This window comes from Vigna angularis, chromosome 4 (genome assembly GCF_016808095.1).
Source record: "Vigna angularis cultivar LongXiaoDou No.4 chromosome 4, ASM1680809v1, whole genome shotgun sequence".
Classification (NCBI taxonomy): domain Eukaryota; kingdom Viridiplantae; phylum Streptophyta; class Magnoliopsida; order Fabales; family Fabaceae; genus Vigna; species Vigna angularis.
Window position 1 is genome coordinate 3,852,322 of NC_068973.1, and position 115,852 is coordinate 3,968,173.

At 31.0% G+C, this 115,852-nt stretch overlaps 9 protein-coding genes across 13 annotated transcripts; 4 read left to right on the forward strand and 5 right to left on the reverse strand.

Annotated features, from left to right (window-relative positions):
• Positions 1–4,079: 4,079 nt before the first annotated feature.
• Positions 4,080–14,653, reverse strand: LOC108331642 (uncharacterized). Of its 3 annotated transcripts, XM_052876165.1 has the most exons (20): positions 14,224–14,625; positions 13,860–13,985; positions 13,134–13,442; positions 12,588–12,776; positions 12,298–12,381; positions 11,739–11,798; positions 11,310–11,354; positions 10,511–10,716; positions 9,344–9,817; positions 8,924–9,050; positions 8,639–8,836; positions 8,472–8,561; positions 8,019–8,081; positions 7,468–7,542; positions 7,317–7,367; positions 6,988–7,068; positions 6,257–6,391; positions 5,825–5,932; positions 5,148–5,213; positions 4,080–4,399 (listed from the first exon to the last, which is right to left on the reverse strand). In XM_052876165.1, exons 3-20 carry the CDS (start codon positions 13,440–13,442, stop codon positions 4,331–4,333), a joined length of 2,430 nt encoding a protein of 809 aa, XP_052732125.1. In that variant the 5' UTR covers positions 13,860–13,985; positions 14,224–14,625; the 3' UTR covers positions 4,080–4,330. The 3 variants fall into 3 exon arrangements, 2 of the variants coding, with proteins under 2 accessions (XP_052732125.1, XP_017421958.2); XM_017566469.2 differs by lacking the exon at positions 13,860–13,985 and having other exon boundaries at positions 14,224–14,624; XR_008248329.1 differs by lacking the exons at positions 4,080–4,399; positions 5,148–5,213; positions 5,825–5,932; positions 6,257–6,391; positions 13,860–13,985 and having other exon boundaries at positions 7,435–7,542; positions 14,224–14,653.
• Positions 14,654–39,346: 24,693 nt separating this feature from the next.
• Positions 39,347–40,319, forward strand: LOC108331122 (auxin-binding protein ABP19a). Its single transcript, XM_017565753.2, has one exon. It carries the CDS (start codon positions 39,400–39,402, stop codon positions 40,030–40,032), a length of 633 nt encoding a protein of 210 aa, XP_017421242.1. The 5' UTR covers positions 39,347–39,399; the 3' UTR covers positions 40,033–40,319.
• Positions 40,320–45,959: 5,640 nt separating this feature from the next.
• On the forward strand, positions 45,960–48,919 carry LOC108330747 (MOB kinase activator-like 1A). 2 transcript variants are annotated; one of them, XM_017565276.2, is made up of 8 exons: positions 45,960–46,115; positions 46,197–46,288; positions 47,197–47,245; positions 47,358–47,466; positions 47,646–47,739; positions 48,199–48,332; positions 48,440–48,603; positions 48,737–48,919. In XM_017565276.2, exons 2-8 carry the CDS (start codon positions 46,263–46,265, stop codon positions 48,806–48,808), a joined length of 648 nt encoding a protein of 215 aa, XP_017420765.1. In that variant the 5' UTR covers positions 45,960–46,115; positions 46,197–46,262; the 3' UTR covers positions 48,809–48,919. The 2 variants fall into 2 exon arrangements, with proteins under 2 accessions (XP_017420765.1, XP_017420766.1); XM_017565277.2 differs by having other exon boundaries at positions 45,975–46,115; positions 46,188–46,288.
• A 1,190-nt stretch (positions 48,920–50,109) lies between these two features.
• LOC108332178 (O-fucosyltransferase 35) lies at positions 50,110–54,283 on the reverse strand. Its single transcript, XM_017567353.2, has 9 exons — positions 53,775–54,283; positions 53,044–53,187; positions 52,795–52,867; positions 52,645–52,715; positions 52,467–52,555; positions 51,810–51,942; positions 51,318–51,550; positions 50,665–51,141; positions 50,110–50,554 (listed from the first exon to the last, which is right to left on the reverse strand). The coding sequence occupies exons 1-9, from the start codon at positions 54,129–54,131 to the stop codon at positions 50,341–50,343; spliced, it is 1,791 nt and encodes a 596-aa protein (XP_017422842.1). The 5' UTR covers positions 54,132–54,283; the 3' UTR covers positions 50,110–50,340.
• Positions 54,284–56,137: 1,854 nt separating this feature from the next.
• LOC108329875 (uncharacterized) lies at positions 56,138–61,630 on the forward strand. Its single transcript, XM_017564238.2, has 6 exons — positions 56,138–57,751; positions 58,881–59,314; positions 59,633–59,794; positions 60,589–60,664; positions 60,941–61,096; positions 61,205–61,630. Exons 1-6 carry the CDS (start codon positions 56,516–56,518, stop codon positions 61,349–61,351), a joined length of 2,211 nt encoding a protein of 736 aa, XP_017419727.1. The 5' UTR covers positions 56,138–56,515; the 3' UTR covers positions 61,352–61,630.
• A 798-nt stretch (positions 61,631–62,428) lies between these two features.
• On the reverse strand, positions 62,429–65,548 carry LOC108330648 (uncharacterized). Of its 2 annotated transcripts, none has more exons than XM_017565145.2 (9): positions 65,102–65,548; positions 64,761–65,004; positions 64,576–64,628; positions 64,200–64,236; positions 64,048–64,113; positions 63,770–63,874; positions 63,532–63,685; positions 63,356–63,432; positions 62,429–62,800 (listed from the first exon to the last, which is right to left on the reverse strand). In XM_017565145.2, exons 1-9 carry the CDS (start codon positions 65,209–65,211, stop codon positions 62,738–62,740), a joined length of 909 nt encoding a protein of 302 aa, XP_017420634.1. In that variant the 5' UTR covers positions 65,212–65,548; the 3' UTR covers positions 62,429–62,737. The 2 variants fall into 2 exon arrangements, with proteins under 2 accessions (XP_017420634.1, XP_017420633.1); XM_017565144.2 differs by having other exon boundaries at positions 63,356–63,435.
• A 5,469-nt stretch (positions 65,549–71,017) lies between these two features.
• Positions 71,018–77,061, forward strand: LOC108331659 (uncharacterized). The gene is made up of 15 exons (XM_017566502.2): positions 71,018–71,421; positions 71,507–71,746; positions 72,938–73,062; positions 73,148–73,358; positions 73,634–73,759; positions 73,882–74,138; positions 74,406–74,513; positions 74,821–74,962; positions 75,065–75,230; positions 75,488–75,645; positions 75,783–76,106; positions 76,210–76,284; positions 76,413–76,482; positions 76,594–76,751; positions 76,836–77,061. The coding sequence occupies exons 1-15, from the start codon at positions 71,131–71,133 to the stop codon at positions 76,983–76,985; spliced, it is 2,601 nt and encodes an 866-aa protein (XP_017421991.1). The 5' UTR covers positions 71,018–71,130; the 3' UTR covers positions 76,986–77,061.
• Positions 77,062–77,121: 60 nt separating this feature from the next.
• LOC108331660 (protein FIP1) lies at positions 77,122–84,784 on the reverse strand. The gene is made up of 14 exons (XM_052876303.1): positions 84,618–84,784; positions 84,431–84,522; positions 84,211–84,315; positions 82,445–82,494; positions 82,196–82,262; positions 81,908–81,980; positions 81,217–81,272; positions 79,609–79,705; positions 79,281–79,362; positions 79,096–79,158; positions 77,899–77,958; positions 77,628–77,720; positions 77,480–77,542; positions 77,122–77,398 (listed from the first exon to the last, which is right to left on the reverse strand). The coding sequence occupies exons 1-14, from the start codon at positions 84,671–84,673 to the stop codon at positions 77,285–77,287; spliced, it is 1,071 nt and encodes a 356-aa protein (XP_052732263.1). The 5' UTR covers positions 84,674–84,784; the 3' UTR covers positions 77,122–77,284.
• Positions 84,785–85,859: 1,075 nt separating this feature from the next.
• On the reverse strand, positions 85,860–90,337 carry LOC108330571 (pro-cathepsin H). Its single transcript, XM_017565059.2, has 7 exons — positions 89,931–90,337; positions 87,941–88,056; positions 87,463–87,536; positions 87,096–87,360; positions 86,720–86,851; positions 86,306–86,441; positions 85,860–86,138 (listed from the first exon to the last, which is right to left on the reverse strand). Exons 1-7 carry the CDS (start codon positions 90,226–90,228, stop codon positions 86,101–86,103), a joined length of 1,059 nt encoding a protein of 352 aa, XP_017420548.1. The 5' UTR covers positions 90,229–90,337; the 3' UTR covers positions 85,860–86,100.
• Between the last annotated feature and the right edge of the window lie 25,515 nt (positions 90,338–115,852).

Consider the following 115,852-nt stretch of genomic DNA (forward strand, 5'->3'; position numbering starts at 1 on the left):
TCATTTCAAAAAAAATGTTTTAATCATTTGCCTCAAATATTTTATATATAAATGTTGTGGAAATAAATATTTAAAAGAAAACAAACATGTTGATGAATATTTATGAATAAAAACTAATTCAAAACAGTTGTGGACTGTAGAAATGATTTATAGTTGCCAGATTATAGTCAAAGTTTTCAACGATATTTGTTTGGCAATTTTTCTTTTTCATTTAATCAATGATATTTAGGATAAAGGAGTTAAAAAAATATTGTTCAAATTATAAACACTAAAAGGATTAATTCTAAATTTGGAGGAGGAAAGAATCTTATCCCTATTTTGACTCAAAATATATTTAAAACTTATCTTTATCTTTATTTTAATATTATTTATCATTTGTGCTTATTTATTTTTATTTATCGATACATTATTGCTCTTATTTAATATTAATAATTGCTACCGTAATAAAAAAAAAAAAGAGGAAGCGTGATTGAAGAAGGTTAGGTGTGAACTATACTGGGAGCGAAATTTAATATTAATATAAATATAAAGAAGACAAATTTTTTAGCTGATTATTACATAAGACAACATTTTCTTTACTTTTCCACACATTTATATATTTTTTTTCAAAAACCCTTGTTTCCTTATTTCATTCATGTTCCAGTCTTCCTTTTAATTAATTTTAACCAACCAAGGCCTGAAGTCAAGTACTTCTTTTTTTTTTGTATTTTTACATAGAAAGAAACATCAAATAAAAGTGCATTTAAGTAGTCTTGTTCTAATAAATTTTATTTTATATATCAACTTTCATAAAAAATATTCACATATAAATAACATGTATTAACTTTCTTTTATCAAATGCACACAACGTACATTTTATTCTAAACTGCTATCATAAACTTTAATTCAAATACTAGTTCCATATCAATAAAATTATAAAAGTCTTTTCTCACCCTAAAAAAAACGTAGAAATAAAAATGTGTAAAATTGAAATATTAGATATTTTTTTCCCAAAATTCAATTTCATTTTTGTGTGTTTTTTTTCTTAAAATGAGATGAAAAGTTGGTCTGATATTAAAATTGTTTGGTTGTATTAAATTCTCTGAGGTATTCTTGCACTGTTAGTATTGCAGAAAGGAAGAGTACGACTGTGCCTTCTTCACCACAGTTCATATCCTACACCTCTCATTTCAATTCCTCTTTTATTTTCTCACTCTCATAAATTTACTTCACATTTTCATTTAACTTTCTTTTTTCTCTTATTTCAAATTCAATGCTCTCAAATTTGACTCATTCATGCACGGAATTTATGGTGTCACAGATATTTTCCTAAAATACTTTTTAAAGGTTTTTCAATGAATTATAAGTAAATTTAAATCAATGATTATTTTATGGATAATGAAAAAAATCATTACAACGACACATTAAAAAGAAAATTAATATTAATACACCATATTTTACAATAAAAAGAGAGAATATTTTGAAATATAAAAAAAAATTACTTATATATGTACACACACACGTTTTAAGAGTAAATTACACTTGTACTCTCTATTTTTTTTCATCAAATTATACTCATTTTCTAGTTTTCTTTTTAATTTTACAAGCATTACACTCACACCCCTCACAGGGAATGATTATAGCAATAATAAAAAAGCAACAATGCGAACATAAAATCTCAAGCAATTATCTCTTTAATCTTTTGTTTGCTAGAGTGTTTTGTATGATGAAATTTAGTGCATGATTTCTTCAACAGCTTGAAAGAACAAAACGAAATGAGTAAGATTAAAGCTTTGGTAGAAATAGATAAATAAGCTATAGATGATTCTATATATAGTAAAGGAAATGATAAGTTTAATTAGCTTATACGAAGTACTCATGTAAATTGTAACACCTTTTCCTTTTAAGCACTTTTACTTTTGTTAAAACATACATAGAAACAACAGAAACTAAAGTATGCAACAAAACAAAGTATGTTTGTATGATTGCATAACTGTAACATAACATGATATACTTTAGCAAATCACTCGAGTATGTGCATATCTGAAGTGACTGAAAGATCACAATTTCCAATTTTAAACATTGTTGAGAGCATTTGTAGTTAGAGGGAGTATTTCAGTACTTGTTCAATTACTTGTTCCCCTTTATGAAAACACAACATCTATGTCCTCTTATGCATGCCATGTTCTTTTAAACACTAGCATGTTTAACAAATAAAAAATGTTTCTATTATTGTGACAGCTTCAAGGGAAAATGCAGGTATCTTTGTTATAGCTATTGTTGGAAAATGGCAAAGTTGGATTTTCCATTTTGGAAAACAAGTTTTCACTGGTAATTTTAAATCTTAAGGTTCCTGTGTTTACTTTTAGGTTCATTTTTCATGTATCTAGTACTAGTGCTGCAACTTTTGCATTTTCAACAAGGAAAAATGATATCTGTCATGGGTTTAAAAATTGTATAAGTAGCTTACACGCATGCACATTATTCATGAGAAAAGTGTTACGTAACTCAGTTTCTGTTCACATTCTGTTCTCTCATTCATAAGAAAATCTACAACCTATTTGATCTAGTGTGTACATTAATTTTTCACATCATTCTAGTTTTGAATCATGGAGCAGGGTGTCAGATTTTGAACTTGGACCACAATCTCACACACAGTCGTACACTCAGCTCACGCTTCTTCAATAGTTATGATTTCCCCAACTTGCAATGGGAATGCCAAGTAGCTCATCGCTTTCCTTCTATCTGTACCTCTGTAATAACATGTGGGACAACATTTGCAATTTCAAATTGAATTTTTCATCAAATAACAAGTTCAAAGTTTGATTTAAAGCAAAAAAAATTAATATATTTATAAACTAATTTAAGTCATAGATCACTAAAACTTTGTGTTAAAGTTTAGACTCCCAAACTTAAAATGTAAGGCTATGCTAAAAACTTGAAGATATCAACAAATATAGGATGAACCCACCTACATGGCTATTTTTCAAAGAAGAAATTTGTTACATGCATTGTAAGTTGAAGTTTTGAAAAAGCTGATACGAAAATGGCCCATTTAAGATCATTATTTTCATTGTTCCTTTGATATTTGTTTTGGAAAAACAGTAATAATGAGGAGCAGAAAATGTTATGAAGAGGTTGAGATTACCACGTGACTTGCCTTTACGTGTAATTTCAACAATGCTATGGCCAGCAGCAGCAGCAGAAGCATTTAAGTGTTGAGGTTCATTTTAAACTTGGTGGTGTGAAAGAACTTGAGAAATGATGCATAAACGGGGTTCACATTCTCACAATGTTAGAAGACGACAAGGTGAGAGATGAAGTGGAGAATGCATTGAAGAAATATTTGGCATCAGGAGACAGTCATGTGCAGTGAGGAAAGTACCTAAAGTAGCTTGAGGGTAGTTAAATCTAATAAAATTTGGTCCCCATGAGGATGATAGAAACCATGATACAGCAAAAATGTCTGTTTTCTTTGGGACCAGATACATGTCTGCTAGCAATCACCCATTTAGGCCATGGATCACCAGACACGGAAGGAACCTTTACTTTTACTGTCTTTGAATCACTCAATCAAATCTTCTTCTCATACTTTCCTCTTCTGACTCATGTCTTTACTCTCCAAATTCAACAGAAAGAATTTCTTTTCTTAATTTATCTTTAAATTAACTGCTCTGTTTATTTCAGTCCAATTAATGTATTTGTTAAAAGACTGAGGTTCTTTTGAAAAAAATACAGTATCTTTATTATTGTTATTAATTTATGTGAATACACTGCCTTAAACACAATAGACTTGTATCTAATTTCTATATGCAAGGTACATGGCCAGATAGGTTAATACCATCTTAAGATAATGAAATTTAATCTGTCTCTAATGGATCTCATGTAACTATTATTGTCTCACCCAAAAACTTTAGTTGAAATGCTTGGAATTGGAGGAACATCGTTACAAAAATCAAACATAGGTCTTACATTTATAATGAATATTCGTTAGTCCTCGCAAATGTTTATAAGAATTTAAAAACGTATTCGGCATTTCTGCTAGAAATTTCTGCATTATATCTTGAATCATTTAAACATATTGCATCACATCCATAATGTAGGCATAAAACTTTCACTTTTGGTGTATGAAACAAAAATTGTGATTTACATAGAGTGAAACCTTAATAGCACTTATTAAGACTAAATATACTATCTAACTAATTATATACAAGATCTGCAGCAAGCCTATGCTAGTGGAATTTTTTCGTTACATGTAGGGAGAAAGTTTTAACTCATACATAATTAGAGAAATTATACAACACTGAACTTGCGTTCAAGCTTTGCATGGTAGTAATATTCCCAAATAGCTCTATTCCTTTTGGAAGAAAGAGAGAACAAGATCTGTATGCACAGAGAAGAGCTGTGTATCCACGAAAAGCTGTTTGGCAAAAGACAACAAAGGAAAAAACCGAATTAGTAAACTGGGAATAATACCCAAAAACATAAAAGCTCTGCTTAGACGTTCAATAAATTACATGAATATGATAAAAATGCCAAAAACATTTAAGCAAGCTGACAAATAAGTACTCTACTGAACATGCATGTCTACCTATAAAGAATTATTGCTTATTATGCACATGGTTTGCCACATTAACAAGTAGATGGATGCAGTTGAGAACACAGCAATCACGTGTTTACTTGACTTTAGAACAAGTCAAATTCCCCAATCAAGAACTACATCGAATCCAGGTGACAAGTAGCTATTTTTAGCCATATGTTTCAAGAGTACAAGATACTCAACAGCCACATGGTAAAGGTTCCACATGAATCTCAAGACTTCAGTAAAACCCTTCAACACCCTGGCTTGGCCTGATGCCAATAGATAGAAGCTTGTCATCGGCTATAGATGATAGATAGATATCCTTCAGTAGTTGAAAATAGATTGACAAAACCTCAAATATGAAGCATTACAATGACTGTCAAGCACTAACACAATTTAGCTAGAAAAACTACAACATGAAACTATGTTTGAATCATATTCACATAAATATAGCTTTTGGAATTGGACTTGAGAAATTCAAAATCAAATAAATTCTGGGAGTCTCCGGTCTTTAAAACCAGAAAGTAAATAAGATAACTTTTTACATAATTAGCATAAAGCATGATGTAAAGTTCATGAGCCAAACCTTCATGAAAGGCCTATCACGATAAGGAAATGAGTCAATGAAACTCTCCTTCAAAAGCAAGGATACCTGAAAGTACAAGCATTCATATCTTTAAATTGTGAGCTAAAGTCTGTTATTTTCAATGCAAGTAAATATTTGCAAACTATGATACGTATATGAATTAGAACTATTCAATTTACATAATCCTGTTTTAATTATATTTAAATTCTGCTTATCGAACTTAAGAATATGATCATTCTACATCTCAATGCCAGCAAATTGAGAAAAACCTAGCGTAAATTTGCATAAAGAGACCAAGAAACATAAGTATAGACAAACAATTTAATCATAAGTGCCATGTCGCTGAACTTAAAATTTTAGCCAATAAAGAATTTTCAGGAAAATAAGGTAATGTAGTTGTAAGGGTAGTATTAAAAGATTACCCTCTAAAGAATTATAGTGCTTGTTTTGTTAAAGGACAAACTATAAAGTAGAACCAATAAATTTAAGCTGTATTTTTACAGCCCTACTCTTCAAGACCCAAATCAATTGATCATTAAAATCTAACCACTGTATAAGTGTAAGCCCTTTGATTAAATCCTTATTTTCAGAAGGTGAGACGTTAAAAACAATTTGAAAAAATATATAGATTACCCATAAAAATGCAATGTTTTTTGCTGTTAAGAGAAAACACGGACCTTATCATCATTGGATTGTACATTGGTTATTGTATGAGAACGAATGTTATGGCAAAGGGAATCCAAATAAGTCCTTAACACCGATAAGAACCCCTTGGCAGCTTCTACCTGTTCGAAAAACAACACAAGATGATGTAACATTATGCTGACAAGACTGTTGGCAATGTGACAGATATATGAATAATTGATTGTTTAAATTCTTAACTTCTTTACAATATGAATAACTGATTGTTGACAATATGACATTCTATAAACCTATCACAAACTACTTGTATTTTTTTAAATTTTGATAAAATAATAAGTTATTAGGCAAATGAATAACCGATTTTTTAAAATAGGTATAAAAACCTGACCAAAAAAGCGAGAGAAAGAAACATAGGAGATACACGAGCGTAATGTATAAGGAAGGAGTGATAATTTAGAGATACCCACCTGCACTTCTGTGCATTCATATACTGGCCTTCTCCTACCTAAGTAACTTTCTCCCACTAGAGTTGCATGATAAGGGCGTAAAGAAGCGATCAACTCTTTCTGCCTTGGCAGTTGAGGTATTGTTGATGACCTCACCTATGGTGAAAAAACAGATTTGTTGTAAGAGATCATGTTTATATTGCTATAACTTGAAAACAAAGTATGATAGAAGTTAGAATAAACTCACATAAACCCACAATATGTCATCCAGACATATTACTTTTTTATCTTGTTATTATATAGTGTTACTCTGTTTCTTTAGTTTACTCGTTGTACAAAAGTATTGTCATAACTCTTTACTTTTTAACAGCTGCAGATTCTAACTACCTCAGTTAGTTAGGGTGCAATATATAAACACCCTTTGTATAACTAATTCAGTGGGATTGAATATATTGAGTAGATGTTGGGCTGACCAAATAAAGAAAAAAAATGAATTTGATAAAAGATAATTTCAAAGGAACACCAAATATGAAAACATAAATGAGCAAATGATAGTAAACGAGCAGTATGAATTCAACAACGCATAGTAACGTTTCATTCATGTTTAACTAAGAATTTTGCAAGATAATAGGAGAGAAGTAGCCATGCATACAATTTCTTAACAAATACAATATAATATTGTTTTTGGGGAAGGGGATGAAAACCATGTTTCATGGCATTCGAGAATAGAAAAAGAAAAAGAAATAGCTGACCTGATTCCTGTTGACGTCAACCAGGATAACATTATTAGTTAACTTTGACTGAACTTCACTGGTCTTGTTTTTGATACCAACCTAAAGTACCAATTTTGTGGCAAGTCAGTTATGATAAATGTTATCATCAATATAAAAGGCCACAAAATAAAACACTTGAAACCAAATTTAACTACATACCACACTAATCACTCTAATGTTAATGTTCCAATTTATAGAAGATATTATTAAATGGATTTCACAAGCTCCAACACGCTATATTCAATATCATTATCTATGCAAACAAATCAAGTATTAATGTTATAGTACAGCAAGACCAGAATACTCACTATGTAAGGCACAGGTGCATCCAGAAACTCAAGCATGTCATTTGGTAGAACCTAGAAGAGTATGCTCTTATCAAATTCTATAATCGAGAAGTGATACTAAAACTACGAAAATACATACTGATTTTTAAATATGAAAGGAGAGGAACCAAACCGGCATTAGCAAGCTTTGCCATTGGTAGGGCCGGATTAGCGAAATAACTGATAAAACTGACGCAGATAGGATTCCCTGATCATAAAAGAATCAAATTGCTTCCATTAAGGATTATTGTGAAATGTCAACAATTCAAGTGAGATGCTTATTTCTGACAATTAAAGTCTCTAAATCAGCCAATCCAAGATTGGGTTGGGTCAAAACCACAGTATAGCTATGCACACTTGCAATATACAAAGATAGTTAACATGCTGTCTGTACATTACAGAATACAAATAGCAAAATAGCTGATCATTAATGCATGAGCATGCCAGCAAGGCCAACATGCACACATTAAAATTCAAATCCAAATATACCTTACAGAGCAAGGGAAACTTAGATATAATTATTACTGTTTCTAACAGAGCAGGGTAGAGTAATAAAGGAATAACAATCTGAGAAAAAGGCATATAGAGGTATCCAATCAATGGCTAAGATAACATTAGTATTAATATAACATTGAATAATGTTCACAATACCATTACTGACTTAAGTTGAGCTACAAGACATACCAAATTAGAACAGACAAAGACTATCTGCTTCTCTAGTAGAGCTCCTGCAAAGAATGCTAACACCTGCAGAATACACATAAAACCATTCAAGCCAACATGTAGCTGTAAAAGTCCTGGCCAAACATTATGAAACTTCTACACACAATCAATACATTCCAACTCCAGGGGTCAATGGATCAGCAATATTTTAATGCCATCTAGGCTTACTTCTTGTTTAATCATGTGTCCTTCAACTCTTTACAGCTGTGTTAATTTATTATCATGTATAGATCCTAATTTTTCGAATTGTTTTCCTTTCCCGTAAATCAGTTGTAATCTATGTAATATCTCCCATAACTTCTGCTTTCTAAAGTTGCTAATGAATTATGAAAATGGCACCAAAGTTAAATCATTTTTTTCCACAAATGTTGAGATATTTGGTATAAGACAATCACAAGGTAAAACAGAACTTACATTTTCAAGTCTCAAGGTACCGCACATGCACCCAACAGCCCATGTAGATAATGCAGTTGCCTCCTCCTCAGCCAGAAGAGAATTATGAGCCTGAGAAGAACAAACAAAAAATGAAGTATTTTCATGAGCGTATGGCTATCAAACACAACACAATCACCGTAACTTACCTCTGCAAATTCCAGACCTGCACTGAAAGATTTCAAATCAACAATTGAACCAGCAAGATTAAGAATTGCCTCATCTGGTCTGTGATATTCTAAGGGATGCAGGTGATCCAAAGGATGAAATCTAATTGATGTGCCCCTTGCAGGGCAACTCAAGCAATAATACTCACTTATAATCTGTAATAATCCACAGTTATTTGCCTGGGAATTGATAAAAATAACATCAGCTATAAATATCAATACGCAATCCAAAAAATAACAAGACAAAATGCATTTAAAATTACAAACCTTAGCCCACTCAAGAATACCATTTAGGTCATTTAAATCCTCTTGACCAGAGAATGAAGCATCTTCTGTCTCAGTATCATCGGCATCACTCCTGAAATTCCTGTCATCACAAGGAGAACCCTGAAAACTGCAAGAAGCAGATGTTTAAGATGTATCGTTTAGACGAAATGAACAGATTAGGACTAAAATATCCTTCACAGGGTGAACCTAGAAAGCAGCATAAAACAGCATAATTTGAACCTATAGAGAATCAAGTACATCAAACAAATCCTACAGAAGATATTGATATTAGCACTTTCAGATATGACCACAAAACAAAGCACATCTATGACATCAGTCAAAGCACAGTGAACACCATTACATATGCTGACTTTACATAAATATAGACTAAATGCACTGAACAATGACAAAGTCTTGTACCTGCAGGAAGATTCAGAGCTTTCATACTGGCAATACCGCAAGAGTGGTAGAATAGCATTGGGTAAACGCCTATCTTCTGACTGTTTATTTGTTACAAAAGAATCTCCGTACAAAGCACAATCCTCAGCATTCGTAGGGGCAGATTCCTCATTAACAGTTTTTTTATCCTTCTCAAGATCACAAGGCACGTCATTGCCATCATTGACTCTATCATTAAATATATGCAGCTCCGCATTAACTATTTCTTTCTTGGGATAATTACTATCATCCTCAATTATTTCCGGTGAGGAATTTCTTAGGCTTGATTGAGAAATCATTGGACTGTCATCATGTCTATCTTCTAATCTATCATTCACCAACATGAATTCTGAATCTTCCCCAAAATTGTCTTGCCCACAGCTATCTTCAACATATTCTAAATCTAAATCTCCAAAGTTTTTCGTCAAGCGATCTAGTCGTTCTTGCATGAAGATGCTACAAAGATATCAGCACAATAAATCAAACAAAAACCATAAAAGTGTGGGACATATATTGAAGATAACTGTGATAAGAACAAAGGCATATACTATACCGAACAAGACTAAAATAGGCAAAAAGGGATCAACACACTCTAAACACCAATTTGAAAGTAGATTTTAAGTCTAACATAACCTCACAAATTTGACTGCTATAACTTGGTCAAATCTCTATTTGGTGTGGAATCTCCAATAGCCTTAATATTTCCCTAAGTACAATAGACAAGTTTGAAAGTTTCTTCACCTATAAAAAAATAGTTAAGTTTACTCCACTGTGATAAGACCAGATTTATGTCTGAACAAACTACGTCTTGGCTCCAGCGAAGATTGAACCATTTCCAATTACTTTCAGCCAATGTGTTATTTACTTCGATTAATATCATCTGGACATCAATAAAACAGGGTTTTTATTCCTCCAACTTATATTGGGTGTGAAGTGTTTGCCCGAGTACATGAATTCCTCTCACTATTAAACATTGATTTGCTTATTGTATGTCTTTTTCAGCAAAGATATTTATTTCATCAGTCCCTTTGAAACTGAAAAATGTTAATAGCATAAAAGACACAACATAACCCAGCCAATACTAACATAACTGTTGTTCAAAAAATTAATACAATAAATGACAAGATATGTCAAACATCACCAACCTACCTGTTCAAAACACCAAAGTGCAATTCAAAAAATGGGAGCCTTGAGAGAATGCAGTAACATCTTTGTGTAGTTAATATATGCCGTTCACGTTTCAAAGGAGAATAGCTTGACCTTTTATCAGAAATCAGGGAGAGCAATCCAGAGGGTTTTTGCACTAACTCTTCAACCAAGACACAGCATCCATAAAGAGTTGAATTATCAGCACCCTGTTGTATTAAAAAATGCCCAAAAGAAAGCAGCGTTGTTAGTACAAAATAAAAAAAAACAAACATTAAGGGGAACCCAAGGAAAATCTCAAAGCTTGAATGGGGTATGAGTCTTTGATGCCTTGGAAGAGGTAAACCTCAAAAGGTACAAACGTAGACCCAAGGAAATTAAGGTACAAAAACAAAAAAAAAAATGAATCCAAACTAACACTGACCAGCTATAAACCTCGTGAAAAGTGTAAGGAATTGGTGATTAAAATATATGCACCTTAGGAAAAATTTGCTACTAAAATGGTTGGTTAACTAACTCCAGAATTGGTTACTCATTAACCACTGAATATTGCCATACAAATGAGTGGTTACATAATTGTGAACAGTAACTCCTTTTCAGTTTCTAAGAATAATTTAGAAAGATGCATTGGACTAGTGAAAAATAAAAATGCATGAATTAGCAGATTCCAAAATCAATACACAAATTATACAATCCAATTTTCATCATTAGAATATATTGATGTAAGGAAAAGAGAGAGAACATTAGAATAAGAAAATATAAGAAAGATCAAACAAAGTAATGATTAGATCACTTAAGTTACCTGTAGTCTAAATACAAAAGACAGATCCCTTTGTTTAAGGTGTTCCTGCAAACATCAATACACAAACACAGGTGAGCATCAGTGTTTAAAAATTTAAACACTCCCCAGCTTCATCGTACAAGTTGGTAATCTAATATACTGATAGTGTGTTTGTTATGAAGTTGGGAAGCCTCAAACATAGGTAGAACTCCATGATAGTAGAGATATGGATTGGAGTGAAAGTAGAATGGATCGCATGTTAACAATAAAACAAACATGCTAGGTGTCTGTATACAATGAAGTTGCTGATGTAAACTAACCAGATTGACAAAGAGATATATACGTTCAGACTGCTTGTTACTAATTGGCCAAATGAAGCCAAAATAATATAATACTAAGAAAATTTGCACACTGCATAATATTACTGGAAGAAAAACATTTCATAAATACCTGCCCAAAAAGAATTTCATTCAATTCACTCATGGAAGGTGTTCTCTCAACAGCATTAACCTAAAATCAGATCCAGGAAAAAGCAAAACCAAAGTATGAGCTCCACATAAGTTACTGACACAAAAATAAATAAATCTAACTCACTGCAGATACTTCAACTAAAATTAGGTATCAGATAATTGATGCCAAAAAATAAATACAAAGAAATATTGATCCCTCAGATTCATCAAGATACTTTTTGTATACTAATGTATTGTGGGTACCTAATCTAAGTAGGTTTTTATTTGATAACAACGCTGTTCTCTTTGACCTATTTGGAAGAGCTTTTTTAATGCTTATTTTGAATTGTAGCACAAGTACTTACAAAAGTTTATGGGAGAGCTAATGCAGATGGCTTATGATACTTTCATAAACTGTTCTCCAGCTTATGAAAACAACTTACAACTTTATAAACGTAGTCTGAGCTTATTTAATAATGGTGTTGAAGATGTTGATAGTAACAATAATGGCAAAAAACAGGTAGGGGGGAAATTAGAAGTTCATTGTGCATACACCTAACCTCCAAGCCTCCAGGGAAGCAGAAAGAGAGAAGATCCTTGTCATTAAGAGGCAGCTGTTTTTCTGGAGGGTAAACAAATAAGACCTGGAAAGAAAATGAACATAAAGTTTTCTTGATACCAATACATCTGAACACAAAACTAATATTCAGAACAGCAGCCAAGAAATTTTGTAGAGTGGACACGGCAATAATGGTGTTGGAAGAAAAAAAGTGATAGGACAAGAGGCAGTAAGAATAATTATCACAGTTATAGTAATGGTAATTCAATTTATGCATCTGATTATCAAAACCTGAGGTTCAAGAATAGGCCCCACACGGGATTGATTCTGATAACCAAGAGCACTTCTTAATTTACCAGGGCCTTCAGACTTTCTTAAGAAATATTGCGCTTGCAGTGCCTGAATATCACAATTAGGATGAAGTCCAACAACCACCATGCTTTCAAACAGCTTTGTTGGCTCCTTCCATGACCTATGGTCCTGTAAAATATGAGGGAGTCTATCAGGGTTTGGGAACAAATTAGTATGAGTTTATGTGCCGAGTCAAAAAAAAGGCACAAATCTAAAAACGTTGATGATGAGATTTAGCAAGAAGAAGAAGAAGCATATGTAGATATGATGGTTTAAGGTGAAAGGGAGGAACATCTAAATGTTCAAGTAACTCATGCTTGGGCCAAACTGCTAAATAAAGAACAAAGAGGAAAAGTATTTAAAACCTAGTACTAAAAATCCAACAGTATCAACCAACTTAAAATTCCTTATAGTTTACACTAAAAAGAGTGCAACAAACATCTAGTTCTGACTTCTAATGATTCAATAAAAAGATTTTAGTTCTACCATGTACTGTAACTGAAAGTTTGCAGCCCATTGACGCTTCTGAGTTGTCAGTATTTCGGGATTGTAATTATTATATTTAACTTCAGAAGGGCGAGAAAATCCTTTTATCATTTTTGTAACTTGATACTGCAGCTTTTGTAGTTGATTTCCACCTTGATCATTTTTTGATGAATATATAACAGATGGCCTTGGGGAATTCACAGCAGAAGCAACAGCTCTAGCCACATCCTCTGTTGTCTGCATAATAATTGAAGCACCCCATTTAGGACTACCAGTCACTTCCTCCTTTGACATTCCAGCCATTTGCATCTTCACAACAAACAAAACAATGATTTTGGTAGGTAAAATTCTCTAAGAAGAAAAATTAATTCAAAGAAAGTATCACTCAAAATAAAGCTACAAAAAAATCTCAAATCCATTACAAAATGTGAATGCCTTACTATCATGCAAGCCAACATAAAATAGTGGCAGCTATGAACAAATATACCAACATGTCGCCAAAAACTGATTTTTCAAGGTAGAACTTAAAAATTATTCTCTAAGCATGGCACCACGCTTAAAAATATGTGATATTGTGCTCTTCAAAAGTGGCATCAGCAAACTATAATCGTTAGGAACGAAAATCCAACGATGAACCCGGCATAAACCGGGTCGTCCACAGTAACACCATTTAACTTACAGATAAAACAAACCCCTCAAAACAAAACGTTTCCACATATAACTTGCCTTCAACAAACAGGCTTAAGTATTACAAAAAATCCATTTTAGCACTCCGATTTTATACTCATAGCTCCTTCAAAGCTACACCAGTAACCATCTCATGTTTCATGTTTACTCTGTCTGATACACAAACTGAAAAACACGAAGAGGGTGAATAACCGATCCACAAAATGAATGACACAAAAAAAAAAATACATTTAATCTGATTCAGGAACCCCGAAGAAGAAAAATAATGAAAAAGGAAAAAATATAATAAAACAGAGCAAGGTAGAAGATGAAAGAAGTCGATCAAATTGAACAGATTAAACATAAAGGCAACTGAAATCCGAAAACCCACAAGAGCAAAACCAAAAAAAAAAAAAAAACTTACCACAAAATAGCGGAATAAAGGAAACAATAGAAAAGAAAGGGGGTTGAGGCAGAGATAAAGGCTTTGAAGAAAAAGTGGCGCAGGGGAAGGGATCGAGGTTGGAGAGAGAAAGAAGTGGTATTTAAGATTAATTAATTCATCAACTTCTTCAGGTAGTTTTTTTCTCTGCGTCTGTGAAGAAAAATTGATTGTGTTAGAAGGTGAAATGGTCCATGCAATGCGAAGCCATTGAAAGAAGAAGAAAAAAGGTTGGCGATAGTAATTAGGGTAACAAAATTGAATGTGGTAGTGGGAGTAGTAGAAGCTTCGTAGGCGTCGAAACGAAACGAGAAACGACGAAACGACAATTCTAATGTTCATACATACAGTGTTGTAGTTTAGGGACCAACAACGAGGAACGTCAGTTTTCCTATGTTTTTGTTTGGATCGTTGATTCGATTGATTGTTGCGTCTTCCTGCTTCTCACCCTCGTCTCCCACTAGTACTTCCTCCTCCTCCTATTTTATTACCATTTTTTATAAATATCTTAAACTTCAACCCGAAATTAGAATTAGTTCTTTTTATATTTTGATATATTTTAATGTATTAAACACATTTTTAGAATAATGATGTTTGAGTCCAAAATACACTGGTTTTTGTTAAAGATTATATTCGTTTATTTATTAAATTTTGAAACAAAAATTTATAAAATATTAGACAAAGATTAATTTTAATTTTATATTTAATTTAAAGATTAAAAATATATTTAATTACTTTTTATATCTATATAAATAAGAATAATATTATTATTAATAATATTTTTGTTTTGCATTGTAGTTTTACCTTTTTACTTTAAAATATATGTAATAATCGTAGATTTTTATGGTGATTTAATATTGAAATTTTTATTGTGTTTTTATTATATATTTATTGTCCATATTTCTAGCCGTACCGATAGCAATTCTTAGTTTCTATAATTAGAATAATGATTTAGGTCCTATTTCAGATAAACTCGTTAACAAGAATTATAGAAAAATAAGAACAAATACTTTTAGAAGCTAAAATTGAAGTGCTTCGTAACTTATTTATAAACTCAAAGAAATGTTTTAGCTACTTAGATAACACAATTTTTTTTTTCATTTTTGCAAAATGTTTGTAAAAAAAATTATCGGAATGGTGCTATGAATATATGAGAACATTTAAATGTGATTTTTTTTCCTATTAAAAAAATCATGGGTTTTGAGAATAATAAATTTTCGGGAATTATTATTCTTTGAATGATTAATATTTTTTTATTGAAAATATTTATTTTCATTATTTTTGCTATAGACATATTTTTTTTGTTAGTAATTACGAAAACTTTTATAATAAATAAACACATTTACATAATTTATACATTAATCAATACATTCCTAAGGATTCACTCTATTTAGTCACATACTTACTAATTTTATTTCAAAAATCTAAAAACATTTGATCCCAAATATTTATAATAAAAAAAGACAATATCATGCAAAACCTTTAAATGTTTAATATCCAAAATTTTCAAGTTTCTAAAACAGTTTTGCCAAAGGGTTTGTTTGCACAATTAGAGATTTTACTTGTCTAATGAACTCATTTGCTTGTATAGTAAATGTGTATAATTTCAAAAGCTCGTTAAATATATTAGATCAATCACTCGATTTATTTTGAGCAATTTTACTCTCTTCTTGTATAATTAGTTTAAAAATGACTTCAAATAATACAAATTGATTCAAAAGATGTGTTATAATTGATTAATACTCACACATAGTTACACAAATACCTCACATAATATTACAACTCATACACAATCAAAGTATATCAATATATCACAAATATTTTCACAACCAATCGTTAAATCAAAATTACTAGTAGAAAAACATATTAGCTTCTTTTATATGAATTGTGTAACAAAATCTTATATATTTCTAAAAATCTTAGTTGACATGATCACAAATAGATAAATATTTATTTTAAACCATTTTGAATCCATGCCACCGTAAAAACACCACATGCATACAATATTTTAAAAATAACTTACTATTATGACAATTTTGATAAGGTTGAATTGTTATGTTTTAAGTCACTACTCTTATAGTAGTCTTTAATAGTCTAAAAAAATATGGAAAGAAATCATAAATTTAGAAAGAATATTGAGAAAGGGAAGAAAATAATTTTCTATATATAATAACTTTTGCAAAATGAACTTTGATTATTTTTTTAGTTATAATTTAATATTTTAATAATAAAATAATTATTAACTATTTAAAAAAAACACTCCTAGGTTTAACTATTTTTAAAATTTTATTACAATTACAACTCCAAAAGGACAATATATTGTTATTCTTTTTATCAAAAATTTTATTTGTTATCGTATTAAATTATTGAATAAAATTAGTATGGTATTTTCTTTTAGTCAATTTTTATTTTTACTCCCAAAAATTAGTTACACACACCTCTCTCTCGTGATTATTTTCTCTTTTGAAAAGTTTGGCAAGCAAATCCCCACGTAAACCTTAATTCCTGAAATTGCTATATTTTTAAAAGTAAATTTAAATGAATTTAAGGGGAAAAAAAATACTCTTTTCTTGATAATCTTATATAATTAAATGTTTCTCCTTTCTTTTCTGTATATTGACATGATATAATTTGTTTCTTATATTCCACTGTATTTTTTTTTTACACAACATTGTTTTCTCTTTGAATGAGATTTAGGTTTAAAAATACTAAAGATAGATTAATTGTCGTTCATATTTTGTATGGCCAGTGCTTTTATTTATTTATTTGTTATGAATGTGGTTGCTATTATTATTACCATCAGCACAATCAAATTAGTATAGTTATTGCTCGCATCTTCATTATTATAGCTAGTCATGATTAATTTATAAGAAGGTAGAGCATATGATCCTTCAAAATGTTTATTGTAAAATGGAGTATTAGATTGGATAGGTATATTAAAATAAAAAGATTGATAGTTTTAATGTTAAAATAATTTAATAATATAATTATAATTTTATAAACATATCTCATTATTTAAAATATTGGTTATCTTTCTAAAACTCATTATATGAATTATCTCTCCCTTCTCTCTAAGATTCTCAGCCCCTTAGATATTTGTTGGACGATTAGGAGGTGGCTAGGAGATCACGACAATGTGTTCACTTTCAACCGATCAGTCTTACATATAGAGTAAGTAGTTTTTGCTCATATTCTTTAGTTTTCAGTTTAAGACACATAGAAAAAGGATTTCTCGCATGTGTCATTCAACATCTCTTGCTTTGTCGATCAGTGGTCCTAAAAGCATACCTTAATCATGATTCCATTGTTTGTAGACACAATCGGTGTCCTTCAATCTGTGGGAGTTGTCTGAGGGTTCTATAGAGTTGTTGGTCTTCAAATAGGTAAGGAAAACTAATATTGTCCATAATTTAATGCTATGTTGTGAGGAATTATGTTTAGTTGAATATGTCATTATTGAAATGATTGTTGTGTGAGGTTTACATGTTGATGAATAAGGTTGGTCATGTTTGAGAATTTGTACTGGTTTGAATGTTTCATGTTGTTGTTTTAGAGTGTAAACGGTATCGATTGATGTAGTATTGGGAAGTAAAGAGTAGGGTGAGTTATATGTTGGTTTTTGGTCTAAAAAAGAGGTTTTGATAGATGAAAAGTTGAGGTAATGGTCAAATGGGGAAAATTGTATTTTTGGGCCTGTGTTTATAGTAATTTGAAACATTTTTAAGCTTTGAGTTAAGTGAAATTTGATGTAGAACTAGTTGGTAGTTGATAGGTTGAGTTTGTATGATTTTTTATTCAGGGTTTTAACTAGTGAAATTCTAAAGTAGAATGTTTGTGATAAAGTGAGGATTTGGGGTCTATTGTTGGATCAATTTTGACTTGTTTAGACCCTTAGGTTGTCAAAGTTATATGTTAGAAAGTTTGGAATTGAGTTTAGGCACTTTTAAGTAGTTGAATTGGTTTAATGCACCTAGGTTTTCTAGTTTAATAAGCAACGTGGTACTTCATTTTAACTATAAATATGTTTTAGCATCAATTCAAGTATTTAAGAAATATGTTTAGGTTCTTGTTTGATTTTAAAATGAAACGTATGACATGTTGAATTATAATTGCATTATTTAATTTGTTTACAATATTAGTTTATCTTTATTGTGTAGAATAGAAAGTTTTGTTTCAATAATTTCTTATTCTTGTAACAATATTATTATGTTTTTTTTAAGGGTAAGATTTTTTTTAGGGATGTTAAATTAATTATATTGACCACCTATTAAAATATATGTCTTTATAATTAATTATACGTAAATCATATGTTATTAAATTAATAAAGTATAAGAGATTCATTAATTCTATTTGAGTATGTAAAGTGTAAAAGAGAATAAAACTCTTTTTTTTAATTAATTTTCTTTTTCTCAATATTATAAAATTTGATAATAACATATCCAATATTTAAAATGTAAAAAGAAAAAACTTAATTAAAAGTGGTAAGTTTGAAGAGAATAAACTTTGTAAAAAGAAGAGTAGTGTACATAAAGGAAAATATTGTACAAAAAGGAGATGAGATGATTTTCGGAACTTGATTTTTAGAAACTGAACAGTAAAAGAAACTGTTCTTGGCACTTTTATTTTTCTAAACTTACTCTGTAGTGATTTTGCTTCATTAAGATATAAATTATAATCCTAATTCGAATAGTTATGATAAACACATACTCTCCTACCAAACATTCTTACGTACTTAAAAACTAAATTATCAAAATATAACACTAGCTTTGTTTACCTGTTTGGAATGTTTCAACAACTTTATCAAACACATTATCTTGCTTTACCTTACAGGACTCTATAACTGTTTTATAAAAAAAATTAATCGGATAATATTGTAGACTTCATTGCAGTGATCGTATAGACACCTACTGATCATTAAATAAATATTTTAAGAATAAAAATTCTTAAAGAAAAAGAAAAAAAATTAAAAATGAATTATAAAAAAATAACGAATGTTTTAGAGAAGACGTGATTATAAAATTTTATTCATATTATTAAATTATTTAACATTAAAATACTTGTTTTCATTATTTTAAAACATCTATTAATTATAATACTCTATTTTTTAATTATTACCATATATATATATTCATCCTTCTCATACTAAATTTAAAAATTAAATATTAGCTACACATATTAATATCCAACAAATTTATTTATTATTTGTAAATTTAATAATATATTTAAAAGACATATATTATCCATATTCATGGTTAATTAATGAACATATTTTCTTTAATTTGATACCACTTCCATCCAAATTTACAATATTTCATCCCAAGTTTGCATAGAAATACAGGGGTGATATTGAAAAAAGATGTAAAGTTGGTGCGTGTTTGACACCTAAAAAAATTGAGAGATTTTAGGTATGATAGAGGATCTTGTTCCATTATGAATCCTATGCAAATGTAGCTTTAACGTCGGCAATGTTTCCTGTCTTAAATTTGTTCTCTACCAGAAATTGGATAGAGATCACAAACATGACGTAACCTGATTGGGACATTAGATATACATAAAATATACAAGCTTGCTTTTCTTTAAAAAAAATAATCTTAAAATTAATTTTTTAAATTTTTATTCCTGTTTTATACACAAATTAAAAGTAACTTATAATACAATTAAATTTATTTAGTGATTTTATTGATTTATACAAAGATTCTTTGCTCATGTGATTGCATAAACAGAACCCACATTCATTTGTTACGTTAGGAGAACCCTCGCTTTCCCTCTTAGCACTGTCACACTTCTATCTCTTCCTTTCTTCCATTTATTTAAAGGCTGTTTCAGCATCTTGGGCATGAAAGTTTCAGAGCCTTGTTTTAGTTTGAGTGAGAGATCAATTTAAGTAATTTAAGTTTTCATTACACATATACAAATCATTAATAATTAAGTACGATATCATCCTAATATTTTATTAGTTTGTTTACTAAAATAATTTAATTAATTAAATTATAATTAAAGATATATATATATATATATATATATATATATATATATATATCATGAAAGATTTACAGTATAAAAAATATAAATAATATTTTAATTTATCAACAAATGGAATTAAAATATTAAATCTTAAAAAAAGAAATCGTAAAAGTTAATAATATGATTCTCCTATGGAAGTATGTTCATTATTCCTGTCCTTTTATCTTTATTTTCATCAAAAGAAGAAATCAAAAGAAAACCTTAAGATATTTTATAGTTGAAAAATCATATAAAGTTAATCTACATTATTCTAATGATTAATTTAAATATGTTTTGTTTATTGTTCTAGGAATGGAGAATTATTTTGTTCATAAAAAGTTTATTGCTTATTAATGATTTATCTATGTTTATATGCATAATGTGTTTAGATACATAAACTCGATTTCTTGATACATGAATTTCATAATTGTATTTGTTTAAAGTAGCATCCTAATTAACACTTCAACGAAAAATAAATAACAAAAGAAAGAAATGACTTTTATCATAAAATAATATTATATTTTGTGTAAACTTAAAAAATACAAAAATACGAGGCAACTTTGTACTCCAACTTTTACGTAAATATGATAAACTATTTTTTTATGAGGAAACTAATTTAATGTCTTTATTATAGTTTGTTTACATAAACTTTTACATAAAAAATTAAAGAAAAAAAATGTCTTACTAATTAAATTAAAATTAATAACAATAGTTGAAAATTTGGATTCAGATTAAATATAAACAACGAAGCATCATCGTCATCTTTAATAATTGAATGGTGTATTCGTATGCATGGTGGTGGCATGTGGACCTTTGTTTCCGCGTGGGGGTCTTAACATATGATGCAAAAGCCAACTCAAATGGATATGTATGAAATATATATATATATATATATATATATATATATATATATATATATATATATATATATATATATATATATATAATGTTATTATATTTTTATTTTTAATCATTATATTGTATTGTCTGACATATGAAAGGAGAGAAATTAGGTTTAACAAAATAAAAGTGTAATTATTATAAATAAGACTATTGGTATATATGTGATGTATTTTACTTTTAATTTCAAAATTTGAAAGATTTTTTATCTAAATTGTAAGATCCTGAAAATATGTAAGGCTATTGGGCCCTGCAGCCTGGCCCAAGAAGCTAAGGACACTAGGATCTTAAAAAAGGTCTCATTTTCCAGCTCTGAGTTCTTCATCCAGTTACTTTTTCTCTCTCTAAACTCAGCTTCATTCTCTTCTTCTTGCTCTGACTTCTCTCTACTTTTTCACCACTTCCCACCGTTGAAATTTCAAATGGGTAGTGTGCTTTCATTCACGGAGTTGAGAGTTTCCCATTCATCCGATTAAAATTCTGTTTTGGACGGATAAATTATCTTTCTCTGTTCCTCCCTTTCCTTTGAACCTAGGGCATGCAATTTTCTAGTTGCATGAAATCAATGGATTTCCTCTCTAGATTCTCTACCTATTCTAACTCTAAGAGACGTCTCTGTACCCAATTTGACATTTTGTAGATCATGTTGAACTTGCTTCTGTGCAAGAGTACTGTTTTGGAGTTTCCTCTAAAGAGTGTTGTGCTTGTAACCACTAAGGTAAGGGGAGCTAGTCATATATTGTTTGGACTGTATTATGTGTGTGTTTGAATAAATTGTGATTTATTTTACTGTTATGTTATGTTTTTGGTGATGAGCATGTTGGTTTGTATTATTGAATGTGTAACAGTAGCATAATCATGGTGTACTGAATGTTTTTAACTTGAATGAGTTGTTGGTTGTAGTGGGTTTCAGGTTTGGGGTAAGAATTATGATAAAATAGTCAATATGGATAGTTACAGATACTGTTTTAGATTACTGTGAAGGGAAGTGTAGTATTGGAATTGGGCAAATTGAGTCTAGAACCCCATAGGACAGTTGGTATAACTTAAATAAATTAACTGGGAATTGCTGAGAGTACTTTGTTGGTAGGATAGAGGAACCTTAAAAACCTGAGTTGGCACATCCCTGATCATAGAGCAGCCCTGGTCTAATCCAGTCAGTTGTGACTAGTCATATGTGCTGGCGTCGAAGGTGAGTGTGATGCGTTCAGACATTGGGTTCTTCTCCGATAACCAATTGGGCAGTTTGGGCTAACTTGGATGAGTTAATTAGAACTTATTAGAGTCATAAAACTAGAATAGAACATGTTAAAAATGACAGAATTGGATTTAGGTCCTTAAGTTGTGGATTGTGGTGTTTTAGAGAAAAACGGGAGTCTAAATCACTTTAGAATCATAATAAGAACATTCATGATCGTCTAGGCGAGTTTAATGGAGCTTAATACACAAATTGGAAGTCTTAGAAGTTGGTCAAGAAGTCTAGAAATGGTAAGGGCTGGTGTGAGTGTGTGATTCTGCAAAATTCGCGTTCTGCAGATGTTGCAGAGTCGCTATGCGAGTTGTCTCACATAGCAAGAGCCTATAGAGGGTGCTCACTGTCTGGGAAGTTCGTTGTGCGAACTGGTGCGCTGTTCGAATTACCAGAGGGTGATGCTCTCTATTTATGGACTCGCCATGGCGAATCCTGTCGCTATGCGACTGGTGGTGGTCTGAGATCACTGCCCATTTAATTCGAAGGGTGAGTGGGGCGCATAGCGAGAGCTTTGGGGAGGTTGGTCTCTGTCTGGATTCTCGCATAGCGACCTGGGTGCGCTATGCGAGAGGTTTGAAGTCTGATGTATGCTGCGACTTAATTCACTATGCGAATTAAGGTGTGCGCGGTGCGAGAGGATCCTGTCTCGTCTTGCGGATAATATGCGTTGTGCGAGAAGTGCTGATGTTTAGTAGATTAATATACTCTTGTTGTATGATTGACTAAGGGGGTTGTTACATTGGTTGTGAAATATCTATGGGAACATATTATATTGTATGATGAGATTCAACATGTTATGTATGGTTAAAGTAAAAGGATATGTGGTTAAGAGTATGGTAGATGGACATAATTCCATGATCTTCAAGGAGAGGATTCATGGTGGTGCCCTAGTGTTTAGAATGATCTGCAGGGAAGCTCAGTCTTGGGGGTTTTCCTGACGCTCCAATGGTCTTTCATTCTCAAGTAGAGAGGATTGAACCATGTGGTGAGGAGTAGCAGGAGGTCTTAGTCTTGGGGGCTTCCAGTATGCCTCAAGGCCCGGAACAGGCTAACCTCGTGAGTGTGGTAGGGTGGGGAACCCAAGTTTCATAAGCCACCACGAGCGCATAACCCGCCATAGCTCGGCAATCATTCTAAGTCCGGACGAGTCAAGTCTAGTTTATGACATGTTCCTTTGTATGATTTAACTTGCTTGGCTTAAAGTATTTATTTGATGAATTGTTACTCTAATATAGTATGCTTGCTTGTAAAACTAGCTCACCCTTGCTTGTGTGTTCGTGCTTTGTTTGGGTATGCTTTCTTTTGCAATGATCATCCAAAATTGGATGTGAGCAGATGAAGAGGAGGTGTCGGTGGAGCAAGCGCTGGAAGACGGTGATGCCGCAACTTAGTATGTCTAGGATCTTGATTAGTAGTATTATTCTGATGATAATTCATAGTGATTCTTTATGTTTAAGAGACCAACTCTGATTTTATTTTGGATGACTGTAACCAATATAGTCTGTTATACGTCTCTAACTGCTTTCCAATATTATAACTGAATGACGTCTTTATTATATTGCATGTCGTATATTTTAGGGATGTCACACTTATGGTATCAGAGCCTAGCCTCTCCCAGTAGGGTGTGATTCGAGGACGAACCAAGCGGAAGTTGGTGGGCATGTGACACCGGGCACTGACGAGGGCGGGGAGTGATCGTCGGTGCAAGAGGCACGAAGTGCAAGGGGCACTGACAAGGAGCGACTCCTGGCAGACTTCTAGTGGAAGGGACACATGGATGAATCAAACATACACCGGAATAAGAGGGATCTAGAGACTTTATAGGTATGAGACTATACAGTTGAAGGATAGCTTAAAGGGATTGATTTGGCTACTCATATCACCAAAATGCATTTGCTTTTCGGTAGTCTAACTCATAAGAACTCCATGGTTAAGCGTGGTAAGTTGCTAAACGTTACATAAATTATATATTAAATTAAACTTAATATAAATTTTGAAATAAAGAGAACTGAAATGTTCATCCCAACCACTTTCATTATCATGTGTTAGAATGGGTCCTCTCGTGCATATCATGAAGTGGTATCTTCTTCACTGATTCTTGTGACTTAGGTGTCACCATTTTCTAGAAAGAAAAAAAAGAGAGTATACATTTCAAAAGACCAACATTTGTTGAAATTGTTCCCAGGAATACAACCTAGAAAATTATTATTATTAAATAAAATTTTAGATTATAAATTATACAATAAAATTTTAAAAAATGTTATACAATTTCTGACTGTCATAAAAACAAATTTTAAATCTAACTTAATTTTCAATATTATTTGTAAAATAAATTTTAAATTCATTCATATATTATAAAATTACATTATCTTTAATTAACGTGAAATCTTCAAATAAAACATTTTAAAAGAAGGTAAAATGTATTATTGAATATGAAAGTTTACATAAATTTAACACTTCAAATAAAAAAAGTTTGATTAAATATATTATATTTTAGCAATAAAATAGTATTGATGTAGTATCAATTTGATCTTTAAAATTATATTTTTATAAAAGATGATCTCATAAAATTTATTACAGGACCTAATGGTAAAACGTTTTACACATTAATATATTAAATTATGTTTTCTATTATTTCAAAACGAAATGGATATAATCTTACATATTTTAGATATAGGTTATTACGTTTTTAAATTATCATTTGATTATAAACATAGTAGGTTTAACAATTTGTATAAATCAAAATTGTTTTGGTTTGTAGAGTTAAGGATAACGGTTGGAAGTTTCACATGGTCAATTTATAATATATAAGTAGGTACAAACCTCACATTTTAAGTCGATTTTGTGGGGTTTGAGTTAACCTTAAAACCCATTTATTAAAATCCGTTGTTGGACCATCATCGGACCATCCATTAATTATACTCTGATGTTCGAGATATTTATACGTTTTGTGGAGTTGAGTTACGCTAAAACCACTTTCTAATATTAACATTATCTATTGTCCAATTCTTGCATAAGTAATCTTTTGTCAGGATTAAATGACCTTTAAATTAGCAACAACATAATTATGATTTAAATAATAGTGATTGTGCTTTGATTTAATATAATTGTTCTTAATCCTAATTCTCTTTTAAAGTCCATTGTTCGGTTCGTATTATCAAATAATTCGCTCTTAATTAATTTTGGTCCTAAACTGAACGGACCATGTACAAGAATCTTAAAAGGTATATTAATTGTAATATTTTTATTCATTAAGTTATATACTTGTTTTGAATATTATACAATTTAAAATGAAGGGTGCTCCCTTACGCTACATAAAAAGAGTCAAATTAATTAAAAATTTAGAAAAACATATAGATGGGAGAATGTGATGTGAACGATTCTGCATAAATTTGCTGCCATGGTTGACGCCGGATTAGTTAGGGTTCTATCGAGAACTCCCATTGGTAACACCACATTTGTCACGGTCCTTTTTTATTATTATTTTTTTCTTTCGTTTGAATATTTTATTTTCTGAGATATTTTATGAATAAAACTGGGATTTTACGTTGTTTAATCAGTGTTGCTTGAGATTTGTTACACTGCCACTTTACGTTGAAGAGAAGTGTCGTAAACACTTGGTTTACCTTTAAGGAAAATATGTAATTAAAAGAAAGTAAGTCATGTGGGAAGGTGAAATCACAAAAGCACGTCACAAGGAATTTTTTTTTTCTTTTTAACTAATTAATGAGTGAATCTCATTTATTCACGTAACTAAATAGTTGATTAGACTATAATTATAGAGAAAACAAAGTTTGATTAGAAGCTATTTAGGAGTGAACATGTGTGTATATATTGTGCACCTAACTCAAATGATTGAGACGAGCTAATGCATCTAATTTTTAAAACTTGGTATAACTAACTATCTACTAGAGCTTTTAGATTAAGTGGACTTCGTTAGGGAAGATAGGTGGACAAATGAGTTCTAATCATGTTTAAGGGATAATATTAGTTGTTTGGTTTTAGAGAAAAAGAAAATATAATTTTCTTATGTAAAATATGTTGTAATGATTAAGGTGAAATATTTTTGTAGTTTAGCAAGTTAGTAGGTGGATTTGAAACAAGAGTTTGTTCTGTTTGAAAATATGTATGCATATGTGAAACTATTTTTATTTAGAAATAGGTTTTGACTTATCCCATTATCTATATTTTTTTTTTATTGCATGAGTTTTTATTTTTTTTTTCCTATATGTCTTTGTATTTTTGTTTATTTTTTATTTTTCAATGAAATTATTATCAAGGAACATATGATTGGTATGAAGTCTTAATCTAGTTGAGATATATATTCTCAATAATGTTATCCAAGTGTATGCCTTTACTTAAAAAAAACATTTTTATAGATGATTGAGGTAAACCATTATTTATAGTTTTTATGTTAATAATTTTATCATACATAATTTGTCTTTTTTTTACATTGTTGCTTTAATTTTGTAATTCCATTATTATCATTTTTAACTTTTTCACTATTGATTTATTTATCTTGTATGTTTGACACAAGCATGTAATATATTGTATTTTATGTTAATTATATTTAAGTTTCTTATTTAAATATGTTTTATAAGTAAATTGATAAATTATAAAAAAAGAAATGGCTATGTAAAAATTAAAAGATGATTTTGAGGTATCAACTAGTTTCTATTCCTGAATTGTATCGATAAAATTGTGATCACAAACCATTGTATTTCACTATAATTTTTATAGAGTATTATTAAAATATAATTTTTCATTATGACTAATGAGATTTACAATAAGAGATTTATGCTAAGAGAAATAATTCATGCATTTTAGTATAAAAGTTAGGTCTCCACATATGGTCTAGTTCTGAGTTGTCTTGATAAAAATTATATTTTTGTTTGATTAATCATTAAATTGAGATAAAATATTTATCATAAATTCATAAAATATAGTAATTCATTTTGACCGTTGAGATTTGCATTTAGAAGTTTGTGGTTAGAGAATAGTTTGAACTAGCCTCACTTATTTTCTATTGCGAGTTATTTTAGTAATAATTCGATTTCAACTTCATTAACTGTTGGATCGATCTCAAATTTTATAACATGTTCTTAAAATAACATTCTTTACTTTTACATTCAAAGGTTTGTAATAAGAAATATTATTTTTGCATTGACATAAGGAACAACTTTAAAAAGTCAACAAGTTTCCTCATAACTACCATAAGTTGCCAAATGTGAAATATTAGCATAATATTTAAATAATAAATTATGACTTTACTGTTTTATGCTTGTGAATGTATAGTAAAAAATAATATTAAAATAATAATATAAATTTTCTATATAATGTTACAAGTAGAAGTGAACCAACATAGTTTTGGTAGTTGTATTGATCAATCTTTCTTTCTCATTCTTTTCCATTTCCATTTTCTTTCTCTATTGATCAAGATTTTAAGTGAAAAATGTCCATATTGTATAGTGTAATGTATGCATTGGTGTAAAGATTTTTGTTGTGAACTTATCCCAACTTTACTAAATTCTCATACTCACATAAAGAAGGATTTAAAGGAGGTTCCTAGTCTGTGGGATCAATACAAAATATTATTGTGGCTTAAAGAATGGAAGGGAACTTACCATGTCATGGTGGTTTTTGTGATAAGGATGGTGGTTTAGGATAAGGGAAAATATTGTTATTGGTGTTGAATATATTGTATTAAAAATTTATGACAAGTGAAAGACTTTATAAGAACATTGAAACTATGTATATATATATATATATATATATATATATATATATATATATATATATATATATATATATATATATATAGTGTGTGTGTGTGTGTTTGTGTCTGTGTGTGTGTCTATGTGTCTCTGTATATGTGTGTTTGTGTCTGTGTGTGTGTGTTTGTATGTGTGCTTGTAGGTTTATTTGTAATTAACCTATAAGATAATGTGATAGGAATGTATTATGGTTGTGAGAATTTTATTCATATAATCATTCATAATGAGAAGTATCATATTCAAATATGGTTGCATTGAGTTTGAATCTAAAGAGTGAAGTCATCTTGATTCTACTAAATTCTCATAATCATGTAGAGAATGAGGTTTAGGTTGTGAGAGTCGAAAGAAGTTCACAATTTGAAAAATTAGTATTAAACAATACATTGAGTTAAAGGATGAAAAAAAATTAATTCTGTCATTGTGGTTTGGGATAAAAATTGTCAGTTTTGTATATGGTGAATGTTGTTGTTGATGTTAAATTAAGTGTGGAGAAAATTCATGATAGATATATGATTAACATGAGTATTCAACTCAATGCATAAATATTCCTAAAATCGAGTCTAAATCATGTTACATATTTAATAGATGATTATGAGTGTATGACTCATACGATGTGGTATATTGACTGATGAAGCTCAATTATCTTGAATAGTTACTACAAAAATTATCTAAATATTTATAAAAATTTATGATATAAATAAACTTGCCTTCATTTCTTTTGTGTGTGTCTTGGTATCCACCGACAATATATTAGAAAATTATACATCCAAATTATACACATAAGAAAATAATTATATAGATATCTTTGTAGAGATCTTATAATGGTGAGGAACATAAGAGACTTTAAATGAGTATGGAAAATTAAAATATATATATATACCAAAAATAACAGTATATAAAGGTGAAAGACCCATTAATGCATTGTCTTAAGGTTTTGGATAGAGAGTGATATCAATCCTTTATATAGTTGACTCAGATGTTATTGGTGTTTGTATATATATTAGTCGATTAAATTAAATAAAATAATAAAAATGAGTATGACACTACTACATCCGAAAAGAGTTAAATAGAGTTCAATAACTTGTATACTTACATTTCTTTAAGAGAAATTACTTCTTTTGTAAAGAGTTCATTAGGAAGAGAATTTAATTCAACTTTTTAAATAAACTCATTTCAAGAAAAATAAAAAACTAGTAGTACAACTTATGTATGAAAATATTAGTGAACCAATTATTTGTTAACCATAATTAAGAAAAACCATTTTCGTTATTAAATTTGGTAATCAATACTTTAGCTTTTTAGGAGTGATAAAATTGGATTAAAATTATTTCTTCTATTATTTCTTCAGTGTTAAAATTATGAAATAATCATGTTTCTCACTAAAAAAATCATATTCTACCTTCTTAAAGTTAGAGTGGTCAAAATCATAGGTACCATAATGAACTTCCATAATGGTATCCTAAATGCTATGTCCATTTTCTTCAAATGTCAGTGTTTAGGATGTTTCTCAATCTTTTATAAATGTCATGCTTAGGAATCTCATGTGCTTGTACAAAAATATTGTTCAAGTCATTTTCTAAGACCTGTTCGAAAATAATCATCTAATTTTCATGGATCCATTAAGGAATGTGACGAATTCCAATTCCATTTTCAATGGTTTCAAACTTTCTAGGTTTCTTCCTTGATGGTCAAAAAAAGGCACCTCTAGGAATTCTTAGCAACATTGTTGTTGACTTTAGTCATTATCATATCTTTCGGACACAAACATCATGGGTTAACATAGTTTTGGGTGAGTTTATTTTTCTTAAAATTGTACATATTTTAATCTTTAATATGTTTGTCCAATATTTATATTTTAAAATAAGTTGTTTTCTTTTATTTTTACTAAAGTTAAAAATAAGTATTTTTCAAATTAATTACTTATTTAATGAATAGATAGAATTTGCATATTAAAATTAGAAAAACTGTGTGTCTTTAAAATAAACACATTAAAACAACATAAAATTGTTTGTTAAGTTAAATAATTGTTTTTTAAAAATAAAATAGAAAGCAATACAGACTTTATTTTTTTTTAAATAATTAGTTTAAAAATTATTTATTTTAGAAACATTTATTTTAAGTTTTTCTAAACTTACGCTTTATCCTTAATGTATAGGAAAATGAAATTCCACACTCACATTTATTTAGAGCACCTGTTTAAGATTTTTTTTAATAATAAAATATTATGTGTAGAACATAATAATAAATATATATAAAATTTTAAATAATAATACATATATATAATTACATGGTGCTTTTATATATATATATATATATATATATATATATATATATATATATATATATATATATATATATATATAAACATAAAAATTGTCAAAATATCGTGTAAGAGTTGGTTTTTTTCGTTAATGGTACAAAACTTTTCATACTATTATTCGATTATATATCAATTTATTATTTTTAAAGTTGTTAGCTTGATCAGACTTCGTATTTTATATCAAGATTTTTTTAAAAGTAATGAACATATAATTAATTTAAAAAAGAGTTGTTCAAGTAAATTAGCATATGAAATATGGTATTTAACATGTTTCAAATTTAATTTAATATTCATATGTGAGATAAATATAAGTGTTCATGTATGCTTTTTGAGTTCAGATGTTTTTTTCTACAGTAGATTAACACTGCAAAACAATGTACAGATATTGAGTTTTGTATATTTTATATATGTATAAATCTTTTTAACAAAATTATTATATTAATTGAGCTTTTCTTTTACCAGTTAAAAATTACATAATAACATTTATTGTAAAATTTGTATATTTCACAATTTAATTATCTAAGTATGGGTCTTATTAGACAATCTTTCATTTTAACACTTTTAATTGAATATTAGCTATTTTCACCTTCAGTTTAGTGTTCCAAAATCTTTATTAGATTTTCATGGGTCCTTAATTTAATACTTACATTTAAACATGTTAATAATGTCCCCTTCTTGATTATCCATCATAATAATTATCCTCATCCTCATTTATAAAATATCAATTCATCACAATATATATATATATATATATATATATATATATATATATATATTCATATATTCATCAATTATACTCAATAATTCAAAATATTATTCTCCATAACATACTTCACACACATCATCTAATACATAACATTTGAAAACATGTATCAACTTTGAATCTTCATATAAACATCATATATATGTCATTTGAGTAATAAATTTTTGCTTAAGTGAAATTAAAAGATATTAACTCAACGTGATTTTCACTTAATTAGTGATTAGATTGTTGCTTCAACAACAATATCATTACTTGATTGAATATTTTTTAGAAAAAAGATAATTATCTCGATCTACTTTAAGTTTGAATGAGATATACATGATTTTTTTCTTCTTTTTTTTTGTAAAAATGTTTAATGGTTCCAAAATCAACCAAAAGTTATTGTGGACATATATTAACATGTTTAATGGTTAACATATATTCAGTCTTATCAATATGTTTTAAACACCTCAATGAGCATATTTTCCACTCTAGCTATAAATAAATAATAGCTCAAATTACTATCTTAAATCTGGAATACATCTTAAAGTATATTTTAATACGACCATATACTTTTTATGCAATAATTAAACAATGAAGAGCATCCACTTTAATTAATAACAACATAATATTATAATACATTTAAGACAATAAGAATTTATCTCTAACTCAAAGATGACTCGTTCAACATTTAACATGCAATATTACTTCATTCAATTAAAATCGTCGACTTGAAATTTTAAATTCATATAACTCACAATCTTTCTTCATAAATTTAACTTAATTAACTTCTTTCACTTTAGACTTTTGTCCTCAAAGTCAAATATAAAATGATTTGAAACATCACTTTTTCTTTTTAACTCATACACTTATGAGAACACAAAACATGACATAAACTTAAAAAAGACTAAATAGAAAGTTCATTGAGTATAAATGAAGTTAATGTGAAAGATATTTTTATCAATTTAAATTGATTCTCACTTCACTACCGCTTCACACATATTATGTAATATAAAAAAATATGATAAATCAACTATTCTTTTTTCTTAAAAGTCAAAGACAATAGTTTTTTTTAAGAAACAATACATTTTATAAAAAATAACAAAATAGTTAAAATTTTAATTTACAAATAGAATATAACATAACATTTTAGTCTTTCTTATTTTTTAAGTCAGCACTACTAAATAGAAAGCAAAGAAAATTTCTTAATGTAAATCACTCCCCATCTAATAACTTTATTTTATATATTTTGTTTTCAATTAAACAATACATAGTTTTTAATATTTATTTTTTATTTCACTCTTTGTCCACAAAACAGTAAATGTAACCAAGAAACTTGTGTAAGATAATTAGTCATAAAAATTATTATTTAATTAATATAAAAATTAATGTATACTTAGTGTTAAAGATTCCACTTAAACGTGATTAAAACAACATATAAGTTAAAGATGATCCTCACTCTATATATTATAATTTTCTAGTTCAGTTAGGTTTAAATTAAAATTCAATATAGTGTTTTAAGCATGTCTTAGTGGTTGTTATTGGATCTATCCAATTAAATGTCTAATCTTGAACTTGAAGTAATTGCGAAATTCTTACATTAACTTTGGTTATAATCAAAACATTGTATATACATAAAAGAATAAGTTTGACCTTATCATATCTTCTAAAATAAAGTTCGGCTTTAATAACTACATTCCATTTTTCTGTTTAATTATCAATTTTGTAACAAAAAACGAAATTGCTCTTTCTTTCAATTGTATTCTTAATTTAAAAGTTAGTTATGATAATAAAATAGTATTATATAATTGTACATTGGATTAAGAAAACTAAAATAGTCAACATATTACATATAAAATAAATAAATAAATATGTGAAGGATTGAACTTTGTAGATTAAAATCAACTCGTTTCAACATCTTTCACACTTGATTATTTATTTAACTTAAATTATGTATTTATATAACTTCTTAAAAGTTCTACATTTAATTGATTGTTTAGCTCACTGTTTTCTTACACGTTAACTATTATTTATTATCTTATCTGCTGATTAAAATTTTTATTATTATTTTAACATTACAAATTAAAAAAAAAAAGTTCTCCAAATTAAAAATCAATTTTATTTTTCAACATTACAATATATTATAAATTATTAACTACTTTTTATGTATATATCATCATTTTTTTTAATATGGAAACACTGAATATCTCTTTCTTGATAATAATAACACTAACAACTATACAATATATCCATAACATAAACTCATTAAAATAGAATAATATAGAAAATATTTAAATATCGACGACAAATAAAAAAACCGTTCTAATTTTAGTTGTGAAAGTGTTTGAGTCGGTGGCGGCATCACGTCTTGTTCATACATATCCCCAAATCGAAAAACCCTTTCAAACATAAAATTTAAAGACAAAACTTATTGAATTTTATAAGAATCCATCTAGAAGTAATTAAATATATTTATTATATTTTTATTCGACCTAATAAATAGATATATTAATAAGACTTATTAAATCTCATTTTAATAAATAGATATTTTTACTTATTATAACTAATATTGATAATTTAATATTATAATTATTATTTACTGAGATATTATTTTGTTATTATTTATCATATATTTAGTAAGTATTATTTTAATAAAAATATAAATATACAATCTATATAATCTATATTGACCTTATAAATATAATTAATATTTTTCAATAAATATTAATTATAAAAATCTTAATCTTTCTTACTAACATGGAAGAAAGATACTTCCGACCAGTAACAACTCTAAAAAACCATTAATAAAATTATATGAATCACAAAAACATAATATTTTAAAAATATATACATTTCTGTTAACAACCAACAAAATATTAATGAAAGTATAAATTTTATATGACCAGTAAAAATTGTAAAAAGATTTAAAAACTAATGTGATACAATAAAGTAAAAAAAAACAAATTAAGATTCTACAAAAATTCATTTTACAGTGAAAAATCCTCTTATAAAGAAAAAGATATGATCCCTCCACAAGGATTATTACTGTTTTGATGTCAGTTTTTATTATTTTGATTTGAGCATGCAGTGTTAGGCACATTGCGTTGAAAAATGGCATGAAACTAACCACTTTCTGCGACATGCGGTCCATTGACTAATTATTAACGTAGCACTTTTTCAATGGGCTCCATAATTCAATCTAATAAGTAAAAAACAGAAAGAAAAAGAAAACAAAAAACTAAGGTTGGTGTTTTAATTCTTTGATGTTATACCACAACGTTTGGTACCTATGCACATGATATATGTGGTCCACTTTGCCAAAAAGTTAGTCCTAATGATACACCTTAGTGTTGTAGCCATTGTTGAATTTTCCAATGCATGCTTTTATTAGCATCAAATTAGAGAGGTAACTGTTCCAAACTAACATATATACCTCACTTCACTTTACCATCATAATCACACACTTCACAAAATTAGGGTTTTTGTTTAAGTGTATTGAATTTGTGTATTCTTCTTATTTTTATTTTTTTCCTTGTATGTGCCATGTAACATTATTTTTGATTTAAAATAGTTATCTAAATAGACTCCAGTTTTTAGTTTAATTTCTTTTATGATGTCATTTTTTAATATAGGTTATTTGAAATAATAAACTTAAAACACATTCTCTTATTTCTAAAACAAAGTAAAATATAAAATCCCATAATCAAAATCCAGTAGAATTAATTTGAATTTGATTAAATGAAACATACCATAAACCGATCAAACAACGTAATTACCTTCTTTCACAAAAATTGGGCCTATTCGATATGCCCAAATTAATTAGGAATACTTCCACACAACAAAAAAAGACAGCTTCCCCTGCACCACCACGTTCTTCTCTCTGCACCATTACATCTCCAATTTACCCTTGGTAGACATTTAAAGTTGGTGGTTAAAATTTTTTACTTTTTACCAATATATAAACATGGACCCCACCCCACGGAAATGTATCTCCATTTTCGTCTGCAACCATTTTTATTTTATTTTGGTTTTTTAAATAGTTTTTACTCTATATAAAAAAATTTACAAAAAAAATCTAACAAAATAATATATTCTAAATATAATTTTAATAAATCTAACAAAAATAATAATAAACCAAAAAAAATAATAACCAGAAGGCCAAAACAGAAATAGAAGATTCATTTGGTTCTCAACAGATGTGAACATCCATATTAATGTGAACATCCGTTGAAGGCCAAATGAATCTTCCATTTCCGTTTCGGCTTTTGGTTTCACTCATTTTATGGACACAACAGAGAACATACAACACCACAACACACAACATACTAAAATAACAGTACATACAAAACCTAAATAACAAACCAAACAAAATAGATAGAAAGCTCAAACCAAGAAATGAAAAACAATAAGAAAATAACCTGGATATGAAGAGAGGAAACCAAGCACGAACCACACTCCTCTTCGCGAACTCACCACCTTAATTACAAAGGAAACAACGATGCAAAGACATAAAAGACAAAATAATAGAGAAAGATAAAATAGAATTCAAAAAAAGACAAGAAGATGAAGAGAGTAAGAAGAAGAGAGAAATGAGATTATGTGGAGTGTGGGTAAGCGACGTAATGAAAGGGAGAGAAGAAAAGATTAAGGTTTTAAACTAAATAAGGTAAAAGTAAAAAAAAAATTATTGAAAGTTACTTTTGAAATATAAAAAATTGATGAGAAGGGTGTGGTGATATAAGGATAAAGGTGTGGTGGTGTAAGGAGAAGCACTCCAAAGAAAAGGATCTTTTATTATATTAGTGCCACTGGATTGTCACTACAACATGAAATCCAAATGGAGGCTTTTTATTCTTACATCTCCATAATTTATTGGCGCACTCCGTAATTTTTAAAAATAGCTGTTTTACCCTTTATAAAAATAATTTTTTTGATTATTTATTTCAAAGGTATTTTTAGAATAAATTTTTTGAAATATAATCTTTAAAAAAAAATCAAAACAAAATTTCTTAGAATAGAATATCCGATGGAAAATTTCTGAAACGCATTTCAAAAGAAGTTTTCTGAAATAAAATCTATGGAATAAATTTTCTAAAATAATGTTTTTCAGAATAATTTTTTTGAAATAAAATTTTCAAATATATATTCCAAGAAAAAAAATTCAAAATAACTTCTCTCTCTGTAGTGTAGTGCAGTGAGAGAGTATTTTGACTATTTTTTGTTTTTTTTTTTCTGTTAGTATACGATGCAGTTAGTAGTGATGTAGCTGCAGAAAGCAAAATATCAAAATGGAATGGACGCCTGAAAATTTCGGACCTTTTCTTTTTGACCTTCACAATTTCTCCATACACCTCTGATCATAGTGAAACGAGAAAAATAACAGTTTTTTTTTTTTGCAAATTTCAGAAAGTATTATCCAAATATATATTAATAAAATTTAAATTATGAATTCGAAAATAATTTAAAATATTTATTCTAGAATAATAAATTTAAACTTAATAATCTGAAATTAATTTTTATTTTAGAATTAATATTTAAACATGTTGACTTATTTTAGAGTTAAAAAAATAGAAAAAGATTTAGAACATTTCAGAGTAGTATTTTTCCAATGCCTTGCAATCCAGCGAATTGTACACCAATTTTGACATAAAAGGTGACAACATGTTTCTACAAGAGTTTTCCTTTCTATAAATAATATTTTCTTTCTTTAAATTACCTAATAGACCTAAACCAACTTTATTTACCAATCTAGAACTTTTTATTATTTATACTCAGAATTTTTATTATTTAGCAAGAATTATGTAAGATTCAGCTGGATTGAGGTAAGTCCAGATGAATAAAACAAAGGGCGAGAGAGCTTACGAGGAAGAAGGGTAATTTAATAAAAAACGAAGTTAAAAAATAGTGCAATTAGTAAAAGAGGGATGGTGTAAATAGCATGGACCAACGTAGACCTAGCTTGTACTAAAATTAAGCTTCCTAAACCCTTAATTTCAATAATTTTGAAGTTTCTTGTTGGGTGTAGACAATAGCTACGGAGAAGCCTACACTAATTTCAAGGAAAATATTCTTTTTAACACCACTTCCACCAATTGACAGTCCATTTTTAAGAATATTTCAGTCACTACAAAAATTAACTTGTATATTTATAAATAAAGAGAGATTAAAAAAATAAAATAATAAACATAAAATGTGTGTAAAAATCTGTTGCCAGTCATAATGGCATCAAGTGAAAATTGATCTATACAATCAGTATCAATTATTTAATATTTTTATACATAAATTATAATAATTATATTTAGTGAGAACGTTTTCAAGAATTATTTATAACTCTGTTTATGTAAAATATAGCAACTATCTTAAATTTTAAGTTATATTTATACCATAACAATCTTAAAAGATATTTTTGAATAAAATCCTTTCATAGAATGACATATATACTAAAACATTATTGTTAATTAAAAATTATGTTACCTATTCAATCAATATTCAAGTTTTCACTTAATTTAAAATTTTAATACGAATCAATTTTGAATTCGATTTGCTAATAATTTGACTTACTCAAGTTGAATATGTAGTGAGGTAAGTTAATTTATTATAATCCATCATTTCTTTTTGTTGACTCACTATAACTCATCTATTTTTTTGTATGTTTATTTTGATGTTGGGTACAAACGGATAAAATAAGATATGAACATGAATTTATATACACATAAGATATTTCAATTGGTAAGAGACCTTTTGAAGTGATACCAAAAGCAAATCCATGAGGGTTTAACTCTAACTAGACAATATCTTATCAGTGTGGAGATTTATGTGTATGTGTGTATGTTGAACCTCCTTACAAATTAATTTATATTTAGAGTTTAATATCATTTTGGATTGTATTTATTTAGATTATACTATATTTTTTTGATTTTGAAAATTTAACTTTATTTTGAACTGAAATTTATTTATATTTGAATTATAAAAAAATTGTTATTCTTTCTAGAATTAAAAAAAATTGTAATAAATAAGTTAGCAATCCTTTTAATTCACTTATATGTGATATGTTAAACTAAATTTGAATTTTTTTAATTTGTTAATAAGTAAACTGAATTTAGTTAATTTGTTAAATGGTGAGAAATAATCCGTTTTGATAAATGTATATAAATTTACAAATTAGGAAAGCGCAGGTGTAATTTGTGCAGAAATGTTAATGAGAATGTCCACCTTTTTCTAGAGAAGTCTTTGAAATTAAAAAATATCTGGGAATCCAAGAGTAATGCAACGGTTAACCCTGATAAGACTTCATACAGAGACAACAGAAAAGCTATTTTGATGACAATGAGAGTGACATAAGGATATGGAGGATCCTACCAGACTTGGCAGAATATGTGCAGAATGATCCTCAAGAGAAAAACATATTATTTACACCAATTTCATCTTTTGGTTCAGTAAAAACTAGCTTCCCTGCAAGATAGGGAATTCAAGATGACCACAGATATATAAGTTTTCAAAACTTGCAGAGGGTCCTTGTTCTAGCTGTCAAAACGTCTTCTTCTGCCCATGTGCTTCTGCATGGACCACTCAAAATCCATCAACAATGCTTCTACTATAAACATATACTCATTTTCCTTTTAAAGACTTAAACCTGTAACATCAAACTATCCGTTGCTCTATTTTTCTATCCACTGTACCTGTTAATGTCTAAGGTCAATTTATAAGTATAAACCTCACCTTAATTTTATAATAAAATTGAATTAAATTTAAAGTTTATTATGGGTAAGATCATTTTACATCAATTCTCTTTACTAATAAGATAGTTTTGAGAGCATTATGGGGTTAATTTCAAGAATCACGTTACATACTAGAGCAACTGATCCTCCAAATAAACTATATTTTCTTTTAGAGTGTTAGAAAGATCCTGTTTTTCACATCCATTTGAAGCCAAAAGACACTTGTTGTTGTTATTCGGGAAGAAAAAGTTGTCGTTCACATGCACCGGACTTAGCTCAGAAATGTGTCGTTTCTACGTACAAGACATGTAAGAAAAATCTATCCACACTCACGCACACATCTTTAACGATATTGAAAGGCAATGGTGAATTAAGAAATATATATAATAGAACTAAATCTCTCAGCTTAGCCACTCTGATATAACACAGAAACCAACCTATCAAGAAGAATGAAGATAGTCCTGAGCATCTTCTTGAGTTTATCACTGCTCTCTCTCTCCCACGCTTCTGTGGTAGATTTCTGTGTGGCAGATTACACAGCTCCCAATGGCCCTGCAGGCTACTCATGCAAGAAGCCTGCACACGTGACAGTGAATGACTTTGTCTACTCTGGCCTTGGCATTGCTGGCAACACCTCAAACATCATCAAAGCTGCAGTGACTCCAGCATTTGATGCTCAATTTCCTGGTGTCAATGGCCTTGGAATTTCTGTTGCACGTTTGGACTTGGCAGCCGATGGGGTTATCCCACTCCACACACACCCTGGAGCCTCAGAACTGTTGGTTGTTGTGGAGGGTCAAATCTGTGCTGGATTCGTTGATTCCGGCAACAATGTGTACCTCAAAACCCTCGAAAAGGGTGACATCATGGTGTTCCCTCAGGGCTTGCTGCACTTCCAAATCAACTCTGGTAACTCTCAGGCTTTAGCTTTCGTGAGCTTCAGCAGTGCCAACCCTGGCCTCCAGATTCTCGACTTTGCTTTGTTCAAGAGTGACTTCCCCACTGAACTCATCACCCAAACCACTTTCATTGATGCTGCTGTGGTCAAGAAGCTCAAGGGTGTTCTTGGAGGATCAGGTTAAATTGAAGTCTATGGAATTGTCCATGATAAAATATAGGAGTATAATGTACTCAGGGTTTGTGTCATTTTTGTTGAATTTAATTATTTGTGTGATTTTCGTCCTTGCATGCATGTAAAAGCATGCACAGGTTCTTCTTCTTTAGCAGGCTTTGTTAGCAGTGATTTGGTTTTGCTTATATTGTTAGTTTCTTCTTGTCAAGTCAAGTAATTAAGCTTCTTTGAGGCTGATGACTACCAACTTCAGAAATTTGTGCTACAAGATGAATAAATGTTTCATATTTTCTGCCACTTCTGATTGTTTTTGTTAGAAGTCACGTTAAGAAAGGAAATTAGAATTATATTGAGTATCTAATATTTGTAACGAGTTTATGGCTTTCTAACTTTTACCAAAAGAAGAAAGAAAGAAACGAGGAAGCCAACAAAATTGAAAAGGAAAAAAAACAAAAAAAATTACATTAGGAAAAAGATATTTTGACGCGCATTATTTTATAACATTTTGGCAGGATATATTTATAATTTTTTTTACTGATTTATTATTTTTTTATTATTGTGTTAATGTAATTTAAATTTAATAAAGAAAATAATATATATACTATGTTAAAATATTATGAAAAAAATCTGTGTTAAAGATATCATTCATATGCCTTTATGGATATATGCACGGATAGAGAGGAGGAAAAAACTGAAAAGAAACTGAAAAAAATTATATAACTTAAAAAATGAAAAGAAACTGAAAAAATTATTACTTAATAATTTGTACCATGTTTCTAGTGTCAACTTACACCCTTTTTAGGGATAATATGATGAAAAAAAATGTAATTCTTTATTTCTAAAAGGATAAAAGATAAAATAATAAATATAAAATGTGTAAAAATTTATTATTTGAAAATATTATGGTCTATATATATATATATATAATATTACTTGTTATAATTATTATAATAGTGAAATAAAAGATAAAATGAACAGCTCTTTTAAAATTATTCGCATGTTAACTAATTCATTCCTTGCATACATATTACTGAAACATTATAAGATGTAAATTATTTTTTAGGTATAACTAAATTTCAATCATTCAATTAAAATAGATAGAAATTAAAATTAAAATTTCACTTAAACAACAAAATATTTAATAATGATAACAATTTCTTACTTAAGACTTTGCGTTTATTAATCACTATTTAATTAATATAATCTTTTGGCATTAAAGAACTTGACATAGTACAGTTTACGGACGAAGCAGTCTAAAAACAAAGTATTTGTTGTTTCTTTCTTTTACATGTTTGTTTGCTTTCTTAGCTATAATGAAATGCTTTTGTACTACTAAATATATTACATTTAGTAACATTAAAAAATATGTTACTAATATAATTTAGTAACATTTTATCAAATGTTAGGTATTTCTCTATGTTACTAAAAACTTTTAGTTACTTTTTATATATTAATAGAATAATTTACAAGAGTGTTACTAAAATTTTAAGTGATATTTCAGTAAAGAAAATGTAACATTTTAAAAATGTTGCAAAAACCTTTTAGTAACATTTATTTTTAATAAAAGTTACATTATAAAAGTGTTACCGAAATTTTTTTGTAACTTTTCTTTTAATAAAAGGTAACATTTTAAAAGTGTCATTAAATATTTATGGTAACATTTTTAAATAGAGACTACATTATATAAATATTGTTTTTGTAACATGTAAAAAATGTCACTAATTCTTTTATTTTAAAGTGAAATAAAATATTTTCTAATAAATTTCTCTTTTTAATAAACTAAAATTATGTTAATACTGATTTTTATCATTGGCTAAACTAAAAACATAAAATATTAAAATTTTCAAAGTATACTTAAAAAATAACTTATATTTTTATATCATCATTATCTAGATCAATCATCAATATACCATTTAAGTGATGGATTTCCTTTATTTGATCATTCTTATTTAATTTTTTTGCAAGGATAATATTATAAAGGCAACAAATTAAATGGAACTTAAAGTTGAAAACTGTTAAAAGTACATAAAAAGTATTTTGATGTAATAATACTAGCAATCGGACCAACATGACATTTATAATATCAGGTAACACTAAATCCTAAACTTTAATCTTTATTAAGCTATTTAAACCTTATTATGCTATTAGTGTATCTCCGCTTTTCAACTTCAATAGCTGCAATAATAATCCTATTGGGCAAAACAATAATAAGTGACTAGTTATCCACTGAGAATCAGAGCAGGGGTATGTATCCTAGCATGCTTATTTAAATAAAGTAATATTATAATGTTGTAAAATTAATACAAAAAAAGTCATTTTGTTTAAAAAACATGTATAGGAGGTGACAATTGCTAGAGGAATCAATAGTTTGAAATTTAAAAAGTCATAATTTCTGATAAAAAAATCCAATCAAATTGATGCATAATGATTCAGATAATTTTTAAAATAAGAAGTTATATATTACAAATAGTAAAGGAAGAAAAACTAGAAAATATAAATTACAAATTAATGTATAATGATTCGGATAACATCAAATGCTGTTTATTTCATTTGGTAAACAAAATTTAGTTGTTAAATACTTGTGTTGATTGGGAGTGAGTTTAGCTATGATTTCATCTTTATTTAGAAAATAGCCTTAATCAAATATGTTCATAAAAACTAAAATGTGTTGTTCCCAGTACTTAATCTACCGAATAATAATATATTATCCCTTTTTTCGCTCAAATATACATAGAAATATAAGTACATGGACATACAAGGTTAAGAGGAAAGTAATAATTAAAGAACAACCAGTGTTTTTAATAGTAACCAAAACCAACAACAATAATGGACAGGACAAATTTTAGTAGTCATGAATAATTGGATACTTACAAAAGATTCTTCAATATTTAGAAAGAATTTTATAAAAATAAATATATAAGAGTATTGAATGAAAAAAAATAATTTAGTACTTCCTATGACTATGATATATTTATATTTTTTTTTATCTCTGAAACAAATACTTAATAACCAAAAATTATATTGTTAATTGTAAACACTTGAGTAATATTGCACATCTTTCAAACTAACACTCCATGGGTTACAGTTGAAATTTTGCCAACCATATATATGTTAAAGGCACTATGGATATATGTTAAAAATACTCTCATGCTTAAGTTAATTTTCAGTAATATCGATAAGTTATCACAATTAAGTTTTAAATATCTAATAAATATGATTACCTACTTACTTACCTTGTCTCTTATAGATTATGGAATGAATTTTTGTTTAAGACTGGTCCAATCACCACCCCCAATGTCTTATAAACATGTTTTATCTTATTAATTATTTTAAGGTTTTCATAATATATAAGATATCGATAGGTCATTGATGTTGGTAGTGACCAACGAATCTACATTGTTTAAAAGATTTGACTAACAACTCATTTTGAAATTAGGTTTAGGTTGACCGATCAGGATTCATATCGTATAATTATATATTTTTGTTTAATATGAGGTAGATGAGGGTACAAAGGCCATTCAATTAGGTGTGCTTGAGTGTTAAACTTATTTTTGAGAAGTGTGATTCAACTTCTTTTAAAATTAGGTGATATTTCATTTTATCAAATACGTCTAAAGATGTCCACATGTTTATGTTGTCTACTAAATTTGGATGCATTTTGACCTTGTAATCTGCGTCGACTGGTCTAGTATTATGGAACTTGCATACCATGCTATATGACTTCGTTTGCCTATCCTATGCTACTTGTACCTAATCTTGCACGTGATAAATTTTTCTTTGGAGTGTTTTTAAAACTTTCATGTAAAACCTACATATGACCATACAGACCTATGGATTTAAGCAATCTATTACATACTTAGTAGCTTGTTAGATAACCAAAACATGATGTCATTTTTTATCATCAAACCCATGAATGTCTTAAGAAAAAAAAATTATGCATAAAAACTTGTGTCTAATAAGTTTATTCTGTTAAAGTTTTAATTTTCTTAATTAAGTTAATTCATTATTTTTAAGTTTTACAATAATGTCTGACAAAACTAGAAAATCAACACTTAAACAATAAGATCTTAAACCATACAAAATCTTCTATTATCACTTGAAATAAAGTCTTATTAAGAAATATACTCATTTCTGAATTTGATCCCTCTTAGCAGAAAATTAGAGAAGAATGCATAAAAAAAGCTTACAAAAATATTTACATTTATTTTTTATTCAAGTATTTATAAACCAACTTAAAAACCCACAAAAAAAAGCTTGAAAGACTTAACAAATGCAAAAATTCAATGGTTGCAGATAGAGACTCTTTGCCTAATAAATGTACAAAAATTAAAAGAAAATCTACAACCAATAAAACTTTATAAAATATCTTTTAAAAACTAAAAACTATTCTATAAGTGTACTAAGTCATGATATTCATTTTCCAATTGTGATGTCTTGCTTACTTATACATAAATATTTTAAAATTTACTTAAAAGGGAGTTCAACTTAATTCAATTTGAATGAATTAGCATAAAATAATTTGTTTATCTCATCTTCTATTTTCTATTTCCTATGTAGATGGTGTATATTGTTTAAATCCTTATACAAAAGTTTTATAAGAAGCTATTTAAAAAATAATCAAAAAAGAAACACTAACTACATAGTGTACATTTGCGAAAAAATTATAATTCTATCAAACCCTTTTAAAAATTAATATGTAATTTCATTCTTAAATATAAACTATTAATGAAATTACTTTAAAAAAATCGAAAATACTTGTAACATTTGTTAGTAAACCTTTTTTTAAAGGGACTATATAAATGAATACTTATCTAAAACGCTTATATGTTATTATAACTTTGAATGTTTTGCAAAAATTTACCTTCAATGTTGTGTTTGTTTTCCTTTGTAATTATGTATCAATAATTTTGCGTTGAATTGCAATTGTCAACCCAATGAATTTGTGTGATAAGAGAATTATTGAATTAAAAATTAGTGGATTATATAAAAGGTATATGATTCCAACCATTGAGTTTTATCTTTATATTAAATATATTACGTATCAATTTTTATGAAATTTTAACAATAAATTATTTAGAATTTTTGTATATTTTAAAACTATGTATTATGGTTTTTTTAATTGATGTATGAACGAGATGAAGATATAAAATGCAAATATTTGGTAGGCAAAAATAACATTTTTGTAGAGAAAAATAACTCACAATATATAGCAAGTATTAAAGACACATACGAAAATTAAATTTTAGTATGTATTAAAAAAATTTTCAGACCATATAATGAAAATCAAATAAAAAGAAGGGGAGGAATTTATCACAAAGTGGTCACAACAATTATTATGTGCAAAGTAAACATATAGTATCATGGATGATCTCATTCCAATTAATACTTATAAATTAAACATATAGTACCCAATATAAAGTTGGCATCAAGCTGTAAATGATTGGATGAGAGAGAACCTTCAACGTGATTTTGACAATTATATTTCGCCAAAAAAATTAAAAACATTTTTAAATCGAGAACTTGTCACTTAAGAAACTTGTCAAAGCCACTCAAAAATTAATCCATTTATTTTTCCTTCTGTTATAGTTTTTTTCTTCTCTATCTTTCCACTGATATAGGAAAACATTATATTTAACGTTGTACAACAAATTATGGCAATTTGAATAGATTTAAGTTACTATATTTTGAAGAGAACATTTCAAACTTAAGCCCACCACCATAAAATTTTCTTGAGGAATAAAAAAGGATATTTGTTTTTAATGCTTTCATTCACCATTAATTTGATATCTGAATTCATGTGCAACTGTTATAATAAAAAAGGATATCTGAATTCAAGCCTATCATTCATTCATCAAACTCTTAAAATTGTAAGAGGCTAAAAAGGAAAAATGACCAAATGAGGATAAGAATATATGCCAAAAATAAAAGGGATAAGAAAAAGGTGGAAAATTAGGAGAAAAAAAAGAGGAACATGAGGCAGAGCCAGCCAGGTAAGCATAATGCAGGTTGGCAAATGGAGTTTTTCGGTTTCTCTCTCTATTTTGGGGGAAGAGAGAGAGAAACGGAAGAAATGACAGACTGGCAATGAGGAGGGTAAGCACTCTCTGTCTCTGTGTCTATATATATATTTATATAAACTTGTTTTGTTAATTCATCAAATTTTAGTGTTTGTAGTTGTGATAGGACGACCCTTTGGTATTTGGATCTTCAAGAAAAAGAGACACTTGGGATTGAGTCACCATGAGTCTCTTCGGTCTTGGAAACAGGTTTTTCATTTCACTTCCTCTCTTATTTCTTCTGATTGATATTTTCATTATGATTCTGTGATTTTTTGTAGAAAAATTGTCTTTTTATGTGTTCTTGTTTTACCCTTTTGAGGACGAGCTTGGATTTTGATTTTTGTGGCTGCTCTTGATTTGTTTTAAGATGTGTTTTTATCCCTTTGTTTGATCTTAGAGTTTTCTTAATCTGTTTGTACGTAAATTGTCTTCTGTGTTCTGTTAAATGGGATGGTTGATCAAATAGATAAAACTATAACAGACATAATGATTATTGATTGTGTTGATAACATGGCTATGAAATCTCTATGCTTTAATTTGATTATTGCTTTTATTATATTATAGCAATGGTGTTTTTGCCACATTCTGAAGTTGATAGTAGGAATTGATCAAGCGATTCAGGACAGAGAATTCAAATAGGCATCTAATTAATGTAATAAGGGATGTTTAGATCAGAGGATCGAGCAGGGTGAAAAATATAATCTCCCAATATTGGGGGAGAGGCAAAAGTTGCAAGGAAGGAATTTTAGCCCTTTACATCTTTTGAACCGAACAAGGGGTGAAATTCCTGATATATTAAATGTTTTGTCTCAACTGACTTGTCTCAACCGAGTGATATTACTAGGTTTTGTCATGGCAGAAATACGGTCATACTTGATTTTGTGGTAGATGGGTTCTTTTTGAGTTTTAGTTGCTTCTGGTTTGAATCCATACGCATTTATTGGGCATAGATCACTAGTAGAAACCATTATATGACCAAAATTGCTCCAATCTGCAACATTTTCTGAAAGTGAAATGATTGTCTCTTTTTATGTTTTTGTCTCAAAGTTTTGTGATGTACTTTTGTTTTGTTTCTGTAAATGACAACTCATGCAATCAAACTTTGATTAATACAGAAACCAAAAAACATTTCGTCCAAAAAAGAGTGCCCCATCGGGAAGTAAGGTTGGTATTTTTGCTTGTGGAATGGTTAATGGATTCTTTTGCATTTTTTGTTTTGTTTATGGTTTATGTCCAACCAATTGAGCCTTCTATACATTTTGGTTATAAAATACAGGGTGCTCAACTTCAAAAACACATCGATGCCACGTTGGGTAGTGGAAACTTGAGGGAAGCAGTTAAACTGCCTCCTGGTGAAGATATCAACGAGTGGCTAGCTGTAAACAGTAAGAATCTTTAATATTTGGCTCTTTGCAGATAGTACTCTAGTTTCTATCTATAGATTGACAGTGCTTGGTGTTTTATTTATGCATAGCGCGGTTACTTTTTGTCATTGGTGATTATATTTCATGACATAGTTAAGAAATTTTGCACATTGTTATTTATATTTTGTTTCTATGTGCAGCTGTTGACTTCTTTAATCAAGTGAATATCCTGTTTGGTACACTTACTGAATTCTGCACAGCAAATAACTGCCCTACAATGTCTGCCGGACCAAAGTATTTTTCATCCTTCAACCACTCTTCTTAATTTACTTACATAGCATTGTTGCAGCTAGATCAGATGGGCTATTTGAATGTTTGAGAATGAGTAGGTTTGGAGTTATGTGGGAGATTCTTGTCTTGAATGTGCAGTTTATAGCTAAATACATTTTCTAAGATGATTCATAGAGCTGTATGTATAGGGAGGGACAAAGGAAACAGATTTCAACCAAGAAACTGGGAAAATTTATTTTACATAAAACATGTGAATAATTAATAAAGCATACTATGTTCCTTGAGACTGCAGCAACCTTTTTCAAATTTTCTTTGCCATTTTTCCTTAACTTTTTCATGGTCTAGTTTGGTCAATTATCCATAGCTTCATATCCTAAAATGAAGAATCTAAATCAATGTAAACAACATTATTATACATGTATATGAAACAAGTATTGAATATATTACTTATTAAATCTACAGGTATGAGTATAGATGGGCTGATGGTGTTACTATTAAGAAACCAATAGAGGTGTCTGCTCCAAAATATGTTGAGTACTTGATGGACTGGATTGAATCTCAATTAGATGATGAAACAATATTCCCTCAAAGATTGGGTATGTTGGACATACGAATAAAGCCAGTTAGCTGAATTTTCTGGACTGTTATTCACTGATTTTCTGAATTTTCTGCATCATAACACACTTTTTATTAATTTCTGCAGGGGCTCCCTTTCCATCTAATTTCCGAGATGTTGTCAAGACAATCTTCAAGCGATTATTCCGTGTATATGCTCACATTTACCATTCTCATTTTCAGAAGATAGTGAGTTTGAAAGAAGAAGCTCACCTTAATACTTGCTTCAAGCACTTTGTTTTGTTTACTTGGGTAAGTGAGTTACAAAGTTCTAGAAAAATTCATCGATACATTTATTTGTTCCTGTTTTGCATTGTGACTTAGATGTTGTTGCAGGTTGAAATCTGCTGAATTTTGTGGCTGATATGGTTGTATTGTGTTGCAGGAATTCCGTTTGATAGACAAAGCAGAGTTGGCACCTCTTGAGGACCTTGTTGAATCTATTATTCAGTTATAGTGTTATTGATGTTTTCTTCCATAGTTTTTTGGGAGGTTAAACACTGGAATCTTGGCCATACAATTTTGTGCCATTGTAAAAATACTTGCTAAATGAAAAGTCTTTTTTCAACCCCTTGTATTAGTCTCTGACAGATGTTTTCAAGTCCTTTATTTTCTTCCTCCACACTATCATATTAATAACACCATGGAAATATTATTTCTAAGCAAAAAGGCATACATCCATCGTAAGTATTCTTTCTGCGCTTTTTGTTTTATTTTATTAATAAGCATCCATATCTAATTCAACTTTTATTATTAAGATCATCGATGTAAAGCTTTAAGTTTCAAGTTATGTTTGGTATAATTAATCCAGAAAGGTAATTAACAACAACAAAAAAAATGTTTGGTAAAAATACTATTAATTATTAATTCGAATCTTAATATTCGCTAATTAAATATTTTTTGAAATCATAAATTCTAAATTTTTAATTTTTTATAATATAAAAAAATTGTATGAATTGAGTTTCATACCAAAATTTATGATGAAAATAATACTTGAGTAATAAAGAAGTTATATGCTTAAAGCCGAGGTCTTATATTTTTTGAACAAATTAAGATGAACATTTGAATTTAGTTTGTTTTAATAAATGAGTTAAATTGAAATTTTCATTTTAATAAATCTATTACAAATTCAAAGTTATTTTTGACTTGTCTCAACTTCTATATCACTCTGTTTCAAGCCATTCTTCGGTCCAGTTTCCCAAGGTCATTCCTATCCTCTTGTTTGACTATAATAGAATGAATTTGTTTGCGTTCTCAACTTCTTCATTAGCTTGAAGATGTTCTAAAATTGTATCAAGACTCTAATCATTAACGGAAAGTTTCTGTAAAAGGGTAAAAAAGCGAGCAGCATTAAAGTCTCATCTAAGAACAGCTCCTTAAAAGATTTGCTAATGCACAAAACCAGAGTATTTTGTACTATTGAATAATGAACTACAACAATACAGCTTATTTAATCTAGCCATCTTTTCTTGGCATGAAAAGATACTGAATAATTAAAAATCTAGAAATACAAAAAGAAAAAACCTTTTTCTTTAGAAGGGTGACTAAGGATGAGGTTTTCCCCTCAAGGTTTATCATGTGTTGTGAATGGTAGGTATATATGGTATACTTGACCTGCTCGTGCTTGATCCTACAATTTGAAATGTAACAACCTTATGAGTTTATAAATCTGAGTTTACGAATCAAGTTTACATAATTTTCACGGGTTTACGTAAATTTTCACGAGTTTAAGTAAATTTTTGAGTTTGACAACCTTAGTAGCAGCTTTTACTCCTTTTTCTTGGTCCCATATAAGCATGTACACCTTCTCAAACACTCAAGTATTGAAAAAACATGCAGCCTGCCCCAATACATAGCACTTGTGATATAACCAAGCTTTTGAACAATCACATTCTGCTTTCTCAACACAGAAGTACTGAAAATAACCTATTGGACGGCCACAATGCTCTGTACAAGGAACTCTCATCATGGCATCATATGAAAGACAACCTACTGTGAGGTCTCTAATCTTGTTTTTGTTTCACATATACATCCTGGCATAGGATTTGCATAAAAACTTTCCTCCAGCTTAGGAAATTCTCCACGTTCCCTAACATATGGAGCACCCATTCGGTCTTTGTGAAGTATTTTTACCTTGGACCTGAACTTCTCCCAAGAAATTTTTCCTTCATCCAACTTATCAACGAGTTTAACAAAATTTGCCCTGCACCGACCCTTTAATCAGAAATAGTTTCACGTTGCAGCAGTAATGTAAATATGAATACATGATCAAACAGTCAATCTACAAGTATGAATGGGTGAAGAATGTGTTACTTGTCTGGATTGATGGTCTTCTTGAAGTTTTCAAAGCGCCTATGACCTTGTACTGCTTTTGCCATATTCCCATCATAAGTATAGAGAAATATATCACTCTGAAGTGCAACAATATAGTCTATACCAGCTAACATGTTCTGGTGATTCTTATAAGGATTCAACTCTTCTTTGGAAGACAGAGAGGAATGAGAGAAAATGTTGGGGAAATCATCCTCAAGGTATTTCATACTTCCTCTACCATACGATTCGCCGGCTACCAAATAAATCCTGGTTTGTGATGGAAAACCTAGTGCTCTGAGCAATAGGGAAGTTTCCCTGGGAGTTAATGGACAACCCCCTGCCAATCTCCTCTCAGTCCCATTAATCTCCTTCTCCTTCCAGTGACCAACTTCGTATCGCATCTGCCGTAGTTCTTCATCTTCCTCTGCAGTCAAATTGTGACTGCAGCCTGTAAATGCAAGCATATCCTTCTCATACCTGTTAAAAAAGAAGACACAGCAGGGTCATTTAAAGCAAAATATTTAATTCAAAACTTCTAGTCCAGAAAAAAAAAATTATCATTTCGGATAAACTACTAATAGAAAGGAAGAAAATTGAGAAGAGAAGAGGATCCACTCTTTTCATTGTACTAAAATATTAGAGTTGCAACTTGCCTCAAATGAAGCGCAAGATAAGGACTGTCATTCTGTCGCATTCTGGATATTAATTTGTTTCCAAATTCTTCAATTGGAGAGGAATATTTCAGTGCTCTATAATTTACACGACATCTTAGTTTTTGTATTGAGCTTGGTATTCCATTATTAGCAAGCCTGGAATCAGAATGGGTGAAATAGATCACTTTGTGCTGCTTTAGTACAGGAAGAACCTCATTCTTGTAATAACTGGCCTGTGAACAAGCATGTAAATTTATCGACAGTCATTAAAACATTATGGAAAACAGACAAAAAATTGTAATTCTATGAACAAAGAAACTTAATCAATATGGATAGCAAATATGTCTCTCATTTCATAATCTTATTTGATATTCACTGGAACTGGCTACTAAAAAACATCACATGGGTTGCTCGCCTTCCACGAGAATGCAATAAATCAATTACTCAAACATATCATTTTAAACTCAAGAAGTAATAGACAATTATGTTGACCTTAGACCAAGATATAGGAGTTTTGGAGAAAGGTTCAATTTCAGCATATGCAGGTGGTAATGTCTCAACTACTTGGACATCATCCTTCAGTGTCTCGATAAAATGTTTCCAGTCAAACAAATCCTTGAAGCCACTGCAAACATATCAAAACAAATTATTTATGGAGTATTGAGTATTGGATTTTATTTGCAACTTAAAACATCATCTGAACTGTTATCAAATCCAAAAATTGATAGCTGATGTAAAACAATATATGGGGAAGAGAAGAGGGAGAGATTCAAAGGACCAACTAGATCTTTCCCATGCCCACTTTTGCCATTTAAGGCAGAGATTATGAACATTGTAAAAAGATGTTGGCTTTAAGATTGCAATTGATGGCACATTTCTCAAAAAGTGTAAGCTGATGTTCCTGGTTAAACTTATCCCTAGTTCATTTCTTACAGCAATTTGATCATCCCCATTTCTCATTTGTGCAATGCCTCGACTTGAACTAGTCTGAACTAGTCTAACACCACACAAATCTTTTATCAGTAATCATCGCTGACTGAAAACTGAATGAAGTTTTGGTTTTGCAAGAAACAGGGGTATTATTGCGCATACACCAATCAATCCTATTTTCCAATACCACGGTACCAGAGGAGGTAAAAATAAACCAACCTTGCATCACCCCAGTACGAAGTGTGATCAAGAGAAGGAAGAACAAGCGTTGCCTTCATAATCTTAGCAACAGCAACCATATCACATATCTGCATTCAAAATATATTAAAATGTTAGATTATGCTTGTCGCCTTCCTAACTTTTTCAAATATTTCATTAGAAACCAACACATCCAGACCCCAAATCTCATTTGATTCAGGCCACCATTAGCATTAACAAGAATGTAGCCATTGGTCTTCGCATCAAGCTCTGCAAAATTAAACTAAAAAATTAGCAGAGAAAAATAAAAAAAGAATAGCAGAAAATACTTGATATTAAAATAACACACTTTTATGATTTCTTGACAGGTCTATACACTGGGTGAAATTCTCATAGTTGGGATTAGACCAGATTCCTGATTCCTGAACAAAAAGGAAATGCTCATAAATGAAAAGGAAAATACATATGAGAATTTATACACAAATAAAACACCATATGCCGTTCATTCCAATTTCTTGGAATTTTATTTGACAACCTAACATAATGAACTGAATATAATACACTTGAAAACATGATGAGATATAGATTAGAGGCTTACTTCAGCCATGTCACTGTGACTGTCAATCATTCCCGCAGTTACAATCTTTAGAGTTCTTTCAGCCTCATTTGCTCCCTCCCTATGTGCATAACCATGGGAGCTTTGATCCATTAGATTTCGATTATTAATGGAGTCAGACAGTTCCTGATAAGAGGGTGAAGTAATTTACTTAGTGTGACCTCCGTATTCTCAGTCAACCTACCTAATTCTTCCAAATTAGGAGACATCTCAATTATTGTGCTTCAGGTCTTTTAACGTTGTTTTCCAATCAAAATTGAAGTTTCATTTAATAAAGGTTTAAATTAAACACTGGAAAAGGTTATCATCACGATGAACTCTAATTTTCATTGTCGGACAATAATGTTATTCTACTTAATAACCATATATTGTCATCAAAGTGAAATTCATCATTGAAGCACTTAAGAAATGCATCATTGAAATTTCATTTCAATAATCTATAATAATTTAAACATTAATATATGCCTACCATCAAAGTGAAATTCTAATTCTGATGGAAAAACAAAACTAGAAGCACTTAAGATCTGCCCTTGATAAAGTTTTGTCCTCGGTTTCTACAATTTGGTGCAAAATCTATCATTGACAAATAGGGACACTAGAAATGAAAACAAAAGATTTTCAATGACAAGTTTTCCTCTCAACAAATATATAAAAGGCAAGGATCAACAACTTCATCACGTCATAATAAGATTAAGGCGCGGTGTAACTGAAACCTGAACGGATTCACGTGTACTGTGTACTGAAGATCGGAACCACCAGGCAGTGGCACAAATCTTGAGAAGACCCACAAAAAAGCACACCCCACAGAAGAGAAAAAACACCCAGTGCCCAAACTTGTTCCTTTTCTCCTTGTGGCTCACATGATGATGGTGAATATTATTCCTTTTCAAAACAGACCCTTCAGCAGGAGCCAAGGGGGATCTGGGCGAGTTGATTTGAAGCTCAATTTCATGGTTGTTGTTCTTGCGTTTGAACGAATGGGCTCGGCGAGTCATTGAGCCGAGGTAACGTGGGCTGTTGACTCGACCGCCATCCACGGCCGCGGTGCTGTTGCTGCTATTGTGCGCCATGACACGTTATTATTATTCACACAACGTGGTTTTGTTGCTGCCACTGATTAAAGTTGCAGTGAGCGATTGTATTGTTGGTTTTTGTTCCAGATTGTTCTCTCTATTTTCTTTTCTTCTCTAAGCGTGTCTGAATCTGAATAATACGCGGCGCTTGGTCAAGTCTTCATGCTTTACAGTTACTTAGTATCTGTCTTTTTCAACCATTTTTTAATAACGGAAAGAGGCAAAACGAAGAAAATTAGTCTGTAAAAAGTTTACTGTAAGTTGGCTTGGTATGGGTAACTAAAGGTGTAGTCAAAGTTCAACCATCCTAGTCCAATGTTCAAAAGTTTTGGGTGAGAAAATTCCAACAACCTTTCTATAGTACTTAATTTTTTTCTTCTTTTAACTTGATGTTTTCTACCTTGACCATCATGTTCAGTGAAAATGTCTTCTTGGTTTGTGATCTGGTTTTGTTCTAGAAAAAAAATCACTTTTTTATGCATTTTGTCAACTCCTTTCTCTCCCTGCATTTGTGATCTGTGTCACGGGAGAACCTTATTTGCATTTGGTGTTTTCTTTTGGGAAGTGTTGAAATTATATATCCACAGATAAAAAGAAATTATAATAATAAATAGATATTAAATTTCTTTTATATTTTAAGATTAAATAAAATTTAATGTCAATTTTATATTAATAAGGAAATATCTTATAATCTTGCCAAAACTACCATTCTATGGTCATTTAGTGGCTGTAATGGCGACTGTAAAATGGTATATTTATGCTGTGTGGGAAGTTAACTCTTAATGAAAAGTTTAAAGTTGGATAACAATATAAATTATATCTAAAGAGGAAAAAAGAAACACTGGGCGTGTGTTCGCATGACTGAATTTGTTCACTCATTTATTTCAAAATTTTCTAAAAGAAATAATATAAATGTTGTCTCCAAATTCACCAAATTCTATCAAAAACCCATTTACTTACTCTTTCCAAAATTCATCATTTCAAAATAACAAGTCCTAATATATTTAACATAGAATTTTAGTCTCTTATATTAATTTATACATGACCAATTCGTATGGCTCGTATGGCTTTGATTCATCCTATGATTGTGTTCATTTGCATAGAAAAAATTACCATCAAATCAAACCAACAACTTAGTTGATTTTTGTAATTTTTTTAAATATTTGTTTAAATATTTTAGACACTATAAAATCATGGAAATAACGGCTTGAGTTGAGAAAGGAAAGAGTTATTTTCTCTAATATTTTACATAAATTTTAGACATATCACAAGGGTGAAAAAAAAAGTGTCAGTACATTGTGTTTTGACTTGTTCTTACTTCTATTCTTTCATAATTAAAATGAAACGATGAAGATAGTCTCTACTTGTCAGAGACGATGGGTTGGCACATCAAAGAACACAAAATAAATTTTTAATGTTTTAAATTACACGTTATTTATTATAATAAATCAATTTTAATATCTTTGGTATAATATAAGCTATTTTAAAGAAATGGATAAATGAGTGAGAAAAGAAAAATATCCTGAAAAAGAATTTAAAAGAAAAAAGTCTTCAAAGACTTTTGACAATATCCATAACCTAAGAAGAATTTTAAACCTAAAACCCTTCTACAACTCTCAAAATTAAATGAAGGCAGTAGACCAAATTGATTTATGAACATGACGGTTGTAAGAAACTATAACTTAAGCTCCTAAAATAATAATATTGGAAACAGTAGTTCTAAAACTAGACTTTATATCATTAAAACTAAAACACATTTACTGAAAAATGGTCATAGCATTTTTATTTCTAATATAATAAATATATTATTTTATTGCAATTGCTTAAAACTAACAACTAAGCTATAATCGAGAAAAAAATGATAGTTAAATCACTGACATCCATTGACGTGATCTTAATTAAAAAGTGTCAAATCATTAAAGAAGTAGATTAACATGAAAAAATATAGAAAAATATTAGTTGAAAACTGTCAAATTCCATAAATTTTCGAGTGCTTTACAAAGGAATATTATAATTCATTAGAAAATTTGAAAAAAAGAAAGAGTGAGTAATTATAATTTTTGTAATTAAAGAAGAAAGAGAAAATATAAAGACTGGTATGGGTTGGCGGGAAAATGTAACGTGAACCCCGGTGAAGTGGTGTGTGAGAGAAGTTTGGGAAAAGTCTTCTCTATGTTACTGCGGGGCCCACCAACGTTCTGGTTGCAGAATAAATAGCCTCTCTCACACAGACAGCACCGTTTTCCCTCCAAATCTCTTCCTTTTCCCTCTCACTCTGCTCCAACCACTTTCTCTGGATCTTCCTCACACAGATTTTCAGTCACTTCATTTCCACTTCCTAATCCTATCATCGTATTTAGTGCTTCGTATTTCTCATCAAAATGGTTCAGACCAAAACCACTCCGAACCCCTCTAAAGCCGACGCCATCCACCCACTCACGCCGGCAAAAACCCACGAACCTTCATCCGTTTCTACCTCTCTCCCTTTCCCCCGCCGCAGCCTCCGTCTCGCCTCTCTCTCCGACGCCTCCCCCGCCGCTAGGGTTTCCGCCGCCTCCAACCGCCAGACCTTTCTCAACTTAAGATCGGGAAAGAGGGTTCTCAAGAGAGCGATGACAGACGACGCAGAGGAACAAGGCAATGACGCAAACGATGAAACTGATCATGTTGCAGTGGCGGTTGATGTCAATGTCACCGCGCCAGAAACTACAACTACGGAAAACTCAGCCGTCAATGTCAATGTTGTAGCAGATGATTCCGGTGTTGGGGTTTCCACCCGGAGCCGGAAGCGCAATAGAGACTCAACCGGTTTCGAACACGAGGAGTTTCTCTACTTAAGGTCGGGAAAGAAGACTTTAAAGAGAACACTCAATTTCTATTCCAGAGAACAAGTTATTAACGCAGATGATGATGATGCTGATAATGATGACGACGACGATGGTGGTGTGGCAGTGGCGGTTGATGGTGACGTGACAACACCGGAATCCAGAACGGAGAACTCCTGTGTGAATAATGCACCTGCGCGAGTTCGAGAGCGTTCTAGAAACTCCAATGCAACGGAGCGCCGTTCCGGTTTGAGGAGGAACGATCATATGGAGCGCTTTCACGACATTGCGCGGGAAAACGCGTCACGGTTTGCGTTCTTCGCACCGGAAGAGGAAGATGGTGACCGGTTGCCGCCGGTTCCCGAAGCGGCGCGTGAGGAAATTGAGGACTGGCCCGGTCCTTTCTCCACGGCTATGAAAATCATCAGAGACCGAGGGATGAATGTTCAGAACGCTCAAACAAGTTCGCAGACGAACTTGTGTGAATCTATTAAGTGGGTTCCCAATGCGAAGAAAGGGGATTTGGGCATTTTATCGGTTCCTTCGTTGCAAGATATGTGCTTTAAGATTCTTGTGAAGAATGTGGACGCGATTGCATCGCTCGAGAGTGTGCCTGATGCGCTGAGGCACCGGCTTAGTCAGTTGCTCTGTGACTCGAGGAGAATTAACGGTCACTTTCTGGAGCTTCTTGTGCGTGGAACTCCCACGGAGATTCGGTTAAGGGACTGCTCGTGGTTGACTGAGGAACAGTTTACGGAGTGTTTTCGAATGTGTAACACGGAGAATTTGTTGGTATGTGGTCTAAGTTATCTGATGGCTTTTCGTATTACTTGCTATTTTTGGTGCATATGAAACTTGAGAATTGGATTTTATATGATTATCATGAAGTTAACTGGCTTTCTTGTTTCTATTCTTGTTGGAGGTCTGTGGGTTGATATTTAAGGTAAGATAATATTATTTAAGATGGTTGTATGATAAGAGAAATCTGATTGAACGGTACCTGTATTTTGCTTTACAGCATTCAGTTCATTGTATGATCCTATGGACTGCATTGTCTACTGTATGTTCATTTTTTTCTACTGAATGGACTTTATGTGTGTGTAATTTAACTAATTTTCCTTTGCTGGATTTTGATTTTGATTTAGTGGCTGAAATTGTTTACCCCTTTATGTGCCCGTGTTTGTTACTGGTACCAGTACTATTACATGTATTTGAATTTCTTTTCTATATTAGTTAACATGTTAAGCAATCACTTCTTCGACGTAGACGTAAAAGCGAGGATGAGGTGACAGTGTCCTGAAGCTAGTACTAATATATATTACTATTGTTCTGGAGAATCTAAATTAGGTCATATGATTTGAATTTAACCGCAGAATGTCTAATATTTTTGCTTTCCTTTTGAAATCTTCATTAAAATTGTATGATACACTTGTATATTTTGATTGTGCTGTGTTAGATGAATGGATATATCAGACGAGAAGGGTTTAAGAATGAATGCATTAAGGATAGAGTTCGGGTAGAAACTAATGTAGAAGATGGTAGTAACTTGTCCTAGGTGATTTGAGCATGTGTGAAGAACTGGATTGCCTGAGATATAGAGATTGGGACAGATATTATGCAATTCTTAAGGAAAGATATACATGTAGATAGTTTGTCAATAAACATGGTTTGTAATATTATGATAGGGTTTTTGGTGTCATTTGGTACATGTAATTCACCTTTGTTATTTGTTTGACTTGTTTTGTTTCCTATATAAGTTTTTTTCTTGCTGTGCTCAATTTTAATTGTGTATTTTCGGGCTAACACTTTTTTCTTTAAATTTCTTGTTTTCTTTTTGAAAATTGATTAGCTTCGTTGTCGGGTTTTGTTTTTCAAATCCTATATTAACCAACATCTAGTTGTTTATTTACTTGTGTTGTAGGTACTGCAACTTGACCAGTGTGGGCGATGTTTGCCTGATTTTGTAGTAGTTGCGACTTTGGCACGGTCACCTAGGAATTTGGTTAGATTAACTACTCTATCACTCCGTGGTGCATGCCGACTTTCAGATGGAGGTTTACGTGCGCTCGTTTCTTCAGCTCCTGCTCTTAGATCGATAAATCTCAGCCAGTGCTCCCTTCTCACATCTGCTAGTATATATATTTTGGCTGAATCATTAAGACATCTTCTGAAAGAGTTGTTCCTTGATGATTGCCAATGCATTGATGCTGCACTAATCGTGCCAGCACTAATTGAGCTTGAACATTTAGAAGTGTTGTCAGTGGCTGGTATTCAAACTGTGTGTGATGAATTTGTCAAGAATTACATTGTTGCACGTGGCCAAAACATGAAAGAGCTTGTTTTGAAGGACTGTATGTAAGTATCACTATAGCTATCTGTTTCATGTCAGGAGTCTGCTTAAGACGTTCTAGTATTTTTCATTGAAATTTTATTTTAGAATGGTAGGTGATCAAATTTCTTGTTAAAGAAAAAATTAAACCAAATCGGAATGTGATGTTAGTTTTGGTTAATTGATCAAGTTTCCAAAACTTGTTAATCATTCTTTGGACATGGTTGAAATGGGAATCCAGTTAGTTCTATATTTGAAATGGCACGCATTTTTCTGATATAGCAATTCCCTTTTTTTTTAATTTTCAAAAGTTTTGTCCGTTGATTTATGTTTCTAATGTGCAGAAACTTGACCGATTCATCAATCAAAGTTATTGTTGAGCATTGTCCGGGATTGCAGGTGCTTGATCTTATGAACCTGAACAGATTAACAGATTTATCCGTTGGATATCTTACCAATAGTTGCCGCGTACTTCATACCCTGAAGCTTTGCCGAAATCCATTCAGGTGTTTTTTCTATGCTCCATTTTCTATAGTTCCTTGCCACAAGAGACTTGTGCTACACTCACTTTTGATTGTGTGCACCTGCTTGTTTGTCTATGATCAGTCTCGTCCATGCAAGAATCAAGTTTAAGTAGTTTTGAATTTTTAATGATTGTCTTTGTTCCAATGCTCTGAAGCGTTGTTTTGTTTCCCAGAAATTGAAATTTCAACATTACCTGTGTTGAAAAACAATTCTCTTTTGTTGACCGATTCCCTACTTTATATAAGTATTGGTTACAAATATTTCATTTTGTATTCTGATGTAAATAAGGTAGATTCACTGGTATACAGAACAGGTAAGCCATCCACGTGGAAAATGTGGAGCTATAAAGTAGGCTTGGTAGTAAAAGTGGAAGGGAGGAAGGGGATAGGTGGTGGACTCAAATCTCCCGTAAACAAAAACTAATTAAAAGTAAAAAGTTCCATGTGGGGAAACCTATACTAGGCATAGGGAACAATTGAAGTGTACCGGCTGGGTGACAGTTAATAGAAAATAATAATGAAACATGTAAAAGTAATAACTAACCTAATTGCAGATATATTTTAAAAATAAGTTACTGCAGTTTGTGGGCATTACTCTCTTAGGATATCTTTTGTAACAAGTAGATTATCACATGTTCAGTACTATGTTTTGTATATTCATTTCCATTGCTCCATGATATTCTGTATTGGAGATTAATTATTCCTTGGTATTGTCATGTATGGTATGCTTGGATGGTTCTCGTTGGGATCGAATAATACTCTGGATTTTGTTGTAGTGATGAAGCACTTGCTGCATTTGTGGAAACCACAGGAGGGTCCCTGAAGGAACTGTCACTTAATAACATCAAGAAGGTACTTTGTCTTCTGGATCTCAATGATTTTATATAGACAGTTAGGCTTGTTCATACCAATAGTTCTCGAACATTGCGACGTGCTGGAAGAGGTGCTGTGATTATTAAAAATAACAAACCTATTTTTGAGCTTTAGCAGTAGTCTGCAGAACTTACATGATTTATCATCAAAATATCATTTTTTTTTCTTATTCAATGCTAGTGTTCGTAAATGCATATTTGGGTTCTGTTGTCAGTCTAAGTTCTGCATTCTGAATGCCTCATTTGTTTGATACAGGTTGGTTACCACACAACCTTATCACTTGCAAACCATGCGAAAAATCTGCACTCTCTAGATTTATCTTGGTGCAGAAATTTGACAGACAATGCACTGGGTTTGATTGTGGATAGCTGCTTGGCCCTGAGGTTACTCAAACTTTTTGGATTGACTCAGGTATATATATATCACTGATAAATTTGTATGTGGACGTATAAATTTTCTAGTTCACTATTCATCTTTCACGTGGGTTTTTATAAAGAAATGCTTTTTGCATTTTTGCAGGTAACAGATGCATTTCTTAATGGTCACTCAAACCTACAGATGCAGATAATTGGTTTAAAAATGTCTCCGGTTTTAGAACATGTCAAAGTTCCAGATCCTCATCAGGGTGCTTTGAATTATTCATCAGTCACTTGGGATTTGGTATAAAATTAGTATCAAAATCAAAATATATAGTGGCAGACATATTATATCATAACTAAGCCTACGAAGATATTTCAAGTAGATCTTTTTTGCCAAGCCTATATAGTTTTGAGACTGGAGTGGAAGATTTGCATCTAATGTAAGTGCCCGGAGTTCGTGGAGCATTACCGTTTCTCAGGATTGTTTTCATCATCAGTCCACGTTCTGCTAGTGGCATGACATTATCTGTATATCTGTTAAATCCTTAACTAATGTTCAATATTTAATATTTAATTTTCAGCCTTATGCATTTTGCAAATTCGCGAATTGTCAAATACAAAGGCTCTCTCGTTGCATCATTAAAAGTTCATTTCAAATTTTAAAAAATCTAGACATAAAGGTTTCATGGAAAACATCTATTTCGATCACTTCACCTGACCTTTTACAACGGAAGCAAGAAAGTCTATACTTAGACTCAAAATACAATACCCCATCTTCGATATTGAGTAATATATTTATGTAATGTTTAAATTAAAATATAATCAATAATTTAATACTCAAATTATTTAGAATTATATACAAATTAAAATTATAAAAAATGGATGAGCTACTGTGCTCCGTTTACCTTATCTGATAAAATCATAAATGTTAAATTTTAATATTTTCTCTTTTAAACTCCTATTCACCTCTATCCTATTCTAAGGTGGGGAATAAAGTGAGCTAAATTCACACACCCTATCCATCATCCTTCATTTCATTCTTTATTCCAGAACTCCAACTCTTCATTTCCTTTCTCAGTCTTTTAAAACTCGACCTTTCCTGATCATTCTCTTTTGTCTTCAAACTTTACCCTTTCATTTGTTTTTGTCCTCTTAACCTCACTTGTCTATTGTATTATTTGCAGTTCGTACCGTGGGACGTGATTCATATACACACACACAACCACAAAAATAACTTCTCAGAGGGAGACAAAAGTAGTTTATACAGATGGTAACACTTCTTCGAGGCATAAATTAAGTAAATCAGCATAAAGGAATACACTTCAATAGAGAAGCAAACTTTTAACCACAAAATTAAATTTTAAACGAAAGAGGTAGAGACTGATAATGTTGCAATAAGAAATAACTTCACCCTTTTCAAATCCAATACATCTGAGTTTGTTTTTTAAATTACCCCCAAATTTATTTTTCTTCAATACATATAATTTCAGGAAGAATATATGATACCTATACAAGCTACAGAATTAAATATCCACACATTGAAAATGAAGAGGGATAAATAATCGAAATTTGTTACCTTAGTTAGGTACAAACATGGACACCTACATGCATTTACATCTTACAGCTCTATGATGGTTACATTATCTACTTAAATTCTGAAATTCACAACTTTTCCGAAGCTATCCTTAGTATTTTAGGTCTGTAATCGCAGTAAGTATGTTTGTTCCACCAACTGGGAGTTTGCCATTTCAACCATCTGAGAAGAGCATGGAAACTGCCAGTTATTGCTTCTCACAAGTAGAAAAAATACATCATGAATGAACCATCAATTTCATCCTTATAAGAATATCCTCTCTCCTAAATTGTCCTAAATGTAAGAGATTACATAAGTAATCCTCAAAGTAGTTTTTCAAATATTAAGAAATCCATCAAAATTGAGTCTATAAGTAAATATATCAAAATGCAGGCTAAACTCAGATATTTAATAATTGGAGAATAACTTATACAATGTTTCTTATTTGTTGAACCAAGGATATCCTAGACTCGTAGTTGGAAGCTAATTCCTTTTTAGATGCAGAGATAACAAAAGTGAACCTTATCTCTTTAAACAAAGTCTTTTCATACATAGTCAGACATAGAATCCTTGACAATATACTAAGAAACCCAGCTATCAACCAATTGTTTCTTATAACCTATATAGTTCCATTACTTTAGAAGTTAATTGGGATAGGTTAATGTTTTGAGGACCACATTAGTGACTTATTCGATCCAATGTAGACGGTGGAAAATGCACATGAACTAGCAATATTACCTCAAAACCCATCTTTTGGTACAATATTTGTGCAGGACTATTATTTTTGTCCACATGCACATATACCTGTGTCACACCTGCTAAATGAATCCAGGAATTGCGAACTTTCAGTCACTTTTTGTGAATTACATCAGACAAATGAAAGCTACTCTCACAAAAATGTTTGATTGTATTACCATTAGATTTTGCAGCTCCAATAGCAAATGACAACATGTTGCTTGCAATTCCCTGGCGCCGAGCTGATTTGATAACGCACAAGTTTGCAATGTAACCATATCTGCTTGGTGGTGTTCTGTTGATGCAGCAAAAAAGGGGAGCCTTTACCCGTTCCTGAAGAAATAATCAAGTTGCACAATGCATCAACACCACTAGTCAAGTAGACAAAGCAACAAAATGAGATAGAATGTGCAATACCCCAGGGTAAGTCTCCCCTTGAAGCAAATATCGGATGTTCAAATCAAGGGTTCCTACAACACTTTTTAATATTGAGTGTTTTGCATTCTTCTGCTCCTTCCTCACCTGTTAAACTTGACTCCAAACACCATAAGTTGAAACATTAAGGACAATCAACCATCAAACTATTTGTAATCTAACAGGTTTCTTCTCATTTTAGTCATTAAATCAGAGCTTTCAAGTATATATTATAACCTGAATTCTAAACTAAACCAGAATCTAAGATGAGGTTGATTTACCGTGATGATGCATGCGCAGCTATCACCGTTTTGCACCTTGCACCGTCTCTTTAATGCATGAAATTCCTAAACAATAGGAAGTCCTGTTGAGATTTTCTAAGAACTACACTCTAGTTATACAGTACATACACAGCAGTTATATCAACTCCTACCTGCTCAGCAAATTTCCTTTTGAAGTTATCAACATATCTGGATAAAACAGAAGGAAAATCATTTGCACTCATCATCTATTTTGAACAAAAGCAAAAAATTTAGATCCACCATAATCTATGGTTAGATAGATTTATTCCTCTAATATTCAATTATCTTTAAATAAATGCTCAACATCGGACTTGTTGATCTGATTAATTGTCCCTAATTCAAATGTTACTCAATATGCTAACATGCTTAGCTACACAACACACCATGCCAAAAAGTAAAAGCTGAAGCCAGTGAAACCAAAATACGGTTTCACATTCCGTGTTTATAACTACTAAAAGATGTCTATAAAAGAACATTTGACCTTTCCCTTATGGGTGTCAGTCATACCTTTCATATGATCGATTCTCCCAGTGACTTTCTGCTCTCAACCATGCTGCTGTCTACCATGCAATTAAACAAAACAAATAAATAAATATTTGAGAAAGATACCAGCATCATAAATCATAGATGAAAATACAGACACTTCACATGTTTTCTTTATTTTTTTTGTCATACAAATTATCATAGCATACCCAATACTCTTCATCAAGCACAGCTTCTCGTGCAACAAATTGCCCAAACTCAAACCTATTTACTCGACCCAATTCTTGATCCGATGGCTGCAACCGATCAAATTGGAGATCGTTGGAGTTTAAAATTTCCACTTTGGAAATGGGTGGAGTTGAAAGCTGCATAGAGAGTTCTTCCTTCTTCTTCATACTATAATCATTATTAATACTATTCTTCTTTGTCGGAGAAAATTTTGAATCCATGGCCCTGTTTATGTCAAACATAAAACATTAGAAGCTAAGAATCATACAATAAAAAAATATTCCCAAAATAAAATAAATCAAAAGAGAAAATTGAAACTCACATGGTCCATGACGAGGCAACTCTCAAACATTTATAAGGGCTTGGAGACCCATTGAAAAATAAGGTCCCAAATTCAGGTCTATGAATTGGAATAGTTGACATGGGAGACATGTTTCTCTTCTAGATTCAAGGGCTTATGAAAACCCCGAAAGAATGATAAGAAAAGAAAAGAAAAAATCTTTAAGTCTAAGGGTTCAAAAGGAAGAAACCCCTTTTGATGTTCCAATATGGCAGTGATGCAACATGTAAGAAAACTGAAATGAAAGAGAGAAGTGAAAAATTGTGGTTTGAAAATTGGTTGAAAATTACTTGTTTGTGCTTCTTGTTTCTCAAAGTTTGAGAATTGGCATTAGTGGTAAGGAGAGGACAATTTCATGGTGCTTCTAAGCCAAAGACTCAGTTTTGGATTGATGATGGTATTGGAAGATGTGTGGTGGGGTATGCTATGACTGGAGTCATGAGTAAGGACAATGAATATGTCTATCCATTTTACTTTTCTTTTCACTTTTATGATTAAGATAACACCATTTTTTCTCCTTTTTTAATTTTTAGACATTTTTGTTTTTAGCTAGGATTAGGTGATGGTAATTATATCAAGGTTAAGATAAACATGTCACTAAACTTTGTGTTTTCCTCTATCTTTTACAGAATAAAAAATGTTGGAGGACTCATTTTGTTAAAAAATATTCTTGAAAGATTAAGACTACTTAAAAATGTGTTTAGAAACTAAAAATTATCAATAAAATGTTAATAGACTTAAAAATGAATTTGTAAGAAAATAAATAACCAAAAAAACACATATAATTGTCACCTTTTATTTATAATCTGTCTAGCAAGTCACATGATAATTAATGGGGTTACTTTTTTTATAACAGTGACTAAAAATATTAATAAATTAAATTAAAAACTAAAACTAAAAATCTGTAGAACAATTGAGGAATTAAAAATACATTTTACCCAATTGATTATTTGATTTTAAGAATACAAAATACATTTTCAATCGAGTCAACATAACATAAATATATTTCTAATCTCTTACTTTTTAGAAGCTTTTACTTTTTATACCTAAACAAATTCTTTATTAGTAACAAACAGCTATTTTAGTCACTACACCTAAAAAAACTAAGTATTGTTCCAATTTATGAAAATATGAGTTTGGTTTGTGGATAGAAAATACTTAGACAAAGGGATATTCAAGTTCCTGAATTGTGGTTAGTTTCATAGCTGATGAGTTGGGTCAAAGCTGGCAAACTTAAAGTTTTAGGTTTCAAGATTGTCACAGCTACAATTGGGACACAATGAATTTTAAAATAATAACTTTTGAAAAAGTAGAATATGCCATAAAACTTTTTTATTAGATGAAATATTTGGATTTTAAGAAAAACAAATTAGATTTGGAAATTAAAGTTATAACATTATTGAACAACTTTGTTTAAACATAAAATATAAGCAATTTTTAAAATAATCATTTACTTAAAAAGTGGATAATACGTTGTTTACTAAAATAACTAAAAAACCACTTGTTTAAAAACATTAAACAAACATATAAGAAATATAAATCTATTTATTTCATTCAATAAACACTTCGCACAAACAAACATATCATTTCATTTTGATCAAACAATTCATTACAAAAAAAAAATTATATCTTATCTTAGCAATTGTAAAAATATTATTATTCCCCTTGTGCGGAGAAGTTTCTTATTTGAAACTTATTATTCTTGAACTTTGCATTTTTTTTAGAAAGATGATAAAAATATATGTAAGATATATTTTATTTTAAATTTTTTGGAGGTATTGATTTTACGAAGGAAGTCAATTTATTTATTTATGTTAACATGGTCAGGAATCTTTGGTGCGATTAAAAAACCTAGACTTAAAGAAATATTTTCTTATAAAAATGTTGAATGGGATTTTTTTTTATTGAATTAATTGTAATTGTGTTTGTTTGGATAGAGCAAGGAATGACAAGACATCACCTTAAGCATTTTTTCTTTTTGGTATATAAGGTTTTGTCTTACCAAAGGACTTTATATATTATCAAGTTTAATGTTTACAAAACAAAATTATTCTTGTAACACTTCATCCTCTTTAGAAGTCTAAAAACGAAGGTCTCCGCACAAATTTTTTTTAGTGAAAATACTTTTATAAAATGCTAATTTATGTGTTTATATAAAATATTTTTGTTTTATATTTTTAGAATATATTATATTATTGAATATTTAAAATATATATCCAACAATATTATCGTTTTGAGGTAGTTGATGTTTTATATGGTTTATAAAACTTAACACTTGAGTTGGAGCAGCTTGAGAAGCCTGTGGTACATTTTGTAATTCAACAACCTTTTAATGAAATGATACAATGCTATCATGGTACAACCTATTACTATGGTGCAACTTGTCAATGTGGTGTAGCATGTAGTTGTATAACCTGATGTGACTCAGCATGTTGCAATGCAACTTCTTGTCGTATCATCTATTACTCAATCTACTCCTACAGTTCAATTTGTAGCATCATGTTTACCTTCTCACTTAGTAGTTAATATTAATAATCTTGATATTACTATTGATTTTATGCTAGCGGACTTTGATTTCTTGTCTGATATTCTTTATCTAGAGGATGTTAGTCCCATTAAAAATAATTCTCAAGACTTACAACAAATTGATTCACATCATAAAATTTCTCAAATAATCTTCAATTATTTTGCGTCAAGGAAGCTTGACTTGTGAAAGAATTGAAATTAACATTTATTTAGCTAATGTGGTGGAAGAGTGGGAAGATTCTACTACTAAAAAAGATAATGTGTTAGTTCAAACTACTAGGAAACCGTGCATGAGAAGACCTCCAAAGAAAGCTAATGTCAAATCATCTAAAACAAAGAACTCTAAAAGACAATCATGAGTTTTAAAGGTCTATTTTGGAATTTGAGGGGCTTGATTAATGATAAAACTCTTAATATGCTACGAAATTTGGTTAGTAACACACACCCATTTTTCTTTTCTTAGCTAAACCAAAGACTTCTTTTAGTTCTTATCATGCTATTTTATTTTATTTTTTTAGTTTGAACTTCAAGTTATTGGTTGTCTTTGAGTCTTCTTCTGAGGTTGCTAGATTATGGTTATTTGGTAGAAGTGATTTCGTGTTTGATATTATTGATAGTACTATTCAATTTATTTCATTTGCTTGTCGCTCTTTTTTTGGTGTATTCGTGTTAATCTTCACGAGTCTTGGTGTATTCTTAATCACTTTAATGTTGTTCTTTGTGTTGAGGATGTGAAGGGTGGCGTTGCCCCTAGTCCAATCTCTTGTGTTGAGTTTCTATATTGAATCAATTTTAATGAGCTTGTTACAACTCATCTTCCAGAATTTACTATACTTGGTCAAACTTTCAAAGAGATATGCATCATATTGATAGAAAACTTGATAGAGCTTTTTGTAATTTTCCTTTTCTTTAGAATTGATATTCTTGTTGTATTAATGTTTACTCTGAAAATGCTCGGATCATCATCCCTTGCTTCTTTTTCTTTCTCATTTAGTTGAAGTTTCCAAACCATTACCTTTTCAATTTCTAAAAATGTGAATGTTTTATATGGATTGTCATTCTCTCATCAATAGCTCTTGGAATTCTCCTCCTTTTGGTTGTCCTGTGTTGTTTTTGCAAAAGAAATTACAACGTCTTAAAGTTTCATTAAAAAAATGGAATAAAAATGTTTTTGGAATTTGATTTAGATAATGTTTTAATAAAAGAATGGAATAAAAATGTTTTTGGATTATGATTTAGATAATGTTTAATAACAAGATTTGAATGCTTCTCCATCTGATTTAGATATATTACTAATTCATGAGGCCAAATAAAAGATGATTTAAATTCTACTCTGGATTATCTAGTTGTTTATTAGAAGCAAAATGTTAAAATGAAGTGGTTTAAAGACGATGATAAAAATACTGTATTTTTTCATGTTGTGGTTCACAAGAGGTATAATGCAGCGACAAGACAGGACATATACTTGATTTTTGTCCTATAATAGTGACTAATTTTCGTTTTAAAATCATTACAAAATTTTTAGCTTGGAGTGATTGCTAGTAAGATTATTTTTAGAACAATATAAATGATTTAATGTTTTAACTATGTATTTATTTAATTTTTTCTATAATAAAAATATTTTTTTCATGAATTTAGTATAATTTCCCATGTATTATTTTATTTTTTAATAATTTTCTATGTGATGATAAATGTATATAAATTGGATTAAATTTCATCCACTTGTTAAAAAGTATTTATATGCATTAATAAAGTAGTGAAAATTTATTATTTGTGAAGAACTAAACATGTTATTAATGAAAAAGAAACTTATTTTTGTGGATATGCTATAAACAAATGAAATATTGTTATTTGAAAAAGAATCAAAATTTGCTATTTTCTTTGTTTACTTTTGTTGACTACATGTGAAAAAGTGTACTCTTTTAGATGTTTTCATGATTGTGAAATGGAAAATGAAACTAATAAGGCAATAACTAAACTTCTATTTTTACTTGGAAACACATAAAATATTTTAAGATGAACAAAAAAGGGTTCATAATAGTCTCTAATAAGGGTTAAAATAGTCTATAATAACAAAAAAGTAAATTTGCTTTTAAGATGAGAGTTCATAAAGTGTGATGCATAAAACAATCCATAAAATTAACAGATTGAAAATAAGAAGGGTTGCTTATGTTTAATAAAACTTTGAAAATATTTTTTAAAATGTGGTAATTTTTTTTTAAAGATCATTCTTAACAAATTCTGTGAAAACAAGTGTGAATGATAAATCAGAAATGTTAAAAACAACATTTTCATTTTAATTTTGTTTTTATACATGATCATTTTCAAGGCTGGGCTTTTCAGCTAATTAATTATTGAATACTTTTATATTGTTAATAGTATAAAAGATATTGATACAATGAACAAAGAAAAAGTATTTTTTTAATAAAATCTTCATCTTAATATCTAGGATAAGCTTATTTGGATACAATTAATAAACATAATTTTAATATCAGTTAACATGACAGGTAAAATACGTACTTGTTGATGATAATCACCTTAATTTTTTTTCCTTTTTTTATTTCACCTATTTAAAAAAATTAAAGTTACCATCTTTATCGCAATATTTATTTTGAAACAGATAAATGATAATCATTATGATGTAATTCTAATAAATATAATTGACTATAAACTTTGTATTAATTCATAAAAGCTAAACATCATTTCATAATCATATACTTAAACTTATAACCACGCTGATGTTATCCCTAATAAAAAAGAGAGGATAAGATGGGGTCACAGTCTCATGACTCATAATGTTTATCTGTATGTGGATTAAAGGATATCTATAAATCAGATATTTAGAATTAACTATATGTTATGTTTATTTACACATAACATATACTTTAAGAAATAAATAAATAAAACATAAAAATTTAAATATATTTTCTTAAATTTAAAATAAGTTTTTTTATTCATTTAATAGCTTGACATAAATATTAAAACTTATGTCTTATTATAGAACTGTATTTATGCCTTAACAACATATTCACTTAAATAATTAGTAAAATATTTACTTAGTTATTAAGTTGAAAATTTAGGGTGTAGAAGACATTATTTTCTACAATCAAATTGTAAGTGCACGCTCATAAAGACTTTAATATCAAAATACTTTTCATATTATATAAAAAATTACATCACGGAAAATTGTTTTTTCAATAATCAAGTTATTATTGAAAAAATATTTACCAATTTGTTTATGATTAATTCATGTAAAACTATTTAGTTTACCACGTTTAATTAATGTATTCTTTTAAGAGTGTTATTTTCTATATAACAAAAGTAGGGAATGCTTAGGGTTTAGGGTGCAAATAGCACGGACCAAATAAATTGGGCTTACGAACCACAGGCCCAGCCCAATTATTAAATGCCGTTCTCTCCGAGTTTGTGAGAATACGAAAGAGCAAGCACAAGCAGCAAGAGTAGCACCACCAAGCCACACAGCAATGGTGGCCATGGCCAGCACTGCCAATAGAAAAATCGAAACATACGAAGAGTTCGCGAAAGTTCACGCGCTGCTACTTGTGGCGTCGGGATTGCCGGAGTGCCTCCACCGGCGCCTGTTCGAGAAGCTCTCCGGCGAGTTATTTGACGGCGGCAACCACTTCCAGATCGAGCCATGCGAGGGCGGCCGTCAACGGCGCCTTGTTCTCACATCGGTGTCGATGGAAACGGATTCCGAAGTCTTCCTCGTTGATCACGCATGGACTTTCAGACTCTCCGACGCATACAAGCAGGTCTTCTTCTTCTTCTTCTTCTTCTTCTTCTTACCATTCCTTACTCTAGGGTTTGTCTTGACGACATTGGTGTTTGGTGTTGCAGCTGCGTGAGGTTCCAGGATTGTCTGAGAGGATGGGTTCTCTGATGTGTGTGGATGTTGATGTGAGTTCAGATGATGGTGAAGATGAAGGGAACGGTGAGCTTGGTGTTGAGGAAACTTTGGAGAGGGAAGTTGGTGAGGCAAAGGAGAAAGGAAATGGGACGTTACGGTGGCTGGAGCTTGAAGGGCTTAACATTGATGATGCTATGCTTGTGTCTCTAGCCTTGCCAACTAGGTTTCCGGTTAGTAACCCTCTTTTCTTTTTTTACCTTTTCATTTTGGAAAATACTTTGGTAAATTAATAATGCCTATCATATTTTATACATGTATATGTATGTATTTATATATGTATGTATACACACTTAAAAACAATAAAACAAGAGAGAGAGAGAGAGAGAGTGAAAGAAATTATATTAAATAAAATATGAGAGTGAGCAGATGCATAAGAAAATTTTAAGGATAAGAATATATCTAGCTAGAAGGGCAATCTAAAATGGAAATTTTCTGCTTTGATAATTGTAGATTATTGTTTAGAGGAAACAGTTTTTACATTGATTTTCGTGGTAATCCAAATCGTAAGATGAGAGATGTGAATTGCTATAGGTAAACTTGTTATAAGATTAATATAATTTCATTCTTTCTTTTCCTTTATGTCAGAGAGTAATTTGATTTTAATTCAATGGTTCGAGTTATTTAAATTGTATAATCATCAATTACTTGTTGGGTAAACAGCCCTAATCAATAAGATTATAATTAAATTCATGGCAAACATAAGTTGAAAGTTCACATTCTTTGTCATATATAACTTATTTGTTGGGCAACACTCAATATAATTACCATAGAATATAAAGATTCCAAAATCAATATTGCAATTGAGCAACCAATTCTTTGGAATATCAGTTTCTAGTTTTCAATCAACAAGTGGTAGATCTCCAAGACAGACGCTGACGTATTTCACAAGTAATATATTTGACCGAAAAACGTTTGTTATTTTTTCATTGTGATTTCTGGGTGACTGTAGGGCATAGAAGTAATTTTTTTTCCAAACATTTTTAAATAAAAATAAAATATTAGAGGAAAATAAAGGTTCCGAGGGTACAAAATAATAAGGTGGCAGCGGAAAGAAAAACTGATTATAAGAGTATTGAACAGTTACTATAGTTCAAAAGAGGAATGATGAAAGTTCATAAATTATTCGAAGGTGAAATTGTCTAATGAATTGTGACGCCTAAAGTGGTTATTTCCTTTATGGTATGGAAGTATGGATTATCACTTCAGATTGATTAATCAGGTAAACGTCAGGATATATAAACTTTAATGTTATATATTCTAATTTTTTTTATTACTATTATGATCTCAGTTCTTGTTTTTCATTTATGGTCATCATTTCGTAATTTGAATACTCACACTCTCTTCCCGTTTCATTGTGTCAGGATTTAGTGGCACTTAGCCTGCTTGGAAACAAGCTCAATAGTGCCGAAGTGGTTGTTCAGGAAGTTATCAAACTTAAGCATCTCAAAGGAATATGGCTCAACAATAACCTAGGTCTTAAAAATTGGTAACTTTTCTAATATCTAAAAATTGATAATTGAACCATGTGTTCTTGTTATAAAGAGAACTAAATTACTGTACCTCTCTTCCAGTGATGGTAAGCTTGCAGGTTTGATTCTTAAGGAGTTGCCTGAACTTGAAATTTATAATTCAAGTTTCACAAGCAATTTTGGGGAGTGGGCGTTGGGCTTTTGTGCAGGGATATACGGAAAGGATAACCCTGTAAATGCTGATCACACTTCACTGCACACTGTGTCTTCTCTTGACCTTTCAAATAGGAACATTCACAATTTAAAGAATAAGGTTGAACAATTTCTTATGCTTATTTTTCTATATGCTTTTTTCATCCTTTTATTTGTAGCATGCGTTTCGTCATATTACTCAAGGGACTTTAATGCATTATTTCACTCGAATAAAATTTGGTTGTATGAGTTAAAAATCTTGGAATTTCATATCTTACCCAGGTGATGCCAAACGAATGTTTTTATGAATTAAAGATGTTAATAATTGATATTCTACACCAATTCATTGCTTGTTTTTTCATTCCAAATGTTTTAGTGAATTTTCCATTTTCACAGGCATTTACACCCATTTGTTTGCCATCTCTTACGTACTTGAACATTCAAGGAAATCCATTGGAGCAGAACTCAGTTGGTGACTTGTTAGATCTGCTGCAGAGATTCCCTTGCCTGCGTTCATTGGAGGTAGATTTGATTTTCGTTGTCACATTTTATTATCCCTCAAAATTTCCTTTGCTATTTATTTAGTTTTGTCTACAAACTTTATGAATGGTGTTTTGGCCTTTGATAATTTGAGCAATTTTCAGGTTGATATTCCAGGTCCACTGGGACGAAGGGCCATTGATATTCTGGAATCTCTTCCAAACATTTCTGAGCTAAATGGTATCGATACATCCAAAATATTGGAAACAGGAAAGCATGTTATTGATTCAATGCTTCTTCCTCGTCTTCCTGAATGGACTCCTGATGAGCCACTTGCTGATCGTATTATAAATGCAATGTGGCAACATGTAATGACATATAGACTTGCAGATGAAGAAAAGTTAGACGAAACACCAGTATGGTATGACCTGCATATAGTTTTACTTTCTATATTTTAATTTAGCACTAGTTTTCTTTGGGTCAATAAGCGCATTTTCTAATTTTTCGTTTTATTTCATCAAGGATGTCTGGTTTATGCTTTAATTTTTGTCACGCAACTTGAATCCTTGGATCCATGTTTGACTACTCAAATTTTTGGGTTTAGTAAAATTCAAGTGTCACATGAATCATGTTGGTTTTTCCCAATGATACCTTACTTGAACAGCACATTCTTTTGGATATTTTTCAGGTATGTGATGGATGAGCTAGGTTCAGCTTTGCGGCATAGTGATGAGCCAAATTTCAGAGTGGCACCATTTTTGTTCATGCCAGAGGGCAATCTAGCATCAGCTGTGAGGTGGTTATCTTCTATATTTTCGTTATTATCTGTATTTTGATTTAGTCGTATTTTTATGCTTTACAAATGTATATGCTACTTTACTGCATAATTATACTTCACATATTATTCAACGCCTTTGGTGTGATAAAAGATCCTTTTGTAAGTTTTGATTCTTGTATTGATGTATCCCGCGTTCATTACCAACATGGTTTTTGTTAGAGAATTCTGTATTCTCTTCTCCCCACATTACATGGACTTATGCATGGCCTCTGGATTTGTAATGCGTTAAAATTGATCAAAGTATTAACTCTCACATTTTCTCCAGCTTTTCTATTCTATGGCCAACACAGAATGTTCGGAAAGGTGATGAGTGCACACGCGATTATCTTCTTGGTATTGGGGAAGATAAGCAACGTTCTGCCAGGCTTACTGCCTGGTTCCACACTCCAGAAAACTACTTTATCCGTGTATTTCTCCTATTGCTAAGATAGATTATGGTTCTGTTTGTGGTTAAATATCTATCTCACACTATCAGGAAGTTTTGGAGCTAATTACCTTCCTGCTTTCAGGCATATGAGAAGCACCGTCAAAAATTGTTGTCCACAAGTTTAATGCCTCCCACCTTTCAGTATTCTGGGACTCAAAGTATTCATCGACATGGTGGGCGTCCATTGCTTGTTTACACAGATATACCTCACGTAGAGGAATACTTGACACATCCCGAGTTTGCAATCAGTAAGTTTAATGCATGCAGGCTTGAGCTTTCTCTCGATTTTTATTCTGTTCTTTGCTGCAGTTCATAATTAATGGTTAAATGTGACTTGGAACATATTGACAATTCATTTGAAGAGACTAAATTCAAATTTACTTATTGATTTTAACCTTTTTATGCTGTCAGAAAATTCTTTTGGATTTTATCATTGTTGGCATCACGTATAAAATGTTATACTTTGTATTGTTGACCTTCTTTTTGAATGTTTAAATGACTACAGCAAATGAACCAAAAGAGGCAGATATAATATGGACAAGTGTGCAGGTAGATGAGGACATGAAGAAAGCTACTGGAATAACGGATCAGCAATACATTAATCAATATCCTTTTGAAGCATGTCTTGTTATGAAGCATCATTTGGCAGAGACAATTCAAAAGGTGATAGTAGTTATAACTAACATTTAATGACTGATCTGTGTCACTGGCATGGAGCATTTATTTTCTTTTTTAAGTGAGGCTTTTTAGAACCTTAGCTTTTTCTCGGGGTGGTGATGAGATGGTTTACGTTGCTACAGGCACATGGATCTCCCCAATGGTTGCAGCCTACTTATAATCTCGAAACACACCTATCTCAACTTATTGGTGACTATTGTATTCGCAAAAGGGAAGGACTAGACAATCTTTGGATCTTAAAACCCTGGAACATGGCCCGCACCATTGATACTACTGTAACTGATAATTTGCCTGCAATAATCCGGCTCATGGAAACTGGTCCCAAAATTTGCCAGAAGTATATTGAACAGCCCGCATTGTTCCAGGGGAAAAAGTTTGATCTCCGTTACATAGTACTGGTTCGGAGCATGCATCCTCTGGAGATATTCCTGTCAGATTGTTTCTGGGTACATTTATTCTTTTTTTTGAGTGAAGAAAATTTGTTAAGTTTTTTTTTTTCTTTTCTCTTGAATGATTCTAACGGAATTAGGTTTTATATTTCATTTTCAGGTTAGGATTGCCAACAACCAATATTCTTTGGCCAGAAGTAGTTTGTTTGAATATGAAACTCATTTCACTGTTATGGTATGTCTTGAGTAACATTTTACTCAGCAACTAGAGGGATTCAGATGAAAACTTGATTGAAATATTTGATATTTCAATGTTTTCCTCTTCTCAACAAGTTCTAATATAAGTCATTTCATGGATTATAGAACTATCGCGGAACCATAAATCATAAGAATGCCAGCGAATTTGTGAGGGAATTTGAGGAAGAACATCAAGGTAATGGGTACTTCCTCATGTTTATCCTCTGTCACTTTTAGGATGAGTGTTAGTGTCTCTGTATTTGAAATGACTAATTAATACAAATTCCCATCTCTGTATCTCTTTCAGTTAAATGGTTGGATATACACACAAGAGTAAGGAAAATGATTCGTTCAGTATTTGAGGCAGCTGCTGTTGCTCATCCTGAGATGCACAGTCCAACATCAAGGGCAATGTATGGTGTAGATGTCATGTTGGACAGCTCTTTCCAACCCAAGTTACTAGAGGTTTGTAAATGAAACGTTGGGTTCCTTTTAGTCCTAGGATTTTGTATGTGGCATAATGTGAAACATGCATTTTTTTTAATACAGGTAACTTACTGCCCGGATTGTACAAGAGCTTGCAAATATGACATGGATATTGTAATTGGAGAGGGAGGCGTTGCTAAAAGTTGTGATTTCTTCAATAATGTGTTCAGGTGTCTTTTTCTGAATGAAACTTCACAAGTGAGTCAATTGTAATTCAGTATTTTTATTTTTGTGACCATATCCAAAGCTTTTGAACAAGGTTTTATAATTTGTGACCTCACTTGGTTTATCCTCGCTCAGAATAATTTCTGTCGCTTTGTTTGGTTTTCTATTGACCTTCAAGGCATGTGTAAGTTAGAGCACAATGGCGCACAATATAACGCAATCAAATTACATCACTATCAAATTACAAAAAGCCCTATTTGGAACTACTTTATGTACATGGAATCCCTCTACAATAGTGTGACGACTACGTACTCATTTAAACTGAGAAGAAGGTTAAATGCTAATCATTAAGCTCCAGGTTCGGTGGCTTCTGCTGATGTGTATGATTGACTTCTTAGCGTTGAAAGTTTCCTTTGTAATTCAAGAGTTGACATCCGCTCAGCCTCCAGTGCCCGCTCAAGCTTTAATTGTCATAATAAAACGGTCTTAGCTGAAAAGGCATTTTTTAGACAGTTCGTATTTATTGCAATTGTGAATAATACCTTGGCAGCTCGGGTGCTCCATTCCCCTAAAATAGCTCGTAGTCTTTCGTTCTCTTCAACATACTATTATAACAAGAATTGTAGCGTAAGCACCTTGTAGTCAAAGCACATAACATCCCTTTAATATTAGTAAAACCATCTAAGATACCTGATTGTTCGTCGTGCGAAAATGTTGGATCTCTGATTCCCTTTCAGCAATCAAGGACCGGGCAAGCCTCAACTCAGATTGCACTTGGTTCATCTGAAATTTTTTTAACAGTCATTTAAGTGGAGTTCAATGATATCTGATGACTGCCTAAACTTGGGGACACTAACCATCAACATTTGCCGAAAGGATAAAATGACTAATCATTATACGAGGCATTACAGAAATATTCATTCGGTAGCTGTAGTTATCTGCACTGACAGACAGGAATTACCTCAGCAGAAAGTGTCCGTAATTCTTGATCACGTACTGCCAGAAGATGGGCAAGGTCAACCTGCAAGATAATCAATTTATCACCAAGAAAAGAAGAATGAAGGTAGCAAATAATATTTATTGATAACAATATCCAAGGGTAAAACTTTTTACTAGACAAGCTAGTTCATGAGTTTCGCAAGGCTAAGCTATATTTTGCTTTACAATTATGTTAAAAGTTATTTGCTTAAAATTCAAGCCTAGCTCATGGTAATTTAGCCTAACATCAAATGGAACAGAATTCAAGCTAGTTTCATGAGACCAGCCTTAGTATAGGCTTCAACTCCACTATAATCATTGCAACTAGATTCCCAAGAAAATGAAGGAGCCATTAGGCCCAGAGTTAATTGAAAGAAGATTAACTACGTCCGTCAATTATAGATATCCTACCAAAGATATTACTAGACAAGAGTAAGATCAAAATTCGACCGAGGTACAATAATATTATCAACAGAATAGGTATTACTCACAGCCTCAGATCATTGACTCAAGAATTCTAATTAGTTAAAAATTAAATTAGAAACCCACAGGTAACGAAGCACAAATATTAAAAGCAAAAACTACCTAGGATAATTGTCGATGTACCAGAAAGGAATTAAATAGTAAGTACCATTAAACCTATAATAGCAAAAACCTGTAGCAAGGTATAGATTTTCTGATGAGAATCCTGGGCTATTTAACCGCAACTTCCTTATATTACAAATCGTATTAGCAACATCGTTCTGATTTCTAACAACGCCAACTGGGTAGAAATCCTCAAGACGTGATTCACGTTGGAACACCAGTACAATTCCTTTTCAAGTCAAAAGAAATGCAGTTGGGATGGTTGTGAGGGGAAACACAAAAAACTGTTTTATAGCAGGGAGGATTCTGAATGCTACTCGAATAAAGTACAGAATTAAATAGGTATTGACAGGATACTACTGGTTTACATCTCAATAAGAATTCAGATTGAACTTCAACTGTACGCAATCAGCAAAGATATTTCCTATTGCATAACTTGCTAATCTCTGATTATAAAAAATACTATATTGAATATTATACCAACACACAACCACGACACATGTCCGTTGTAACTTGAAACTGACAAAATATGAGAATTTATGAATTAAAAATTATGATAACAACGAGGAAGGTTTTCTTATCTGTTAATTATTACCTGTGGTGTGCTCCGATCATCGGTTCCTTCATATTTGCTTAGACACTCTTGTAAACGAAGAATCTGCAAGACCAAATGTTGATGAACTAATTAAATGAAATCATCGGTTGAATGTCTACACTGAAAGTATCATTCAGAGGCTTATATAACCAAATAGTAAAAGAATGCTTCAATTCTTTGTATACCTCCTCGCTCAAAAAATGAAGATTTTCACGCTGATATTGCAGCAAAGCCATTTGCTGATCAGAGAGCCTACCATCATGGTACCTATTGCATCAAGATATCATCTTTAACAATCAAGAACCCACAATTTAATTTAGGTTTACAGACACGATTTTGAATGTGTTATTGGCATGGTGTGATCTTATAAATGACAAACATAAATCACGCATTCAGAAATACTATTTTGCTGAACAGTTTATTTATGATTTTTACTTTTGGGTTTGAAAATCAAACATAGATATTATGCCACGAAGTAAATCATAAAAGAAACTAAAATACAAAAATGTTTGCCTTAGACCCTCAAGAGAACTCGATGGTTGTAGTGGCGAATACAAGGACTTCAGAACATCAGGGTGTGAGTTTAATGAATTGTACTGGTGTATGTAACCTGTTTTAAGCAAAAATATAGTTAGATAAAACTAGTAATGTTTCTACTACATACAAAGAGATTATTATTATAGTTCACAAGTGGAATGCAATAAATTGTTTTCAGTTTTTTTAATCCAATGGAGGGCAGTCTGCCCAAGGCACAAGACATCCCTACAATTCCTTCTAAACAAATTTCTTAAGAATGTTTTAAATTTTGTATATAATAGTATATATCAAAATACAAAAAAAAAAAAGAAATATTCATTTGGACTCAAATATAAGGAAAAATAATGAATTCCAAAGTAATCAAAGTCATTTATATAATTTAATTTCACTGATATCTATTAAAAGATGACTTCCATTTTGTAAAATACCTCGTTGAAAATTGATATCATGAATAAAAAGGAATGATATCATTAAATAAGGTGAAATTAGTTAGACTTTGCTCATACTTAAATCCACTACACATGACAACTATTTGCTTATATTTGAGTTATCTACCAATACATTTTCCCAGGTTTTTATCCAAAGAAGGGTTGTAGCACCTGAAGGTTCAAGATATCCCTCTAAACGTAATTAAATTTGTTTATATTTTGTTGCGATATTTTAGTATTGGTTTCACGAAACTAGCTTTTATAAGCTATTTTCTAACGGTAAGCTAGCTAATAAGTTCCGCGCTGATAAGCTAACTTAATCCATTAGAAGTGTTTGGTAAAATAGTTGTAAATGTAAAATGACATAAAAGAACACAAGAATATAAGTTTTATTATAAAAATAAAATGTGTTTTCCAGACAAAAATATTACTATGTATTTAGAATTATAGATTTTTTAAAAAAATAAATTCTTATCTGACTTATTAGTGCTTCTATTTATCTTTTAAAAAATGTATATGCTTTTTTTTACAAGTAATTTTATTTAAAGCAGTTGATCTAATGAACACCAATCAAATTTATTTTTTATTTAGTTTAAATTTTTTTTATTTCCCAATCTAAACTACTGTTAAATAAGTTTCCTTTTACAAATTTCATTATAAGTAATTTTCACAGAACATCATGAAATAAAACATCAGTTACTTCAATTTATAAGTTAAATCCTTTTTAATTTGAACTACGTAAAAAAATTTAAAAGTTACCCAACAAATACTAAAAATAGTGCAATAATTAAAAAAAAATCAATATCTTTTCAATTATAATAGTCCTATATTAACCCAAACTAATAAAGAAAATAACGGGTAAAAAAAATCAAACATACCAAGGAAATGTGTTGAAATATAAATGATAATAATGAAGGGAAATTAAATAAACTACAAGCTAGCTGAAGTAGCTTGTAGCTTATAATCTAGAAGCTCCTAAAATGAACTAATTTGAGGTACCACAGACTTTTTGTGTTAGTCAAACTAGCTTATTAGCTGGTATCTAGCTTATTGGCATTACCAAACACACTCTTAGTCCCATCAATATAAACAAATCATAAAATGAAATTTGTAGCTTCATTTCCCCCCTCCTTCCCATAAAACTACATAAACTTACCAATGTAAAGACTCATAAAGCATCCGGCACATACTGCTTCAACTACCATAATAATCCTGCAGAATTTTAAGTCAACCAAAATGAGACAATAAATCTTAGTAGAGTACAACAGCGAGCAACTAATTTCCAGCAATCGCAAGAGAAAAATGGCAGAGTGAAGAAATATGACATGGAACAAGAGCTTGATGGTGAATAATTTATCATTAGGTAAAAACCAAACCTTCAAAGATATAAGCGTAATAATGTATGAGGCCATGCCAGAAGTTCAACTGTGAACTCATCTAAACAAATGGAAGGAGACAGGGAGACAAATACATGCTATATGCTGTGATGTGTCCAACAGTCAAACTGCCAACCAAACACTGTCTCATACTAAGCATATATATACTCCAGCTTGAAAATTTACAAGTTAAAATATATTGAACCTCACTATCTAATCTACTAGATAAATCACTCTTAAAACGGTACGGTTTTAAGTTTAGCATACTCATTTGACCAAAGATGACAAAAAAGCCTCAATGTCAATTCCATGTACTTGGCACCTATTATTGATGACAAGATTCAGATTAAGGATGTAGTTCTTCATGTTTAAAAGTTGCATACTCTTGCAATATTAATTTTTTTAATTCAATTTAATCTAGCCTTAAAAAAATATCTAAAATGAAAAAGTACAACCAAATGGAGAATATACCTCAATATTACAGAGATACACAGGAAACCAGTGTAAGGTTTCCAGACTATAACAAGTAGCATTGCAGCGGTTCCTGACATAAAATTGAATAGTTGACAACACTATCATTATGCAACTCAAACAATATAAACCATCCACAATGTTAAAAATATCAAGACATTCACGTGCATCCACCAAACAATTTATGTTTTGGGCTTGAGTCGGTTCTTGACGTCATGACACATTCATCAATTGACATCATATGTTAAGTATAATCCGAAAGAAAAGTTTAAACATTGAAATACATACCATAGGCTGTAATGTAAAAGGGTATGCGCACAAGAAATTTCAACTTCTGGCTGAAACTATAGTAGCCCTGAAAAATCATGTTGGTGATGAAAGAAAATACATTCAAACATTAAACAACATGAAACAACCAAAACTTTCATAGATCTTTGCAGCAAATTCTGTAGTGGTAATTATATGGTCTTATAGGTCTAATGTCATCGCAAAACTTTCAGAAACTATTGTGACAACGAAATTCATTAAAAGAATTACCTGCAAGCGTATCTTCTGCACTTGATAAACCAGGTATTGTTGAAAGATTCCTGAAACGGAAAAAATATGACCATTAAATATAATAAAACTGTATACAGAGAATATTGAGTAAAAGTTGAAGAAGCTTGTACGTTATAATGCTTAGTAAAATTAAACTAATGTTTATTAGCTAAAAGCAATATTGTTAACTTTATACATTAGTATCTATGAGCATAATAAAAATATAAAGTCCAAAGCTTTTGTCTCCAGTTGAGTTTAGATTCTATTACATCAACAAACCTCAAGTTGGTTATATTAAAATTTATCTTTAACTAGTAACGGTGTGTTAACACAAAAAATGTTCAGTATTCTATAGGGATCTGGTTTGGACTCTTAAAAATCAATGCAGCTAACAGCGGTTGATTGGGATTAACACTTTTTTCCTTTGGTTGGATGGGGTGTTTCAGATTGTATATTCACACTTGCTTCCTCTTTCCCATATCATCTTGTCATAAAGTAGTCATCAAATTCATGAGGTACCACTATTTATTTGTATAAATTATTGTTGCAAATCTCACATTAACTAAAGATATAACCAAATTATAATATATAATGGATGCAAACGTCACCTTATAAATTGGTTTTCTAGGATTGAATTATGTCTAAATCAACTATTGAAATGGTATCATGTTACTTGCTATCAAACCACACAAATATCTAGTCTCAGGTTGAAGATGTCCAGTATTAGGTGTGACAGAATCTATTGAGACTCCACATCGACTAAAGGTATAGCTAAATTATATTATATAAATAGGTGCAAACGTATTCTTAGAATTCAGTTTTGTAAGATTGAGTTAGACATAAATCCACTCTAAGAGGTATCCACCCTCATGTCCAAAATCTTGAACAAGATGGCAGTGGAGAAAATTAATTGTGAAGCCAAATAATTGTCCTTATCAGTAACTTCTCTCTCAAAATCCATACTGTGATATGTTTTATATTCACCAATATATTTCAAAACCATAAATACAATTTTACACCATATAAAATCAATCAATAGAAAAGTTATTAGGTCAACAAACCTCACGATGGCTACATTGAAAATCAGCTTTAACTAGTACAATATAATGCATAACAAATCAGTATTCTACAGGGATCTTATTTGGGCTCCTAAAACATGAATGTACTCAAAGTGAAGCATGCAACAAACAGTGGATGAATCTCAGGCTTAACTTCTTCTATCATTGAGGGTGGAGGTGATTGCTTCAGATTGAACATTCTCATTTATTTCCTCTTTCCCAGTAAATCTTGTTAAAAATTAATGTCAAATTCATAGCCACCGCTCTTTATTTTGAAAGGTTATTGATTCTCATGTTCAAATCTTTGACAAAATGGCTATAATGAAAATTACTAGTGAAGTAATAAGTGTTTTCTCCTTATCACTAGCTTGTCTATCAAAAACATCCATACTGTTTTATGTTTGATTTTCACCGTAATACAATTGTACACCATATATAAAATCAATCGATCGAAAAAAGTGAATTACAACTACGCTCTAGCTAGTAGTAGCCATATCAACATAACAAGGAAATTGTGGCATTCTTCTGGAGATCTCAGTGGAGACAAAGCAGCAACACTGAGTGCAACGAGTAAAGAAAGACCGTTTAAACAAGCAGAGAGAACTTAAGACCCAGAGCAAAAGGCATTCATTCAGCAACTCGTTCATAAAATGCGATAGCTTATCCAGAGATAATAACCAAGAAACCCTAATTGAGATAGTTCCAAACCTGTCAACAGCAAGAGAAGAACATCACAACTACAAAGCACGGGAGAGATGAGTCCTTGCACGGGAAGAAATATCCACTGAGCTCCAATGGCGAAAGCAGCATAACCTGCCTAAAATGGAACCAACCAATAAAAAAGCAATTCACACCACAATCAATGCCAAAATTGAATTCAATCAAAATCTCCACAACATGTTGCGAAACGAGCCATTAGGAATTGAACTTGCCAATATTATGCAATAGAAGACGCTGCCGATAACCCTGGCAGGCTTGCGGTGAGCAAAAAGGGGAGCCTCGTGCAGAATATCGAGAAAGCTACGAAAACGAAATCGAAGTATGTTTGTTATGCATCGCGGAACTACGTAACAGAAAATGAAGAGTGATCGGAGTATTGTGCGGGAGTGACTCACAGAGCGTTGTCCTCCGGCGAAGCGGCTGGTGGAGAAGCGTTTCTGTCGGTCGCCATGACAGAGGAGAAGAGAAGAGAGGGTTCGATTCCAGGGTTCAGTAACGGAGGTTCTCCGATCCCCTGCTCGCCAAAACAAACTCTAACGTTCTCGTGCTTACCTAATACAACTTTTTTAAAAATAAATAAATAAATTATTAATTATGTTTGTTTCACTGCTTTATTTTCTTACTTGCTTAAATATATAATTATGTTCCTTTTGTCTAGAGTTTTTCCAGTACATTAAGTAAAAATAATAATTTCATTTGTGATATTTTTAACGTTATTATTGCTAGGACAGATTTTCTCACATGATAATTTTTTGCATTATTAGAATTAAGTGGAGTCTATCAAGTTATGAGATCAACCACATAATATTTTCACGTGATATTTATAAGTTTAAATAGTTATATGATATAAACAAAAATAATACTATAGAACGTTTCCAATGATATATTTTTTAATCTATTAGAAACCTGTTTGGTTAGGAAATGATCAAAAATACCTTCTTAAGCTTCTTTTAATTAACTTTAAAATGTGTATTGTACTTATCATGCCTAATAGTTTTATAGTTCTTTTCATTTTTTCTATGACATCTTTTAAAGATAAAAGTGTAATTATACAGATTCTAAAATGGACAATATATCTCATGAGAGTAAATTGACAATTATTTAACAAACTTAAAATTGAAGAGTCGTTTTAACACAAACATGTTCCTACCATTAACGCCTAAGATAATTTAAATTATCATTCCACCTGAGACATCTTTTTCCTAAGAATATTACTCGACTAACTTTAATTTAAATCAAGACATGTACATATGAGATATCTAATAGAAAAAGATCAAATATTATACCAATATAATTTTTCCTTACATTTTCATTCTTCCTAGAACTAAGTTTATACGATTTAAAGTAGGATATCACATGAGAAATTAAATGAACCAAAACCAACTCGGGATAAACTTGACGAGGATCTTAATTGAGTGTTTATTCTTGTTTATTATTTATGTCAAACCATGTCTTTTTCGAAATTAATGAGTAGAGATTTTCTTATAATAATGTTAGTGATGATTTCTCAAGCTCTTAATAAGAAAATAGGCTGTTGATATTAGCAAACGATCAAAAGTTTGGTAAGTGTTTATATTACATACATATTTTTCATTCCTCTCTTTTTATTTTGCCATTAAAAACAGCTTTTGCAGCAATTTTTATGATAACTAACAATTTATGATCATTATCAAGTATGTGATACACACGATCCAGTGCATGATATTCTTAAGCATTTACAACAACTTCTAGCTTATTTTATATCGTGCCAACACAACTAGCAGTAATTTTCTTTATACAATGGCACGTATCTTTAATCATTAATACGGGCATCAGATGCTCTAAACTTTGACGCATGGCAAGCGAGGTGGTAGACTAGGGACCATTTTGTTATGCAATTTAGGCCACAATTGGATAAGAAGCACAAGTTGCAACACCTGAAAATGAACAATTAACAAAATCAGTTCATCATTACAAACCCAGATTTTCAATTGTTCACTTGTTTTAAATTACAATTGATTGAGGTCATTTTAAGTTTGGTTTTCGTTGGGGCATGGTCTGTAGGGGTTTTCTTATTTAGAACTGAGCTTTAATGGATACTCACCGCACATGTTCTTCCCCAATTCCATCTTGAAGTAGCCATTGTCACCCCAAGATTCTCCCCATGAGTTTTTAATGAGCCAATATGGGACACCATTTTCAACTCCATACCCAACAGCAAGAACAGCATGGTTCACATCCTGCCAAGCAAATTCGGATTTTGGCATCATTTTAATTACTAAAATGGGCGTGCAAGATACAAGGTAACGAAGAGAACAACTTGGAACAAATCAAAACAATAACTAACATTTGAGATGCTACTAGTACATGGTAAGTTACGAAAAACAACATACCATATATTGGATAGAAATTGTCAAAAAGCCTAAACTTGTAGCAAACAATGTTTTGAAGATTTTAGTAGACATTTTTTTTTCTTTTCTTGACTATCTAAAGCCTGGTAATCATTTGTAGGACTCACCAGGGGAGTGGTACCGCAAGTGTCACTGGTGTAAACTCCTTTCTCATAGAATCGGAACCCATTAACAACCTCAAAGGCCACACTAACTGGTCGAACAAATGCAACTGCATGTTTTAATTCATCCTCAGCACCCTGTAGTCAAAGCATAGGATAAAATAAATTAAAAAAATTAATGTAAACACCATCTAGGCGTGAGACCATGATAGATTTGATTCCGCACTGCAAGAAATTAATGCATTAGTAACAAAAATTGCATTTTCAACACTAATACTGATGTCAATTTTTTTGAAATAAATAAAAAGTTGTTTTTGTCACTGGTGTTAAGCCATGGACATAGGAATCAAAAAAATTGAAGCAAAATCAGAGAAGTGAGTACCAAGGTGATGTTGACAGAATCAAGGACTCGAATCCCAACATTTTCAGCTGAAAATTTGCAGACACCGTCTTTTCCCGTGTAAGGATATGCTTCCTCTGTGTCAAGCCCACCATTGTATTTAATGTACTCAAAGGCTTGTGATGGCAACCCACCATTACAGCCAAAGTTGTTGAAATGACCAGCACAATCCACTAGTTGCTGCTCAGAAAGAGAGATACTCTTTCCATGCGCTTGTGCATAGGCTGCTTCTAAAGCCCCGGTTGTGCTGCATTATGCAGATATCATGGTTAGAATCATCACAAATTAAAAGCTGTACCTTACTCGTTGTTCATTCCAAAGAGTGTTTCAGGGTCCCAAAGTAACCTACCTGAATGTCCAGCATGATCCGCAGCTGCCTTGGTCTTTAACTGCGCTCACTATATTTTCTTGCCTCCAGTCTTTCTGAACACATGACCAATGAAATAAAAATCTGAGTAATGATGCTACACAGTATCGTTTAAACATTATGGCAAAAGGTATTGAATAAAAAAGACACAACTTTATATCTCAAAAACAAATGTTCAAGAATTAATTTTTTTTTTCATTAGTGAATATAGGATGAAAAAAAAAACAATACATCAAATTAGTTTTTCAAGTCACGAACATCAGTCAATTTATTCTTAATATGTTGTTTTCGAATGATTGTGCTTTTAGTTTCCAACATTATCATTATTAACTGCCACACGTACCTCTTTAGTCAAACATTTATGTGATGTGTTAAAAAGGGATTGACAGTGAACACGAGAGGTGTTGCCAAACTTATGTTGTATGGAACAGTACAGTTAAGTAGAATTTTGAAAACGTACCACTGGAGGAAGAACAGCATCGGTAAGCTTGTGGTTGCCTTTAAGAGTGGCAGAGCAATTTTGAGCAGCACCTAGTCTGTGTGTTTGGAATTCCTCCCAAGTCCAATCAGCAAAATCTGATTCATAAGACAAATAAATAACGTCAAAGCATGTTTCGAACCAAACATGCTATTTATTTCATTTTAAACACAATTTGAAATTCAGAAAGCATAAACAGTTAAACATGTCAAAGAAAAGACAAATTATAAAATATGACATAATTATAATGCAATATATAAAACTGAAATAAACAGAAGATTCAAATTAAAAAAAATTAAACCAATTTAAAATATTTATATAATTATAGTGATATACACCAGGTATAAATAAAAATAAAAAAAAACAATAGCAAAATACCATTAAAATGTGATGAATCACAGAAGTATCTATATTCTTTTTCTGTACTAGAGAATTAAGTGTCTATATTAAATAAATATATAGAAAAAACATATTAAAATTAAAATTAATGTACATTAATATGTAAAATAATAAAAATTATAACAAAAATTAAGTTTTAAATCAGCAGAATAAGATAAGATAATCAAAAAACAGACACCAAGCATTACTATGTTTCCACTAATGTTAAATAAATATGATTTCGTGGCAAAGTGAGTTTAACCTAGCTCTTGGATAATTAGTTCAACCTACTAGTCAACTTGACTTATCAAACTCAACCAATGGCACAAGTACATTGATCTAATTTGGGCCTGTTCCAGAGAGTTTCTTCTTAAGCCCTTTTAGAAAGAAACAGTACGAAAAAAACTAAGCAATACGAATTTTTTTTTATAAATTAAAATTAGCTTATTTCCAAATTAAAAAAATTAGAAAAATTATAGAATTAAGTTTCTACAGTTAATTACTGTATAAACTAATTTGTTGACGAAGTAACCAATCCTAATTTTCCCTTTTTATTTTTCTCTATTAAAAATAACTTATAAAAAATTCGTCTAAAGTGTGATGTACAAAAGTGTCGTCTCGAACTGTTGTAGTTTGTTTCCACAAACTTTTAATTTAGATAGTATTCTTACGTGTTTTGTTGCCAAGTATTTTTGTACTGTAATTTAAAATAAAAAATAAAATTATATTGTTCCCGAATAACCCTTTGGAGATAAAGTCATCCATTATTTTATTTCTAACTTTTAGGATGATTATGCTAAAGATTTCTTAGTAAACGAGTAATATTTCTTCTATTATTACTCCAAAATTATGGATCCACTAGTGAGTCCGACGGATCAATCTACTTGTTCTTCAAAAATAAAATATTTATATTTATTAGTTAATGTTTAAAAATTTATTTTTAATTTATTTTATAAAGTTTATTTTTATACTATTAATAAAAAAATAACATTTAAAATAAACTGTTACAATACAACTCACTATTTTTTTAAAGTTAATTAAGCTTTAAGAAACTTTAACTGCAAATATTTTCAATTAAATCTATACAAAAAATTATCTTATTGAATGCTGTAAACATTTTTCTTTTTCTTTTTTTTTAAGTAATTTGTTGTTTGAGTTTATCATCACTCAAAGTTATTGTTCTTTCTGATTTTACTTACTTTGCTCATCGATTAACTTACTTTTTAATCTTTTTAAAATAGAGTTCGTTAGAGAAACATAAAAGAAGAAAGAGATTAGATGCTTAAAAATGGAAACATAATTTGACAAAAATGAAACAACTTGAATGAAATCAGAAAAAGAAATATTTTGGATGTAGAAAAAAATTATTTAACAGAAACTTGAAAATAATCAAATCCAGATTTCTATAAACTTAATTAATTTAAAAAACAAAACAAAAGTAAGTGATAAGTAAAGCATCAAAAACTTGATAATAACACTGAGTCAGTGAGAAGCATGATTAACTATGGGAATCCGATCAAATCTGATAAAAATCAAACGGCAAAAAGGGTAAAAGCAACAGCAAGCGAAGATTGAGTGAGTGAGTGACACATACGATTAACGGAGAGAGTGTAGGGCAAACGTTTCTTGTTGTGGGCGCGGATGAACCTGAGGTTTCGCGAGAATATATCGTACCTCCGCTTCATCTCTTCCTCGTTCTGGTAACTCTTCCCGAACCTCCCAACGAACCGAGCAAACGACACCGCGCTCCGGCACTGACCTATCACCTGAATCACCTGCCCCTCCACGTCCGACACCATCCGAATCGGATTCGCATCCTCCAACCATGACCCGCTCGCCACGGCGCACAATAGCACCGCCACCGCGCACCACACCACTGAAAACCGCGCCATGTGTTTTACTCTCTTTTCTGTTGATCTCTCCCACTCTTGCGGAATCTTCAATGGAAATACGCTGTATTTGTATTCAACAAATCTGAAGTATCTTGGGACCACGCTAGGACACCTTCTATCTTTGAGTCTGAGATATTTTTAAATTTGAGTGGATTATAGTTTTTTGTCCCTATTTTATCTTAAGAATCATTTTTTATTTCTATAGTATGATCCTTTTTATCTTTTAAATTGGGTTAACCAATGATCTAATATTCTATTTTTTAATTGGTTAAAAACAAAATCATGAACATTATGAAAGTTACGTGAAAAAATAATCATATGGACCAATAATGATGTATGCAAGATGGTTGGGAGGTTTCGAAATTAATGAAATGGATACCTTTTTAGATAAATTAGTATCGGATTAATGATTTTAACTAATTTATAATTTTATATTGAGTTTTATATATTTACATATAGTTAGAGTTTACACATGTAGATGAATATAATAATACAAATTTCATATTGTAATAACATTCAAAATCACATTCCATTATAAAAAATAAAATACGAAAATGTTTGTTATAAAAAAGATAAAAGTATAGTTTTGTCAAAGATGATTTTTAATAAATAGGCATTATTCATGAGTGTATTATTTATTGATTTTTAAAAGGTTGATGATGTGTTCCCTGACGTGGTTTTCGAGATATTATGTTGTCCTCAACATCATTGGTGGACCCAAATAACGTTTTAGTCGTATAAGCAACTCTATAGGCGTAACCAAGCTTTGTCGGGTTATGGAAGATATTCATTGCTTCCATCACCAGATGAAGACAGTGATAAACTGTGGTAACCATCCAAGTTTACCAATGCATAGACTGTGTGAAAAGGGTTCGATTGAAGCATAATAATAATAATTTATGTCCCTTTTGGAACCTTGGTACAATGAATCTAGACAAGAAAATTGATTTTCAAAAGCTAAAATAAGGGTAAAGTCAAGTTCATATCTTCGTAAGTTTTTGTTTTAACCAGTTTCATCCATAAATTTCTTTCAATGACTTTTAAGTTTTAGATTTTCTAAAACTCTCCGTTAGAGAAAGTTATCAGGATCATATAAAAACAAGGACTAATTTCTTTATCATTGATGGTAAGAATCCAGAATATATCACTAATATTAAAAAAAAAGGAAACTTTGTGCATAATAATGGAAATATCTTTTTTTTGAACTTCTATTCTCATTAAAAAATAATTACATCTAAAAACAACTTCACTTAAGCCTATTCGTAATTATTGGTTTAAATATATTTTTAATCTATAATTTCACCAATATGCACTTTTTGGTAAGTTTAATTACAAAACTAATTCTAAATATATAAAAAATGTAATTGGAATATGAACTAGCTACCTAGAATATGTCACGAGTTTTCTTGAACTAGTTTGGTGATATGATTGCATGTGATGGAAGACGTTATTACACGAGACTCTTTTATATTCAAGATAAATCTCTATTTATTAATGATCATTAGTATGTGTTCAGATAATTTATTTGAATTTTATTTATCTATATAAAATATCTTGTGAAGAGTTAAATTTATGAAACTTAGTAAAGATAGAAGTTCGAGTCTAAGTAAGAAAAATTAGTAAAGTTTATACTTTTTTTCTAATATTATGTGATATTGTGGTGTGGATGAATGTTGTGATGATGTTGGTTATTTTTTGTTAAAATTTTGAAAGAATATAGTGTATTCAATAATTTACCATCTAAGAATTTCTCTTAAGTTTTTTTATTTACGGGAGGTTTGAATTGTTGTGAGTATAAATTTTTGAGATATATCAACTAAGTCAATTGATTCTAGATGAGATAAAAATTTAAACTAAATATACTTATTTTGATAATAAGAAATGAGTAAGAACACCCATTATATCAAAGGATTCAACTAATGTATTTGGAAGTTTATGCAATTATATAAAAAGAACTCCACACATATTTTAGAACTCGATGATACCTTCTTGATTTGGTAGTGAGAGAAAAACATAAGTAAAAATCTTTAACACCAAACTAATATATTTATTATTTTTTTATACGTTATTAGACGACACTCGCGAGTCACTGTCCCTTTTGGGTAAGACTGAAAAAATGTTAAAATTTAGATAGAACGCCAAATGATACATTCGTTAGGCAATGCTCGCTGAGGTGTTAAAAAACAAATTATCATATATTTAAAAAACTATTAAATAATAAATTATCATATATTCTTAAATTTATCAACTTTTACAACTACACCTTATAAATATTAAGATATGTACACATCTTAAAATAATACAGATAACAATTCCCAAAAACTAAATAATATTACATGATAACAAAATATTAAAGATTCAGTTAAACTTAAAGCTAGATTTTTATTTGAATTCAACTATAACTGTTTTTATTTTAAAGTTTTTTTTGTTTATCCAAAAATCTTCTCTCGAAATCCCCTCCCACGAACACACCTCACTAAAAAAAATGACAACGTTATAAAAATAAAATAATCATTTGATAACTAATACATATCTATAATGAGATTTCTCATTTAATATACCAACACGATGAGTATTGTTAGTAAACATGGTTGTTGTTGTTGCTGCATTAGTGTATGAGAAGAAAAACCAACAAGGTAGTAGTGACAAACAAAGTAATTGCAAAGAGATAAGGTGAGTAGTGTATTTGATACTTTAAGGTCATGATTTGAGTGTGTTTTTTAGGTGTTAGGTTATGGTGGTCCTAGGGTTTGGTGTTAGCATGGAACTAGGTCATGGGATGTGGGTAATAATTATTGGGCATGTCTTCACTTTGCACTTATACAGCATTCATGCTTCTGGGGAACAGTTATACATTATTGAACAAAATCTATTTGCTTTTCTTCAAGACACTGACCAAAAGCACATGGCATAGTCTTCTACTATAATCATTTTGGAACAACTACAATTTACAAACTTAAGTATCTCATATGGAAATTTAGTAATTTATAATTATTGATTGTCACAAAAAACTGCAAAGGGCATAGAAATGGACATGGCTAAATCTCTGTTCAAGAGCTTGTAATTCGACCATCATTGCCTTCCTCCAACTTTCAAGTTGACTTGCCTCTTTGTAGGAAGTTGGATCAATTGTACCGAAAGACAAAAAGCAATATGATTAGGAGTAAGATAAGTAAGAATCCATAGGATACAGAACAGTAGAAGAAGAAGATATATGAGATGAAACAGTATTACAGTGATAGTCAGCTAGATATGAGGGAGGCTTTCTTACTCTAGTGTACTCGTGCAATAGATTCAGTGGCTGGAAATTGATCAGAAGTCAAAGATGCATCATTTATCAACAAAATTCTCTTCCATTATCTGAACAGATTTTCTGAAGTTTGACAGAAAGTTGCGTTTCTATTAGTTGAACAAAAGATGGTAGGATACTTTTAATAGACTTATCAGGTAAAAAATGTGTCCAATCATCAAAACATATTGAAAACCATCAATAGAAGTATGAGAAACAGGACCCTATATATCTACATGGATTAATTCAAAAAAAATTGAAAACTGTGCAAAAAAGAGGTAATTTCGTTTGGTTTGCAAAATGGCAAGTGTCTCATGGAGGTAAAGACTGAAACGTAATATCATTATATGTGGAAGACAAATGTTTCAACACTTTATGAGAGCTATGACCTAAGCAGAGATACCACAACTGAGAATTGTTGTACGTAAAATAAGCCATTTTGTTAGGAGCACTTTTGAGAGTTAAAGATCCAAGATGACCGGTGCCAGTGAATTTTGCAAAAGCAATAGTTTGATTTGGTAATTTTATTGCAGGTTGGAAATCCCACGTCGTCGAGATAACACCAATTCATAACAAAAACTTATTTTTAATTCAATTAATAGAAATCGTTCTTTACAAAACTAGTTAAAATGTTAAATATGTTTTTAATCTTTAAAGTTTATTATTAAATTCAAATTTATTTATGTTTTTTATCTTCAAACTTTAAAATAAAAATAAAATTATATATTATTTTTAATTTAATTATATTAATTTTTTGACTTATTAAAAGACAGTTGACATTAAAACAGAAAAGTATCAAATAATATAAATGACATACTAATATGAATCTTATTTGATACGTAAAAATATTTAAAGTTATTGAGTTAAAAGAATTTTACTTATTCATTTTTAAAGTTTAAAAACCAACATGTATCAATGCTTAAAATATAAACAAATTTTAATTTTGTGTTAAAATTTAAAAACTAAAAACATAATTAACTTTTGTTTAAAATATTTAAAAGAGTTATATTTTTTACTTTGTCTAAGTTATTCTGATTTTTTTTGTAAAACAATATAATTTATTTATGACTCATCGTGTTCCAATATAATTTGTTATAAAATAAATAAATATTTTGTGTTGGTTGAAAATAAATGTTAATAAATAAAAGTTAACGCTAATTAGTTAATAGTATCGGATTTACCTCAAAAACCGTACACTTTAAAAATTATAGATGTTAAATCATTAACATTGAAGGTTAGTTGTATGTAACATTGACTTTTGAAAGTTAGCTGTATGCAGTGTCGATTAAGTTGATATTAATTCATCATTAATTTTAAGTTAAAATAATTTAGTATCGAGCAAATTAGTACTGATGTATTTTTATTTTAATTTTTTTTTAATTCAGTATTAAATAATTGATATTAAATAATTTTTTAAATATTAATTTAGTTTGCATATAAAAATAAAATATTTTAAAAAAAGCTCATAAATTGAACCAAAATAGTTTCATAAAGAAGAGAATTTCTACAATTTTTTTCTAATTATCGGTGGAATATATAATTTTATATTTTTTTAATGCATTCTAAATAATAGTTTTAGATGTTAAAAATTATATTCCCCGTCCCGCTCCAATAGGGAGGTGAAGAAGAAATTACGAACGTGTAAAAAACAAAAGCCCAACTTAAGTTTTATCTTTTCAGTCCATGCTACGAATTTTTTCTTACTACAGCCAATATTACTGCATAAGAATTGACAGGAAGACATTTAAAGGACTAAAGCGCACTTCATTTTTACATAAACTTGATTCAGTTTAAATTCGTTTATTCTATTTTCCCATGTTTTTGAATATTTTTTTATCATACGTGCTCAAATTTGGAAAATACCATAAAATTTTTAGTCTTATCCTCTAAATTTTATTTTTTTTCACTCTCCATATTAAAAAATATATATTTTATTTGAGTTTTACCCAAAACTACTAGGTTCAATACCTATTTTGATCTCTCGGTTTGTATGGTGTATTTAAAGTTGTCCTCCTTTCTTTTTTAAGTTCACTAAGGTTATATATTTTTCAAAAATGGTTTACATTAGTTCTTTTTGCTTACGGCGTTAAAAAGGCTAACGACAGACTTGCTCCGCTGGAAAAAACTTAATGACGTGCACAATTATTATTGACGTGGCACTGTGAGGTCATTTGAAGCCAATGAGAAGACGCTACATGGCAGATCCCTTTCCATCCAAATTTACGGTTTCACAATTGCAGAATGGGCAAGGGCTTTCTCTGCAACTGGAGGTTCTACCACGAATTGTTGTGGAAGCACGATTTAGGTATTCACAACGGCGGCGCGATTGCTACGCAAAGGAGAATGCCATGGCACTACGATTTGGTCCTCGCGATGTAAATGAGTTTCTGGTTTTATTTTGGATGCAGGTTGATGGCGACACTTGTGAGGAGAATGAGTTTCGTGCATTTGCAGGTTGCGCGAGAACGATGAACTCGCGAGGAAGAAGATGCAATTTAGGGTTTCTGTTTCTGGATTTTTTTATTTAATTTCGCTCACACTTTTTAACAAAGCAAGGAAAGAGGGTCTTGTGTTATTAGATAATGCAATCAAAGTAGCAAGTCCTCTGGGTGGAAATTAAACATGTTTATTTTAGGTGGGGCAGTAGTTCTTTGTAGGAGCTTGGCGGTTGATTGTTGTAGAAGGGTTTCTCCACTATAATTTTGTTCTTTACAAAAACAATACCCACCATTTTCTTTATTTCATTTAATGATTTTTGTGTTATTACCTATACCGCTTTTTGATTGCATCAAACTTTTCCGATCTATTGGATTTGTTGAGAGGGGAAGTCTGGAGGAAAGGGATCAGAATTTTAGGAAAGGGGTAGATGAATGTCACATTAAAAAATGGATGTTAAGATTGTCATTCTGGAGAATGAAATGACAAACCTCAAGACAACTTTAGCCATAATGTTGTTGATGGTGGAAGAAAATCAGAAGAAATTGGTGTCAATGCTGAAGAGGAAGAAAATGGATGCTGCAATTGTGAAACCCTAACCTTGGGTGGAAAGGGATCTGCCACATGGCATCTTTTCATTGCCATCAAATGACCTCATAGTGCCATATCAATAATAATTGTACAAGTCATCAAGTTAGGACTAACCTAAACCGTTTTTTTGTAAAATATAGAACGTTAGTGAACTTTTGAAAATAAAAAAAAGAACAACTTTAAACACATCCTACAAATCGAGAAACCAAAATAGGTATTAAACCAAACTACTACCCTCTCTTACTAAGATATTAAAAAAAAGCTCTCTTACTAAGATATTAAAAAAAAAAGTGTGTTTTGAAGTCCTTATACATCTTTTGAATAATTTTGTCTCAGTTGCTTTATTTTCAAAACAATAAATTTATTATGTGACCATTAGATATATTTTTAAAGCACTGAAAGGTGCCCACCATTAGATATTGTTTTTTTTTTAATTTCATTTTCATAACTTATTTGGATTTTACAAAAATTGCGCCTTTTTTTAGTTAACTGTAGTTTTTTTATTAGAATAATAATGAAAACACTACTTCTTCTCTTGAATATATTACCTACTTAGATATTTTGTTAAATAATAAAATTATTTAACTAAAATTTACATAAGAATAAAGTAAAAATTGTGAAAATAAATTATATTAATATCGTTTCTTCTTCTCATAAGTTAATTTGGTGATGACGTTCTAGCGCATGGTAGTTGCTGTCAGGGTCACGCGTGAGATTGGACAGTACTATGCGTTGCAGTCAACTTTTTAAAAGTAATTCACTTAAGAGTTTTTTCACAAGCGTTATTTATCTTTTTTTTATATATTTTTTATTTTTTTATTTTGAACACTTCCTTATATAGTATCACACTTTACTAAATTCAATTATGAAACTTTAGTATAACTTGGACATTCAATTGTATTAAAAAGACAAGAAATTAGTATCTTGTTTATCACGTAATAGCCATAAACTGTATTTAAAAAATATAAGCAGATATTTTATGATACTATTTATGCAATAATATGAAACTTATATTACAAAAACATAAATAATCACCCCTGTTATATTATACTTTGATCAATAAATATATATTAAAAAAACATAAACTATCACTTGAGTAAACCATAAATGAAAAATTACTTTATGGATAATTTTAATTCTTAAATTTTGATATCAAATTAGAATTTGTTTTATGTTTCAATAGTTTCATCATCAAATTTTAAAAATAAATAAACCTAAATTTTTTAACCTAATTTTATGAAAACTTTTTAATATGTTAAATGTCATTTAAGGTTAATATTTAAGTTATTTATATTATTTAAAAAAATTAAATGTCAGTGTAACATAATTAATATAAAAAAAGTAATGTTAATAAAATAAATGATTATATATATTTATTTTTTAAGTTTGAAAAAATTAAAATGTATCAAAATTTAAAATATAAAAGAATTTTAATTTTATATCTAAATTTAGAGACTAAAAATATATTTAGCCTTTATATTAAGAATATAATCTCTTTTAAATTTAACCTTTCTTAAAATTTTCTCATTTTTTACTTTAATTTTTAACATTATAAAAAATTAACAATTATTCTCAAATTTTATCTTCTAAAATGATAATACAAGTTTAAAACTTGAATACTGAATTCCATCATTTAAAACTTATGCTAAAGTATAATCAAATTGAGAACATAAGCATATCATAGTAGTAAAACTTAGCAATTTTTCATTCATTATACTTTTATTATAAAAAAAAGTTATATCTAAAAGCCCGACTACCTATAAGTTGTACATCAACTATATATATATATATATATATATATATATATATATATATATATATATATATATATATATATATATATATATATATATATATATATATATATATATATATATATATATATATATATATATATATATATATATATATATATATATATATGCAAAAATCCCAATTTTTTTTTGTGAATTTTCATCTTTTTCAAATGCTTCTTGGATGTTAGAAAATCATCCTTCTCACCTTTCTTTGAGTCTCTATTGGTAATCTTCAAAAGTTTCACAACATTGAATTTGTTTTTAGTTTATGTCAATTGAAGCTTGAAATCAACAACTTGATCTTCAACATTCTTTGAAACATTCATAATCATTCAATCATAACTTTATTTTATGTGTCCTTCTAACTAGTAAGGGATTTTCTATTCTTTACCTCTCTAATGTCATGGTTGTGACTCACTCATTGTTACCTTCTAGTGATAAATTATGGTCATCCATCATGTTAGCATAATTTCAATAGAATTGAGATTGCAAAGAACATAATCTAAATCCTTTACATTAAATGGATCCACTAGTACAAAAATAGTGTATAACGTCACACGTTCAACGTCCAACCATTGAAAAATCAACGTTAAAAATGACTGGTGACATTTTTGTAAATAAATACAATTATTAGACGTCGTTTAGAACTGTAATTCGACGTCTATTTGTTATAAGACGTCGAATATTAAGATGTTCGACGTCCCATTGGATAAATTTTGCAAAAATGTTTGGCCCGAAGGTAAAAATATACTTACGTATGACGTCGAATGTCCTAGCGTTAGACGCCAAAAGGTTATAAAATATCGAATGCCCTAGTGTTAGACGTCAAAATGTTAGTGAATTCAATAAAAATTGAGCGGGAGATTGAAAATTCATTCATTTTATCTTAGCGCACGAGACCCTTTTCTATGCTCAAACATTTCCCGAACGAAGTTTGATAGTCATCACATGGAATATTTCCTTCATTTGATACAAACGCAGGTTAATTAACTACTTTAGGTATGATTTTCATTTGTTTTGACCGATTATTTTCGTGTTCTTGTCCTTCATAGGCGCATTCTTCTTTCTTTCTCACTGGTGACAATACTTTATTCCGACGAACCCACCTTTTGAAGGTTAGTTTTCGTTTTCGTTTTGAAGAACTTATTTATTAAATTTGTTTCTTGTTGTTGTTTGATTGAACTTGTTTGTTGTGGTTGTTTGGTTGAACTTGTTTGTTGTTATTTGGTTGAACTTGTTTGTTGTTGATATTACACTGCATGTTCATAGTTCGTACTTTATAAAATACCAAAAATTGAAATTTGTTGTTTTTCTATTTTTCAGGTTTTCATAGAGTTTTAAGAAAGTATCACAAAGGATCACAATTAATTAAAAAAATAAAAAAATTGATTAACGTCATATATTAACAAAATTCTACGTTAATTAAGGTGATCAAATTTTTTAAATTCGACGTCAATTTAACGTCGATGTCGGTCTTAATTTCGACGTGAAAGGCCAAAAAACACCGACATCATACGGTGTTTTTGTACTAGTGACCTAAAATATTTTTCTATAAATCGAACCTTATTTTTAATCATATTGACACACTTTAATAAGAATGCATATTAGAAATGAGTTTTTTTTGTGTGTGTGAAAATAATAAAAATGCATTTTTTTCTTAAAAGAATACTTATTGCTGATAAAGTTTTTCTTGGAGACAAAGTTAAACCTATCTGATGTTGTTTATGACTTGGCGATAGAAGTAGATAAATATATATATATATATATATATATATATATATATATATATATATATATATATATATATATATATATATATATATATACCACTTAAGTTTTTTTAAAACAAAAGTTAAATTCTTATAAAAAATACCACTAGTGAAAGAAAAAGCAAGAAATATAAGTGTAATTTAAAAGTATAAAAAAAATTACAATTTACTTGATAAACTAATAAAAGAGAATAGTTCAGAAAGAATGTGTACCATTATAAGTTAGATAGGTTTCCAAAATTATCAAGAGGTGGCAGAGGATTTTCAAGTAGCAAGAAATATTTAACTTTTCTTAAAAAGAATATTTAATTACAAAAATTAAAGTGGATATATCAATTTTAGCTTAAAAGAGAAATTCAATTTATTTTACCTTCTCACTATTGTTTCATAAACGCACGTGGGAAAGTTCAAATCAATTTTGTTTGGGATCTCTTCTGAGTAAGAAGCATGGAAACACAAATTTGAAATTAAAGAGTTCATTAATTATAAAACAGTGGGATAATTAATTATAATTATAATTGAGGTTTAACCTTTGAAGTATGCAAACACGAAGGATGGGAAAGTAAGTATACATTAATTTACTAGCTTAATTAATTTTAAACGAACTAATATTTAGTATACTTTATTTTCTTACATATATTTGCTATAGTTTAGTTTTCAACCTCGAACACGTTACTTGAAAACAAGAGAGGAAAACCTTAACAAAATGAAAAACAACACGCAATGACATTATGCGAAAATACACACGTTAACGTGAACGTGTGTCTCTTTAGTTTTATCTTGCTATTTTATTCTATTAAATTAAAATTTAATTTGTTAAACGAAATTTTATCATTTAACATATATATATATATATATATATATATATATATATATATATATATATATATATATATATATATATATACACACGTGAACTTTAAATTTAATATATATTACTTATTATGTTTATATTATTTTTTAAATTTTAAAATATTATTTAAAAGATTTAAGATTTAAGATTATAAGAACTTAAAGTGATAAGTTGGAGAGATGAGAAATCACATGTAAAAAAATATAAAGCTTGAAAAAAACAAATAGAAATAGAATGTAAGTGGCAAGAGAGAACCAATTTTAATGTTTATTTTAAAAATAAATAGATAATTTTTTACGTAAAATAAAAATATATGTTTCGGTTGTAGGGGCTGAGTCGTCTAATACCTCCACGTCTTTCTCTTCCCGTTACTCGGTCGTCCGGTCTCGCTTCTTGCTCTTCGTTTCACTCCTCTGCGTGCGGGTGGGAGACATGCGAAAGATTCTCCGATGCCAAAGTCACTTTTAGAACAGTGGCGTTTTCAATAGAACAGTAATAAATGCTCAATAAATGCTCTCTTCTACTACTCACCTTTGACCTGTATTTATAGTTTTTGTTATGGGCTTGGGATTAGTAAAAAGTTAATCACGGCCCAACTTTGGCCCAATAGCTTTTAGCAGCTACTTACCTTAATCTTAATCTTAATCTGGTCAACTGGCAGTAGGGTCGGCCGACCTTTTGATATTTGGTCTTACAGCCGGCCGGCTCATATGAGTTGTTGTTCGATCGGACGACGAGCGACAAGGCCGCGTGATTGGATAATCATGGTCATACGGACGTCCGGTCTATACACTGCCCGGGCCTCCGGATGACGAGTGGCGAAGTCGCGTGATTTGGACAATCACGGTCATACGGATGTCCAGTCGGTACGATGTCCGGTCCCTACTGGTACACAAGCCCCCCAAGCCCTAGTATACGCAGTGTAAGTGGGGCTTTGAGTGTGGCGTTTACCCTGATTGTGGAGTAGCGAAGGTCACTGGACTGGTATTGGGCCGGATCCCATGGGCTTTGGGAACTCGACTTTTCCAACTTGGATTTAGGCGGGAAATACACGTGTCGCGTCTGCAGTGGCGGAAGTTGAAGCAGCCTCGCATCTGGAGTGTTGATCGTGCTGGCCTTCGACGGCGCAGATGCGTTTGACGGTTACAGAATTTTTTCTATAAATAGGGAGATGTGGTGCTGTCATTCTCACTTTCTCCGTTTTTCTTCAAGCTCCGTATTCTTTTTCCCTCGGGTAATAAATGGTTGTTGTCCATATTGATTCTTCTTTCGAGTCGTCGGGCGGAGTCGGGGGGAGTTCGGCGAGGGGCGACGGTGACCGCGGTGCTTCTCCGAGTTCGGTGTCGTCTTCATTTCTAGAGGAGACCTTCCGGTCTTCTGGACGGGAGCCTGGCTCTCCGGACGTGGTGGGTAGTCGGATCATCAACGGAATTCCCATCTTTTTGCTCAAGGGCGGCATTCGTATCGACGGCTCCCCTTTTGAGCTGGACGGTGATGGTACTGTGGTGACAGAATACAACTGGGCTCCTTATGGTGCCAGTCTGTTTGCTTCGGCATACGCCTCCCGCAACATACTAGCCTGGAGGGTCATCCGTCTTCACATCGTCCGGGACGTGGAGGATTTTAGGTTGATCTGGGTGTGGAACGAAAGAGTTTACTACGGGAAGAGGTCAAGCCCGGACGACTTCTTCTATATGTATGCTAATGTTTTTGCTTAACTCTTCGTTCGGGTGCCCTTTACCGAGTTTCAGATGGTCGTCCTTCAGGAAGCCAACGTAGTCTCGGCACAACTGCATCCTAACTCTTGGGCGGTCATGCAAGCATTTTTGGCAATGTGTCTGGCCGTGGGTGTTACTTCGACAATCCCCGTCTTCTTCCACTTTCCGAGGTCCGTCCGCCCCCTCAGGGTGGTTGGGTGTCTCTAACTTCCGTTCGGGATAGGACATTCTTTCGTCCGTACTCCGACTCGTTCAAGAATTTCAAGCATCACTACTTCAAGATCATCATCGATGCTTCCGATCGTCATGAGTTCCATGACTCTGTGGAGAATCCCTTGTTCCCTTTTTACTTGACAAGGGAACCCCGGAAAATAAAGGCGTTTCCTGTAGGAGTGTTGGGTCCGGCTGACTTAGAGCTCGTGCACACCATAGACGCCCTCCCCCGCTGTATTTCCGCCCGTCACCTGGTCGAATGCCTTTGTCATGAGGATTGTGAACGAAAGGCGTTCAGTATGGTATTATTGTGTTGGATTCGTTTTTCTTTAGTATGTTGACCTTAACGTATCTGAGTTTTCTTGTTTTTTCCAGATCTCATGACTGCTCCTGCCCCCTGCCAATCCAACTTTATGGCCTCCAGGAAGGGAGTCAGGGCCAGTTCGTCGTCGGCCCGGGCGAAGGGGACACCGACTGCTCCTCCCCTCCTCTTGTGCGGTGGTCCTCTTCAACGAGTCGGATGCCTCTGGTATCCGTTGCGGAACCACAATCGGCCCCTCTCGTCGAAGCGACTGGGGGACCTGTTCCTGTAGGCCGGGCGCCTGTTGTGGAACCTATCCCGAGCCTTGGGGTTGTGTTCGTGGACCCATCCTCTGAGGCGGCCACTGCTTCTGCTGCCCCCCTTGTGCGAAAACGGAAAGACCCTATGGGCGAGGGTCACAAAGATAAGGAAGCTTCTTCGTCCCGGTCGGCGTCGAAGAAAGCCCGCAAGGGAAAAGAGAAGGTCTCATCACCGCCTCTACCGGGCGGGATATTTAGTCCGGCATTCAACATGAGTGACCAGACGAAATTCCATATGAGCTCTTCTCAGCGAGCTCTGATCGAGCCGCTCTCTGAAGTGGAGTTAACCAACGCTATGTTGGAGATGTCCACCCGGGCGACTTCCCTCGCCTGGTATCTGAGGGAGTTCGCCGATCGCCGGGGAATGGACGCCGTTCGTGCTGAACTCCTGGCCGAGAAGAAGAACTATGCCTCCCTTCAGTCGGCCATGGAAGAGTTGATCCTGACCCACGACGACTACGACAAGAGGATTGAACTGCTGCAGGCCGACCTAAAGAAGGCCAAGAAGGAGTCGGCTGATGTGAGTGACCGCCTGGCCGTCGCCCGAAATGACCATGAACGGCTCCTGGAAGAGTGCATCCAATTAAAGGCGAAGGTCTCTCGTCAAAGGAGCTCTGAGAACGAGTTTCTCCGGTCGAATCGAGCTCTTACCGACGATCTTACTAAGGCCAGGGAGAAGATATCCGAACTGGAGGCGGGTATCGTCTTTGAGCACGAGGAGGGTTTCAACAAGGCCCTTCATCAGGCGTCCGTCCTTACTGGTGTACATGAACCCTTCGCCTTGGGCTTTGACATCAAGAAAGATGTCTTTGATGGCGTCCTGGTCGATCTCAACACTATGGTTGATGACGAGGCGCCGGAGACTGAAGGGCCCCCCCGTTGCCGCGGTAGCTGATGAAGCGGTGGAGGTCGAGGACGGGGATGACGAGGCGGAGGACGGCGATGATTGATTGCCTTTGCTTTTTGGTTTTAGGGATTTTTGTTTAGATTTTTTGATGTATTGGTGAGGCTGCCCGTGCAACATTTTGAATTGTCGGGATGTTGGCCGGGTCGTCCTTTTGTTAGTGATGGCGATTTTGGTGCCTTTGCTAATGAATACAATCTTTCTTCATTCACCTGGTTGTTTTTATTTTCGCGATTTGCTATTGATTTATTTTAATGTCTCGTTGATCGACCAAGTTGATAGTCGTCCCCATGGGGACTATCCGTTCATCAACTTGGTCCTTTTGAAGGGTTGGACGACAGTGGTTCTTCGGAAATAACTCTCTGTTCACCGTCCGGCCAAGTTGATAGTGGTTCCCGCGGGAACTCTCCGTTCATCAACTTGGTCTTTTCGGATGCTCGGACGACAGTAGATCTTCGGAAAGAACTCTCTGTTCACCGTCCGGCCAAGTTGACAGTGGTTCCCGGGGGAACTCTCCGTTCATCAACTTGGTCTTTTTGGATGCTCGGACGGCAGTGGTTCTTCGGAAAGAACTCTCCATTCATCGTCTGGCCAAGGTGACAGTGGTTCCCGGGGGAACTCTCCGTTCATCAACTTGGTCTTTTCGGATGCTCGGACCGCAGTGGTTCTTCGGAAAGAACTCTCCATTCATCGTCTGGCCAAGGTGACAGTGGTTACCGGGGGAATTCTCCGTTCATCAACTTGGTCTTTTCGGATGCTCGGACGACAGTGGTTCTTCGGAAAGAACTCTCCATTCATCGTCTGGCCAAGGTGACAGTGGTTCCTGGGGGAACTCTCCGTTCATCAACTTGGTCTTTTCGGATGATCGGACGGCAGTGGTTCTTCGGAAAGAACTCTCCATTCATCGTCTGGCCAAGGTGACAGTGGTTCCCGGGGGAACTCTCCGTTCATCAACTTGGTCTTTTTGGATGTGCTTTCCTCGTGCTTAGTGAGATTAGTCGTGAGAGAAGACGGACGTCCTGTCACTGTATTAATCGTTGAAAATGAACATACAATTTCTAAGAATAATTCAACTGAAATAAAACTTTAAATGTGTGGCGTTCCAAGTGTTTGGAATCGACCGTCCGTCTGTGTGTTGCAGTCTGTACGCTCCATTTCCCAGTGCTTCTACCACCCGGAAAGGTCCCTCCCATTTTGCCGCCAATTTGCCGTGAGTGGTCACTCGGCGAGCCTCTCCAACCTTTCTCCACACTAAGTCGCCTTCCTAAAAGCTCCTCGGTCGAACTTTGGAGTTATACTTTCTTTCCACCATGCGTTTTCATGCTTCGGCTCTTAGTGCCGCCCGGTCCCTCCGTTCGTCCAGAGAATCTAGCTCGACTCGCAGCTCTTGGTCGTTCAGCAATAGGTCCTCTACTTGACGTCGTAACGAGGGCTCCCCTAGTTCGACTGGCAACATGGCGTCAGTGTCGTACGTTAGGTTAAAAGGGGTCTCTCCGGTCGTTCCATGGGGTGCGCATCGGTAGGCCCACAGTACTTCTGGTAACTCATCGACCCAAGCTCCCTTCCTTTCCCCCAATCGCCTCTTTAGCTCGGCCACCACGGTTTTATTCATGGCCTCTACCTGACTGTTCGTTTGTGCGTGCTCCACCGAACTGGTGACATGGTTAATCCCCAAGTTTTTGAAAAATTCGGCCAATTTTTTATCGATGAATTGCTGGCCGTTATCTGTGATGATTGTCTGAGGGAGACCAAATCGACACACCAACTTCCAACAGAATTTCTGGACCTGGGATGCCTTTATGGTTGCTAAAGGCTCGGCCTCCACCCACTTTGTAAAATAGTCTATCGCTACTAGGAGAAACTTCTTCTGGGCCCGACCTATGGGGAATGGTCCAACAATATCCATGCCCCATTGAGCAAACGGCCACGGCGACGCTATCGTATGCAAGGTATGGGGCGGCATGTGGGTATTATTAGCGTGCGCTTGACAACTGAGGCATTTCTGGACGAACGTCTTTGTATCTGTTTCCATGGTCGGCTAGTAGTACCCCGCTCTCAGTACCCGGGCTTTCAAAGCCCGCCATCCGGTGTGGAAACCGCAGATTCCGTTGTGGAGTTCGTCCATCACGTAACACGCTTCCTCCTTTCCCAAGCACTTGAGGAGGGGGGTGGAGAACCCTCTTCTGTACAGGTCGTCCCCCACTAGGAGGTAGCGGGCGATTCTCTTCGCTTCGCCCGGTCTGGCGGGCTGTCCGTCGTCCTGTCGGGACATTAACCCCCAAATTTCCGATCACCAATCCTCTTCCTCCTCGTTCGACATCGCCAGACACTCGACCGAGGGTTGCAGCAGTACTTGACGTACTACAGTCGTTAACTGTCATTTTTCCTTTCGCGTGCTGAGCTTGGATAACATATCTGCCAGGGTATTATCTTCCTGTGGGATGTGTTGGATGTCGACTTTGTCGAATGATTTCGCCAGTTCCGTTGCTCGAGGGAAGTACCGCAACAATTGTTCCTCCTTCACTTGGAAATCGCCGTTCATCTGGCCCACAACCAATTGGGAATCCGTCCGGCACACGATCCTTCGAGCCCCCATGTCTCTTGCCAATTCTAGGCCGGCGACCAGGGCTTCGTACTCTGCCTGGTTATTGGACACCTTGAATTTGAATATCAGAGAGTGTTCCAATAGGAATCCGTTCGGGCCTTCCAGCACTACACCCGCCCCACTTATCGATTTTCCGGAAGCCCCGTTTACGTACAGGCTCCACTCATCTTGGACTGTGTGGGGTAACTCTGCCGCAAACTCGGTCAAGTGTTGGCCCTTGATCGACCCCCTTGGTTCGTAGCGTAAGCCGAACTCCGATAGCTCCACTGCCCAAGCCACCATGCGCCCCGCCAGATCGGGTTTCCTGAGGATTTGAGAAATGGGGAAATCGGTTCTGACGATCACCTGGTGACTTTGGAAGTACGGTCGGAGCCTTCTAGATGCGTTTAGCAAAGCCAGCGCCACTTTTTCCACTTGTTGGTAGCGAGTTTCGGCGTCCAGAAGGGTGCGGCTGACGAAGTATACGAGCCTTGGCTGGGGCCGCTCTTGCGTTAGCACGACGCTGATGGCCGACTCCGTGATTAGTGAAAAGTTAATCACGGTCCAACTTTGACCCAATAGCTTTTAGCAGCTATTTACCTTAATCTTAATCCTAATCTGGTCAACTGGCAGTAGGGTCGGTCGGCCTTCTGATATTTGGTCTTATAGCCGGCCGGCTCATATGAGTTGTTGTTCGACCGGACAACGAGCGGCAAGGCCGCGTGATTGGATAATCATGGCCATACGAACATCCGGTCTATACACTGCCCGGGCCTCCGGATGACGAGTGGCGAAGTCGCATAATTTGAACAATCACGGCCATACGAACGTCCGGTCTGTACGATGTCTGGTCCCTAGTGGTACAATATATATTAAAAGTAAAATATATATATATATATTAAAAAAACAATCTAATTATACAGTTATAAATATTCTAAGAGCCTTATTCCACATAAAAGAGTTGACCATATGTATAGATAACCAAGATGCCAGGTTTTGATACTATGTTAAATTAATTTCCACGTCTTTATATTATTTATAAAATTTTAATTACATTTCTAAATAATAATAATAGAATCCTTCATCTTATAAATTTTTTAACTGGAGCTCTTAAAATACTCATAAATCGTATTTTCGTACAGTTCCAAGTTATCATAAACTAATTCTAAAAGTTTAATTACACAAAAAAGTTATAAGATCAATTACTTAATTGAAAAAGTTTAATTTGGAGTTATAGTCTTCTTTACCATTGCAATTTTTTAACCAAATTATTACTTAATTTTGAAAAATAAAATAATTATAATCACGTTTTGAAAGTTATGAGCTTAGTTGATCTGCATCTAATGAAATATAGAATGGCCGAAAACCCCTTTCCCATATAGGGTGTCACGAGTTCCTACTGTGAATTGAATTTTGACTTTTTCAAAAGACATCAGTTATATATGCGTTACTAGTGAATAATTTTTCTTTTTAAGGATGTGAATTATTTTTTTTTCTAGTTTATAAGTTAATGTATTTTCAATAAAAAATTATTCTGTTGAATATTTTAATTTTTTTTTGTTTAAATAATCTCTATTTTGATTTTGTTATTAATGCAATGATATGAATTGATTAATTTGTGTTTGTTCTTGTAAGTTTTATCTAACCCGGCTAATTTATTCTTATTCTTAAAAGAAAAAAAAATCATAATGACGAACAGAACAAAATTACAAGTCAAAATATGATTAGCAATATGTTTGGTAAAACTTCATGGACAAATTATGAAAACGATTGAATTTTCTTTTCTCTTTTAAACTTTATTAAATGCATTTGACGAGTAGTTGGGGAAACAAAGTTAAACTTGATAACTTAGGAGGTATCCCCACTCTCGTTGGATTTTTAACTGTAAGTGCTTGTTCGATAAAAGAAAAAATTAAATATGTTTTCAGTTTAAATTAAAATTTGTTTGTTATCAAAATTTTGATATATTACAATTTCTAAATTTTAAAAGTAAATAAATATAATTCATTTAATTTACTTTAAAAAAATTTATGTGTCAAACACAATTTATACTAATATTTGAATTAGTTATATTGTTTGATATATTTCTACTTTAATGGTTGAGAAATGTGTTTGACATGTAAAATAAAAATAATGTAATTGGGTTAAAATAATTAATTCATTTTTGAAGTTTAAAGACTAAAATATATTAAAATTTTAAATTCATTATGTTTGACATATAAAATAAAATTAATGTAATTAAGTTAAATAATTATATTAATTTATTTTTAAAGTTTAAAGATTAATTTATATTAAAATTATGAATATTTTTCGATAATAAATATTATAAATAATCAACAAATTTTATCTTTAGATTAATTATTAATAGATATTTTTATTAATAATAAAATTTTATTAATAAATTCATTATTAATATAAATATTTATTGATAATTAAAATTTTAAAATTTGTTAATAAATTATTTTTTAGTGATGATTACTTTTTTTTTGGTAAAATTTTATCAATAATTATACATTTTCTTAATGAAAAATAATTAATTAGTTTGTGAGAAAAATACATTTTTTATATAGTATAAAAGGAAAACGGTGCTTTTTTACCAATACTTTTGTGAAGTAATTTTTCAATGAAACAATATGATAATTGAAAGAAAGGAAAATATTAAAAGTAAACTATTTAAAACAATTTGACTTAAGATTACAAAAAAGACTTCAATAAATATAAAGTGAGGATGTGAATCACAGAAGTGTAACCAGTAACAAATTTTAAAAAAATTAAATGATACAATAAATATAGAAGTAAAAGACAATTTACGAAGGAAATATTAAGCATTTGAATATGAAATACAAGAAATAAATAAATAAATAATTAGTGGTGTTCTCCCTTTGTTATTCTGGTTTTTTACTTTTGGATAATTAAGTACTAATATTTTGTCATCCTTAAAAATTACATCTTATTTGTAGAAGAACTTTGATTGGTATTTTCTTAGGTGACACTCATATTACACTTTGGCAAAGAGTTTATTAATATCCCTATATTTTCTATATGGTGAAGAATATTAATTGAAGTTATTAATAGCTAAAATTTATTTTCTAAATATTAAAATTGTATTATGAAATAAAGGTTGAAATCTGTAAAGATTTACTTAGATATTAAGTTATATGAATATAGTAAAAAAAAATCCTTAAATAGTAATCAAATTTTAGAAGAAAAAAATATTAATTTAGATACTAATTTATTAACTAAAAATTATTGGTATAAAAAATAATTACTATTATAAATAAAAAATTATGATTAATAATGAATTAGACTTTAAATTAATCACAAATATATACCAAATTTTTTATTATCAAATTAATTAGAGTCTATTTGATCATTAATTATAATTTTTTATTCAGAAATGGTTATTTTAGAGATAAATTATTTTTAGTTTATAAATTAGTATCTAAATTAATCATTATAATGATCAATTATTTTTTATCTTTAAAATTAGTAACTATTTAAAGATTTTCTTATAGTATTATTAAGAGAAGGATGAACAAGTTACCATCCGAATCATTTATTTTAATTACTTATGTTTAGACTCTTTATCTCTCTCTTCTTCTTTTTTTAGTTTTTCTGCATTTAATTTATTTCAATAATTTGCTTTATATATTTTTTCTATATTTCTTTTTCTCTAAAATAGTTTATAATTAGTATCTAAATTAGACATTATAGTGACTAATTATATTTTGTCTCTAAAATTAATTGTTATTTAAATACTTTGTTATAATGATTATAGGAATTTCAGTCATTTTATTTTAATATTTAAAGTATTTGTTTTTCTTTTTTTTTTATTTCTTTTATATTTAATTTATTTCAATAATTTACTTTATTTATTTTATCTATCTTTTTTACTATTTTCATATACTTCTGTATTTGATTCTTTTCAATTTAGACACATGTTATGTACGATTTTGAATAAATTATGTTTCATGTAATATACTTTTCAGTAAATATATTTGAAAACAATGAAGTTATAAATATTTAAATCATCAATTCATGGAAAAATATCTACCATTGAAAATAAATATCTTTACATATATATTTTTCTTTCAAATAAATTCATATTAAACATAATTATAAACTAAAATTCATTAATCATTTATCACATGAAATATTATCAAAATATTTGATCCAGATAAATTTAAAATTATTTATTGATATAGTTATTAATGTCTAAACTCATAACACAATTTTTATATAAATATTTGTTATAATAAATTCAGTGTAACAGGTCTTTACTAACACATTGGGACTCAAATTTAGATAATATACTTATTTGACGTTTGATTACTATGTTTATCTTGGACCTAGCATTCTAAAAATCAAATATTGGTTTCCTGTTGTTAAGAAGTGAAACTTTAAGTCTAACTCAATCCAACAAAATCAACTTGTAAGACGAGATTTTGACGTATTTATATACTATAAATTGATTTTATCTTCAGTCGTTGTGAGACTTTCAACACACTCCCTTACGTCGAGGTATATACATCTCGGGTGTGAGACTAAAAATCAATGGATGGTCTGATAACTGTCTAATAGCGGGTGAAACAACATGTCCAACAAACAACAAATATTGTTAGGAAAGACTCTAACATAACTTTGATACCATATTAAAAATTAGATTTAAGCTTAACTCAATTCCACAAAACTGACTTATAAAATAAGGTTTACACCCACTTATATATTATAAAATGTGATTATTGATATCAATAGGATTCACTCACTTTTACATGAACTTCGTCTCTCAATTCCAATGCAACACTAATTATTCATTCTGACAATATTATGGAGAAATGTTAAAAGATATCACTCCTATTTTTATTTTCTCGTTATGTTAGTTTGGTTTTGTACGTATGTATATGTCATGCATATATTATATAATAATATTTACTTGTATCATATTTTTCAAAATAATAATATTCATTCTTTCTTCGCGTCTTTCTCTCTTACACCCATCATCCTAACTTGATAATACCTTCATTTTATTATAATCATGTCCTAATTTTTAAATTCAATTTGTTAATCAATTGAATGCATGCATATACACACGTATAGTACATCTTTCTATATATAAATATTTAAGAAAAGTACACATATGAAATGAAATTGCATTAGGAAAATTTCAGCTAGTACATACTTGTTATCCAAGCTATATTAATTAAGAATTGAATGACGACATAAGTTTGTTTAACTATCCGTATCAAATATTTGTTAGAATAATGGAATGACGAAAGCATCTTAGAATAATCATGCATAAGTGAGATTAGCATGGTTATCCATTTTTAACATTTCAATGATAATGGGTTTTGTTTCCATTGCATGGGAAGTGACATTCTGAATTTTGAGGTTTATGAAAAGGACACGTGGCGTGGCCCCACGTAACCTACTCCCCGTACGTGTTGACGGAATTGTCGTTATTGTGTAATAAGCGCACACAAAGTTTGAGTCCAAGGTGTTTGGAGTAATTCCCCAACCAAAAGATTGGAAATTAAGGGATATAGAGTAAAGATCGGTCCATTTGGGTGATTATTATATCACTAAAACCCTACGCTCTATCTCCAAACACATTTTCCCCACGCTAATCTTACCTCATTCTCAACTACCACCTTCTCCTCACACCCAACTCTTATTTACCCTTCATGCAACTATAACTAATTTCTCTTCACAGTCATTTTACTTTAGATAAAGTATAAATTAAAGATTAATTAATCAATGTTTATTGTTTAATAAGCGTTTTAGGTGAAAAATAACCCTAGAAATATATGTCTAATGTTCAATTATGGTTAGTAGTAGATAAAATGACTCTCTCTAAGATCATTACAATGTAAAATCGATCATATTTAGTCTTCATTATACGTTTATGATATTTGATTAGTATTATATTTTTATGGTACATTCGTCTATAAGTATGCCTATGTTCGTTCAAATTAATTTAAAAAACATTATATTAAGTCCACGTTGAAATTATATAATTTTTTCAGTTCAAAATATAATACTAATAAACTAATTTAAAATTAGAATGTATATGAATTAGGAGCATATATATATAATAAATGTGTTTATTCTCGTCTTTCTATTCAAGTTAAAAATAAAGTATTATTTATATTGAATCAATTTGAAAATTACATATATTGATATTGGGATGAGTTCATATTATTTACGAGAGTATAATAATTTTACTTCTCGTTCCCTAATCTTATATATTCTTGGCAGAAAACATCATAACTAATCAAATTAAATAAATATACAAACTTTTATTTTTTTAAACACGTGTCTCATCTTTTATTTGAAAACAGATATTTTTAATTTATTATATTATAAAACAAACCGATTGTGGATTTTTTTTACACTAGAAATCTAATATTTTCAATTTGAATGGACACAAAAATCTTACTAATAAATAATATAATATAATTCAGTAATTGATATAACACATTTTTAATTTAACAAGAATGGCGTCAATAAATCAACACACAAAAATAAATCTTACACATTTTTTAAGGGTCTTTTTCTTCATACAGTTTAGAACCTTGACTAAATTAATACAATGCATGAATTACTTATGAAAAAGCTTTCTAGAAACAAAGTTTTAAACGTGAAAAACATTTTAACTATTTCAAAATACAATGTCTAGAATGTGAAAGAAAAATACTAATCTCCCTTCTTCTACCATAAAGTCAGCATTGTCTCTTCATTGTAATATATTCTCATTCGAGTAGATACCAATGATGCTTCATTATTACATAACTTATTCACTCAATTCACTTTTATATATAATAATGAAATCAAATTATTCATATAATTCTTCGAATATAGTTATAAAAATTGTAGTTAAAAATTAAAATATGACAGAATATAACTTGCCAAATAAATAAATTAAATATTTAAATTATTCAAACATATTATTATTGAATAAATATAATTGAATAACAGTATTTTAAAAAATTAAATTATGAACATATAATTATAAATAATAAATAATTATAATAAAAATATGATGATAAAACTAATAAAAATGTTATTATTGATGAGTTACACGTTAATCCACTTTCAATCTAAGTCAAACTCATTTAATCTGTGGATTAAGTGAACTGAGTTTAGTTCGACTCATATTTCAAAAAAATATTGATTTTTTTTTTTAAATTAACCCTACTCAAACTTATAATGAATCAAATTTATCAATCAGAACTTATTTTGACACTTCAAATTCATATATTTTACTGAATTTTTTGTGTTGGATTTTAGAAATATTGATTTTAATATATTACAAAAATTTAACATATTGAAAAATGTTAAAATTAATATAGTTTGAAAATAAAACAGAAGAATAGAATCCAGAAACCAAAAAAGAAATTGAAAATTTCAAACTGCATAATGATTCTTCTTCTTTATATTTTTAACAGGACTTCCTATTTAAAAATACCTGCAACAAGTTTCAAGAACGAGATACTTGATTATTTTAATCTATCACAATCCTCAGTAATCAAACATGCTATACATTTCAGGACTTTTCATGGTTGTGAATACATTAGCTTCTTCAACATAAAGATAGTAAAGAATACAATACTAAAATTAAAATCCAACACTAGTTATTTACAAACTGGCCTCGTTACAAGATACTATTTTTCTGTTTAATTCACCTATTAAGTTAGCTAGGACCGTTAAGAACAATGAATTTCTGTTCTTATATAGTGTCTTATTAGTAATATTATATTTTTTTTCAAGATGTTAAAATATCACATAATTAAATAATTAGAAAAGCTATTATAAGAAATTGTTTTATACCAACTTCTCTACGCGCTACGCGATATTAGCCTAGTAGGTTTTATTTTGAATTATTTATATAATTTGACTTATTTGTAGTTGCTACTCTGAGAAAATTAATGTAAAATGGAGAAAAACAAAAACCTATAGAAGTTTCTTTTGGAAGGGATAGAATCCCCTCTTGTCCCACTACAAACCAAAAAGTCAAAAACATTGGAATGAAGCTTGTCCCAGAAGTTTTGAAATTTCCTTAACCTCTATTCTTAATCATATAATATTAAGTCTATGACTATACTATATCTCTCTTATATTAAATACAATATTGTAACCTCTTTCACATTAAAAAATATCCATTTCGGCATATTTATTTAACAGATTGCCCTTCACTAGAATTCTCATATGTGTATTTTAGGCCTATTATTATAATAAGTCCCTGTGTTTGTGGTTGATGATATGCATATCCTTCCAATTCATTTATTTAAATGCTGCTTTGTCATCGTATTAACAACATGTTGTATTATTTTATGTTCTATCTACATCTTCTAGAAACCAATCCAACTCAGGTTGAAAGCATACCAACCGAGTATAATTTTCAATATATGAAGAACAAACACGCAGCAAAAAATAAATAGTAATCACATCTGACATAACATATATCTCTTTTCTGGCATAGAGAACATAGAAAAATTTGATTAAAAATATTCAAGAAAATATTAAATTCCTATAAACAAAATTTGAAAGAGTATTTAACTACAAACCCCAAAGTCGAAACACTTCAAATTTAAATGTATGAAGAAAGTGGTGATGAATAAATAGGTATTGAAGGATTAGTATGATGAGTTACGGAATCTAAGGTCAACGAAAACCCAACAAAAGCAGAGAAGAAAATAGGGTTGTACTGAATGGAGCAGTATGAAATCACGAGCAGCAGTTTGTGCAAGTCTTTACCAAATGGAAATTAGAAAATGAAAGGAAAATGTCGAAGTGCTTTTGCAATTGAAAATATTCGAAACACGGTCGATGACAAGTCAAAGCTAATAATTT

Bases quoted from the DNA above. Each gene is read 5' to 3' on its own strand.
- LOC108330747 (XM_017565276.2), top strand. From the start codon at position 46,263: ATGAGTCTCTTCGGTCTTGGAAACAG. The intron at 46,289-47,196 runs GTTTTTCATTTC...TGATTAATACAG, and splicing joins CTCTTCGGTCTTGGAAACAG to AAACCAAAAAACATTTCGTC. The intron at 47,467-47,645 runs GTAAGAATCTTT...TTCTATGTGCAG, and splicing joins CGAGTGGCTAGCTGTAAACA to CTGTTGACTTCTTTAATCAA.
- LOC108330648 (XM_017565144.2), bottom strand. From the start codon at position 65,211: ATGTCTCCCATGTCAACTATTCCAATTCATAGACCTGAATTTGGGACC. The intron at 65,005-65,101 runs GTGAGTTTCAAT...TGACATAAACAG, and splicing joins GTTGCCTCGTCATGGACCAT to GGCCATGGATTCAAAATTTT. The intron at 64,237-64,575 runs GTATGACTGACA...TGTTTTATCCAG, and splicing joins GAGAATCGATCATATGAAAG to ATATGTTGATAACTTCAAAA.
- LOC108330571 (XM_017565059.2), bottom strand. From the start codon at position 90,228: ATGGCGCGGTTTTCAGTGGTGTGGTGCGCGGTGGCGGTGCTATTGTGC. The intron at 87,537-87,940 runs GTACGTTTTCAA...TCATGTGTTCAG, and splicing joins ATGCTGTTCTTCCTCCAGTG to AAAGACTGGAGGCAAGAAAA. The intron at 86,139-86,305 runs GTGAGTATCCAT...GTTCATTTTCAG, and splicing joins ATTGGGGAAGAACATGTGCG to GTGTTGCAACTTGTGCTTCT.
- LOC108331659 (XM_017566502.2), top strand. From the start codon at position 71,131: ATGGTGGCCATGGCCAGCACTGCCAATAGAAAAATCGAAACATACGAA. The intron at 73,063-73,147 runs GTAACTTTTCTA...CCTCTCTTCCAG, and splicing joins AACCTAGGTCTTAAAAATTG to TGATGGTAAGCTTGCAGGTT. The intron at 76,483-76,593 runs GTAATGGGTACT...TATCTCTTTCAG, and splicing joins ATTTGAGGAAGAACATCAAG to TTAAATGGTTGGATATACAC.
- LOC108331660 (XM_052876303.1), bottom strand. From the start codon at position 84,673: ATGGCGACCGACAGAAACGCTTCTCCACCAGCCGCTTCGCCGGAGGAC. The intron at 79,159-79,280 runs GTATACAAAGAA...TTGGTCTTGCAG, and splicing joins TTCATTTTTTGAGCGAGGAG to ATTCTTCGTTTACAAGAGTG. The intron at 77,399-77,479 runs GTATTATTCACA...TGACAATTAAAG, and splicing joins GGAGCACCCGAGCTGCCAAG to CTTGAGCGGGCACTGGAGGC.
- LOC108331642 (XM_017566469.2), bottom strand. From the start codon at position 14,583: ATGAACATTAGAATTGTCGTTTCGTCGTTTCTCGTTTCGTTTCGACGC. The intron at 7,543-8,018 runs GTATGTCTTGTA...TTTTATGATCAG, and splicing joins TCTTTGTCTGTTCTAATTTG to GGAATCCTATCTGCGTCAGT. The intron at 4,400-5,147 runs GTTTGGCTCATG...TTTGCCAAACAG, and splicing joins GTGATAGGCCTTTCATGAAG to CTTTTCGTGGATACACAGCT.
- LOC108331122 (XM_017565753.2), top strand. From the start codon at position 39,400: ATGAAGATAGTCCTGAGCATCTTCTTGAGTTTATCACTGCTCTCTCTC.
- LOC108329875 (XM_017564238.2), top strand. From the start codon at position 56,516: ATGGTTCAGACCAAAACCACTCCGAACCCCTCTAAAGCCGACGCCATC. The intron at 57,752-58,880 runs GTATGTGGTCTA...CTTGTGTTGTAG, and splicing joins GTAACACGGAGAATTTGTTG to GTACTGCAACTTGACCAGTG. The intron at 59,315-59,632 runs GTAAGTATCACT...TCTAATGTGCAG, and splicing joins CTTGTTTTGAAGGACTGTAT to AAACTTGACCGATTCATCAA.
- LOC108332178 (XM_017567353.2), bottom strand. From the start codon at position 54,131: ATGGCGCACAATAGCAGCAACAGCACCGCGGCCGTGGATGGCGGTCGA. The intron at 52,556-52,644 runs GTCTGGATGTGT...TTTTGAATGCAG, and splicing joins TGAATCAAATGAGATTTGGG to ATATGTGATATGGTTGCTGT. The intron at 50,555-50,664 runs GTAACACATTCT...GGGTCGGTGCAG, and splicing joins AAGACCATCAATCCAGACAA to GGCAAATTTTGTTAAACTCG.